Source organism: Colletes gigas, unplaced genomic scaffold (assembly GCF_013123115.1).
Source record: "Colletes gigas isolate AHSC1104 unplaced genomic scaffold, ASM1312311v1 Colletes_gigas_Sc00085, whole genome shotgun sequence".
NCBI classification, from domain to species: Eukaryota; Metazoa; Arthropoda; class Insecta; order Hymenoptera; family Colletidae; genus Colletes; species Colletes gigas.
This window is the reverse complement of record NW_025106713.1, coordinates 1,527-115,938: the sequence shown is the minus strand read 5'-3', so window position 1 is coordinate 115,938 and position 114,412 is coordinate 1,527. Positions and strand designations below refer to the sequence as shown.

Genomic DNA, 114,412 nt, shown 5'->3' with positions numbered 1-114,412 from the left:
AAATAGAATTTTAATAGTAATGAATTATGTAATTTTTAATCATTATTAAGTTATTTACTCAATATCAACGATTTTGTCGATATAAATTATACGTTTACAAAATTATCATTAATAAATTTAATAATGATAAAATATTGACGGAGCAGGCTTTTATAATTTGAGGATATTTGTAACTAAATATATTATTAAATGTAAAAAGAGTTAATGTTCCGAGTCTCCTCTTCCAATAAAGTATTTACTATTTTATAATATACATAAGACATATTTAATTCTTTAAACATGTTTAGAAACGGATCGTAATCGAAATCAGCGCGTTTTCAACAAATTGAGCTCAAGTTGCAAATTAAGCGGACTCGCGAACCGCAATTGACCTGATCGAAAACATGGGATAGGAGCTCTCGTTGGTGACTATAGTCTCAACATATTCATCAACGAGAGAGAGGTATGGAGAGTGATGGATGGCCTCCTTTTACGAGCAAATAATGCTGCAGAAGGAGGCAGCGGGGAGCGTCATTGCTCATCTCATCTCACTCGTCTTTGCCGGACCTCAGGCTTCTCCCCTGAACCAACAGTGCTGACGATCCTCTAACCACCGACTTACTTGGTAATTAGTTGGTGATTCCAACATGGAGGGAAGCTTCACTTCCTCTCTCCGAGTAGGTTCAGGTACTTGGCCCGACATTACCGTCAGGGGGTTCCCTGAAGAAAACCTTTACGGTACCGGGAACCCCCTCATAGCGTTAGAGGTAGAACACAGTGTATGGTTTTAACCGATCAAAGTTCGCCACTATCCCGATCCCTCCCCTAACGAATCAGGATGCACAGAAGGATTTCCCATCTTACCAAAAACGAAGGTCTGGCTGGGTGATATCATCCCACTTAATTAATCTCGCGCTATTAACTTTCTCTTCACTCACTAATAAGGGGCGAGGATGGAGCCTTCTTCTCTTCTCCCATTCCTATTACCCCTCCCCGAATTGCTACTCGGCACTCGACGCTCACGATATGAACAAATGCCACGAAACAAAGGAAGAATGACAGGAAAGATCTGAAATGCGATGTTGGATGAACATGTGAGAGGAAGAATGGAAATACTTGTCGCAAGAAAATCGTTCAAGCAAGGATAAAACCCTCGAGTGTACTTGGAATATATCTAAAATTGGAATTGTATATGAATGTAACCACGTAAAGAGCTTTGTTTAACCAAAGCAGCGAACAAAAGAAATGTCTGCCAAATCGAAATTAGCAAACATACTTTTCTTTACTCGCCTGATACCGGCATTCTACGATGTACAATTACAAGTCAAAGGATTAAATGGGTCGAAATCACCTGCAATAAAGAAAACATAATAATATACTAGAAATATTTAATTTATAAAAAGAAAATAAAAGGAAGAAATAGTTTGCATATAATTTTGCTTGCTATATCCCTGTATTTCAGTATGAAATAGGGCAATAATTATTATAAAGTTAAATGACAAATGTACAAACAAGTGCTAAAAACGAATATTAAATATTCAACGATACGTATTTTGTGCATAAAAGAAAACTTATTTAAATAATAAAAAGAACGCGCCACTTTATGGAAGATAGTACCGCCATCTTGTAGGAAACAAGAGAAATATTTCAATTCTTGAAATGTTGTGCAAAGCTACCAAAGAGTACCATTCTATAGAGTGGAGTTATGGCAAGGTGAGATTTCTCATTTCACCGTCAGCGGCGCTAAAGTAAGAATTCTTCAAATCTTGCATCACTGTCGACGTCGACAAGGATCGTTTCACTTCAGTATCGTTTCGCTCCTTCGTGGAAGGTGGTTGCGACCATTGCGTGCGTGTTGGCAATTGCACGATAAGAATTATCGTGAAACGATCGCAGTCCAGCGAATACTTTGCCTTGAAAAAGTACATTCACAGCCGTCAAGATTTTACGAAGAAAAAAGTATGAGTATTAGCTCCAGTCTACCATTAAGTAATTGTGAAAGTAGTAAAAAGGGCATAATAATGCCGACTCTAATATCCAGTAATTGGTAAGTACTGTACAACTACTGCGCCATTTTTATCTTGAGCTTGTCACCGCCATCTTGCACTAAATAAATTTAATGGTTGTGTGCGATTTCTTTACTATTTTCATTTTATACGCGTCCCGTACGAACCGTAATCGTTAATATATTTTTAAAGCTGTTGGTTTTCTTGATATTTTTCTCTTTTGTGAAACCTAAAAAATTATATTCACGCAACGTGTCGTTCATCGACGCGTTCTTCCGATTCGATTGTATTCTACAGCTTTGATACTGAAAAGGAAAAATCCACCAAGTATCTCTTTCATTCGTTCATTTCTACCAATTTATTCGATATGAAAGATTAAATAATAATCCTACAGACTTTGATATTTGAAAGTAACGTAACATTTTGTACCAGTTTATACACGATTAGTTTGAAAATCGAAAATTGTATATATACAAAGAGGGGCGAACCGAAGGAGAGAAAGGCACGCGAATATCGATGATATTTCAATACGTAGGACATTTTTTTTTTTTTTTTCTTTTTTTTTCTTTCTTTTTTCTTTTTTCTTTCCTCTCTAAGAAATAATTGTTTCCGTTATATTACTGCCACGTGAATCACGACATCCGTTGTGTGACGTAGAAGTATTGCATATGTGTATATCATCGTGGATATGTCAGCTGTTCCCGTCACATACATACTTACCTATGTATACATACATACGTACGTAGAAAGGAAAGTAAAATGAACGTGAAACATTATTGTTGACATTTTACGTTGTTCAATAGGAATTAAAGAAAAGTATAAAAAATATAAAAGTGTTTATTGATAGTTGACTCGTAATTGGTTTCGTGTATTAGCGTAGGGTGATTTTTTCCGTGAGTATTACAAGTATATATCCAAATTTCTTACATAATTCTCATTGTATGCGTGTTTAAATAAAAAAAAACAAACGGAAACACATAAACAATTCAGATATGTTTTTATCTATACGTACAATCTTATCTTTAATATTGATTAAGCGATTAAGCGATAAGAAAAGTTGTCATCCACTTAACAGCATTGCATACACGCTGCAGAGAATTACTATCATTTTCTGGATACGGATAAGATTTATAGTCGACAATCTCTATCATTCCTGAGCTAAATTTTTGGCAATATTACCGAATAATGCACAAGTTTATTTCTAACTGTGTATTATCAAGTTCATTTTTTAATAAGTTTCATGTATGAAAACAACAAACAGATTCATTGTTTTAACCGTCAGAGAATCATACTTTTTATGAACTCTGTATCTACATATATGCTCTGTATATTTACATTACAAAGTAATATTTTATTTGTTGATACTTAATAGTTGAGATATTAATATTAATGTAGTTCAATTTAGGACTTGAACCGATATACATATAATAATTAATTGGAAAAATGTTGCTTAAAATATTGTTCAATTGTTATTTTCAGTGAAATGTCAAGTAAGTGTATGGATGACAGTTTAGATGAAGGCGGTAGGCTCCAACAACATTATTGTATAACGCTGGGTGTGGGGCCTCTGTGGTGGTCCTGATGTGCCCCATGCCGCATTGTCTGTATCCACAGTCAACACAGAGAGCCGCGGCGTGGGGATCAAGCAGAGTCAGCTCTCTGTGAGCTCCCACATTGTACAAGTAAGTATTTCCGAAAAAATTCATTGTACGCATATTTTCCTGATTTATTTAATCGAAATATGTATGCATAAAAGTTGACCAAGCCATGAATGTTCGATTCTGCTGTGTACTATCAATGTCGATAACAATTCATTCTTCTCGTTTCATATCGTTCGATGCGCGTAAAATCTGTTTCGTGGAATGTTTCTAGGAGGATGAATTGTTAAAAGCCGTAAGAAATAGCGAATCATTGCGCCTGACCTTCACACTTCACTTGACGGAAAGCACATCCGTCGAATGGGAAACGGTAGTATGGCGTCGCTGTCTTTACATACGCGTGCCAAGCTGTCTTTTACCCGAGGGTTCGAAGGAAGGCTTCGTTTCCCTCTTAGAATACGCGGAAGAGACACTACGATGCACCAACATCATTGTTTGTCTACGTAAAGACAGGGCGGATCGAGGTACTTGCTGTCTACCATTATTTGGCATCGATGAAAACGATTCCGACGAGCAGAATTTTTCATCTAAATCTCTTGGTTGTTACGGTTTAGCAATGCTGGTTCGTACCTTCATGTTCTTGGGCTTCAATGTTCTGCCACCCACTCACGCCTTGGTACCACCAGGTAGTGATGCTGGCAATCTCTACATGCTGTATACCATCGAATAATCGACCAGCAAACTCGACTTTTAAATTTAACGCGCAGGTATAGTTTTGCGAGTAATCGCTCGTTATTTCAATTTTCTTTACCCTTATTCATTTACCAACCAACTACACGTATTTTCTCTCTTCTCTCTTTTCTTTTGTAACATTACAGGGAGGACCGTTACACTTATGATTTCCATCCAACAGAACAAATAGGCAAAATTACGTACTGTGTGAACCGTGAATTGAAATCTGGGATAATCTTTACTTGTTGTTTCATTTGTCTTTTGTTGTCCGCCAAAAGCGGTTTATTTGACTATTCGTGGTGATTTTGTTCGTCTCTTGAAACTAACTGCCTTCTAGACGTATTGCCCATACGATGTACAACTAAAAAACTATGTAACGTTTTCGGCACCGTACCTTTCAGCGTTAAATTTAAGAGAAACGCGCACAGTATACGTACACCAAACACGTATACATATAATGAGTGTGGAGCCGAGAAATACGAAGACAAAGTATAAAAGTAAATTGAAACTAATAGTCGGGAATACGTAGAACGCGTACATAACAGGCTTTCGATTAAGATATTGTCGAAAATACCAATTCATTCTCTTGAATACAATGTTAACACCTCTCTTGAGAGCACGTAATTGCTGATGAAGCTTCCCACGTGAAAGAATTTGACGGTATCGATGTTATAACAATTATAGAGAACAACGAACCGTCAAGTTATAGAAGAAATTTATTACCGACAAATCTCAATGTTAATTGTGACCAATTGGGTATCGCCGCGTTTTATTTTGTATCACCGTATATTTTCTTATATTGTTTGTAAGTATTACTATCAATATCGATTATATATTATATACGTATACGTCACGATACCAGTATAAAATTCTTCGAAATAGTTGTAGTTTTTTTCTTTATTGTATACATATACATACATATAAATTTCAAATCGATTGTTTCGGTATCGAGATCAATTTGTCTAAATAAAAAATTTCTAATAATAAAATTTTCAGCGGAATGAAACTACGATAAATAGTATCATTTTTTTTATATAGTCGTCCATTTAATGTGTTGTGTCGTGTCTTTAGGGAGACGCAGAAATATGTTGAAGTATTATCTAGTATTGTATTGTTAAGTTACCTTTCCAAATATTTCAACATTCACGTTATTATTACACTGGTATCGATCGTTATATAATCATTATTACGTAAATGTTTGTTTATTAGATTTAGGTGTAAGTTATTATTCTGAAGGTGATGAATATAATAATTAATGATGATATCTCTGGTAATCACCGATCAATTAACATTGCAGAGTTTTTGCTAATAAATATGTTCTTTAGTGTTGACTCGATAACAGATGATATTAAATCATTGTAAAATCACAAAAAAAAAAAAGTTAAAAATATTGAAAAAAAAAGAAGAAAAAAGTTTTGATAGCTTATATTAGAAATACAGATAAGTACAGAGAGTGACGAACTATTATGTGTTAATGCAGATAGTTTTAAATTTGCCTCAATTTTTTCAATTGAAGGATAATTCATTCGGTGCGTTTTATTCTGTCATTTAGTATTATAAAATATATTCGTACACTTGACCACGTAAAAGTACATGTATGCTACATTTATTATTCGTACAAAAAACGTACGTTCTAAATAAAAGTTAAGAAAATAAATTGGTTTCCTGCTTGATTTATCCTTAACCGAAGGGAGGATAAAAAAAGAATAAGCAGTATGTCGGAATCATAGAATTTATTTCGATTTTATGCGGATTATGGATCGAAGGAACGATGAGTTTATTATTAGAAATTGAATTCGTGTGAAGATAAGATTATTAATTGTATTGTTTTGTAAAAGTAAAGAAGACAAATGCATCGGTACGCGTTTACAAGTGTATACATATATATTGTCGGGAAATAATTTTCCCCCGAGATTTTAAGGTGATCGATATTTTTTTGTCAACGATACCCTAACTTTTTTTTCTTCGTCTTTGTAGAGTATAAAAAAAAAACCTATTCAACGACCATAATAACCGTACAGTTTCTGACATTTTTTATCGAGATATTTCCACCGGTCTTGTATAGATGTGTATATAGAGGGTGTTTGTTTGGCCACCGTTGGGAAAAATTTTAACGAGGGATTTTAGAGGTTAAAATAAGACGAAAATGAAGAATAGCAATTTGTTGATGGAGGCTTCGTCAAAAAGTTATTAACAATTAAATTGAAAAATTTGAAATCGTTCTGAAAAAATTATTTTCAGTTGCGGGGGTCGATTAAAATAATTTTTGGTGAACAGACATAGTCCGAAAATGTTGCGCATTTTCGAGAAAAAAAATTCAGTACGGGTGGAACTTTAAACGTTAATAACTTTTTAAGAAAGCCTCGATCAAGAAATTGGTATTGTTGATTTTCGTGTTATTTTCGCCTGTAGAACCACCCATTAAAATCGAGGTGGCCGAACACCCTGTATAGTAGTATTAATTAATTAATATAGCAGAGAATCGCGGCACATTTTGAAACTGTATTTTGCAACATTTCCTTTGAATTATCCACTTATTTTAACGTAAAGTGATAGTCCTTTTACCGTCGATCTCGGTTTCGTCGTTAACGTTTTTTGGAACCAGGCCCAAACTGTCTAGCATTCCGGATGGCGCTGTATCTTCCATCGGATAAGCGGATACTTTTTTACATTTAATTAAATGCGTAGCCAACAGATTGCCGTCAGCGGTCGCATAACCGCACGAACATTGCATCCTTTTGTCCAACGGAATATTAATGAGAGGCGAGGGAACCACCAGACTAGTCATCGGTCGTTCATTGTGAATTTGTTGTTGATGTTCCTTAAAGGCACGCCAACAACAAGTTATGTATCGACATTGGTGACATCTCTGTTCACCTGGATAATGATCTTGTTCGTCCACGTCTTCTTCGCATTCTTGACAAGACAGGTTTTCGATCGGGACGTTGACCGTGATCGGGCCTGTGAGCCACTTTTTCACCTTTTCGTCGCGTGGCAATTCCGTTACGGGACTGTCGAGGTCGAATCGTCTGTTGAGTGGCCGCTGCTTCGATATCATTATTCCGTTACTACTGCTGGAATAGGGGACAACCTTCGAGCCAGAAACACAGTCGTGCAATTCTCTCTGATGAACTTTTAACGAACTTTTCTGATTGAACCAGAGACAGCATTTCGAGCATTTATTACCCCGTCCTTGCTCTCTTCTTATAACGTGTCTCTGCATGTGCAGTAAGAAGGCATGGACGCTGGTGGCACTGGGACTCCCCTCGCTTACGAATTGTATTACTTTTAAACAATAGGGGCATTGCAAGCTCTCGCCTTTTTCATGAATACGATAAAAGTGATCGATAGCGTCCTTGTGGCTGGAAGTACGGTAGCCGCAGGTTTCGCATCGGTATGGCATTTCGGACGGATAATGGATCGACGATAAATGATTAATTAAAAGTCCGCTGTTTCCGAATTTCTGTTCGCAAATCGCGCAAACGACCATGTCGCTGTCGGAGTTGCCAAAATTACTGTGCGTCTCCGTAACGTGCGTAACCATTTGATGTTGAGACGAGAAAGCAGTACAACAATATCGACACACGGGCGAGTTTGATTGTCCGGGCACTTGAGGAGGAACATGACTGATCATATGTTCCATTACGTCTGTATTCGAACGCATCGTCATCGTACAGAGAAAGCACCTAAAGTATAACGAACACTTGTGCTCTTTCAAAAGTATATTCTTTTCACCTTCCATGGTAGCGTAATAAAATTCTTGCAACTGTATCTGATCGTTTTTACCCTCTTTGTCTCGAGCTTTCGAATCTAACATGGCTTTCTTTGCTTCGGGATCCGGACTAGCCGTCGTTGCGATATTTCTTTTACGTCCTCTTCTTGGACCAGGCTTTACTGCTTGACCATACGACACTGTCTCCTGTTGTTGTTGTTGTTGTTGTTGTTGTTGTTGTTGTTGCTGTTGCTGTTGCTGTTGCTGTTGTTGTTGTTGTTGTTGTTGATTAATATTACCAGCGCTGTTAACGCTGTTTTGTATCAGAACGTCGCAGCCCGACTGAATATCTTCTTTATTTATCGTCATTAGATGCGTCAAAGGTGGCGAGTAGGACCAATTCTGAAACGGATTCGCGGCTATCTTCGTCAATCGATCCAACAAACCCTCGTCGGAATAGATCCTAGTTTGCTCGGCGATATGGGCGATAATGTTATCGAATGCTCGTGCGGCCGTCGTACCGTACATTTCTCTCCATACCAACTCATCCAAGAATTGCTGTATCATTTGTCTGCTGAGTAAGCTCAGAGTATTTTGAAACATTCTGGGAACAATTTTTCTCAAATATTCCATAATGTGATAATTGCTCATCACGTTTCGGGGATTTTGATCGGAGAACGCGGATTGCGTGATATGAGTGAAACCCATTTCTTCGAGCGTACTTTTATCGACGGTAAAATCTGTCATGATCTTGGAATCGGTGTGCACCCAATCTTTCAACGGATGTAGAATATTATTGAATCGTCGTTTATACGATCTATCGCCGTCTTGTACAGGATCGCATGCCCTTAGTCTTAAATCGAGGGTGGTGTAATCCAATACACCGAGCACCTCGACTTTTACTTGTCGCAAGTTTCCGTCCTGCGACGTTGTACCCAAACTAATTACACCAACTTGTATCACAGAATTTTTCCCTCCCATCTTACGTGTTTTGTCCCACATTGCGGACGTGCAAACACTACGCAGATGCGTGTAAAAATTTTTCACATACACGTTCGACACTTTTACCCAGGAAACAACATTTTGAACGTTTGTCTGGCAAGCCCAATGATATATTAATTTCAAAAGAACGGTAGGTGTGTACGGTGCTCCTTGAAATATTGAACCGGAAAAAACCGAGACGAAACGATCTGGACAGCAGCTCGAGATCCAAACGTACCCTCCCGAATAAGGAAATGTTCCTTGATCGCTGTACATTCCCAGTTTCAGTTTAGTCTTTTGATAACTATTGCTATGTTGGGCGCAATATTGTTCCGATTTCACTAAACCTTGTTGTATCAACCATTCGGCAAATTTCGTAGCGGAAAACATGAGTACGCTCTTCACTTTGATATCTAAAAACGACCATTGATAATTAAAACTACAGTCAGCCGATAAAGTCTTCGTGCAATGTATGTACCTTTGATCTTATATATAAAAAAACGAAAAAAACGAAAAAAACGAAAAAACAAGCGATCAAAAATCAATTGTACGGAGACCTTTTTAATTGATCGTCTATCGAGATTAATACCTAAGTCCGATCTTTCTTTTTGAGCTATTTGTGGTGCGATGTCCTTGGTGCGAAGATTCGGTCTAGCTATGACGACCAGCGAAGGGAACGTCCTGCCACCGTTCATTTTGTTAAACGTTACTTCCCTGCCATCCGGAAGATTCTTCTTTGCTTCGTCGATTTGTTCAGCGGCTAAATTTAATTATTATTAGCGAAATTGATTGATTTTCTTTTATATATTTTTTACTTGTACGAGCGTGACGATTCCAACTGACCTGCATTTTTATTTCCCACCGATATTCCACCGATGCTAGTGTGCTCGGTTGGTTTTGAGGCAGATACTTTGGTCGTCACTCCCGTTGTTGTACTTATGGTTGGTGGAGTCGACGACACCGTTGCCGGTGCAATTTGTTGTTTAGTTACTGTTTTTATTCGAAGATTCGTTACACCCTGTGGACTGGTGGTAGCTGGAAAATAAGATTTAATCTCCATACATGTGTCGGCTGACCAAGATACGCTGACACCAGACCTGAGCACTTTTAAAACAAATTAATATAATAGAAATTCTTCCGATACCAATTTCGTCATGTTTTGCTAATATATATATATATATATATATATATATATATATTAATTTCCAGAACTTATCTCAAGTACTTGTTATTTAAAATATTTATTTCTTAGTTTGATTTCAAATAGAATCTGCACAGGCCTGCACTTTGTCGAGCGTTTACTCGAAAGCAGTCTTCTAGAACTTACTTGGTGTTACAACGTGCGTCGAAGAGCCCACTTTTTGTTTTCCACGGGTGATCAGCACGGGCTATAAGACGAAAATCAGGCAGTGAATTAAGGAAAATTATTAAACGAAAGTTTCGATATCGATGCACAACGTACTTCCTCTATTATATCAGGTTGCTGGACTTGGAGTACTTTTGTTCTGCGTCCGGATCGTGTATATTTATACTGAGGAAAATAAAAATTGTTGGTATAATATTTGGTTTATATCGAATTAAACGAAAAAACAATAATAGATTTGGTACGTTTTCCGCCTGGGGATGCGTGACGGTAGGTATAGTGCTAGCCAACGATGTCGACGACGACGCAGACGTCAATACTGGTGTAGATATTGTACCCGACGAAGCAGTCGTTATGGTAGTACCTGTAATATATGCAATTTCAGTTCGTTAATCGTACGCGCGTACATCTATTAAGAAAGAATAATCTTTTACCTTGAGGTTGAGCGACCGATCCTAAAATAACTCCCATTCTTGAATCCACGACCAACTGTATGTTACCTTGAGAGCCGTTTGCATTATTCAGTACATTGAGCTTAATCGGCTGATTCTTATTTTGATTCTGTGAAAATTAGGAATATAGAAACTCCTCTATGATTATATTATTTTTGACACATTTGATATAATACTCGCAACACTCACGATGGACTGTGGATTATTTTTAACAACAGCTTGCGCAGGATTTGCAGGCCTGATATACCAGAAAATAGAAAAATATAAATTTCCTACAAGAACAATGGTAAGATAACATTTAGAAAGAGATACCTACAATGTGTACTGATAACCATTGACATTGCCTGCTTGACATACCAATTTACCTCCATGATCTTTCACCAATTCCTCTAAAGTAGCAGCAACCTAGAAATCGAAATAAATGTGTTGGATATTAATAGATCCCGTGGCAAACCATTATGCTGTGTTTTGTTTCTTGAAGCAAAACAAAGGTAGAGGAAAAATAAACCATGGCAAGAAGACATACATAGATGCATAAACATGCGTGCATAGAGGAAAAAAATGCCGTAGTAATATCGCGGGAGAGCCGGTGGTGAAGCAATCGGCTGAAAATCCCGCATTAGAGCAGAACCCGCGTGCAATATGTTAACAATTAAATTTATTATTTAACAAGACAATATTGTATGAGAGAAGGAAGAAAACATACCCTGTCATAATTCTCCTTGAGTTCTAATCGTAGCATTAATTGCGCTTCGCTAAGTGGCTCTTCGGAGCATTCTAAATTTAAAGTCATGTGGGTCGGTCGAATATTCGTCACTGAACGCGTGATTAACCGATTTTTTGGCATTTTTATGATATAGACAATTTCTTAGAAGGACAGAAAACTTTCGAAAAAGAGGAACATACATTTAATTCGACTAAATGTTCACTGTACGTCGCTACTACTCTCTAAACGTTTTACTCGCGAGCAATGAGTTCATGCTCAACGAATTTAAGTGATTTTCTTTACGAACAGAATTCACCCTTGTTATTGTTTGCTTCGCAAAACTAACTTTTCTCCAGTTTAATAGGTTATTGCCAGGGGCTGTGCACTCTACCACTGACCAAACTGATCTCAATATAGAGAGAAAAGTGTCGTCACTGTTACACCTTGTTTCTCAAACACCCCGCCAGTGTCGCTGATATAGTTTCTTTTGTCGCCTGAAGTGACTTGCAGTTGCAGCTTGCAGGTTGCAGTGTTGGCAGACGGAACTCTCGGTGCATCAGGAGCTGCTCATTACATTTTCTCGATTTTCGCACGTTAACCAGGTAACGTTACCTATTTATTTAGGTACTGTGGTCCGCTGATTTCAAGTCCCGCGAGAAGATACAGGGGCAGGAGGTTCACATGTCTTTCTAATTACCGCGACGAACAGTGAACCAGAGTTCAATGTGTACGTAGGCGGGAATACGTGTATCCCTTTTAGGTACTTTTATCGCATTCTTGCCACAGGACTTGAAGCAGCGGTGGAACCAGCTACCTATCTACCCAGAGCTGCCAGAAAAGCATCGACGAAAGGCAAACTGATGCATGCCCTCTCTCTCGATTCTCCGAAGCTGCCCCAAGTAATTTCTTCGAACAACTGAAATTCGACCTCACGTCAACGGCATACGATTCCAAGCGAGAACTGCCCAGGTATTTTTAATACACGTTTTAAGACCTCCTGTGAAATAAATACATATTTATAACATGAAATAGAATTTTTCCATTCCAAACTTGAAAGTGTAAGATGTGTAAAAAATGAATCGTATTATATTCTCATCCCAGATCATGCATGCAGAAAATGAAACAACAGGATGTGGCAGATAACATTACAGAGGAGCAGTACTGTTCCATAATGCCGAACCTGAAGATTATTTGAATTAAAAGAAAGACAACGACGCTCGATAACAAAAGCGCGACCATATCTCTAAATTCAAGCTCAATGGGATCAAATGTAAGCAATGCAAATGGAAAGGGTTGAATTTTCAAACTCCGGAAAATTCATTAACAAGTATGTTTTCAGGGACGCCAATCAAAGAATGAAATAGCGAGAAGGATCAAAATTGTGATTCATTGGTATTAAACGAATGTAAAATTGATTTTATAAATAAAAATGTTAGAATACTTAGGAGAAAGAGTCTTACGAAGCCGAGAGAATTCGATTTACAATTAATACTTGTTGTTAAAATGGATATGACTGCACATATACCTACATTACATATATGTTTTAGAATAATACTGGAAGATAGAATTGTTAAAAATCTGTTACACAACGATTTAATTTATTTATAAAAGCGTTTTCAACATCACAAGAGTTGTGTTTCTGTATAATAGCGTTTGAAAAGTGTAAGACATTCCTTATATTTATATTAATAAAACATTAAAGTCACAAGACATTTATTTTCCATACGTTTTATTTACATTCTCCACTACCTTTCCCTTTAATTCCCTAATTTCTTAAATTCTTAAGTATTATAATCATTTAAAACGATTCTAATTATTATTCGTAACTAATTAAGGTCGTCGACCACTTCTCTATGCATTATTTCGTCTAATTAATAAGTTATAAACAAATTACTGAAAGCGATATTTATTTCAATATTGGGCAAAAAAGTGACAAACTACGGTATCGCCATCTAATATCAGTGTTTCGAAGTCAAAAAATCGTCCCAGGATCACAGAATGATAGTGGAGGTATCCGGAGTACAGTTACCCCCACCCCTCCAACTCCTAATATACATAGCCTTGATTATTCATTAATAACACCTTTCCTGGTTATAAACTATTAACTCTTAGAATTGATGAATGTAGTATAGACCCTTGGCAACATTCAAGGATACTTTTTATACCCATGGCATGCGTTATTAAATAGTTATAAACAAATATCGGAAGACGAAACATTTACGGCTGTATCACCGTCTCCTTTGATCGATGAATTATCAATTTTTCAACAATGACACGCATATTTTGGCTATTAGGGAACCTAGAGGACATCCCTGGCCACATTCTAGGACCAATTTTACCTCGCTCCACGCTCTAATTAATTAGTTATTAGCGAAAGATCCCTAAGATGTCGCGTTAAAAGGTTAGAAACAGTGTTCCGACTTCCGATAATTGTTAATAACTATTTAATAACGCATGCCATGGTTAGAACTAGTATCCTTAAATCTTGCCAAGGGTTCATACTATATTCTTAAACTCTAAAAGGTCATCAGTTAATTACAGGAAAGGCGTAATTAGTAAATTAACGAGCAATAATTCATTACAAGTCGAGAAACACATAGTTTGCCGTTTTCGCCACTAGTTGGCGCCACAATGCAAATCGCTGCTTTCAATCGATCACTGCTACTTAATTTACTAATTACGCCTTTCCTAGAAACAAATTATGAACTTCTAGCGTTCAAGAATATAGTATGGACCCTTGGCAAGATTCAAGGATACCTCTTCTAGCCATGCCATGCGTTATTAAATAGTTATTAACAATTATCGGAAGTCGGAACACTGTTTCTAACCTTTTAACGCGACACCTCAGGCATCTATCGTTAATAACTAATTAATTAGAGCATGGAGCGAGGTAAAATTGGTCCTGAAATGTAGCCAGAAATGTCTACTAAGTTCTCTAATGGCCAAAACATGCCTGTAAATCTTGAAAAGTTGATAATTCATCGATTAAAGGAGACAGTGATACAGCCGTAAGTAAGTACATGATCCGACTTCCGATATTTGTTAATAACTATTTAATAACGCTTGTCATGGCTATAAAAAGTATCCTTGAAGGTTGCCAAGGGTCTATACTATATTCTACAATTCTACAAGTTCATATTTCATTTCCAGAAAAGGAGTTATTAATGAATAATCAAGGCTATGTATATCGGGAGTAGGAGGAGTGGGGGGAACTGTACTTCGGATACCTCCACTATCATTCTGTGATCCTGGGACGATTTTTTGACTTCGAAACACTGATATTAGATGGCGATACTGTCGTTTGTCACTTTTCTGCCGAAATATAGTATCGCCATCTAACGTCAGGATTTCGAACTAAAACTCCTACTCCCGATATACATAGCCTTGATTATTCATTAATAACTCCTTTTCTGGAAATGAAATATGAACTTGTAGAATTGTAGAATATAGTATAGACCCTTGGCAACCTTCAAGGATACTTTTTATAGCCATGACAAGCGTTATTAAATAGTTATTAACAAATATCGGAAGTCGGATCATGTACTTACTTACGGCTGTATCACTGTCTCCTTTAATCGATGAATTATCAACTTTTCAAGATTTACAGGCATGTTTTGGCCATTAGAGAACTTAGTAGACATTTCTGGCTACATTTCAGGACCAATTTTACCTCGCTCCATGCTCTAATTAATTAGTTATTAACGATAGATGCCTGAGGTGTCGCGTTAAAAGGTTAGAAACAGTGTTCCGACTTCCGATAATTGTTAATAACTATTTAATAACGCATGGCATGGCTAGAAGAGGTATCCTTGAATCTTGCCAAGGGTCCATACTATATTCTTGAACGCTAGAAGTTCATAATTTGTTTCTAGGAAAGGCGTAATTAGTAAATTAAGTAGTAGCAGTGATCGATTGAAAGCAGCGATTTGCATTGTGGCGCCAACTAGTGGCGAAAACAGCAAACTATGTGTTTCTCGACTTGTAATGAATTATTGCTCGTTAATTTACTAATTACGCCTTTCCTGTAATTAACTGATGAACTTTTAGAGTTTAAGAATATAGTATGAACCCTTGGCAAGATTTAAGGATACCGGTTCTAAACATGGCATGCGTTATGAAATAGTTATTAACAATTATCGGAAGTCGGAACACTGTTTCTAACCTTTTAACGCGACACCTCAGGCATCTATCGTTAATAACTAATTAATTAGAGCATGGAGCGAGGTAAAATTGGTCCTAGAATGTGGCCAGGGATGTCCTCTAGGTTCCCTAATAGCCAAAATATGCGTGTCATTGTTGAAAAATTGATAATTCATCGATCAAAGGAGACGGTGATACAGCCGTAAATGTTTCGTCTTCCGATATTTGTTTATAACTATTTAATAACGCATGCCATGGGTATAAAAAGTATCCTTGAATGTTGCCAAGGGTCTATACTACATTCATCAATTCTAAGAGTTAATAGTTTATAACCAGAAAAGGAGTTATTAATGAATAATCAAGGGTACTGCGTGTCAGGAGTAGGAGGAGTGGGGGTAGTTGTACTCCGGATACCTCCACTATCATTCTGTGATCCTGGGACGATTTTTTGACTTCGAAACACTGATATTAGATGGCGATACCGTCGTTTGTCACTTTTTTGCCCAATATTGAAATAAATATCGCTTTCAGTAATTTGTTTATAACTTATTAATTAGACGAAATAATGCATAGAGAAGTGGTCGACGACCTTAATTAGTTACGAATAATAATTAGAATCGTTTTAAATGATTATAATACTTAAGAATTTAAGAAATTAGGGAATTAAAGGGAAAGGTAGTGGAGAATGTAAATAAAACGTATGGAAAATAAATGTCTTGTGACTTTAATGTTTTATTAATATAAATATAAGGAATGTCTTACACTTTTCAAACGCTATTATACAGAAACACAACTCTTGTGATGTTGAAAACGCTTTTATAAATAAATTAAATCGTTGTGTAACAGATTTTTAACAATTCTATCTTCCAGTATTATTCTAAAACATATATGTAATGTAGGTATATGTGCAGTCATATCCATTTTAACAACAAGTATTAATTGTAAATCGAATTCTCTCGGCTTCGTAAGACTCTTTCTCCTAAGTATTCTAACATTTTTATTTATAAAATCAATTTTACATTCGTTTAATACCAATGAATCACAATTTTGATCCTTCTCGCTATTTCATTCTTTGATTGGCGTCCCTGAAAACATACTTGTTAATGAATTTTCCGGAGTTTGAAAATTCAACCCTTTCCATTTGCATTGCTTACATTTGATCCCATTGAGCTTGAATTTAGAGATATGGTCGCGCTATTGTTATCGAGCGTCGTTGTCTTTCTTTTAATTCAAATAATCTTCATGTTCGGCATTATGGAACAGTACTGCTCCTCTGTAATGTTATCTGCCACATCCTGTTGTTTCATTTTCTGCATGCATGATCTGGAATGGAAAAATTCTATTTCATGTTATAAATATGTATTTATTTCACAATAGAATATACCCACTTGTTTTAATAGTTGCATGGTTCAACCGACAGATCCTGCTATTCCCTTGCTCTTTCAAACAATCGAGCTTGCTGTTTGCATCGTACCTACCAAAATAATTCCATGTAACTGTTGCTTTTGTAAATGCATTTACAGACAACTAAAAATAGGGAAATCATACTTATCTGGCTGCTATATAGAGCTCAGGCTAAGCTCTACGATCTTACATCCTCTCTTGCGTGATGCCAGATTACATATTACAAGCTTTGCGTGCATTTCTGGATACAGTGAACGATACCAGCGATCACATTCTGTGAGAATGCACTCCTTACGACAGAACGATGGAATAAGATGACGTGAAATCTGAAAATCAAACAAACCCTTCTTAATCATCCACAATCTGTTAAAACATTCTTAGGAGGGCCCATCATTAAAGCGCTTCTTATGCATTTTTACTCCATCGCCAACTTTCAATTTAACCTAGCTAGACATAGCCAATAAAATTCAAGTGGTTATAACTTTAGAAATATATACATACGCATCAAAATTGATAAAGTTATTTATAAGAATGTAAATTTTATTTACTAACCATATGGATACATAAACCTGAGAGAGGTTTAGTTTCTTGATAATAAATAAATAAATAAATAAATAAATAAATAAATAAATAAATAAAAACAAAAAGATATTGTTCGATCTTGTATTATGTTTGGGTCGCCATCTAGAAATTGGAGGGAAGAAGCTATTTCTCGAGAAACTTGGACGTTCCAGCACCAGAGGACTCAAGATCGACAAATGCCCGCCATCGATACAATCTTTTAATTCGCTACTAATAATAATTTATCAAAATAATAATTAATACTAGTAATTATGTACCCATTATTAATAATTATTCACAACTCAAGAAACATATCATAAATATAATACTGGTAAATTAAGTAATGCTTAATTCTTGCGTCGCAAACATTTCCGAGCATCAAGTTCAATTAATTTTACATCAAATAATACATTTGTGCACTATAATTTTGTAAATAGATTAGATAGAATATATATCAGCAGATTGTAAAGTTGACAATATCAATTTATAAAATTGAGAAATGCGAAAAGCGTATGGATCCATACGATCAAGTAGACAGTTGCTGTTTACGATAGTACCTCGTCTGTGAAGGAACGGTAGATTTCTTTTATCGCCTTCGGAGCGTAATAAATAATGTACCGAGTGCCAGAATGACATATCATTATTCTTTTCTGTTGCTACACAATTGACCACTTTACGGTGTACCGCCATCGCGAACAAAGTTGAACATAACGATTCTCCGTTGTTTATTTCCGAAGGAAACTGTTCATCCATCGAATATACTATCGATAAAGCGAATTTTATTCGATCGACAATGGAGAATCAGCCACTGAATCAAGGAACTGACAAGCCTCCACTTTATTCCGAAGTTTTTTCAGAAAGTAAGCAATAAAATTCACATTCAGTTGTTAAGAACATTATCATCGATGTATCAAGTTCAACGATCGAATTCGACAATTCGAAAAAAAAAAAGAATCGTAGAACTTTTTCAATTGTCATTTTATGGAATTAGTACAATTCATTCGACCAGTGAAAATTATAACCTATGAAAGAATGCAAAAAAGACTTATCCCAATTTTTTTTAATTTCCTAACTCATGTGCAACAAACAGTTTTTTCTTTTGACATTTCACGAAATTAAATTTTTATTCCAATCGTTAACCAGATTCGTTTGGTTAATGAAAATTGTAAACTAAAAAAAAAAAAAAGTCAATTTCATTAAATTACAAACCTAATATGTCGGTGATTTGTTCTCTAATTGTTCTCAGATATTGAAATATCAATCTTCCTATTTAACAAATTGTGGTTAATATAAAGTACTTAATGCAATGTTAATGCTTTATGCAGCAACCATTACATCGAAACCACCTTCTGAATACAGTTCCACGCAAGGAAGAGGTATTTTGCCACCTGGTTATTACCCCAGTGCCCCTGGAACTAATACCTCCAACTATGTAACGTCTTATGGTTCCACCCAATCCACTACAGTTACCATACCAGAGACCATTTTAGTTGGTGTTTGTCCTGCTTGCAGAGTAAGTATACTTTTAATTCTCTCAAACTATTACTTTAGTTTTCTTTGCTATATTTCTCAATAAATTGTGCAAGCAATGAAATTTCATAGAATTAAACAAATGTTTTGTACTCTATCGCATTATTATTACAATCGTTTTTACATCCGATTCATTGATATCGACTGTGGAATAAACAAATTGTTTAACAATAAAAGTATTTTGTAATACATTGCGATGCTAGTAAGTATTCAGTAATTATTCAGAATAAGGGAGGATGCTCCAATTATTTCTGCCTTAGCATATAATGCCAAGGGCATCATTTTGAAAAACTTTTTCCTCCAAAGAAAGTACCAGTTCTTTTTAATTTACAAGATACTTGCAACAAACTACTGCGATAGCTCTATATACCGTAACAAATTCTCCGTGAACGCTACACTTCGAGCCCCGCATCTTTTACACATAATGTAAACATATATGGTTCATTCTATTCAAATTTTTTTTAAACAAGTATCTGTTAAAACATTCAATTTGTTGTTACTAAATCGTAGTAACAACATTCTTTTCAAAACATCGCTGGAACTGAAGCTGACCAGAAATTTCCTTAAAGGAAATAGTTATTCAAAGTGGTGCCGTTCGTAACATGAGAAGGTCAAAATCATCGTAGCATCTTCTCCTATTCTAATGATTATCTAATTTTCCCGTTCCCATTACCGATAATTGCAACTAAAATAGAATGTAAAACCATAGATGGGTATAATGGAAAACGATTATACGTGTCTGGGACTGTTGTGCGCGATTATGTTCTTCCCCATCGGAATACTTTGCTGCCTGATGTTAAAGACACGACGTTGTTCCAATTGTGGAGTTTACTTCGACTGATACGTGCGATTAATATTAATATTACTCATAATTAATATCAATGCGAGTAATGTAAACTAACCAAATTATATATATATATATACACACACACACACACACACACACATAGAGAGAGTTGTAAGAATAAAAAATATAGTAAACTACGTTTCTAAGAATATGTAACCGTGCATTTAACATTTTTTTTTTAACTTTTAGAAATCTTCTATCTATAAGTTCTAATTATTATTGCACTTATTACAAGTACATATTGTTATAAATAATACGTATTATCACTACGGTGCATTTTAATGCACTATAATATATTTTAAAATTTGAAAGCGAGAATATTTCTGTAACGAATTAAAATGTTATTAAAGATTGTTGAATTCTCATGGTTTATTGGTTTCCATTGAATTATCAAAACCTATGGAACTCGTAATTCTTAATATAATCTTCTTCACAGAAACTCCTGCAAATCCCCGGCGATCCTCTCAATCTCCTTCGCAAAGAACCTCATATCCTTTTCCGTTAGAGCAGAGTTCTGTAGAACGAGTCTAAAAAAGTTAGGCATCTCTCTCAACGGTTGATAACTGATCATCATGGTCCCATCCTTCATCATTCGTTCCTTGATCTTAGGTCCGATTTTCTGCAACACTATCTTCAATTCCTCCGTTCCCAAGTGTCTTGCCGACGGAGGCACGTACCAGAAACAAACGTTCGTGCATTCCGGTTCTAGAAGTAATTTAAAACCCTTTCTGTGTTTCACAAAATTTTTAAAATACTGAGACAATTCGAACACGCGGTCGATGTGTTTCTCAAGTCCCAGTGTTCCCTTTGCCTTCCACATGAACCAGAATTTCAACACGTCCGCTCTACGGCCGCACTGGACGTGTTTGTCGCCAGAGTCCTGACTGGAATCGTAGAATTTGTCAGGTTGGAACAAGTAGCTAGCGTGGGAGCCATGGGCGGCTTCCAGGAGGCCCTGGTGACGTAAAAGCAACGTGGAACACTGCTGCGGAGCTGCAAGGAGTTTGTGAGGGTTCCAGGTGACGGAATCCGCCAAATCGACGCCGTCCAGAAGGTGTCTGTGCTTCCTGGAAACTAGTACTCCACCGCCCCAAGCGGCATCCACGTGCAACCAAAGATTATGTTTCCTGCAGACGGCTGTTATTTCTTTTAGAGGATCGTAGGCACCTAGAACTGTCGTCCCAGCCGTAGCAGAGACCATAAACGGTGTTGCACCCTCGGCGATGGCCTTCTTGATTTGGATTTCTAGGTCCAACACACTCATTTTTCCTAGCTTGTCGGTTTTTATATCATAGACATTGTCTGACCCTATTCCAAGAAACGCGCTCAGCTTTTTTATCGAGTAATGGGCGTCCTGGGATGTGAAGATTATTAGCTTCCCAGAACTGGATAAACCCAGAGACTTCAGATGGGGAAACCTGAAGAAGATAAAGATTCAACCTGGGTCAAGTTTATTTAAGAGGAATAAAGACTTTAGATTTTCAAATAAAAGTTAGGATATTATTATAAATCTATTATTGATAAACTGTACTGTTTACTTCTTCCGTTCTTTAAGTATATTTATCAAGTCAACGAATAATTCCAATACCAAATGAATTCTTAGGGTGCATCCCCGGTGCATTACCTATAATGACGCGCTAAATTTATAGCATATCCATTGGCTATAGAACCACCTGGACAGAATATTCCATCGCCTCTGCCATCCTTCCAACCGACCATCTTCCTCATCTCTTTTAGAACCTCTTCTTCCATCAGAGAAAAGACCGGGGAGACCTCGTAGGTATACACGGATGGATTCAATGCATCGGTCATCCATTGTCCCAGGAGCCCGTAGGGATCCACGCTGGAGTACAGCTGATTCACGAATCGAGGATTGCCCGTTTTCACGCTGTACTTAATCACGTTACGAGCAAGCAAAAGTAATTCTTCGTGAGAAACTCCTTGGTTCGAAAGAGTTAGATCGATGGCTGAACGAAGCTCGCTGGGCTCCATCCACTCCACCACTCGATTCTTCCTCGAAACTCCCTAACAAATTATGCAAAATATTTATATAATAAACGTTTCGAAGCCAGTGAGAATAGGAAAATGAAGTTTCCAACCTCACTTTCTAGATCACTTAGGCTTCATAATTTCGAAGATTATTTAGACAAAGGGTGATCAAAGTAGAAAATAACAAATTACCAAGATACACATTATAATTAAAGTAGAAAACTTCATATTACACAAATAGTAGTATTGCAAGTGTATCTTACGAAATTTTCCTTTCTAACTAATGAGTAATTGAATGGAATTTATATCTTTCTATTTCAATTTATTTAGGAGAAAAAGAAGAATTCCATTAGTTATAAGAAAATAAGGATTGGAATTCGTTTCAAGATAGAAATTCCCATTGCCATTGTTATTAGAGCATGTCAAAGAGTTCTACTATTTTTTGTTTGGTCTTGGAAGGGTTTTTGCATCATATTGCTTCGTTGTGTTTCTTAAAACGTAACCATTATATAGCGCGGTACTTAAACGAGTGACTCACTCTACGAGTAGAAGAAAAATGATAAAAACTTTCAGAATGAATGTGATGCGAGACTACAGTGTATGCAAGCCTATCATTTAACTATCACCATATTCTTGTTCTTTTTTACTTCGTTCGGTAACTACCTTGCATATCAAGTTGAAGAATGACTAAGAATAAAGAAGCGAAAGCGTACATTTTGAAACTTTGTAACTTATTGAGACATTCTAGAAAACGTTTATATCAGATTCAATGAAATTATTTTTCTAACAGAACAAAGTTTTATTGTTTTTATCGGCAATTAGCAAATCAAAACTTTTAACAGAATTTTTCTAATTTGATTCAGATGTGATCATCTATCTGCCTTTGTCCCGGACAAAGTTTATTTGTCTTTATTTAACTTGAATAAGGTCCATTCAAACTACTAAATTTGTTAGAATCTACACTATTGCTAAATTTATATACTTTTATCACTCAAACGCCCTTCATTTAAACTCTTCCTTGAAACCAATCTCTAAAACGTCTCTTTCTCACCTCAAATATTGCTTCTTCCAAGAGCAGATCGACGAATCTCCTCATGAACTTCTCATGCAGATTTCGCGTGGGCAAACTCTTGTACCACTCGTCTTCTTCACTATTTTCCTCGGCAACGATACCCGAACAATCCTCTAGACGTTCAACTTCATTTTCTTCTTCGCTGGAGCGACATGAATTCTTCTGGAATTCATTAACTGCTACGGAATTCCCAGAGACTTTCTCTAAGAAATTTTCTGTTGTTCGAGGCACAGTCTGATGCGAGGAATCGCCTAGAGTTTCCTCGTTCGCGGGCATGGTTCGAGTATCGACGTTTTCCTCGATCTGTTCCCGAGGTGCTCTGGTACAGTTTCCTTTATACGTTTAAATGCTCGAGAAATCAAGGACAAAATCGTTGTGTGCTAATTCTACCTTCCACGCGTTTCACACAGAAACATGAGCGACTGGTTTTCCTTTCCAGCTTCGTTTTTTGACTCTTGATTCGTGGCAAACCTTGGTTGAATGGGAAAATTGCTATGCCAGCTTAAAATAAAGAATAGTAAGCTAGCATGCCAGTGGTGCAGAATTTCATTAGCTAATTCGATAAATAAAATAAAATTTACTTTAACCGCATTCGTTATGAACATCATAACGCCTCGACATTCAAGGCGAATGAATGCTTTCGAACGCAATCAATTACATAATTTCTCTACTACGTTTCTTGTAATAAAGTTGCCATCATACATCGATAGTCCATGTACGGCTCATGTAAGTCAGAGATTGCAATCTTCTCTAATTATACGCTTTTTCTGACATATCCTGGAAAACAATACAACCGTTAAAGAATAGTTTCTAAAGATTCTCTAACAATATTAAGTAAAGAAGCGTCAAATTTTAACAACGTTATACATAAAATTTCAAACTTACAGTTTCTCTTAAGCTTCCAACACTGACCTTAATGCTTTTAAATATTAAATAACGTTTCTGTCATTGGGAATGCTGTAAAAAAGCAAATACATCATTCAACTATTGGCTGTTTCCGTTTTCTCACGCCATAATTTCAACAAGTATCGAGGACATCCCCAAATACGGGGAACTGGCATCGCGGTCAACCTGTTAATTAGGATTCCAATACAATTATAGATTAGTTTTCGACGATAGACACTCGAAGCCAATTATTAAATTTTCCATTTTCACTATTTTTAATTTGTTTTTTGTATCGAAACGAGCCATTTTAATTTTAATATTTTAATAATATCATATTTCTGTAATGTCACTACCCATAGATATTAAAATTACAATATCTCTTAAATCAATAATTTCTCGCCATAAATAGCTTGGTGATATCGAAGATATTTGTGCGAGCGAACCAACCGTTACGTCATCATTTCGGTTCTCATAATTGAATTTAATTGAAAAGAACGTGATTAAGAGGTAATAAATTATAATTGACAATGAACAGTTTGTTTAATATTCAACAAGTAGGTGGAGTTTATATTGTTAGTTTCTCGATCTCGGACAAACATAAAAGTATCGGCGATTAACAATTTTGTTCCATTCTTACATAAAACTGCAATTTAAACCACCATTTCCTCGTTTATCTATACAATCTGTTTATATAGTTTTTAGGTTTAAAGTATTTTGCGTAACAAAAACAGTTTACAGTGGCGGGTACAAGTTGACACACGCAGACTTCATAAAAACGTATCTGTGATCCGTTGATCACTACAGACGCACAGCAGACATTTAATCACGCATTCCACACTCCTAAAAAAAAGCCCATGTATCATAAACATGATTATAAATTCATACTATTTACAAATATTCAACAAATTCGTGTAAATAATCAGTTCAAATAGAACTTTAATCTCTCGGGTGCCAAAACTTGTGCCCATAATGGATTTGCACAGTTTTTTGTTTTACAAGTCTTTAACAATTGTTCGGTGCAATATATGAACCATTTACAAGCTACATCGATTAAATATTCACTTTTAACATATAAAAATTTTAATACCAAACCATTTGATCAATATACATAAACTTTTTATATTTACAATAAATTTCCTTGACCATTATACTCGGCGCTAAAAATTGACAATAAGAAATTCAAATTTTAAAAGGAATGTATATTAATTTATCAATTTCTTTGATTTTTCCTTTTATGGAGTTAATCGGACTTAGCTTGCAAACGACTCATATATGTATGTTATTCCAAAAAATTTGAGTTAATTTATATAAATTCTTCGTTACAGTTTACATGAATTTAATACTCATTTTCATAAAAAAAAATCAGTATTACTGGCACTTCGAGGACTAATTTGAAATGTAACGACGTTAGGATTATTTATACTCTGCCAGGAACTTGAGATGAAACTGTCTTAGGCTCTCGAGCATCGTTTTTATTTTTTCTTTCTGTGGTAAAATTGTGGTCCTAAAGTGATAGGTTCCGGGTCGTTGTCCAAAACCCGAGCCAGGTATTACGCATATTCCGGTGGTCTCCAACAATTTGAAGGCATAGAAAACGTCCGGCTGCTGGCCTGCCGCCTCCGCCGCTTTTATGGCTTTCTTTGGTAGGTCGATTCGTGGAAATACGTACATTGCGCCCATTGCTGGATTCACCTATTATTTAAATAAAAATATTCAGAAAATAATTGAGAAACGAGTAATTCCAAGCCTCTCAAGATGAACAAATTAGAGGTGTTTGGGGGCTTTGAATAATTCGGTACTGAAATTAATTTGTACGTAGAATAACTTTGATGATAATGGGACAAATCAATGAAAATGTTTCTTTTCGTACTTTGTAACCTGGAATGCTATTTAGTGTATCGACCACCAGTTCCGACCTTTCCGCCAACGAGCGCAAAGTATATTCCTTTTCCTTTTTAAATAGTTCGTACGATGGTTCCTGTGGTTTTGGTGGATTCACTACAACGTCCATTACGATTTGACCAAGAACGGTCGGGCATAGCATCGCGGAGATCGATTTCAATAAAATCGCCATTACTTTTGGATCCATATTTATGATCTCCGAGTACCCGCCACGGATTCCACACTCTCCCATATATCCTGCAAAATACAATTATTAGAATTGTTAGTACTATTTTCGATTCTGATGAAACTTAATTATCATTTATTTTGATCGACGACCGGTGTTAGTCACCGACGACCACCACGAACATTTTCACATTGTAGTAGTACCGGTCACCGGTAAATATCACGCTGATTTTCAAATCGTACTGTCAGTTATAGATGACCACCACCACCACCACACTAATCAGAACACACTGAACTATAATAAATTTCAAATACAACAAATTTCTCCAGACATTAAAAAGAAACTAAAAAGAAACCCACCTTTAGACACAGACATAAAAGACGCAAGTTCCATTTTGGAATAAGGTTCTCCCATTTCGGTCATGACTTTTTTGAACGAATGGAAGGCACTGTCCTTATCATAAACATTGTCCTGGTAAACCTCATCCGCCAACAAAAACAAACGATTTTTGTACGCAAATCGAATCACGTCCTCGATATTATTGCGTGTCAGAACCTGGCCAGTTGGATTCCCAGGATTTATCACAACCAACACTCTAGGATTGCAGTTTCTTTCAGATTCGTTCAATGCTCTGTCCAATTCAGAAGAGTCTAAGGCCCATTTGTTCTCCTCGTTAAGGTAGTAGCCGATCTGGGCCAAGCCAAATTCTGCCAATGTGGCTGAATAGAGAGGATACTGGGGAATTGGAATCATCACGCCGGATGGCTTTCCATCTATTCTCTCGTTAAATAGTTTCAGGAACGACTGCAATAAAACACAGTGCAAACTTTCGAGTCAACTTACGGATCACGTCTGATATTTATTTTAAGGATCATTACTGTAATTCCAAGCCCCAGTTAATTACAATGTTTAAAATTGAAATCTCTACAATCTATGCATCAAATGTTTCATTGGACAATTCAAAAACAACTATAATTTCGCCCCCCTTCCCTTTCCAAAATGCAGCCCTATGCAAAGTATGAACAATTGTAATTTGCTCACTTTAATACCATCGGAGGCGCCATTCGAAAGGATGATATTTTCATAGTTGCACGGGATTCCATCACGATCTTGAATATACTCGGCCACATGCTTGCGAATGATCTCGATCCCAGCTGATTCCGAGTATGCTCCCACGCTGCCTCCTTTGCACCCGCACAGGATGTTTCTAGCTCGCTCTTTTGCATCCTCTGGATAACTGGGGTCGTCCATGAGGCTTGGAGACACTGTCAGGGTCAATACTTGCCTCAGAAAGGTAATGGGTTGCTGACCCATTGCATGGGCATCTCCCACGTTGGCTTTTATCACTTCTTTGAATGGTTTTTTGGCCCCCTGAAAGAAAATTAATTAATATATCTGTGATTTATTGATCCTATAAAGGAACAATGATTAAATAAACTCTCTAGAAAAATTCTAAAGTATTTTGAATATTCTGAAAAAATCTAATAAATTATTATTATACATATAGTTATAAACGATATACAGAGTATACAGAGATCCTTTGTTCAGTTTTATTGTGTAATATTTAATAATTTATCGATTAAATAATTATTCTACACAAAGTATTCGTTATATTACTTTTTTCATTATGTAGAAACATAGTTCACACGTTCTGCGAATTCCCAGACGATTAAGTTGTTTGTTCCTTAACAAGTTTTAACATGCTACAACCGCCAATTGAAACGAAACTGCTCATGAAAGTATGATGACGCAAACGAGCTTCTAACAATGAATGCGATAAACCTTAATTTTTTTCAATTTCTTTTACCAGAATGTACTTTTTATTCCTTCGTAATTATTAAAAAGAATAATAATACAATTTTTAATTAACGAAGGTGTGAAATAAAAGTTTCGAGAAATTTGGAATTTTATCAAACAGGCATTGGTTCGATTTAATTAGGTCGCTCTGTATATTCCCATTTATAAATATTTTAGAACATTTCTGGATAAAATGAGGTCACAATTCTCAAGTTAATCGTGGGAGTGGGAATATACTTTTATGAGTCACTGTAAGTATGTATGTAAATAGGCACCATTTACGTCGTAATATGAATTCGAGTTACGGCACGAAGGTCGCTGCATGTTTGTGAAACTTTTATCTCTGTAATACGTATGTACCATACAGTGTTAAATTACATGGCTAAACAACAGACCACTTCAACAGATTTTCTTACAAAGGTAGCTGGGATCATTTCGAATGCTAGTCATCTATTCCATAACAAAATCAACGTATTATAATTTTTTCCTGATGTCTATCCAAACAATTTAAATTTTATCCATTCCTTGTGTAATATTTCACTCGATAATTTGAATTTTTATTTTTATTCGTAGAAGAATTAAAATCAATGAATATAAAATAAACTTTCGATGTTGTGAAGTTTTAATAAATAAAACTAAATTCTATAATCTCTAAGAAGCAATAAAATGATGAGATAATTAATTATCTACATTGTTAAATCTTATCAGATAAGAAATTTAACGCACAAACAAAGGAAAATTCTAGTTCTCTAATATAATTGTATGCTTCTAGATAAATAACTAATAAGATTAACATATGAATACTAAATTCATTCGGTCAAATAATTAAATTCTCGCCAGTTTTTCCTGAAATATTTCCTTCTATAATCGATATATTTTCATTTTTATCCGACGAGTAACATATAAAAAGTATATACTTTATTTGTTTTGTTCGAAACTTTTATCGAGATATCATGTTTTTTAAACTGATTTTGGTCAATGTTTTGTTTTCTGAAAGTAAATGTTAGTAAAATTTTGCATCGGATTAGCAATGATTTTTTGTGTTATTTCGAAAGTTGTGGGGCGTTTAAGTAATAGACACGCCAATTGGAACTCTATTCTTAGACGGAAACACCTTGAAAACGTCCGCTGCGTCAGGTGGTTTCAACTATATCATAAATCAGGACTAATGGAATATCTAAAACCATAGAAATGGCGCCCAATTAAGTAGCGAATCTAGAGTTCAATGTATCAGAAAATCTATAATCGATTGTACAACGCAGAGATAAAACATTAAATTATCTTTTATGTTTGTGCAATTTTAACCGAAACTGACAATTAAACCCATTTTAATGTATGGGGCGTACATTTGCACATATTATTAAACATCTTTAAGACTTGCAATTAAGATTTGCAAAGTCGAAACATTTCGATCAATTGAATACGCGCTCTCTCGAATTCGCCTCGAGTTTCTCGATATCGAGTACACATACGATACTCGACACACGCGACCAACACTCATAGCCACCCTCCACTCGCCTCATTCGCCAACTCGAAATATTTCGAGATCCTCCACTAACGCTTTCGACTATCTCGATATCGAGTCTACCGTACACTATAGAGATCAGAACAATATTGTAATCAATCAAATTTTATTGACACTTCTATCGCCTTTTATTTTTATTCACCCGTTCGCTTGATATTTCCTTGTTTTCTCCATTTAAAATCCAATGTACATGATAGAGATCGAACCATACTGTATCAAATTTATCAAGTGCATTGACACATTTCCCCCGTCGTTTTTTATTCTAATCTATCGATCACGAGTATTACATTTCCTTACTTCCTGAAGCTCCTTCCACGAGTCTATTGTACACGATATCGATCGAATTATATGTATACTGTCTGTCTAATCTACGAGAGTGCATTGACACATTTCGCCCGTCGTTTTTCAGTGCATATAGTTAATCGCCAACCACGAGTGATAATCTTACCTTTTGGAGCTCCTTTTCGATCTCGATGGCGCGCAATAAAAGTGGTCCGCGCACCGCGTATTCCATCTTCCGGAGGTTCATGAAGACGTTGTCCTCGGTGAGGACCTTGTTACCGGGCGTGACGCTCGCCATGCCACGATGGAGTGTTCTGCCGACGGCCGGCCGCTGGACTCTGCTTCCTGGCGTTACTGACCCCACAAAGGCATCCAGTCGTTCCCACGTCCTAGGCCGACTGCTCGCGATAACGGCGTTCCACCAACGTGCCCACGGCATTGTTCCACCGTGCGTTCCTCTCTCTTTACCTCTTCCGTTCAATCAGTCCGCCGACGGTTCCGGTAATTCACTCCGCAAGTCGTCTGGTAGGGGAGGGGTTTCGCGCATGCGCACCACCACCCTGGAACAAACCAAATGCAACGGTATATGAGCTATTCACAGGCCAACTCCACTTTTTTAATTTTTTTTTAATGTATACTGACTGACCCACATTTTCTCATCTATTTTTTTTTAATCTAAATAAAAAAAAACAAAACTGTTATGTACATGTCCCTTAGAGGTTTGTTTGAAACTTATGGAAATATGGAAATTTTAAACTAACAAATGTTTACCATTCCAAGTTGTTACAAGTGTTATTATGGTCCCTTTTAGCAATTTAGCAGAACTGGAGTTACTGTCAGTAACTGTCAGACCCGTTCCTCGACTCGTCGTTTCACGGCAAAAAAGGCTTACCTTCGTACTTACTTGCACAGTTCCGAGTCTACGTCGCGCACAAACCATTATCATTCGATTCATTACTTAGAGCAGTTACAAGTGACAGAAATTACAAAATAATTAACACAAGTTTCTTTTTAATCAATTTAGATCGACGTCCCCGAGCAATTTCCACGACGTGAATACGTTATTCGTTCAAATTTCCTACAGATTAAAGAAAAAGGACCCTCTAGGAAGCTTTCTTTTGCATTCTTCTCTTGCACCGTTCTCTCACCTTAAAACCTCATTCGTCAAGCCCGGAACGAATACGTTTGTCGGTTTCGCGGAGGAACCACGCGGCCGTTAGCTTCCATGAATCTGAGCAGTTTGTCGTTGTGGACGGTCCGGTTCTCTGCGGAACGGAGCGTGCGCAGGACGAGGCAAACCAATTCTTTTCTACATCAATCGGATCGTCTGTTATTTTATTCCAAGGCATGTCTTGGGTCACGATCTTTGCAAGTACTGTGAACCGCCATAGGTCTACCGAATTCTTCTCGATCCTCTGACTCGGGGTTACGGCGAGGTGAAAGGTCCTTAACCTGTTCGATAACCTAACCCTGTCGCTATTGAGGACGAGATATATCGATTCTACGACGTCTATACGATTATTTATGCAATCATTAAAAAACATTAACTTCGATGCGTTGTAGTTACTAATTAATGATTACAAGTGTACTATCTGTACTATCAGTACTATCTGTAGCAAAGTAGTTAGTGACTGTACTATTGGTAAATCTTGAAAAACAGACTTGAAGTTTTGCTGGTAATTAGTCTCTTCTTTACCGACAATGAAATAAATTAAATATAGCAATAGAGGGCATAAATAAAAAGAAAATACGATAAAAATTGCACTCGTTATCAGATTTATTATACAATGTTATGTATCTAAGTAATTTAAGGTATCTTTCAAGGGTTTCTTGACATGAAATTGTGTTCGAAATAGTTGTTACACACTATAAGATTCGAAGCAATTAGAATCTACGAGTTCCACCACTAATCGGAGTGCAAGCTTTCAATTATAAATATACAAGGTGGTTCACCTTAATTACTTGGAAATCGTTCAAATTTGTTTAATAATTCGTTTTCCCTCATTTTGAAATTTCTATTTCTTCTATCTCAATGACTGAAATAATTGTAATAAGACAAAATTCTAGCGGAAAAGTCCATCGACATTGAACTTCCGGACGTAGTGGTGACGTAACTAAATGGCACGCAGAGGTTAGGTTCATTGAAATTTTGCCATAACATAAACAACAAATTCTGACGATGCATCGTTAATTGCTATACGAGACAAGGGGGGAACGGGGCGAGAATGTTGTCGTTTTTACGAAAAATCTCTATCGGGGGCAAGATAAGAGATGGTCTGCCAACGGGAGACGAAATGGACGTTACGGAAGGCTTTCCGGATGGAAGAAACCTAACTCTAATATCACAATCCGATACCGAACTCAAAGAATCTGTTTATGGCAAGTTTCTATTACAAAAACAAAATGTTACAGAGTCCATTTTCAATCTCTGCCAATTAAACTTTATTTCTTCTTTGTTCAACAGCTAATAAGAATGTTTTAATTTCTATAATTTCAATTTTTTAACAAACTTATCACAATTACTTCTTACTTTCCCGAAAAAATATATCCGAACAATTTTAATTTAACAGTCTATTTACAAATCATTCTTGTTGAGCTCAATAAAATTGAAAAATCATTGTAGATTTGCTCAGAACTATCAAGGATCCTGAAAAGCCGCAGACATTGGAGCAGCTGGATGTTGTTTATGAAGAGTGCGTTGAAATTTCAAAGCAAACACCGAATGGAGTGTCTGTGATACGCATTGAATTCAATCCAACCGTGCCTCATTGTTCTTTAGCAACCCTAATCGGTCTTTGCATTAGGATCAAACTGGAGCGTTATTTAGTGGCTCTTTTTAAACTAGATATATATATTAAGAAAGGTGCACACTCTACAGAGCAAGAAAGTAAATATAACATATTGCATAATGTTAATCTAGTAGTTTCTTAGTATTAATGGAAGGTTTGCTATTTTAGTAAACAAGCAAATAAACGATAAGGAACGAATCGCTGCAGCTATGGAAAATCCTAGCTTGAGAGAGCTAGTAGAAAAATGCATCCAAGAAGAGGAATAAAAGATCCAAGTTTCCAAATTGTAATATCTTATAATTTTCTAATCAAGAACCGTTGTAAATCCAATTTTTAATAATTGACTATTTAATCTGATGTAAATAATCAAGAATATACAATTTCGCTATAGCTATAAGAATCCTTGTTTGAGAAAGCTGGTGGAAAAATCGGGGTTTCCGAAATTGTAACATCTGTGTTATTATTTTTATATAATAATTCTTTAACAGAGGATTGTTTGCATCCAAATTTTTAAATAAAGAATATTTTATCCAATGTAAATAATTAAAAATAGATGGTTCACAATTCCAAAATACAGTTAGGTTTTATTTTATGTTGATAAAATATTTTCTTCAAATGAAGAGAGTGATATGGAAAATGTATAGTATTGTTAAATGTACACCTGGTGATCATAAGTTTGAATAAAATAATTTCTATTATCTATTTCTAGAAAGAGTTACATTCATTTTTCCATAAGCTTCACAACATATTTTTGTAATTAGGTTTCCAAACCTTGAGTTCTAAATGTAATATTCCTATTTCTGCTTGGTCGACATTTATCGACTAATTTAGTACAATTATCCCATATTAGCGTAATATTGAAGTAGAAAATGAATCACGACTTAATGCTTCTATATTACAATGGAACAAGTTTTATTTAACAAAAAATAAATTATTATGACTATCCTTGTGTTTTCTTTAAAATTGCAGTTGCATTTTTTGACTTGCCAAGGTTTTTTTTTCTATAAAAAAAACAAAATTTGACTAGTTTACTGGAAGAAAGGTGTATGTTACGTATGACTGAACTTTGATTTATTGTGGAATATTGTATTTTGTACTTATTAATCATATCCTAATATCCTCTGCACCACAATACTTTACATCATAAGTCCACAAGGAAGTCACAAATAATAATAATCTATTATCTGGCGGAAGGAGAATTCCTTTTAAAAAATCAACTACAACTAAAGTTTGACTCCAATGAAAAAAAACAAATCGTAACTCTGAAAGACCGTCGACTTCGAAGAAGAACTGAAAGAGTTAACGGGTGAGGGGAACGATCAGTGAGAGGTGCCGCGGGGACGGACTGAGAATTATCCAGGGCCCCTTTCAGGCCCCCGAAGATGTTCCCCAGACGGTCGAGTGGGAAGAATCTAGGTTACTCGAGCCAGAAGGGAATGTGGGCCGGCTATATACCGGTTCACTTGCTCGTACACCGCAGTTCATTCTTCTTTCTAGTCGCGATTGACCAGTCGACGAGCTTGCGCGATTCGACCAACCAGAAAACTAAGGAAACTATAATAAATTCGTCGTTAATTTTTCGTAAATAGTTCGATAGTCGAGGGCTCTTGGTGAACCTAAAGGACGACCCAGAGAAGATTTTTTTTAGGTAAGTGTAAGGGAAAATCGAAAGCGGCGAGGTCGTCATCGATCGCCTACCTTGTGACCTACCGGACGAACTCTGAGCTTTCTCTTCGATGATACGGTTTCCTATTTTTACCATTTTGGCACGGCCTTCCTCAAAACCGTGCCTGTTTTTACGTGGGATTCAACGAGTATTCAAATGGAAATGCTTTTTTTCATTGATGTTTTTGTGGAAATGGAATCTAAGTTGGAATGAAAATTTTCGAATATTCTTATTTTTAAATAAATTGCCTTAGAAATAGAATGTAGACTGGTTCGGAAATTTCTTTTAAGAAAATTCTCTTTTTTAGGAATTTTAGATACGATTTCGTATCGAACGTTTTAAAAATAAAATCCAGTTTCATACGAAAAAATCTAGGCTGACTGAAAAATTTATTTTTGATACCAATATTCTCAATTTTTCAAGAAATTTCAATTTTCAAACTATGACAAAGTACCATAAAATGATAACAACAGTGAATAGTTTTTAGTCAAAAAGTTACCAAGAAAGATTAAAAAATGTACACTTTACAATAGAATAGTTCCATAAAATTTGTATAATAGATGAATGGTGATGAATTTTAAGAACATAATTTCTCACTGAATTATCAATTTTTAAACTATGGTAGAGAGCCATAAAATGAAAACGATAGTGAATTGCCAAAATCATTAATCATTAAAGTCTTTGTTTCCATAAACAAAAGAGTATATGATCTATAGGTCTGTTAATTAACATATAATAAATTACCTTTAATTAATGGCTTATCCTTGATTGCCTGATTCATTGTTTTTCATCTATGTTTGCATTCTTTTCTCAAATTCATACCACAAAAATCCAATTTTCTCATGCTTTTCATATCCAAGAAATTTAGTAGTTCCTAAGTGCAATCCCTTGCTAAACAGAATCCGCTTGCTGTTTAAAATAATAAATTCATAATAACAATAATAAAGTAAAGAAAACAAACAATCCTACTTTCTTAGTATATATCGTTAATCCTAATTTTTTTTTAATTTCTCGATTAAAAGAATATTGCAAAATTTATAATTTTGGAATAGTATAACTCATAGAGATTAAAATACACAAACATTCGAAACCAAACTTGTGTTGCAAAATAAAACAATTAAAAACAATTCTGGGATTGATTTCAAAAAAATTTACAAAAATTATAAAACAAAAAGAATATCACGGATAATATTAATTTCATTACAACAATAACTTAATTAAAATGATAATTTATACAAAATGGATGAACAATTATGTGACAGAAGTGAAGAAACTGTTTAGACTAATTTACATGCGATTTTGAGCCACAATTTTTCGAATTTAACGATTCTGATGCATCAAACTATAAATTACGCATTTCCAAAAGAATGTCCTCGACTGGGTAAATAATTTTCTAGATTAATAACCTTTGTTGTTTTCTTACAGCAAATTTTTCGATTTTCCAGCGTGAATGCCGGTATTAGGTTTTGAGTAAACATGCTTGTTTCGAAGATCCCTCACTTTCCCTTCGATTCGTGAACGGTGTAGAGATTTATCTTCGCGAAGGTGCTTTCCTTGCGTAAGTCGGTGCAAGTCTATGTACGCAACAATCTAACAAGAAGTACATATTATCTCTAGTGAGAATTCGTTACAACTAGATCTTACGATATCCTTTCATGAATGGGAAAAATAGAAACTAACCTGTTTTTCATCGTCACTTTCTGTCTGAAAATTTGTTTGCGATCAAAATTTGGACGAAAATTGTCTTCCACGATGCTGCAATGCGAAATATTATTTCTAGTAGGAATTGCGTTACTAAATGTTGCGATGCCCTTCCATGAAAGGAAAAAAGGGAAGCCAACCTACTTTTCTTTCTATCGCCAGATTCCAACTGAAAATTCTTCGGCGATCGAAACTTGGAGAGAAATTCTCTTCCATGATGGCCGAGTTAAGTTCTGGCAAACGTGAGTTGAAAATGTACACGCTTTCGAAAGAAATAAGTGGGACAAATTCCCCGACGTTTTCGTAGGGAAATTAATACATTCACCGTACCCGTTAATTTCATTTTAACTATATGAATACAAATTCTAATCAAAAGAAAAAACGTATTTTAATATAACTACCTAGTGTCTACAGCGTAGGTTGTAACATAGAGAATACACGATACCATGCGATCATTTTTTCTTTGTTTCTAACCTTGTTTCCTTCTTTCTCCACTTGGAAATGTTGGAGTGAGAAAGATTGGTGGGAAGAAATATGGGGAATTAGATTCCAAACGTGTAGTCGAAAATATGTTCCTAACCAGAAATAATTCTTTTCTTTGGATATAGATGCCCTATCTCTCCTATTATCGAAATAAATTATGTCCCAACGATCTGATAAATAGTAAATTAAACATAAATCTAAATTTAAACTACGAATCAACAGTCATTCTTACACACAAGCACACATAACAGGTGCTACCAGTAACCTACATTGTATAATACTTCGGTGGGCGTTTGAATTATCTTTTGGCATAAAAAAGCGATTAGTTTGTTTTATTCACTTTCTCAAATATATACTATTTATTCGTTTGTAATTAGTAGGAAGGTTATATATTCGAAATAAAATTCATTTAAAGCATTTCGTAATATGATTTTAGATATGCTTTCTCAACAATTTTACTCACCAATTTGTTTCTTTTTCTTTTTTCCGTCGAACGCTTCGGCACGCTCGTGTTCGGTTTTTTATATTGGTGTACTCGTTCCGAATACTTGAGACCTCCTCATATGCAGCGGGCTTACCAACAAACGAGGAAGCCGTTAAGGGAGATGCAGTCACACACAGCCAATTGTGGAACCGGACGATATAAAGCCGGCCAAATAACGGTTTCACGAGCATACATGCGGATACAAAATAAACTCACAATATCTCTCTCTCTCTCTCTCTCTCTCTCTCTCTCTCTCTTTGTCTCGTTCCTTTGCCAATTGCCCTTTCTTTTCACACGTTTACTGTCATGGTGGCCACTGGTGACTGGTGCATTTAACCTACGTTTTTTTTTTAATACGATTACGATAAATGAATTTCAATATAAATATTTAGATAATGTTATCGATAATACTAATACTAATTTTATTGAATACCATAAAATAGCAGTATTCCATTAAAGTTTCTCTCTTTCTTGTTCCATCGCGATTGTCCTTTCTTTAATACATTCATTACCATAGTGGTCACTGATGATTCAGCAGCCGATAACAGCTGTCTGTCAAAATATTATATATCTCGGCCGGTAAATTGTTCCTGCCGCCGGTAACCTGAGATCAAACGAAGATAAAGATTGAATTCGGCGATTACATTGCTTTTCGATAAACATTAAACTATTTGATGTGAAAGTGAATGGGTCTCTTCGATTATGTTGTAAATTGAGCAACAGTTTGTAGAATTTTATTGGTGATATTTCACAATTTTTATAAAAGGTCTTGGAGCGAATCGAAAGTTAAATTTCAGAATGAAAATTGATAATTAGACACGATAAGGAGAAGCAAAGTATGTTGCAATATGTAATTTGCACGGAAGGTGTTAAAATTTCCAAAGTAGACGGTTGTTGACCGGATGAGGCTTTCGACACCCATATTCTATTAACGACAATCTTTCACAGATACATTGTGCAACAATTACTGTTTCGTTACGAAGCATTAAGAAACCCAAACTCATACATACACTTCGTTATTAAATGAAAAATAGTTTCTTATTAAAATCAAATGTAAAAGAAACAACAAATTTTGAATAATATAAAAATATTAAATATTAAATATGGAATATTTATTGTACACTACTTTAATTAGAATTTCGTTTTCACCGTTAAAGACGTTAGTTTTCTCATGCTAGAGATAATAATCGCGATGGTATAGTAATTGTACTTTACATTGTGTTGGCGCACTTCAAGCTATTAATTACGAATCGTCTGGCGGTGTCGCGTAGATGATTTAGAAAGTTGCAAGCCCATAGAACTATAAGGAAAGTTAGACAGCGCGTTAGAAAAAAACCATTAGACCTGTTGCAAAACCCCCCTCACATTTTTCACTGTCGTTGGCGTGAAAGAGCAATCCCCGGAGATGTGCATCCTTTCCTTCTCGGATCATAATTCATTCCTGTAAAGTCTCCTTTCACCCTCGACAAAGATCCCTTCCCAACAAACTTTTACCTACTAAACATTCAGAACGGAAAATAATTCACGGTCCAATGCTTCCTCATGAAATAGAAACTTTAACACGATCTTCGAAACTTTTTTATTTATGCCATTTTTCCTCGGCAAAGATTATAAGATTAATTAATTTTTTATCCGACGATAATATCTATATCGTTTTTTTTTCTTCTATTCTTATTTTAATTCCCAATTTGTTGTTTACTACTTGTATCGAAAGATTTTTCCCATTAACTATAAATAAATAATATTTATTCGAAGAAAAGAATTTATATTCGCATAATCGCATCGAGAGACTTGCAAATTTAATTTAGAGCTGTGTAGTTTTTATTCTTTACTTTATACTTTATCATTTGATATACTTTTTCCATTGTTAAATACCTTTTTTTTCGAATCAATGTCTCTGATTTCTTTGGAGATTCTGCACTTTTTGACTGTCGACCTAAAACAAAAAAACAATGCGCCAATGGGGAATTGAAATAAAATATAATTTACTTTTGATAAGATTGAAGTAAATAAAAATGCAATGTTCTTTCTTTTCCCTTTCTTTAAGAACCAAAAATATGAGGACGTTATGGCTGATGGTCCTCCTTGGTGGAATTATGGTAAACGCACAACGGCGACTTGCTCTTCCCGATGCACGTAGTTGTGCCAACCGTAAGTATCACTTCAAGATTTACATCAGGATATTAAAACATTCATTCGTTTTGAACTACCATCTAATCTTTCAAAGTTGAATGGTTAATCTAAATTATTCTAATCGTTGTTGTCTCAAGTGTTGCAAAGTTGTTTTTAACGGAGCAAAACATATTTAATTTAATATTTAAAGAGTGAAAAATTAAAAAAATAACAAGAAATTGCATCAAGTACTTGTTACTTATTTATGATAATTAATGTGAATTAATTTGAAAAATGAGAAACAAAAATTTCCATTATGCATTTGAGTTATTTCATCCATAACATGTTTATTAATAAATAATTGTTATTATTTAATAACTTTACTCTTTGCCATTTACTTTCTACAAAAACCCGTCGTCAACTATTAAACAAACCACTTTCTCCGTTACGCAACCACTTTACAAGTAAATAAGATTAACATTTAGAGTCTTCTCTATAAACTACAAAATTCTGTTATTCTATCCTAAGTAAAATATTTAATTAAAATTAAATATAAATTTAACTGTAATTATAGTCAGATTTTGCTCCCTGTTTCTTACATTCTTTTAAAAAATTTTTTCATCATCTTATAACATCTTTTCTATTTAAGAACCAAATTAAAACTGACCGAATCTTTTTCAGGAGTGCGACACGCCACTTACAGGGACGCCAGGGGTGTCGGTCACTCGTATTTTTTCAGCTGGGAACACCAACCAACCAGGAGTTTGGAGGTGGATTGGTTGGACGCTCGTAACATCTGCAGAAGGCATTGCATGGACGCAGTTTCTCTTGAAACTCCTCAAGAAAATGAATTCATTAAACAGAGACTCGTCAGAGGTAAACAATACATTCAATTTCATTTAAAATTTTGTACTAATTATTAATTAATTCTCATTCAATTAACTAATTGTAATTTTTCTATTTAAAAACTTACAGGAAACGTGAGGTTCATTTGGACTTCAGGACGCAAATGTAATTTTAATGGATGCGATCGACCAGATCTCCAACCACAAAATATCAACGGTTGGTTTTGGTCAGGATCTGGAGCTAAAATAGGCTCCACTACACAGCGTAACTCTGGCGATTGGAGCAATACAGGTGGTTACGGACAACCACAACCTGACAACCGTGAAGCTGCTCAGGTATTTGGAATTTCCAAACAATATTACACGATTTTAATGCGTCGATCACTATAATGTATATATATATATATATATATGTTAATGATTTTCTGTTCCAGGGCAACGACGAGTCCTGTCTGTCTATTTTGAACAATTTCTACAATGACGGCGTCAAATGGCACGACGTGGCCTGCCACCATCGAAAGCCATTCGTCTGCGAAGACAGTGACGAGCTTCTGAACTTTGTGCTCTCCAGAAATCCTGGCATACGCCTCTAAACCCTCCGCAAAAGCTTCCATTGAATCTTAAACGTTCGATTTCTAGAATTTATGCGACAGAAAATATTTAAAACATACTATGTTTCATCATTATTTAATACTAAATTAAAAGCAAAACCTTGCGAAACAAAATAGTTAGAAGTCGAACGTTTCATCTCTGAGTTCATTTGATAAAAAATATTTCAAACATAAATTTTGTTTCATTGTCATTATTTAACCAATTAATATCCACCGTTAATTTAATTTATCTGCAAGCTACAATGAAACGATTCGGAAGCTTGTGGAATTAATCGATTACAAGTCAAATGATCCAGAATATCAAACTTTTTGTCTGGAAGCTGGCCTACTATTAACTTTTATACTCTTTTATATAGAAAATAAAAAGCATTTGCAGATGATTTCAGGAGTTTAAATTTCATTACCGTAAAATTAGATAGCGCTAAGTTTAAAAAAAATTTTTATTTTGTCCCTTATTAATTGTAGATTACACTTTCAGAGCGTATTTCCTTGGAGGGAAAGCAGATCGTTTGCGAATCTCTTTCAGTGTCTTTCTGCTGGCCTGGTAAGGTGTTAGAGCCCTTCTTAGGGCTCTTGTTTTCTTTGGCCTCAAATCCAGAGGCTTGTACTTTTTGTTCTTATACAACAGACGCAAGTTCTCCTTTTGCTTTTGGTGCATGATTATGTAGACCCTAGCTATTGCCTTCCTCACTACACGGCTGAAGTACACAAAATTTACAAATTAGTACAAATGGAAAACAAAGATTCAAAAATCAATAATTAGTTTAATTGCATTTTGTATGTTATTAAAGGAAACTAGAATTGTAAGAAGTAAACAAAAAAATAATAAAATAAACTTTCGATGCACTTTGAATTCTTCAATTTTTACTTGTACATGGTTATTATTTAATTCTTACAATTTCAATAAAATGCTTGAGACGGAAAGCTTGTCTTTTGCTTTAGCATCTATCTATCTGAATAATGAATAAAAAATTAAACAGTATGAATATAAAAATGGCTCTGATCGGTGTCGGTAGTGCACGACATGTGTCGGCAATGAATGTGCTAAATGACTAATAGGGTTCTAATTTGTTTATTAACTGTGTCTAACATAAACGTATAAAGGTTCTGATTTGAAATGTGTAACAGTCCAAGAATTGATGATATTGCATTGAACGAACAAGTTTCAAAATTGATACATACATCTTCGAAAGCTTGGAAGCAGCTCCCCCGGTGACCTTGGCGACACGAAGATTTGTCAGCTCCATTTTGAGCTCCTCCAGCTGCTTCAACAACTCTTTCTTATCCTTCGTCCGCAATTCAGTACACTTAACCTTACCCTGGAATAGTAATCACAATATTCTCCATGACACTTTTCGAACACATTCAATATTTTCAAAAATTCAATTATTATCGCCAATAAAAACATTTCAACATTTTTAATAAATAATTTTTAAGCTGGAATATTTTAAACGTCATTCAAATAACAAAATTTTTAATGAGTACTTTGAACGTTAAGTTTAAAGTGAAAATAAAGGTTACGTTTTCATGGTTGTCGTTTTGCACGCCATTATTGAAAATAAAAATATATAGTTATTTCGGTTCACAGTAGGGTCGAGATAATTATAATTAAAATTTTAAAAGGCGATCGACTATGATGGTTTAAATAGAAATGGATTTTCACTAGATCACTAACCATCTTGCGCTTATTCTTCTTCAACCGGAAAAGAATCAAGGGACAAAGTCACGAATCAACGACACGTGTAAGTATGCGACTCTATAATACGAAAGTAAACGTTTACGCCATCTGGTAACTAAAGTAAGAACATTCGTTGCGTATTTGTACCAATGAAAACAATTTTAGAAAACCTTTCGAAACGAGGCTACAAAAAAGTTGGACATTAAACATTGTACATTTCAATGTATGCAATTTATCTAATTGTTTTGGTTCCTTCTTACTCTTAAACGTCTTTCTTGTTAGCGTCTGGCATTCTCTCCGTATTTCCAAATGGCACCACTATTTCTTACCAACTACTAAATATATTAAGGGATTTATTACAATGGCGGGAAAATATCTATTACAGCACCATCTACGGCAGAACGCCCAAGTTTGTTGAAAAATAGTTCGTTCCTTCCAACGCCAGATGCCGCCCCCAATATAATAGATCGAAAATTATCTTTTCTTTATTTATTTATTTATTTACAACAGTTAAGTCTCTTTTAGGAGCATAACTGCAGTTAAAAAATTTAGATTTTTTAATATACTTAATATACATTTCTGAAATTATTACTATGTATTTAAATTTTTGTGGTTATGTCTAGGTTAAATTGGATGTTTCTGACGGAGTGAAAACGCATCGAAAACGATAAGAAGCGCCTTGATTTTCGGTTCTTTGTAATAAAACACTTTTTTTAATCAACTACTGGTCGATAATTTACTAATTACTCTTTTCTTGGGATTAATTGATGGGATTACTTTAGGGCTCAATTCTCTATAATTTTATGAGATTGGATGAAATTTGTCAGTGTAAAATGTTTCAAGAATACTAAATTATCGTATTTGATAAGTAATGTTACTCTATTTAAACGTATAATAAAAAAAAATAAATATTATTATTAGTCTAAATAACCTTGTCGATTCAATTGCTTGAAAATTAAAATTAAAAAAAAATATTGTTAGCCTTAAATTTCCAATAATGAATGTCGGTGAATCACAAAATTTTCAACATTTACTCCTGGATCAAGTTTTTTTGAAGGTAGATTTGAGTAAGAATAAAAGAATTACTTATTAGTTCGGAATTGCAAGGATTTCGATATTCAATCTTTGATGTATAGCGAATAAAATTAATTTTTCATATTTTGAGTCTAATAAATTTTTTTAAGGGTATACAACAAAATGAACAGCTGCGAAAAGTATGGACAGCTTACAGAAATGGTCATTTGAAAGTTTCTGAAGCATTACAAGTTTTTCAAAAGGATGTACATGTAAATTGCATGGTTCCGATTGGAAAGCGAGCACTAATGAAAGGAAAGCTAGTTCATACTAACGAGGTTTTAGTTTGCTTGGGCGACGGTTATTTTGTCAAGTACAGTGCTTCTGGTGCAGAAGCTTTGTGTAAACGAAGAATACAAGGTATCGATAAACTAATTAAATTAAATTTTACGATTGCAAATACAATTTACATAACGGTGATGTTTCGTGTAGAAGCGGAGGAAACATTGAAAAACCTAGACATGGAAAGAGATTTGTACGAAACTAGAATGGCTATAAAGGAAAGTAATCTTTTTGAAGATTGTTCCAGCAGAGAAATTGTAGAACATTGGAACAAAGATCAAGTGGAAGAATGGAAAAGTAATGATTTTTTTCAAAGTTTTTCTTAATTTATGTACGTGAATTTTTGATTTGTTGCAGAGAAACACAGAGTAAGTGAGAGGGAGTACAATAAAAAACTGGCAAAACTCAGACAAGAGGAACAAAAGAAGATCCAGACGGAGGAAGATCTATTTCATAGGCTCGATCAGCTGGAAATTGAGGAAGAACTGGCTGATGAATTTAACAGGTAATCTGTTTGTTACTGTTTAGGAGCATAGTTAATAATAAATTGAATTTTCTTTGGAAATAAAAGGTTGAAAGAGGTGGAAAGAAAAGGAATGAGAATTACAAGCATTCTATACCATATTGATTATTTAAATATTCTATATTTTACTAAAAATTAAATAATTAGTAATTAACTTTCAGTCTACAATTTTTAAAAATTTGTACGTTATCCTTGTTTAATTTGAAATATTTTTGATTATAGACTGGAGGATGAAAGATACCAACTCCTTGGAGAGGAATCCTACAAAGAAGGAGAAGAAGAAGAAGAAGAAGAAGAATTAGAAGAAGAAGAAGAAGAAGAAGAAGAAAAAGAAGAAGAAGAATTAGAATTAGAAGAAGAAGAAGAAGAAGAATTCTATGAAGAAGCTGAAAGTTCTTCAGAAAGTGAGAAGGAAGATTCTAAACAAAATGAGACACCTATTTCCACTTCTGAAAGGAATAAAAAAGAAATTGGACAATGCAAAGTAAGAAAATCAGTTTCGTTCGTGGATCAAGAAGATCTAGTAAATAAAGAAGTTAAAAATACAATAAAAGGAAGAAAAGAAAGCGAGGACATAGAAGATTTGGAGGAAGAAGTTCTTAAAATAGAATTTAGTCATTCTGAAAACAATGCAGTTACTAAATCGGACGACGATTCTATTAAAACACCTGCAGATATTTGTAGAACATTTTTAAAAGCCAAATCTAATTTGAAGAGGTCTCCTAACGATATTCCTGTTAAAATTGCTTCTCCTGATTATAGTACAGAAGAAGAAGATGATGAAGAAGCGTGCACGAAATATTCTACTTACGAAACGGTAAGAATATTATCTATTTTTGTTGAATTTTAGGTAGATTAACAGTATTTCAACATAAAGACACCTTTTAAAATTTGAATTTGAAATTATGTTATATATGACATTAAAAATAACGTAATTTTCGTTTACAATTACTTCGACACTTATTCGTATTCAAAGTGAAAAAAAACAGACAGACAGAAAATGATAATACTTTTGCGATTTCTAGGTGGTGAAAGACATTAAAGAAAGAGATTTGTCTCTGAAAGTAGAAGCTTCGAAGGTAGATGAAGAAACTAGACCAGTGAGTAGATTTAAAAAAGAACGTAAATTAAAAATGTAGTAATTTAAAAATGTTGTACAATTGCTTTAATACCACTGTCTTTTTTAATAAAAAAATATTTTCTAACGAAACATTGTGTTTTGTTCTTGTTTTTCATGCGGTAGCTAAGGAACTCGAAATAAAGAGTAAAATTTTCATTAGTTTTACTTGGAAAAAATACCGTGAATGTTCCAAAGATGGGTAAATTATATTTGATGAATCTAAATATGTATAAAGGAAACTTTGATTTTTTTTAAAAAAATACCAAACAATCATCATGGATGACCAGAGTTAAAATTTATTTGGATTTATTTAAATCATCCACAGTTGGTTAGATGTTGGACAACAGACTTGAAGAGAAGTGGTTCGTTTATAACACATCCCTGATTCGCTTTTAATCTCGATGGCCGGGGAACGAAGAGGCTCGGTATGGCAAAAGTGACGAAATAACAAACATTTTGTTAGACTCGCAATGAGCGAAGCCTTTCTTAATTCATTATTCACATCATGATGTTTCATAAGAAACTAGGTACATTAAACATCGTGCATAGACAAGAGATGACTGAAATCGTCCGAAGGATTGTTGCATAATGTCGGAATGAATTTAGAGCATGCTCCATTGAAGCTATGACGACCTTGTCCATCATGCTAGCTCGGGGAAGATTATCAGATTGCTTTCAGCCATCAAGAAAGTACTGGAAGAGACTCATTGTCAGTACCATTGTGCAATAACAATCCTCCAGTTAGAAATTTAGTTTAATTCGTGTTACGTCACGAATCTATGTTTGTGTTCGCATTGTTTGTTTTAATTAAACAATTTTTTATTTTCTCTCATTTTTAAAGCGAATTCCCATCTTCGATAATAGTTACTTGATAACGAAATTTAGTTTCAAAGGGGTATTTTAAGATTGAAAAATCGATAATTAACACTTTTAACAGTTTTTTTCTTTTATTTTAGTACACGGTATAGAACTATAGTGAATGAAGCCCATCTCAATTAGGAAAGAATCTTTTTAAAACGCGTAGAATGGCCGAAATTATGGAAATGATAACAGAATGTTTTCTTGGTGTCCCATGGCAAAAGCAAGTAGACATGGTCGTTAATTAAGCAAATGGTTGTGCAGGGAGCAAGGTGTTTATCGCAACGCTGTAGCTTCCGTTTCGTTGACGTAACGGAGAGCAACAATCGGGGAAAGGTTACGAAAGGAATCGAAAGTGAGAATTCGCACAGTAAATAAACAATAAACCAGTCTTGATTAGGTCCCGTTTGACTCGTTGATTCAGGAGATTAGATCGATGCCACGATTAGGCCCCCCATTGTCATAAACGAGATCAACGATTATTAATCACGTTCTACTCTGTAATCTGACGAACCGTTCTCAGATACCGGAAAATCAAATTCGACCATTGGGTATAACAAAGTTTGATCTATTTATCGATGGAATCTTTAAAGAATGTTCTTGTTAATTGTAAAACATTTCTTCCAACAGGCATTACATTACAACAACAGTTCCATCTACTATCGAAGACAATTCGAATTTAGCGAACACCGGATCTAGAATCCAGTTTTATGTTGGATTTATCTCTATTGCACATTGCTTTTTATCTCTGACAGTTTCGAGGGATGGGTACACGTAATTCCAACAGGATTACACGATCTACCGAAACTTTCGATTCGCCGAAACTCAGGATTATGCTCCGTAGATGGACAATGGTCCTTAATTAGGCCTCGATTGGCTAATTAGCAGACGAAATGCTCGAGGTGTCCCACGACGGTGAAGCAACTAGCTTTCTCCAGGGTGGAAGACGCGCTGCGCCTCTCCCGCGTTACTCTCATACCGGCCCCGAAATCATGCTCCGGGGATTCACTAAATAATGGGAAGCAATGTTCTCGCACACGCGTTCACGTTCCTATGTGAACTAGAGTACACGCTGACAAAGTGGGAGATCCTACTCGGATCCAGGGTCCTCCTCCGAGTCTAGATCAGGTCCCAATCCAACACAGGAAATGAATCTTCGTAGGCGTACACCTAGCTTAGCTCTCTATATATAAGCTACCTAGGAAGGAAAACCGTCAACCATAATTCAGCAATTCGTTAGACAGTTACTACCGGGGATATTTACTTGTTTCGAATATGGATAGGATAGTGCGACAGGTAAACATGTTTCATAAGTGTACTCGGGTGTATTTCGGTGCACAACGTGCTTTCTTCCACGACACCATTATTATAATATCTATGGTGATAGTTTTGCTTGCGTTGTTAGTTTGTGACCAGTGATTCCCGATGGAAACGTTTTTTCATTAGGGCCCCCTGTAATTTCATGCATTTGTTCAAAACATCATAACTCCTGAACCGATTGGACGATTTTAATCTTTCAAAATGCAAACAACGCGTATTCTGGTGAAGAATATTTGGAGATTCCGACAACGTGTGAAAAGTTGTTCCTTAGCCCCGTAAAGTGAGAAAAATTAATCGAAAGGGGTATCTGGTTACTCGTATACCTCGTCAGTGATTCTATTCCTCGCTTTTATCGCTTCATATGTAGGTATAGTTCAATTATCTGGTAGTACATTTGATTTTCCGGCATTGCCCCAGTACCGAGTATGCCGGATGATAATAGTAATTTTACTGTATGTACGTATAATTTATTTTTAAACGGATCGGTAGATCGTTGAAGTATACATGCATATGTATATCGATTACTATGGAATTTCTAGCCCATTCCCGTTGAATTTACCTCGTTCCATAATCGTTCCGTAATCTTCCATACGTAACGAACGATCTATCCATCCCCTAAGGCAGTTAAACAGTATATCAATAGTAGTATCGTAGACAGATAAAAGTGTTGTAGAGTGTTCCGAGTATGTATGTTCCGTGTAAGTTCGGTTCGAAGTGCAGTTGATCGGTTCATCGGTTGTGACACGATGCACGGGGTACGGTAGTAGGCTGTTGAATAATTTCATTATGTAAGTGTACCTATTTGCTTGCGTGTACTCATCTCTGTTAATTCACTACGCTGCTGGTTTACACGCGAGAATATAAATAACAAACAACACGAACATTTCGCAAGAGGGTACAGCACAACTATTCTTACGTGTTAAATGACACGATCATCCACGCTACACTAATTGTTGCGTGCCTGGAGCATTATCGTTAATAATTGGATTGCAATTGGGAGAGATTGCTCGAGAACAAGTAACGCGTGTCGGCCGATTTTGTAAAATGAAAAGTGTTGATCGTCTCTACTGGCTGTACCTATGATCCGTTTCTTCTGTTCATATTTGCGTTTTAATCTGGCACTGATTTCGAACGGTACCGGTGATGCAATCTTCGCGGAACGTTCTCACGAATCAAATGGTAGGAAAACAGTTTTATTTCTCGCCTACGCAACGGCGAGCTACTTTTGATCATCTCGCGTATGCCTGGGAATCTATGTCTCATCTTTTGCTTCCACTCTTGCTTTAACGACTTTTACCAGTAATTTCGACAACACTTTTCATTTTTATTCGCGTTCCACTCGTAGAGAATTTCCTGCGACTTTAGTGAAAAATTTAGTAAATTTTGAGTAAAATTAATACGTTTATTTATTAAACACCGGAGCATCCCTGGTTTTTAAACTCTAAAATATCTTATAGTTTACTACGATATACTGGTTGTTAATAGATATTAAAAGAGACTAATTTTCAGGTATCGCTAGCGTTGGTGATTAGTATGGGAATAGTGTATTGCGAGCCTCCATTGAGCAGTCAATACGGTGTGCCAGGAAACTATGCTGGCAACAATAACAACCAGGGCTCGTCTAGTGGAGGAAACGGTTTCGGTAATCATCACTATGATAATGGAAACGACAACGATTACGTTGATCAGGTCAGTAATCGTGTTAACTCTTAGTTAGTATCTCGCGATTACAAGTTTAAAATATTTAAATTCCATTTGGAATGATCGAAAGATTCAAAGGTACTTCTATATGTACAATATATGTTAACAATAAAATTTCGTACAACTTTTAAGGAAATAAGATTTCATCAATTTTCGTCATATCGTTTCATAATAAATAGATGCGAATAGATCTGGGTTACCTGCTGTTTCTACAAGTAACATTGAACTTTACAATCTAGTTACGTAAATATAGAACGGATCGATCGATCATTGGCTTCGATTATGCTTTGTACTTTTAATGGCATGGGATCTACTGGTTCGATCGTGAAACAACACGTACAAAATAGGTAATGATCGTTGAATTTTTCTACAGGGAAAACTATTTAATTTATACTAATTTACAACTCTGCGTTGCTATTTGTAAATAATCGAGAGGAAGAAATGAAGAAAAAGGGAAAATTTTTCAAAATAAATCCTGCCTCATTTCCGATCTACGCTAACAAGCTGAGCTTGCTTACTGAACGCCAGAAAATGGACTTGTCAAGCTTATTCATAATTGATTTTCATAATTGCTGAAAAATAGAAAGAAACAAACAGGCTCGAGGATCGTTTAAAAACGAGACCATTTTCTAGTGTCCACGACTTAGATCGTTCCCTACTATTATTAAGCAAATTTCTAAGGAAATTTCTAAGCCTGAAGCACCCTATAACTCGGTTGCAACACGCACCAGTAAACCACTCCTTTACCGTTGCAACGCTGACGAAACCTTAATGCGCTCACCTACAATGTAAAGAAGCAGTTGGAAAGATGGTAAAGCATTTTAACGTTCGAAATAACGTATAACGCAAGATAATTATTTATTTTTTATCTCCGTTCGATTCGTTTAATTATACGTACATTACTAATAACAAATAGTATGTGTATTAGTTTATGCACCATTTGTAGGAAAAGTCTTTCGACACCTTGGCTTTAATTGTTATTATCAAAGTTTACACGTATTTTGTCTCTCGATTTACCAATTTTTGCATACGGCTGGAAATAAAAATATCTCTATTGTAGTAATTGATTAAAATTATCGGACAATCGTGGTCTGGTTTCCGATGGTTGGCAACAACAGTATTTCGTAGTTGGTGAACGCCGTGAGCGACCGTGGCACTTTTCCGACGCGAGAGATTGATGATTTAGGGAGATGAGAGGGAAGAGTATGAAATACTGTTGCAATAGTGGAACGAAGTAGCCCGATTTTCATAGACGGGGGTACAGAGGATGCACGGGGAGCACATGGCTGAGAGGAATCTACTTTTCAGCGAACGCATCTGTCACGTATGAAATCAGGAATGCTGGACGCCGCGCCGTAACTTTCCAAGGATCGTAATAGAGGCCTCGCGTGCCCTCGATAATATAGAAAAAGACAGTCTAGTCTTTAGAAAAGGGTAAAGTTATTCTATTGGGTTTGTAGAAAAAGATCTCCTACTTGATAAACATTGCTCCCGAAGTACATGTAAACGATGATGATGCAATTTAATCGATCCGTTTAAAGTAAATAAAAAATACACGGTACGTCGGGACTGAGGAACTTGTTGAAATAGAAAAAGCTGTCCGTGACACGCATCCAAGATCAGGAAACCGCATGGACCCCGTGTCCCTAAATGCAACACATTCGTGTGTGGCGTAAATCCGCATCATGATGCAAGAATATTAATAGGACGAACCGCGACCGCGAGCATAGTCCACGGTAAATCGTTAGTGCCGATTAGCTAATCGATCTCGAGAATCTAAACGGGTCGGTTATAAGCGAATCTGCCCTCAAATATTCTCAAAGAAAACTGTTTCTCTTTCGAGTCGGTTAAACTATTTCAACCATACCAACAGCCTATTCGTGTTTAAACGCAACAAATATTCTTCTACCGTAGATGTTAATAATCGTACAAAAACGTAAGGAGGTTGAGAAACATTCTTTCGAGCCAATATCGTACGGGTTTTTTTTACAACTTTGGAGAAATTGTCATGGGCTGAAATTGTCTGTTTAAAGTAAATTTCGAGAAATATTATTATCTCTCCAACTTTGAAGAAATGAAAGAAATGTAAAAAATGATTTCCAGCCGATGTCGTACGAGTTTGGTTACGCGGTGAAGGATCAGGCAACCGGAAACGACTTTGGTAGACGAGAAACCAGCGACGGCGAAACGGTTCGAGGGGAATACAGAGTACAACTGCCCGATGGAAGGACGCAAATAGTGACTTATACCGCTGATTGGAGAACGGGTTTTCACGCAGACGTTAGGTACGAGGGTACCGCTACCTATCCTGATCAGTACAACACGCAGAACAATGCTAACAACAACCCTACCGACCAACGGTTTGGTCTCCAGGGAAACAATATTGCCGCTGGATACAATGGAGGTCGGGGTATTTATCTATTACTTTATCGACTTTTTAAAACAACTAGATTACTATTTTATCCGAATTAACTTTCGTATACTTTGTCGTTTAAGGGACCAACAACGGAGGATACAATTATCAATCCCCGAATGGAAATTACAACAATGGAAACAACAATTATCAGTTCGGCTCCAATTCTTTGGATAACAATTACAACAATTTTGGGGCTCGAAACGGTTACAACACGCAAGTACCATCGACCATGTACGGACCAGCGTTCCATTGATCTTTAGTTTAGTTTACTATTTCAATTGCAAGTAGGATAAGAAACATCCTGTAAACACTACTTATTTTGTAATAAACCGTTTCCACTATTAACCGTTTCCACTCGGTTGACTGTCCCCTCTGACAAACAAAGATATTGTTCGTTCGATGTGATTATACATATAGGAGAAAATACGTATGCAGCGATCGTGCCTAGTATAGGTGCCATATACATACATACGATACAATAGATGTAGACATGTACATAGAAAAGTCTTCCGCATCGCAATGATTATGCAATCGGCGTTTATCCCCGATTACGGAGTACATATTACTCGCGTAAAAACGTTCGTGAATCCTCCATTCCTACCCCTCGGAACTCTGTTTTGCGCGCGTGTGTCAGCGGTAATTAGTGATAATTATGTCGGGATTAATTAGGCACTACCCGGGTATCGGGTTCTAACGCAACCTGCCCGGTTACGAAATCAGATTAAGAAATGAATTAGCACCGGCAGTCGTAAACACCGGGGCCGAAGGGGAATAATTATAATAAATTGACGGTACCATCCTCGCGCGTAAACGTGCCCAACCAATGCGAGATATATCTATATCTATCTACCTATATGTACATATGTATCTTTGCGCAATGACTGATTAATGGGACGATCGATCGCCGATACTAGAATCCTATCGCGAGAGATTTAGAGAGGCGGTCGGGGCAGGGGCCAGACCGGGGGCCGGACCGGGGGCCGGACCGGGGGCCGCGCGCCCGATATTCTGGGAGCTTGACACTGAACCGAGTTAGGTCGAGGGGTGGTTGTAGATTAGAACTAACCACCATATCATTACTACTAGTTAACGCCATAATAGTTGCCGTTTAATCGACGAGTTGATGGTTTTTATGGATCATTTAAAAAGTTTACAATGCATTTTGCATACCATCGCGTGTCTCTTCTACACTCAACTGTCCTCGGTTCAGATATTACTTTATTTCTCGACTAATAATAGTTGGATTCGATTTTGTAACATAGGTGGTAATACGTTACGTCATCCTCTTTTTTCCCCCATCGATTTCAAGACGAACAAATTACGTATAATTTTCTCCCCACCGAAAGGACAAGTTATTTCAACCATAATCGCTCCGAGAACTCTATACGAAATTCTAATAATCCTAATTTTAATACTTCTCGACTAATTATAGTTCCCACTATAACACTTTTCTACAGTTTTCTTGAGCAGAAAAAAGAAAAAAATACCCACGAATAAGAAAAATGTTATATCCATGCGCAGGAAATTGGATCAAGTTTGTTACGTTGACAATTTTCCGGCCGAACAATTTCGGAGAATCACTATACCGGAACAGTGGTGTAGAAATAGCGTTATAGAGGAAAACTAACGGTTCGAGCATGTTATATAACCGGCGGAGGGTAGTCTTAAGTATGTTTGACGCGTAGATATGCGTCGGATGAGCTCTCCTGCTAATCCTTTATCTTCTGCCTCCGCTCGTTCAATCACTCGCCGAGCCTATTTCTTCATCCACCTTTCATTCGTATTACAAGTTAGTAATTGGTTCAGCACATTCGAGCACCGAGATTTCAATCTTCGGACTGAGGAATTTTTCAACGTCCACATAGAAACTCAAAAGAAATTTCGCAAAGTTAACGGACACGACTTCCTTCGATGTTTTATTTTAATAACCAACATAATATATTCCAGAGCTTCCTGTGGACTTAAAACGGGGTCAGATGTTGGAATTACCGACACACGTGCACAGAGTTCAAAGTTATAACCATATAAAGATTATCAATTTTTTGGAAATTTAAAAACCTTCGAATTAATTTGACTTGATAAATCGAATTGAAAATTTCAATAGAGAAACAGATAGAGAATGGGAAATTACCATTTGTCAAGACCCTTTGAATCGAGAGAATTTCGAGAGAATTTCGAGAGAATTTCGAGATAATTTCCGGAAAAATAAACAATTTTCTAACAAGCGAAATTATTGTTCCCATCTTTCAAGATGCCTTATTTCCTCAAGATGCTAAATTTCCCAACATTTCCATTGATTCACTTTTTTCATTTAATTTTGATAAATCAGAAATTTGTTAAGCTAGTTGAAAATAAAACTGCAAAAGGAAAGAAGAGTCATCACCTGAGGATGTTGACGATTTGGAGGATAGCCGAATGAATCCGGGCACCAAACAGTCACGTGCGTAGATCCAATTAAAATTTAAAGCTGTTTTAGCGATGAACGGGATGATGCCTCTTCTTCTCTATGATGCATCGCCGAGTGAAGGGAAGATGGGCTCCTCTCCACCTCCCACACCCACGGACGGTCATTCTAATACGCTGGTTAATACGTGGATATGCACCACTAAGGATAAACTGTAACAAAGGGTCGGTACGGTATATAAACTCTGCCTGTGGATCATCTTCTCTAGTTCGCTCCGCATCTTCGGTCATAACAGCAATATGAATTACCACCAGGTAGGCTATCTATCCTCCATGGCTATGGTTCCTACTAACCGCAAGGCTAACGTGTCGACAATGGTTTCCGGGTTTCTCCTTAAATTCATTCCCCTCTTTATTTTATCGCTCGTTAATTTATACTATTTTTATTAGGGTTGAAAATTGAAATTCTCTATTTAAACCATTCCCGATCTACTATACGAATACTTGGCCAATTTTAAATGTTTGGAATATCTCATAGATAGAACGATTCGACTAATATCAGTACTTTGATTCGTCACTCTATATGTATACAATACTGGCACTATTTTGTTTAAAATTTCAATGCTCTTACACTTTAATCATTCGCCGCAACGTCTTCCTTTAAACATTTTACGAGTATTTTTTATGATACGAAATAAACACTTTGTCACCGAAGGCATATGCACATTAATTGTATATAATTAATCCTTTATTGGCCGTATTGCTTGAAAAAGTGGATAATTTTTCACAAGCGCGTACGCAAGTTCGAGTATAAAATGATTCAGAATATTTCTAGACAAGTATAGGCTCGGAAAGTAGTCCGAAAGGGTTTGGAAAGCAACTTTGCCCGTTGTACGTTTTCGAAAGAATGTCCTTAAAGAGTAAAAAGACGCGAGGTAACTAGAAATCGTTCAGCAATCATCCTCGACTCCGGTAAGACATTAATTTCGACACACACGAATTACGGTCCGCGAATCATTGGCTTTCTATTTGACTATGGCATCAACGTAGCGACTCTTTTCATTACTAACGACGTCCAGTTACGAAATTCATCCTAACGGACAAAACGAGGAGCGTGACTGAAACGCATCATCATCACCACTGTCTTTAACTACTTGCGATCCGAATAGATCTTTGGAACACGTTACTACGCATCCATTGAAAATTCTGTTCGCTTTTAGCATGTTAAATTTACACTATCAACCGCTAATAAGCTATTAAGAGTATTGATAGTTTACAGACAGATCCGATATGTATGTATAGGATGGATACCTATAATCATACATCCTATTATTCATTCTATACTCTGTTTTAGTTTTACGTATTCCATTAATTTTCCAATACTCTATCTCAAGTTGTGCTTTTCATTTTTACTCTGACGCGTACCTCTACTACTCTATATACATATTTTATTTTATTCTCTGGCTAATTCTATGCTTCTACTTCCACTCGCTGTATCCTATTCGACGAGCTTACTATTGTTATATTCGTTTGACAAAGCAATTGTTAGAAAACAGCAAATCGGTCGCATTACAGTTAACGGAAGTGCTGTTGGTGCTATCGTGTCTCAGCAGTAATGCACTGGCTGGACTGCTGCCGGGTGGCGGCGCCGGTGGAAGTGGTTACCAGTACAACAGACCAGGTGGAGGTGGATTCGGCGGCCCAGGTGGATTCTCCGGGGACGTAGGCACTAGCAGGGGCAGCGATTTCGCCGGTGGTTTCAGGGGGAGACCATCCGGTTCCTACGGAACACCAGGTGGCGGCGGTGACACCGGTGGTTTCGCCGGACGACCATCCACAACCTACGGAACTCCTGGACAATTTGGTGGTGGCGGTGGCGGTGGTGGTGGCGGATACCAAGATGGAGGTTTCCAAGGTGGTTACGGTGGTTTCGGTCGCGACAATGGAAGGGTAACGTTATTAATAGACAGAAATTTTAATTGAAAATCGGTGAAATAAATTTTCCGATCGATCGATCGAACGATTTATGTGGAATTTTACAGCCTCAACCGTACAACTTCCAATACGAGGTGTACGATCCTCCAAGCGGCAATGATTACTCGCAACGCGAAAGTAGCGACGGTAACGTGGTCACCGGAGAATACAGAGTCCTGCTACCAGACTCGAGGACACAGATCGTTAAATATATGGCCGACGATGCGAATGGGTACACCGCGGACGTTCAGTACGAGGGTCAGGCCCAATTTTCTCGCGGGGGTGCTGGGGGATACCAAGGGGGTGGAGGTGGAGGGGGATACCAGGGTGGTCAGTAGAATTTTAATATTACTAGCAATGGGTTCTCGGAATATAAGGAATACGTCCTTGTTAAATAAGCGAAGAAATATTTTCTACCAAATTAGAATCCTTGTAGATTCCTTTTATTCATAAATTCCTATTTTTGTTATTCTAGGTAGGGGAGGAGGATACGGAGGAGATGGCGGCAGTAATCAGTATTTACCACCGCGATCCAATTATCGTTAATAACCGGCTAGATCGTGCATCACCATCAAAACGAGACACATCTCCTGAATATTGGACGACAACCGTCACGGACCTCCCTCGTTTACAGCTTTCTACTATTACACACTCAAATAATCTTACACCACAGAGTCACATGCACATTTACGTTAATAATCACCCACTGGTATTTATCTGTATATCTCGATTAGGATAATTTAACGTTTCGATACGCAAGTATACGCCCCCGCGTATTTATATCTATACGTTAACTTTGTACATGGTAATTTTTTTTTTATTATGAAACATACGCTTGTATCTTTCTGCTAAGCGATCGTCGAACCTATATACTTGTGTATGTATTTATGTCAGCTTGTAGTAAAACATAAATTAAATACTCTTTCTATTTAATTAAACGTGTTACAATTACTTACGCACACTAATGCACAGCCACGTGTAGATACATGAGCTCCTCCGGCGCTTTGGGGACTGGAGAAAAAAGCCGGCGAATGTGAACCTTTCCTTATCGTTCTCGAAATATCTGAAATCCGACGGCAAGAATTACAATTCGATAAACATTAATTAGATCCAGACTAAAATTCTTTAATACAAACGACAATTTCACCAGAAATTTTTCATTTATCGCTCTAAAAAAAATAAAAGAATCACGGTTTTACACAATACCTTGAGAAAAAATCGTACCACAGTCGTAAAGTAAAAATAATTATAAAAAAATTGTTTGCGATAAACGAAAAAATGAATTTTATAAATAAATTTATTTGTGTATCGCTCTCGATGACCGACGATCCAAGGTCAATTTCTCTCAAGACAAACAAGTTTACATATTATTTTCAATAATTGCCTTCTGACACAAACATGTTTAAATTTATCGACTCGTGATAGTAGATAGTGCACCGTTAAAGCACTTGATAAGAACATACATACTTCGTTACGCGTCGTTAGTCTTATCAGTATACCGATCTTGTGTGCATACACGCTTTCTTTAACCGTGCCACTTAAAGTGGAAGATTACCCAAACTGTTCTGCGTTTCGTCAAAGGTAACATTTTATCTTAAATAACCAGATATCTCTATTGTTTTCAACTTACAAAAATCTTAAATATATCATGGTTTAAAAGTTTTTTCTTAACATTTAACGATACAGAAGGTATTCAAGTTACACGTGTATCTACCGAGATTTAGTACCCATCCAAGGTGATCGAGAAAAACATTCTCCAATGTTTTTCCAACAACTTTAAAGAGAGTACTTTTCAAACCAAAAATATTTATTCTACAATTCGTATCCGAGCAATTTTAACTAAATGAATCTGTTTTTTCCAAAAAATCACCAACCAGGATTTAATATTCTATCGATATTTATAAAAGAATTATCTTTCGTTCAAGATAAAATTGATACGGTTCGATCAAAAATACAAATATTTATTCCAGGATATAATTAAATAACTCAAGGCAAATACCAACGTAAATAATTGAGTATAATCTTTTCTTCGATTCGTCTTAATATCATACGGTTTTTTGAAAGATTTACGACTAATTGACGAAAATTAATTATCTTACCAAACGAAATTGTTTTAGAACGAAGATAAACGAACGTTGTTCTGATGTTTACGCGAACTAATTCTATATATATTCTGTAAAATCGCTGCAGGCAGCAATCGTTTCCAGTCCACCGCACGAATATCGGCTCGCCATAACCTAAAATATTCGAAGAATATCGAATAAATATCATAACAACATGAGTAAGACTATATTCAACCACACTATTGACGACATTTTGGAGAAGAATTTGCCAGAAAAGGAATTGGCCGAAGTGAAACGTCTTTTATATGGCGGTGAATTACAGTAAGACTCGTTATTTCCTATTTATTTCTTCTTTCACATGATTTTATATGTAAAATTTATAATACACTAGCCTGGTGTCTTAAACATACCACAAATAAAAATACAAGACTTTTAGACCAGGACTACACGGACGTTTTGCCGGGCATCAAACTCGTTGAAAAAACGCCCGTGTAGTTCTAGCCATAGACGTACCGACAGAGAATAGATTCAAAATAAAATCCATATGGCTGTTACTGCTTACGTGGTAATACAGATCATCACAATTATCGAGCGCTGATGGTAAATTCGTAATTTTCATTCAAATATTTTCCTATGGAATTGATTAAATATTATCTATAGAATCGATATATTATTATTATTATTATAGTTGCTCTGTTAAATTTTTATTGCATAAAAAAAAGAAAATATATGTGTATACACATGTATACAGACAGTTCTCTAGATAGTTTTAATTGTCAAATGTATACATATATCATTAATTTACTATTCATTAATAATAATACAAATTGCTAGGGATTTGGAGCTTCCAGAATGGACAGAAAATGTGGAATTGGATGTAAAAGGATATGTAATGAACGGAGAAGTCCAGGAACAATTACGTCCTCCGCGAATCGTTAGAGTCGGACTTATTCAACACTCGATAGTTTTGCCAACTACAGAACCATTGCATAAACAGAGAAACGCTCTACATTTGAAGATCCAAAAATACGTTAACCATGCAGCTGCTTGTGGCGTCAACGTTCTTTGTTTACAAGAAGCTTGGGGTATGAAACAATTTAAAAACTCGACGATGAAGTTTTAAATATCGAAATTATGTATATACAAAAGCTTCTAAACTATCATAATAAATTAATTGTCGTCAAACTGAATGAATTTCTCTCGATAAATCGAAAGTTTCTTTATAGTTTTGTTATCTCAAGTTCCGTTAACAAGATAAAATCACTAATATTTCATGAACTTTGGCTATTATGCTTAAGAAGAAACTAGATAATATACAAATTGTACGTACATTGGCTAAAACTAATCTAAGAAAATTGTGCAAGACTATTTCGCACTTTAAATAACTTCAAATAGAATAAAAAATAAAACAAGATAACACTCTACAATAATAATAACCGTATCTTCTTGAATGAAGTGTCAGAGATGATATTTTTGAATGACAAATTTGTTTCAGTCATTTTATAACTTTAGCAGACTAAAAAGTTCCCCCAAGCTAAAAACGTTCTAATTTTAAAAGCTGTGATTAAATCGTAAAAGCCAACTTCAATGTTGTGTATTAATAAGAATTGTTTACTCTGTTCTAGCTATGCCTTTCGTGTTCTGCACGAGAGAGAAATATCCATGGTGCGAATTTGCGGAAGAAGTAGAAAATGGACCAACAACGATATTGATGAGCGAGCTGGCTCAACGTTATGGAATGGTGATCATTTCTCCGATCTTAGAAAGGGACGTAGAAAACGGTGACACATTGTGGAACACATCGGTGGTAATTGGCACGGACGGAAAAGTGATTGGGAAACAGAGGAAGAACCATATTCCTCGCGTAGGTGACTTCAACGAGTCCACATACTATATGGAGGGCAACACTGGACATAATGTTTTTGATACTTGCTTCGGACGTATCGCTATCAATATTTGCTACGGACGCCATCACCCGCAGAATTGGATGATGTACGGTCTCCATGGCGCAGAGGTGAAATCATTTATCATTAATTGCCACTGTTTCTAACAAAGGTCAATAATTAAATCAATACTAAAGTACTCGATGGGAAATATCGATAGTTATTTAATAGTTTTGATACTATCAATTATTCGCATTCAAACACAAAAGTATCGTAATAGATATGCATATGAAATCTCGATAGAAATAATGTTATAAATCTTTATCGATTTATGTAAATCCACTTTACCTTAATTTAATTTGTCTAGATCGTTTTCAATCCGTCGGCAACTACCAGCCACACGTCGGAGCCACTTTGGTCCATCGAAGCAAGATGCGCAGCCATAGCGAACAGCTACTACTCTTGTGCCATTAATCGAGTGGGAACAGAATTGTTTCCCAATGAGTTCACGTCTGGAGATGGTGCTCCAGCTCATCACGATTTTGGACACTTTTACGGATCCAGTTACATCACAGCTCCGAATGGAACCAGAACTCCTGGCTTGAGTCGTTGCAAAGATGGGCTTCTTGTTTGCGAACTGGACTTGAACATGTGCCGTCAGATGAAAGACATGTGGTGTTTGAGAGTAAGTTGACGTTATATGCAGTAATAAATTCCCTTCGATACGATTGTTTAATTTTGATTTCCAAATTTCAGATGACTCAAAGACTCGACATGTACGCCAAGGAACTTACAGAGTACGTGGAGAAGAATCTGAAATTAAACAAAGAGGCGAACCAATAAATAATGTACATTTCAAACTAGACTCTCCATCGAGTTTCTAGGTACCAAACAATAAAATAAACACATATTTTTGAGATCACGATTCACAGACTACTTTGTATATCCTGCCTCGCAATATTCCATTTGAAATTTAGCAAAGAGACGAAGCGATGAATTGTATATGGTCCAAACTTCCAAACTAAATCTCTTTGCTAAGTTTGTGCAAACTGAAAAAGAATTTCACAGGACAGAATTTCAGAGAATATCATATAAATACTGATTTCCTCAATTTTAATTCGCTCACTATTTAAAAAACATTATAAATAGAATACTGGGAAAGTATGATTTAAGTTAAAACTTGATATCATTACAATTCTTTGTACATACTTACAAACCCTTAAACTAAATTACAAATATCTTATCGGAACTCTAAGAAATTAACTGGTTGTTCCAGTATTCAATGTTGTGTTATGAGTTTGCTTGCGATAATGAAGAGCTTCTTGATATGCCTTTTTCACAGCTTTTCTGTCTGCTGGTTTTCGTGATTCTATTAATTTTGCTTCGTCCAATTCTTGCGAGACTCCCAGTTTCTCCAGTTTTTCACCAGGTAACCACTGCCTGCAATAATTAAATATTTAAATACCAAAAAAATGACTATTCTACGTAAAGCGATTTACCATGTTCGTTTGGTATCGAAGAATAGAACCAAGAATACAGGTTCTTTATAATTGACTGCAAGAGCTAATACGTCGTCAGGTGGCGCAGGAATTGGTACACCCTTGTGCACCGTTCCCCTAGGCGTATTAGGATCGATGATCAAAGCTGGATACCAAGGATAGCCCCGACACTTTGCCCAAACAAGCTGCAGAGCTTCTAAACCGTTATTCGTTGCCTGTTTGCTTTCTTCCTTCTTTGCCTCATCGATTTCCTGTTTTTGTTTCTCTTCGTCCAAATCGGGAGTGCTGGATCTGCTCGTTGAACAGCTGCTACAGCTCGATGACTGGCTTTCGCCTTCTCCAACATCACTGTCCATTGTTCCACTTCTACAAATGCACAACTTTAATAAAATACTTGCGAGAGACACAAAATGTTTACCTGTAGACTTTGAAGCTATCACTCTGTTTCTTCCTGTCGTCTTCCACAACGAACATCTGATTGCTCTTGCTGGCTCTTGCCCTGGCTTTACGAGTAAAGAGAACTACGGTTCTTCTATTCACGCCTCCCATTTCCTTCTCTCCATGCAGCGTTTCGATTTCTCCGCGACTTCGATTCGTACGATCTCTTTTTCGGGATTTAGAGACAGTTTGTTCAGATTCGCTGACTGGATCCAAGTCAGGATAATCTTTGCGAGCCTGTTCTATCAGAGTTCCGCCTTGCTCTTTCATTTTTATCCCAGCTCGATAGAACATTGTATCCTTGCGATTGTATGCCAGACAATTGTTTACCATTAAGTTGAAGTCTGCTTCAAAAGCTCCTATCGTATCGTATTCTTGTCTTTCTACTTTATCCTGACGCAGCAGTTGACAAAGAAAAAATTTATAATTGTTATAGAAACGAAAAGAGTGACAGCTTAAGGCGTAATTACCCGCATTGTGGAGAGATCCATGGGACGGGACACGATTTCTAAATAGTCTGGAACTTCCTTTGTATTCACCGGCTGACCAAATACATCGTTCACGTCCTTCACTTTAATGGCTTCTAACAGAGTACGCAGAATACTTTCTAGGGGACGCAACTCGAACCACAAGCACTTCTCTTTCCTACAAGATTATAGTTGATTAAATTTCTAGATTAACCAATTTCCATTGAGGGTCTCTTGCTTGAAACCTTACACTTTGAATAATTCTTTTTTCAATTTTTCTCGCTTGCGAACCAGTTCGCACAGAAGTCGAGCTCGTTCCAGATCCTGACGCAAACATTGCCAGTATTTCAGTTGACGATACAGTTCGCCACGCAATTCACCGTCAGCTGGTGGTGAGGAATGATCTCCAAGCGGTGGTGGCCTGGACTGTGGATGCGAACTCTGAAGTCTCCGCAAAAGTGGAACACCATTTCTATACTGGCGTTTCAGAGTCCAGTACGCTATAAGGCGCTGTATCAGTTGACTTTTCTTAGGCAATCCTTCTGCTAAGCTAATGATATCATTACGTTTTAGAACTTTTATAGTAAAAACACAGAGAAACATCAACAATCTTAAAGCTCTTAAAGACTCGAAGAAGCAAGGTCCATATAAAAATTGAATTTGTAAATCAATACCTAGCAATTTCCTTGATTCTTTCAGGCGGAATGGTAGGAATGGAGATAACAGGAGCGGAGGAGCTCTTCTTGTTGGCGATAGCTCTTCTTCTGGCATCTGCAGGATTGGTGGAAGGTTGGTAATCAGGGGGAGTGTGCGCCTCGCAGTAAGCAGTCTTTTGTACCAACATCGGCTCTCCGTTGGCTGGTTGCACTGTCCTCATACGCATACATAAACCAGCCTGTTGCGCACAGGTCACATGAAATGCAGCGTAACAGTTGCTTTTGTGACACTGGATACAAGCACCAAATCCTCTGCGCTTGCACACGCAGCAAGTGAGTCTCCAGCGAGCAGCGGGAATGCTTTCTATACTGTCGATAGGCTCCAGGAACACGGTGTTCGCGAACCTGACTTCTGGTATCCACAAGGCACAGACTACATGGGCCCATGAAGCTGGACGATCCGTCTGCTTGAAAGCTCCACCTCTGTTAGGGCACAAAACGCAATCTACAGCTCTTGAAGGACTTTGTAAGCATCGTCTGCACAGCCACTGGCCCTCTGGAATATATGGTACACCGTAGCAATCTTGATGGACCGCAAGATTGCACATATCGCAAAATAAAATTGCATTGCTGTTTTGACACTCTCCATCCATGCAAATACAACACACTGCGTCTTCGTCAGCTGCCACTCCTCCACCACCATTGGTTTGCTGCTGGAAGTACGATTCTTTCTCCAATCTGTCCATTAATAGTTCAAAAGTGTCAGGTTCCAGAGGTGGTGTCAGCCCAGAGGCTGATCGTCTTTCATTCACTATGGACAACCATGCAGTGTCCTCTTCATCCAGATCATATTCCACCTCCCCTAAAGAAAGACTGTCTTTATGGAAGACTGAACAATTCTCAAGTGCTTTGTTGCGTTAAGTTATTAACAGAAATATTGCTTACCATCCAGCTCTTCGCCACTGCGTTCCATGAACCTGATGTAAGAATTTGGTAGAGGTTCAGCTTCTCCCAGCTGCTGTTCGTATCCTTCTATTTCTTTTACCATCGCAACGGGTAAACTGTTCAGCACATTCTTTTCGTCCTTTTCTTTGTCCATCGATAGATTGTGGCCTTTTTGTATCATGCTTTTCTCGTCAAAACCGTTTCCTTCTAATGAAATGATTGGCACAGAGTCTGCAATACCTATTTTAAATGTCTTATGCGCATCTTCTCCAATCGGATTCACCTTAAAGCAAACCACAGTCAGAAATTAGGGATTTTTTAACAAAATACTTGTAAATATTGGAAAGCTATCATACAATGAATTCTTCCTTTAAAAGTGCATTTAATACTATTTCTTATATAATAGAATCTTGACCAGCAACTGACAACTATTTGGAAATTATAAAAATTAATACGCAATTGCTACTAATTTTACAGTGTTATCTTTTCGTCACAAAATAGTATTTACAGTAATAATTCGATTGAAAATATTATTTCATACCAAAACGAATTTCGTAGATTCTTGCAAGCTTTGTGTTTCTACGTTCGTGGGACTGGAGCACTCGTTATTCATTCCACCGACTCTGTTTCTGCCCTTCTTTTTATTCGATTGCGGTGTATTCATTTTCTTTAAACTAGTTTGTGTATTGTAATAGACGAACTTTAAGGTTATGTCAACTAAGCTTCGCTTCAAATCCTACCTAGATACGGTTTACCTCACGTTGTCAAAGTATAGTAATGAATTTGCATTTTCCACGAATATTAAGATTGAGAAACTTAATAATTTGTTCATTTTCTTTTCCACATCCGAATTTAGTACAGAAATGCTCAATAAAGTTTAAATTGATACAATGTCTAGAATTAATCAAAGATGCCAAACGGAAACCTCGCTGCTATTCCGCGAACTTTTCATTCCACTTTCCCATACTATGCGAGCTCACGCGAAAAGAAGTTCGTAAAATTTCGGAAAGTCGAGAGAGACAAACTGACACTCCACCTCTCTCTTGATTCTCCGAAGCTGCCCGAAGAGAGCGCGTATGCACTTCGGACCATCTCGGGGGAATCGAGAGAGAGAGAGAGAGAGAAGATAAATGTGAACCTTTCCTTTTCTAACATATTTGGGGCGCCATCTAGCGTTGGAGGAAACGAACTATTTCTCAACAAACTTGGGCGTTCTGCCGTAGATGGTGGTATAATCGTAAAGTGGCGCGTACTTTTGAATTTAAAAAGAATCAGCTATGGAGTAAGTTTATTAAATAGACATACGTTGTTGCTACATGAATTTCGCTTGTTCTTTGAAACAATTCGCCAGAGTTACCCAATCGTGCACTATATACGCACTAGAAAAAGTTGATAATATAATCCTATTTGATCCTGTCCCATCTATGCAGTACTAACAAGGAGAAAAAAACCCTATTTTCATAATTTTTTAATTAAAATTTTTTATTTAAATCTTCAAAATGATGCATCCCTCATTTTAAAATACACCCTCTTGAATTACAGTAACAACTAAATGTATGCATGTTCAAATTTAAATTAAATTCTGCTAATGATGGCTAACATAACTCGAGATCTCTTGAAAGAAATTAGCAATTGTCATATACGATTGTATAATAATTTTCGAATTTTCTTAATACGCAGAATAGTCTACTATTACACTTTTTTAATAGCCGACGGCTATTAAACTCAAAAAAGATAAACTTTTATGTTTTCCCACGATTTGATGGTTTTTCAAGATACAGGAAAGTATGTTGTTCTTGGTAAAATTCAAATGATAAATAACCATCTTTGTTTAATGATGTTTAAAGTGTTACTGTTTGTAAAGTCTGTTCACAGAGTAATCACGAAATATAAACAAGAAACAATTGTCTAATCGGTTCTAGAAGAAATAAGACAAATGTAGAGAAAAATATGGAAAAAGTGTTCGCATGGATTTATTGATACTCATAGAATTTAGTCTTACGAATGTAGAAAGAGGCACAGGCTTAAGTCAACAGTTCTCCTTTTTACAATTTTACAATTTACCCTCGTCCTCTTCCAGCTTGGGATCCACCAGGCTGGTTTTGTTGATTAAGCCATGGAGCAGAACCGGTGCCCCTACCCCTCTGATTCTGTCCTCTGCCCCTTCCACGAGCTAAACAAAATTTAATTAATGTCTCAAAGAATTGCTAATGATCAGAAATTTCTAAAAGTTTTCTAGACGAACCTTGAGCACGCAAAATGGCGGATTTTCCCCTGCCAGCAGTTCCCGAGCCTTTCCCACCAGGCCTCTTGAACATTGGAGCATTTTTCAACATATCTGGCAATATGAGAAACCTAACTTTCGACCCTCTGATGTAAACGTTTTCCAACTGAGCCTCACGGCCATCTCTATAGGTGACCGTAATATTTTGCATTTGACAATTCATATTGTCTTCGGCCTCGATTAGTTTTCCGCGGTAAACTTCACCGGTGTTCGTTTCACAGGTTACGGTGTGACCCTCCGCTTCGTGGAGTACCTTTATCGGTACCCCGATCGACATCGCGGCCGTCTTGATTGAACAATATGAATATTACGATCCGAAATTCTGATTGATGGATTTGATATACGAAATCTGTACGTTCGAAACTGTTTTGTGTATCGAAATGTTTTAAACGGACAACTTAACCTCACTGAGCTACGCGGCTACAGACTCTAGTCGCGCTTGGATCACAAGTGGTAGGGGACTTCTGCGCATGCGTAATTAGGAACAAAAAACGAACAATCCGAATAGAAATTTTCGAGCATTAGAATAAGAATTTTATTTATATAAAGTATTATTATTCTTGGTTGCTACTATTAAAATGTTACCAACATTATAATAGCAAATAGACTACTCGAACGGAGAAAGAAAATGATTAGAATGTAAAAATTATGATGATTAAATAAACTGCGAGAATAAGTCATAGCGATAAATGTAATAATTACTTTTAAAAAAATTAATAAAAATGGTTAAATTTTGCTACATTTACATGAGAATGACCCCCCCTCAAAAGAACCATCAAATTAGCCTCTCGATGAGGGGCGATAAACGGGGATTAGGTTAAACAATATGATATATGCGAATCTAAAAGCGTGCCAGAGGATGGTAAATCGTAATGATGGTAATATATTAAAGTCGACGTTACGTTTTTAATCGCTTAAAACTTACTAATATCAATCGTAATAATTACAAGCATCGTTACGTCCTTATATAGTCAGCCGAGCAGCGAACGTCGCTCTTTACTTCTCGGTTACCTACGTTTTCGCTTCAAATTTATCTTCCAACTCAATTTTTCCCTTTTGTATCATTCACTCCATTGATTCATTCTTTCATCGTTCATTTCCTTTAACGCTAGAACTATCCAAGACTGATTTATTTACCTACTTAAATGAAGATAAAAATTACTTTTTCTTCTGAAAAAAATAAACATTATTACACATAAACTTTGCTTCAAACCAAACTAAACATATTTTTCTAGATCTACTAACATTGTCAAAGTTAAAATGACCTAATCTTTAAATTATATATAATTTTTACACAAAGAGCAAGAAGTAAAGAAAAGTACTTTGTAAAATTAATTATGTATAATACTTCGATTGGAGTTACAAAAATTGAAAGCATTGAAAATGAAAAATTATTATAAAAAATGGTAGAACAAGTCATTTTGATCCTCTTGGTAGATCTAGTGTTAATCTAGTGTTCTTTCTTTCTTTCTTTCTTTCTTTCTTCTCTCTCTCTCTCTCTCTCTCTCTCGCTCGCTCGCTAGGCAAGATAATTATTTCCGGATAATCGCGTTACATCTTAGAAAAATATGCTATGTCTAAAATAGGATGAAGGCCTGAAGGCAACTGTTCTCGTCGATATTATTGATAAATTCTTCGGTGTGTGCGTACCTTCGATTAAATTTAATTCTGCCCCGACACTTTTTTCATTTATCTTCATGAAAGGTGTAGTCAGAACAAAAATTATTAGCATCGATAACAAAACGAACCGATACTCTTTTCTGTGGCCATCAGAATTTTTTTTTTTATTGCTTTTCGTCGAGGGAGGAGAAACTGGAGAATTAATAATCATATTTCACGATTTCAATGTGTTGATATATTGATTCTTAGTTATTTCCAATTAGAATTTTTTTCAACACTATTTTTACCAAAAATCCAAATTATTTTCCAAAGTATAATCGTTTTTCCTCATTTGATCTTTTCCATAATAATTTCTAAAATTAATTTATCCCCTTTAACATTTCCCTTAATTATTTTATCCACAATCTCATTAGACACCTTTAAAATTGGAATAGTGTTAATTATTCTAAAAATTTGTTCAAAGTTCCAATATAAATCTAATAAATTGTTAACAAATAATATTTCTGAGCATCTTTTTGATTAAAAATTTGGGATTTACAGAAACTTGGATTGATTCTATCGAAAGAATACGATTGTTTATTCGCATAATTTCTCCCTTTTTCGATTATACAAAAAGTTTAAAAAAGAAATTCTGACGAGTCTCGGGCCCGCACACGCATTCTTCCGACGTTTATGCTCGGTGATCAGAATACAATAATTTCACTAAAAAAGGACTAACTATAATGTGTGGTACTGAAATAAAAACGATTTAGTTTATTCTACAAACGTAATCAATATTACAGTAACTCGTTTGATCACGCAGAATCGAATAATTCGTTAATTAAGGAAACGCAATTATTTCGAAGACAGTGGTTTTATTATTTAATTATTTATTTACTTCGTTTCTCGACCCTTTCACGACTATCGATTCACACGTTTCAAAGAAAACTCACAAATAATAACCGAGATTTCGTTTCTATTTTTTTCTTTTTTTTTCTTTTTTATTGTTTTTAAGTATACTAGAGTTATTTAGTAACTAAAATTCTTTAGAAGAGGGTTCTTTTAGAGATTAGGACTCCGGACACGCTGGGGAGACAAATTGTTTCAACAGATGAACTTTTAACACTAACCATACCCATTTTATTGTTTTTCTTCTTTGACCGAGTTTAGAATCATTTTTGTAAAGTTTTTTCAAAAACTTTTTTTACTTTCTTGTAGCTACAGGTCGAATTATTTTAAATTTCGAATAAAATAATTCTGCATTCACTGTTTCACAATAAATAAGTAATAGTTAGTTTTTAAGTAATTTAGATACATACTTTTTTTTATTTCTACATAACTTTAACAGAACTGATAATATTCAAAAATATTCTCGTTTGCAGTTGTCAATGTGTTAAATTGACCATTATTTGCAAAATTGGGCAAAATAACTTTTACTTCAAAATTAAGTCTCGGTATGGCTAGTGTTAAAAAATAAATATTTGGAGAATTATTGTTGATCAAGATCGTATATTAAACGAAATGTCCATAGTTCCACATGATCCTAATATTAATAATTGCTCTTAAATCATTAAGAAATCACAAAGTTTAAAGGTACCATTAACAGAAATAAAATAAGTTTTCGATTTCTTTTTAAATTAGATAAATATACATTGTTTCAGTAGAAACTGAAACTTTTATAATTCACTTTTCTTTTTTTTTAAACAATTCCTATTGCTATTAACAAAAAGCTATATCTTCAAAACGATTATACCTACACAAAAATATCATCGAGGCAAAATGAATCTACATCGAACAATGCACAAACAGAATGCAATTTTATTTATTTAAATGCGTCAATGTATCGAAAAAATACAACTTGAACTTGAACTTGAAATTTTTATTGGACCATTTTCCATCATTTTTTAATCTCCGCAAAAGTGTATTAAGGTACTTGTGTCCTAAACCTGACAGAGTTATGACGTGTTGAAGCTTAAGTACACCAAACTAGTTCAGAAAACTTTAAAGTGATGTAACTCTTAAACTATTAGAACGAAGGATAAAGTACCTTAATATGTTTTCGTAGAGATTGAAAAACTTTGTAAAATGATGCAATAAAAATTACGAAATTCCATTTTAAAAACGAAGATTAATTGCATCGATGCATTTAAATGAAAAAATTAACATTTCCAATTCGTTTACAGAGATATATAAATCATTTCTCAACAAATAAAAGATAAATTTAATGTTTATTTCAAAAAAGATTGTTAAAACTATGAAAATTTCGTTTTTTTTCTTCATTTGCCTACGGTGCAGTCGCATATTTAAGAAATCAATTAAAAAAACTCAAGAATCGATTATATTTTCGGACAAAAGTAATCCCCGTCCAACTGAAACCCTAAAGGGAATCAGAGAATGAAAAAGGGTTTTAACTTTCTTGCGGACGAATTATTTCTGCGAAAAATCGGCCGTAAATAATGGATTTCCAATAATAATTTGAAACATACTTTTAATGAGGAATAATGCTGGTTATATTCACGTGAAATTGGACATAAACACACAGTACTACTTTATACTTCATTTGCATTATTTTATGAATCAATAGGACTAATATTACTTAATCATTATTAGACTAATCATTTAAACCTAGGATTGTGATCACCCATCAACGTCAGCCACTACCTAAGCAACATTCCCATTATTTTTTTTCCTTTTTATTCCATTTAATCTTTTGGATAACACGAACGAAACAGAAATATCTCTCTCTCTCTCTCTCTCTCTCTCTCTCTCTCTCTCTCTCTCTCGCTCTCTCGCGCGCGCGCGCGCCCCCACCCCGACCCATGCGACCAAGAATCCTTCGGTTTTAGTTTCGGGGAAAAAAAAAACAAAAACAAAAACAAAAGCTTCGAATTGGAATTTTGCTTTTTAAGTAAATTAATAAACATAACATAGAATAATAATAATTAAACCGTAATAATCGTAGATATTAATAATAGGTAATAGTAGTTAGCTGGCAGCAATTAGAAACCAAAAATCATTGTTTCAGCATGTTTTTTCTCTCGGTTTAAAAAACTCTGACAAATGGCACTGGCATCCAAAATCAGTTTTTTAAACCCCCCACTCTCCTTTTATACACACACTCTGAATTTCTCTCTATTTTGTATTTTATTTTTCTGTTACCGTTTGTCCCAAGGAAATATCGTCTCCAATTATTTTATTTATTCATTCTCTCCCCCTCACGCACTCCCTCTCTCTCTCGCCTTTCCCCCCTCGATATATTATCAGCTGCCAGATAATTTATTCTCGTTTTCCGCCGTTTTTTTTTTTAATATTCTGTTTTGTTTATATAGTTATATAACCATTTTCCCAACGACTACGCACTAAATAGTTCAAATTTTTTGCACTTTTTCACCAACAACCACCGGATTATTACGCCGAATCTCTTGGGCCCCCATTTCTTTGTAATCGAACTTGCAATCGTGCTTGTCACTGTATCGATGCACAGAGCAGAACAGTCCTCCACAACGGCACTCGAACCCTGTCAACACACACAAATACACAGCATTACACAATCAGTATAATAATTTTATAATAATTTAGACTTTTTATATTGTAGATTTTACTTACCGGTTAAACCAACTTTTTTGCGACACACTGCGCAACGATTTTTCTTCTTCTTAGATTCTTTATCAGTCTCTTTTCCATCGAAGCAGTCATCTGCATCCCCACTACTCACTGATCCCTCAGCTACTGCTCCGCTGCTTACGCCTACTTCGCTCTCCTGGTCTTCTCTGTTAATCTAACAGGAACATAATTATTGTTATTAGTTACAATCACATGGTAGAATAGTGTTTACAGTTTCTAATTAAAAGGTTTGAATCTTTTGATCGTGAATGTTCTTTGCTTTATAAAATTGAGTGTTTACACAGACACAGTAATCGATTGTTGCCAGACAAGAAAAGAGATTTAAATGTTCCAGTTGGTGTAAAACTACAATATTTCTTTAGTTTTACTTTCTTACAATCTTGTGTTACTTAAAATAACATAAAAACGTACTTCACATCGTTTTAACTTCATTTATGTAACACTATGATAATATCCCTTTATTTTCATTTTAACACCATTTTAACTATTAGGAAGAAAAGTATTAAGTTATCCAAAGCAAAGATTATATATTATTCTAACAATATAAGTATGAAAAAAATATATCATAACTTTGAAGAAGCTCCCAACTTATTCTTAATATGTATGCTTGAATGTACTCAAAAGATCTTACTTCTTTGGGGTTGGGCAGATCCGTCATTGGTTGAGGTATGGTAGGAATGGTAGGTTGGGCTGTGGTTCCTGTAGCAGCCGGACTACCAAAACCGCCCTGCAACGTGCCAGCGTTACCAGAGACGGTCTGTGACGTTGTGACAGTGGCGGCGGAGACGGGTGGTTGTTGCTTCTTTTTCAAGTTCTCCTTGTAACAAAGCGAACAGAGGCCATCCGTGGCTGGCGAGCCATAGAATCCACAGCCACTGCGGCACAAAGCTTGCATAGGATTCGATTCCCTTTCCATTTTGACAGTTTATTTTGGCGGAACCGCAATATTTCTCTTCTTTTATTCTAATTGCAATTACTCGATGAGTATCGAGTAGTCGCAGTCAGCTGAACGGCAGATAAGTAAGTGTCTCTGGCCACGGCTCGCTCTCTGATTGCTCCGTGATGACCGTGTGTCACCATGTATTCACCTGACGAAAGTAACACTTTTTAATATAAACTCCGAAAGAAACCAAACAAAATTTTCTTTGCATTTTAGAAGTTCTAAAGGTCGCAAACTCGTTTACACCCAATAAATTAGATTTGAACATGGAATAATGCTGTCGAAGGCTCTTGGAATGTGCGTTAGACTTAGTTCTAGATGCTCACATTTGTTCCTCTACGGTGCATGACCAGTGGGTAGACGTTTAAGCATGATAAACGCATCCAAACAGCACAGCGACAGTTTAAAGGGGTGCACGAGCATGGTGATCATTACACAGGTGTGGAGGAATATGAGCAGACATACACCCGGTGGTTCCCACTCGCGCACACACAGTGGTACACATAGAATTAGAGACCATCAAGGTATGGGGCTTTGGAAAATTGGTGATTGGAATGAAAGGGAGTGGGAAACAGTGGAAATTGGAAGATAGATGGGTAGATTGGATATCGATAGCGAAAAGTCGACGGGGCAGAGTCGATTTCCCACGTTCGACGCAGTAGAATCGCAATGGAGAAGGCGGGATCGGGAAACGTGATATTACTCACTTTCCAACACGCAGTCGTGTCGCAACCAACGCACAACATGGAGTAAGAATACGTTCGAGGCATTTAAGTGGGGTTTCTCGTATCCTTATCGCGACGTTAGGCGACGTGCCATCGATAGCCACTGGTCGAACCTCGATTCCTCTCGTATCTCGTTCGATTCGAGCACTAACGGCTCGACAAACCACTAAGCTGCGAGTTTTACGTACGAGCTTTTTGTCTGTTGATGATTTTGTCACGAAAAGACTAAAACGAAACGTTACCAAATAGCTCTCCCTTTCTCTATCTTTGTATTTGTGTTTGTATATGTGTGAGTTCCCTGTCTTTGTTGCTCTTTGTGTGTCGGATGTTGCGCTCGAGCGCTCGATATTACTTCAATCCGAGGAACCTACAAGGACGGAGAAACAACGATAACGACGATGGCCGAATGTTTTCATGATGGCGATCATGGAGGTTTTGGGCGGACGTACAAGAGAGTAGGAGATACGAATTGGGTTTAAATTTTAGCAAATGATTGTAGGTGGGAATAGGGGAATAGAAACAGGGATTGTCAATTTCTGTTTCTATTCCACTATTTTACCGCGAAAGATTATTTTAAGGATAACAGATTACACAGAATTCAATATCTTCTAGTGAATTGCTGAATATTTATTAATATAATATAGGAAATTAAAATGTGGGAATTGTAATAGTTACTTAGTAAAGTACTAATACTCGGTAAAAATATTAAATATCTAAACGCGAACGAAACTGCACAACACTGTCAATAATTTCATAAGGTTAATTTATAGTTGTATTTCATTTAGAGAAATCATCGATGACCTTGAAATTTTATGCTCACGTGCGTGTGTTCCAAAAAATGACCTTGAAAGAAATATTTTTCTTTTTTTTTTTTTTCTATTATTGTGTACATCGCTTCAAGCAATAAAACTTTGTTTTCAGAACTGTTTTGCTACAACAATAAATATTGGAAATATTTAGGGGTCCTGTTTCTGGTGACTCGCCTTGTATAACTGTGAAATACATATAATTGGTGGCAATTATAATCGATAAGTTCTAAATATTTCGACAGGAAAGGCAGGAAGGTTTGAATTGCAATAGGAAAGTACCAAATATCTAACTTAATCACAATACAGGTATTAATAGTTATAAATTTGTTAATAATGCTATTGATATTACGAACAAAAGGAAATAACAAGTACTTTATTGAATATTTCTATTTGTTATGGTGAGATTTAACAAATTTTCGACCATGTCCGTAATCAGTGATGATCACTGGTGACTGGCGATTCTAACCTATATCTCTTCAGAATGCACATGATAAACAAACCTCAATACTTTGAATCTTTTAAATAATGTCATAGATATTAGGAGTATTACGAATTAAGTTCTTCATTAAACTATTAAATATTTCCTTATTCTATAATTTGAGCAAATTTCAAGAATATCCCTAAACAGAGAAAACTAGTCTAACAGTCATAAATAAAATAAGAAATCAAACTGTACAAATATTTTATTCAAACAATCAAACCTGTTGCTTTAAACGCTCTTCATTTTTAAATTACTGAATTTATCGACATCGAAAATCAAAATTTAGGTTCGATTATTTTGGCAACGTGTTAATTATGATAATTTCTTCCAAACAGGAATGATTAACTCATTGTACACGAGGAAACGGTAAATTTTCAGTCTGTTATACATTTTACTTACGGATGATAAGTAGATTTCTTTCGAATCTGTACATTTACCGACAGACGATAATATACCAGGTAATAGTCGTTGACTCAATTTTCTAGTAGAAACTCTTAATGTTTTTCTATAAAATTAGAAAAACTGTGCCTAGAGAATTAATTAAAAATCGACTTTTTCTGAATTATTTTTGATTTGTAATTGAAAAATGAATTATTTGCATTGATTAATTTTATTTAGTTTTAGAAATATCTTCAAGATTAGAAAACCTGATTAGTTATTGATGAACAATTTCGAACGTTCTTGAGCTCTAATATTAACTCGTCGAATTGCGATCGTGCAATAAACATCTAACCGATAGCTAGGCGCGTATCAAAATTAACAATGGCAGCCACGTGATGTAAGTATTGTACGACGTCGTATTATAAATAAAATCTATTCTTAATTGCGCAAGTTTTTTTATAGAAAACAGAGTTCGACTACCAAAGGATCGTTTTTTAATGATTTTTTCTGTTTTTAAATTCCAGGAAATTTATTTCGTTGAAACGAAGACTCGAAACGTTTTCGCAAGTCAGGGTTTATCGCCTGTTTAACGTTCTCGCGATTAAATTAGATACACGCGTGACGAATGACCGAAAAAATCTTCATTTCCGTAAGCAAGAAGATAAAAAAATGATCCAACTACAGTTTCAAATGTTTTTGAAACACGTTATCGATATACTTCTTTTCCAAATTTCGTTAAATATTATAGAAAACGATATTTTCTATATTTATCACGCTTTTCTGGCCACGTGGTTCATAAGGGGAGTCGAATTTCCAACAAAAGAAAGGCAAAAGACACGATATTTGTTTCTATTATAGCGTGGAACACAGACAGACGTCGATTAAACATTCGGTCGTTTCCTATTTATTTTACGATCGAAATATTTCAAGTGGTTTCATCCATGCCTCCTTTCGTTTGTTACAGGTGGATTCTCCAACGGAAAGTGACTAGAACCGGTGCAAAGAAAAGTACGGAATCGAAGTTTGAAACAAAGTAAAGATCGTCCTCGACGATTCTAACGCGATTGTCTATGTTTGACTCACTCAGGGTGGATAACAATGACGCGCGTTCGCACTTTCCGCTTACTTATCGAAACGCTTTTGTTTTGGAACAGAGAAACATGTTTACTGCTTGGTTTCGTACGCGGTCAACCTTTTTTCCCCGCGGCTCTGACAAATCCCGAACAATGAAAAGAAACCAATGCTAGCTTGAATCGTTCCTCGAAAACATACGATCCTGTGAAAAAATTTCTTTTCTCATCTGTTAATGAAAAATTGATAGAATAGGCTTGAAGATTTTTCGGGATCAATTTTTGTCCATATGAGTTCCTCTATGTAAAATTAAGAGGTTTCTGTGTGTGATGTGGACTATGCGGGACCAGAGTGGTCGCGATAGAAACGATTAGTAGGTTGTTGGTTGTGTCCGTGTAGATTAGAATGAGCCACACCTCGCTTTCTTCCGCTACGAGCGATGGGAAATGGCTGCATGTACAATTACCAACAGAGAATAACTTTTATATCGTCTGATTTCGCTGTCGTTTGTGTGTACCACTGTGTGTACCACTGTGTGTACCACTGGTGTGTACCATCGCTTGAAAACTGTTATAATATTGTACAGTGAGTCGCAGTAAAAATCGTACAGCACGTGTCAGAAAATGTTTTGTATCGTTAAAAAATTTAGGCATGATTTCTAAGAAAGGATTTATCTCTATTTATAAAAAGAATTGTTTAACAAGTTGCTCAAATTATATCTTAGTATTTTCTTTTAGGTTCCTTCGATTACATTCTATAAAAGATGCCGATGGTCGCGACAAAGCGATAATGTATACTGAATAGTAGCCAAACGGCAATGCCACGCTGCCATAGGACGCGTGTGCATTCAGTGTAGTAGTACATACCGATAGTTTTTTGGAAAAAATCTTGGAAACTAAGCTGCCGATCGACATTAAATGGACGAGGAAAAAGTTGTTAAAAATGATGCCCTTAACAATATATTCCAAGCCCGTTCGAATCTGTGATCATGTATTTCATCGACAAGTCGACCGCGTTTTTTCTTTTTTCTTTCTTTTATAACTAAAATGTTACTCTAAATTTACATTTTCGTCTAATTGTACTTTTAGACCATATAAATATATTTTATATCAAAGAAATTACTGAATGTAAACACGCAACGTTGTTTAGTAATATAGAGTAAAATGAATATATTTACACTGTCTAAAAGTAAAATTCGAGGAGCACATAAATTTTCTCATTTCTAGTAATTTAAATGTAGTAATGGTTTTTTATAGTAAAAAAGAACCCTGATTTATTTGATCTTACTAGAAAAAGAATCGTATTAAACGCTCATTATATAAACATATTACCTCGTAATTACTATTACAACAGTCACATATTAAAAACCAAATCTTCACAACCCGAAAAAATAAATTCCACCGATCGAAAATAGACCCGATATACACTCCTCCCACCTACCATATTTCTCCACTTCGTATATCAACAATAAACCTCGATAATCCTAAAACACAATTAAATATTTTATCGTATTTACATTTATACAGTATAAACATATTTAATTTTAAGCATCTCCTGTGTTTATATTCCGAAATCTCTTCAATACCAAATATTATGTTTACAGTATCTAAAAGTATAATACGTTAAGAATCTAAATTTTCCCATATTTACTACAGTAAATGTACTAATAGTTTAATAAAACAAAAAATCGTAATAAATCAATTAATTGTCATAGTTTCCATTTAGTGATCACACATATTCAAACCCATCACATTGTCTACATATGTTGTCATTTGTCATGTGCACTCGAGTTATGATGTGCCTTTAAAGGTAACATGTGCATATGTTATTGTTATTTTAAAAATATATTTTGATCAAATCTATCAAAGGGTACCTAAAAACGGGAGAATTTTAGAAATGTTAACAGGCAATAGATTAAAACTTAAATCTTCGCAACTCTAAACCAATTTTCATGGGTCCCGAAAACGGACCTAATAAATCCACCAACGATAATCCACGATAATCCAAACAGACAATCAAATGTTCTGTATTGATAATTAAAACTAGTCTTTCAGAAATCGTCAAAGAACTCAAATAAACCAGAAGAATCCCAAAACCCCCAAAGAGAGGGAGTATTACAATCCCAGTGCGGATGTGCCCTCAACGGGGGTATGAAAACCTTTGGAGGGAGGGGGAGGGGGAGGGGGAGGGGGAGAGGGGATAAATGCATAAGTGTGGTTTTGCGCTCGAATCGTATCGGCGCTGCCGTCGTGCGAACACACGCATGCAGTCCAAGATCACGAAGAAACGAGACGGACATGGCTTCCATCCTTGAGAGTACGCGCTTAATCAGAAATTGCGTCGTTCGGTTCTCTCTTTGTCCCCGCGCCGTGATACGTATATATTACCCCTGCGACGGACATCTTTTTTTTTTCATCGTTAGTCGACTTGAGACAAAGAGACAAACGTTTTCGAACAAACAGTCGGAATTTCGATTCGGTAGGTGGATGTCGATTATTCATGGGTAATTCGATAAAAATAGTCGAACGAGCCCGAAACGTATTGCGACACTTACCCAAGAGCTGTTGCGGTGTAGCAGGGCGCAATATGTCAGCTGACTTGACGTGTGACCGATCGTAATCCTGCGCCAGTATCCGACATAATTCCTCAGCGGGGCATTCGGGACTCTTCGATTCAAGAAATCCGAGAATTTACAATTTCTGGTTTTGCTTTCGCACCGAATCCCCGCACTCTCACTTTGAACCACAGATATCCCCGATTATCTAGGCGACACCAACGTCGCAACAAACTTTCAATCGGGAGATTGTCGACCAAAGCTGCGGGCCACGGGAACAAATACTGCCGATGACTGGTGTAAAGTTAGATCTCTTACCCTCCCCCCACTAACCGAGCGGAGCGACCTAGGGTCGACAAGCTTCGACGGCAGAGCTGTTCGATTCTGGCTAGTACCACCGTGGAACGATAGAAGGCGCCACTCACGCACAAGACGAAAATATATTTTCAAACCTCGAAAGAAATTGTTCGATGGCGCAGATTTTGATTCGACCATTTTTCTCGCTCAGAAAAATCTCTGGAATCATTCTATAGAAAGAAAATATTGAAGAAATTTGCAATTTCGATAGAACTTTATGGATAACCCGATTACAGTAACAAATACTTCTGGCTAAAGGAATTGTATTCGTATCTGTCGACGTGTTCGTAACGTTTTATACCCAAAGACACTAAAAATCCCCAAAACGTTGGAAATCCTTTGCTTTCCTCATCAATTGGTAAACACGATAAAATCCTGCAGTCAACTTCATTCCACAGACTTAATTAATATTGTCTCAAGTAAATGAAAAATTCTCCAAAATAATTAACTAAAATCCAACTAAAAGTTCTCCGATTCACCTTCATATTTTAACCTCAGGTTTTCCTATCGATTTTTCCGAAATTTTAACTTCTAAGAGACTTTAAGAAATATAGTGATCGATAAAATTCAAATCGATATGGAGAGAAATACCGGTCGGAGGTTCGAAGAAGAGGCAACGGAGCAGCCTGTGGATTATAGCAAAAAGTATTCCGAGCGAAAATCGGCGAGACAAAATCCGATCGATGGATCCTGTAAGAAAGAATTCGTTGATAACCCGAAAGTCGATTTATTCGGCGATTATGCGGAAACCGATCTCGATCAGCCCACGGATTATAGTTTACGATACGCAGAAGACGATACCGATGACGAGGAGAAACAAAATCCAGAATACTTTTCAGAAAGTGTCCAGGAAGACACAGTGAAAACGTATTGCACCGAAGGAACGCCATACGAAACGCCTTTTAACTTTTCCACTGCGACCTCCATGTCCGATCTGCGTCTTGAAGATACAAAGGAGCCTGCAGATTCGCAAAAAAAACTCCACAAGAAGCCAATCGACCTCGCCCGTAAGGATGATTTGACCTACGAGCAAAATCTTGGAGTGAATTGCGTTGAACGGCAATCGCTTCTTGTCGAGAAAGAAATAGAAACCACAAAAGCTGCACGAATGCGGAAACCAGATTGTCTGTCGCCCGAAAAATTGCTCGACTATTATCAATCTTCATCGTCTGATGGATTCTCTCGTGCAAATTCTCTGAGCTCTCTCGGTGGGACCACGACGCAAAGAAACAGCAATGGAAATGTTTCCAAGGCATCTTCGGTGGAAACTACGGATAAAATGGACAGTAGTGGGTCGGAAAGGATGGACCGTGGAGCGAATGGATCCATAGTCAATGAACCAGACAGTCCCACAGAAGGGAAAAGCAACAACAGAGTTGATAAAGAAGGTAAATGGACATCTGTGGTACCGATAGCAAATTTAAGTGATGTTTTTCAAAGTAAATTTTAGGGAAAATGGTGACATTTAGTAGACAGGACTACTATGCAGAGCAAACTCCATTGATGTTTTCACGCTGCAGTTCGCTAGGTTCATTGAGTGGTTTTGAGCAACACTCTATACACGACGACAGAAGCTCCGTCGTCAGCGACTTCAGGCAATACTTTTTATCAACCCATGCCAAGACGCGATACAGAGAAATATTGAAAGTTTAAATTCGATTCCAACAGTCGCAGAACCAGCGGTGTTGTGTCCCCCAGTGAGCTGCCTGATTCTCCCACACAGACCGTGCCACCCAGTCCACGGACACACAAGAGTCAGTGCACGGATTTCATAAGCAAAATACCAGAAGAAGCAGTAAGACCGTCCGTTCGACATTTATGTATGCAATACTGTTGATCGTCAGTGAAAGAGATCATGCAAAATCTTTTATTCGGACAATTGTGATCAGAGTAGTATCAAAGTGTCTATTTTCTCAATGGGGATTGTTTTCAGCGTACTCAAAGTGCCATGTGCCACGGACCAGTGTCTTTGAGGATGACATTGCCACTTTCAAGGAAGAATCCACACCAATCGAGTTCTCTACTGCAACTAGTCTCAGTTCTCTGACAATAGATGACGAGATGAAGATTACTAATGGTTCCAAGGCACAGAATGAATTGACAGATTCGAGTGATAAAACTATTAAAGAAGATTCATGCGCGGAGAAAGCGACACATGCAGATACTGAGAAAGATCAGGAACAGGTCAGCGATGGCGACGAGGATGACGAAGACATGTTGGCTGCATGTATCAGTATGGGCATACAAAATAATAGGTAATGTATGTAGAAATCTGATTTTAATGCTACGAAAGGTCCTTTCCTCCTTTTAATGGAGTTTCTGCAAGTTTAACGTTACGTTGATTTAGAGAAACATTTGTTATTTGTCTTTCAATTATTAACTAATTATTACTAAGAGCGTACAAGTGAACGTTTACTAAATTATTAAAACTCGGGAGCTTTATTATTGATTCCAGGTACAGGCAGTCCTTTAAAACTTCTGGTATTCAAAAACCTGTTCAATCTGAGTCTTCTATGCTGTCACGCTGTCAGAGGCCAGCAGTTTTAAACTCTTCGAAACCAAACAAAAACACTATAGAAGTCATAGCGCCAGACACAGTGCACGTTTACTGCACGGAGGACACACCAGCAGACATTTCCCCAGTTGGGTCGCAATCGAACCTTTCTGCACTCTCCATGCCAAGTGTTCAAGAAGGCATGGAAAGGATCAAAGAAGACAAACCCTCCAGCGAAGTCGAATCCCAGAGAAACGATCTCTCTGACGAAAGTTCTAATCTTTCTGGCGAAGATGAAAAAATTCTGGACGCGTGTATTCAGTCAGGAATTCCAAAAGTAATTATCGATATTAGCGATAGGAAGTTTAAACGATTCTGTGTGGAATTACAATACTTTTTTCTGTTAGGTTCGACAGATTACACCGCCACCGAGTTGCATTCCCTTTACGCAAAAGGGAGAAGCAGCTACACAGAGATTTAATATCTGTGGCACACCTTCGTCCTCTCCTGTTGAAAGTGGGAACAAGAACCTTGGAAAAAGTCTGGAGCATCCAACTTTGGACAATGATATGTTCGACGATAGTCCTAATCATTCTGACGATGAAGCTGTTTTGAACGAATGTATTCGATCTGCTATGCCAAAGGTGGATTTCACATTATCACTTTAAATAATTTTGCGTTCCACAATAGTTGAAAAAGCATAATTATCAAGGAAAATTTGTATGAAATATTGTAAGGTATCGGTGTGAAGTACTTTTTGGTATGTCGATTTCAGGTACGATTGAATGTTTCGACGTTGACGGGACACAGTTTGTCGCAAACTTTAGAGAAATCGAAACAAACAGTTCGAAAGCCATCTTGTTCTGCGTCGTACAATCAGTCGTATGCAGAGCAGAGTAAGCAAAAAATGAAGAAACCAGTTGCGTTTGATGATAATTTTAGTCTTTCGGAGGAGGAGGAGGACATTATGTTGGCTCAGTGTATTAAATCTGGTATGCCAAAGGTAAGATTATAAAATAGATTATTTTTAAGCGACGAGATCCTAAATAAAAATTCAAACCTGTTAATCTTTAAAAATCATCTATTATAGTTAAACGATAGTAAAAACTCGTAAATCTTTACCACTTAAAAGATCGAAAAGCTAATTATCATATTGACGATCATTACGACAGATATTATCTTTATTTCCAGGCATTAAATGTTTCGTCAAACTGTTCCCTGGTGTCTTCGAAGAAACAATCGGATCAACACTCAAAGTCGAAATCCACCTTTTACATAAACAAGCCCTTCCCGATCAGGAATTCCATCATCCAAACTCAATCGACTCCGAAATCCATTCAAAACGGACCTGGATCTATCCTCCAATCGCCAAAAATCCCAGAAATTAGACGATCAACGCTCGTCAGACAAAATCCTCCATCGTCATCTTGTAGGAAGGTTTCACAGCCGGAACAAGATCTCGAAAGTTGTCAAAACCAGAATGAAAATAATTGCAGATCCCCGATTTCCAATGGAACAGACGAAGACGAACCTTGTCGCAATTCCAAGTCAAACGTAGCTCCTTCTCGCCACAGTTCTGTGAGTTCTTTGAGCGAAGAAGGATCTCTGGGTTCGATAGAAGAGTGGACGCTCCTGGAACTTTGCATAAGTTCTGGAATGCCAAGAAACAAGTATCGTCTAAAGGCCATGAAGTCAGAAAGTTCGAACCATGAAGAACGTGACGGAATAAACGAAGACAATTATTCGATTTGTACTTACAATTCGTACGTTTGCAAAACATAGATAAATCTGTTTTGTTGCATCTTTTTTTTTTTACTATCGCAGCGTGTTTGGGGAGGTTGAACTAGGTTTTAGGGTATTTTTTTTTAGGATTTCTGGAAAATTTTATTCTCATTTCCAGTTATGGTATTGTTTTAGATCAATATTGGTTTCTTTCCGATACGTGTTTTTAGGAATATTGGATTAAATCATTGTGTAGCTTTTCGTTTCAACGTTTGGTTTTGACTGTTTTTTAATCGATATATTTGTTAATTGGTAAACGTTGAAGCAAAGAGTAGATGAACGATGGTAAGATGAAGTCTGAATTGTTGCGTTATTGCAGTATGGATAATAATAAAGTCTGTTTATTATGAATGGAACACTTTTCTCCTCCATTTCCTCTCTCTCTCTCTCTCTCTCTCTCTCTCTGTGTGTGTGTGTGTGTGTGTGTGTGTGTGGGCGCGTGTGTGTGTACTGTTATTCTTGGAATATAAGTGGTCAGCGATTGCGGTAAAGTATTAATTTCGCGACAGTAAGGACGACGAGGTGCACCGTTTGGAAAGAAAATCGTAGCAATTAGGATGATAATTCACAGTTATTAACTTAACTCTAAGCGCGTAGAATCATTTTGTTAAATTGGCATATCGTGGAATATTCATATTTCTGATATTTTTTATAGATTTTTAATCGTTCTCTAGCACCAATTATTTTGAAATATTATGATCTGTTGTTTGACTTTAATTTGATTCTAATTTTTACGGAAGACGAAACAGGAGTTTGAGTAACTGACTAAACGAGTAGAATACTGTTAAATTAGTATTTAAGGGAATTGGTATTCGATCGTTATAAATTTCTACCGTTCCTAGTATTATAAGTTAATAAATAATCCTCGAAACCACCGTCCCTTTTTAGCAGATTTGATATTTGACTGGATTCTATATGAATTTGTTGCTGCATTATTATTTGTTCTAACGAACATAGTTCTATATAGTTTAAGGAAGTTGTATTTCAATTGACTAGGAATGCAAATGAACGATTTCTTAAAGATTGTAAATGTATTGCGTTGGAATAAATTTCCAAAGTATGAGAACTGATTTTACTGACTTTAACAAAGTTTGATTTTAATCGACTACGAGTGAAAACAGAGGCCTTAAAAATTTCAAAAACAATATTTTAAATATTGAAAGTTTCGATTTCCTTGACTATAATTGTAAGTTAGAAATGCTAATTTATTATGAACAGAAAGAGATTCGTTTACGATTGGAACCAAATAGTGTTTGCAAAAATATTGAAATAAGATTTGTAATGTAAATTCAGTAATGATTGTAAAAGATTTGTATTTTAATGAATTACGAATGCAAAGAGAAAAGTTTAAAATAAAATAAAATAAATATATTTGTTGTGTTGGAATTGAAAAGATAGCATTGCCAGAAATTGTTGAAAGTTTGGATTTTTCCATGATTTTTCGAACCCTCCAGACAGACACGTCCGATTTCTAATGGTAACTTCGTTAAATAACGATTTTAAATGGTAATTTTCGTAAAAAGAATTATAACCGCGATAAGGTATACATATAGCAGGCAGCATTGATAATTCTTGGGGCGAAATCAGTATGCAGGTAGCATGGTGGAGGTTTAGAATTGGTCGATGATTGCATAGTAAGGTTGCTGGAGCATAAAAAGCGCCGCCTTTTGACCGCTACCTTTGTTGCCGTTCGATGAGTCGTAATGACTGTTTAACCGGTATGTTAGCCTATTTCCTGGAAGTATAAATCTTGATATAGCGAGGGTGGATCGTGTACAGTGCGTCGTGAGCAAACTAGGAGAAGACATCTCCCGTCGGTGTGTTCGCATATCGAGGTAAAAAGGTTTCTTCCTGGTGAAAAAGAAGATTAGTAGTATTCAAAGTGGTTGTTGATTCGAAACAAGATCTAAGTTTGATGTTAATATCGTAGAAAACTATTCGGTACAAGGAATTATTGATTAATCTTGAATAATGTAAGAAAATATAGAGAGCGATATTTGTATAGAATTAGAGACACGTAGATATGTATTTCTAGATAGAAATATTGAAAACTAAACTACTACTTAATTATTATTTATATTGTTAATTAATATATTAATAAATAAATAATCTAAATGGTTTTTAAACGTTAGATGCATCCACGTGCATTGTACGTGTTTGCAATCGTGGTTCACGCGACCAGAAGCGTCGAATGCGAAGATAAAGTAAGATGGTATTCCGGTTTGCGGACTGTGCTGAAGAATTGTCCACCAGAGTCCTGGAATATGGATCCTGGCCAAGACGAGTTTTTCGAGACGTTTAGGAGGTGCGTGCAAGACCGAGCTTTGGCAGCTTTCGACTCGCTACTGGATGACGACGTTATCCCAGTTTTCGATGGACTGGACCTCGTTCGATTTCACGAGAGCAGAATTAATTATACGAATAGGTAAATTGGTCATCTAACCCGGATCGTCGTTTGTATTATCAAACACGCACACGATTTCCAGATTATCGATGGTTGTTGCTGTGATTTCAGTCTACTCTACACCCTGACCTAGTCGCACGCAACGTTAAACACGTTGCGAATCCAACTGAGACCTAGTTTGTTGTCCGATTGGACTTTACGTATAGCCAAGCAAAAGTAATAACGCCTGTTTTTCGACGAGTGCACCGGCACTAAACAAACTGGAAAATAAAACTGCAAAATAAACAACTGGATTAGCGTCAACGCCTCGTTCACTCGGATAAAATTCATACTACACTTACGAGATTTAAATCATAAAATATTATTTTGTTCAGGGAGCCCGGAGGAGACGAAACGAACAACTGGACCGCAATAATTGTGAAACGACTATTGCGAGTTTTGCGCACTCACGTATTCAAGGTCGACGTGGATCATCTGACCAACAATATCCCTTCTCCAGGAAACGACTCGAAAACGGAAGTAGAGAATAATATATTCGAAGGTTCGTCGGGTGTTGTTAATTCCCCCAAGTTCGATATTGTAAATGGCTAAAAACTAAACACCTGTAAATGTAATGCGAACAATGTAGTAATGTGATCGGAAATGTTGAATAGAAAATAAAGAGAGAGAATGATGCTCTTCTGTTGGTTGTTACCAGGTCGCAGACGACGCCTCAGACGAAGACATCAGCACATGATGCCCTTAATGTTGATGGGGTTTCTGTTAATGGGTTCGATTTTCATTCCCATGGGCTTCCAATTCCTGGCAGTGCTCGGTGGAAAAGCTTTGCTTCTAGCAAAAATGGCTCTGATTCTCTCTAGCATACAAGGATTGAAAAAAATAGCCACCAATGGTGTAAATTACGGATTATACCACGCTCCAGTCGCAGATCACGGTTGGCACGAGAGGAGCCACATAGAACCATCCTCGCCTCACTTGGATCTACAATTTCCACCACACCCGCCATTTCTTCGACCCTAATTTAGATTTAGTAAAAACCATTAAAAACGAAGAATAATTTACGATTCTGTTGGAACAAGTTGTTATTATCGGTTATCGTTATACCAGTTACCGATTATACAACTTGTAATATAATGTACTATAGATATTAAATGTTTCTAATAAAGCTCATTATAAGCTCGGAATAATTATAGCATAGCTGGTTGATTATTTTTTCGAAGAAAAAATTAGGCAGACTCGTGAGATGATGTCTTTAGAATTGCCGACAATAAATATTAGAGGAAAAAAGCGTTTTACTTGATCAAATAATGGATGGACGAAAGGCGTCGTAAATCTCGCGTACGTGATTTAATAAAATTCAGAAGCATTCCAGTGAATAATTCAGTTCCCTATTCTTGTATAACGAAAAGGACGGACACTTTGTATAAATCGATAGCTACGCGCGCGAATACGTTTCCGACGGCATTATAATGTTTATTGCGTTTTCTTATTTTTTTCCTTTTTATCAAACATCATTGTTAGAAAAATATGGAACCGATATTCTATAGATAGGTGGTACGTATACTACCTACATTGTATTTGTTTCCCAGGTCACGTAACAATTTCATCATAAATACAACCAATATCGTTTAAAATACATATGTACGTATGTATGTACATACATCGGTTCAAGAGAAAAAGACAAGCGAAAGGTACAAGAATGGATAATAGTTGACAAGAACCGCGTTAGTTGTAAATTCTATTAGTTTTGAAAGCCCGTTGATGACCGATCCGAAGTGTTTGTACGTAGGCCAGGTAGGCGAATCAGTTATCGTAAGCGTAATCGTCGTCGCCAGTTATGTTCGAACCGTTCGTTCGGTGGATATGCGCGTGTCGGACCAGCGGACTATAAGAAGGGACGCCTCGCGTCGCGACGCCGCACAATCTCCACTTTGCCCTCGCTCGAACTTGGTGGCGCGTCCAAGTGATATTCAGTGCCCACGGAAGAGGACGGAACGCGAAAGAGAACTGTTTTCTTTTTATCGAGCTCCATCGTCCGTCCGTTCATCTCACCCTCGATAAAAGAACAAATATGATGCTCGTCGATGGATCAACGCGTCGACTTTCCTCGATGATGTTCCTCTTTGCTGCTTTTCTGCAACCCACTTTGGCTTTAATTAACGGGAACAATGATTATCAGCATTATCGACAACAGGTATGGTATATCTATACTTGTGGAGTTAAACTTTTTATAAATAGTTGGCCGGCTATTCTTTCATTCGTTTATTTATTATTATTTTAACCTTTTAATTTTACTATCGTCTTATTTCTTTTTTTAAACCTTGCTCGTTTTTTAATTTAAATAATGGACCATTCAACTAAACTTTACTTCTTTCCCTTGTCTTTTTCTTTTTAAATATTTCCATCACCGAACAAATAAACATTAAATTAAACTATTATAGTATATAATAATACTTTTCCATTCTATAATTATAGTAAACTTGTTACGTTATGACTTACAACGTCCTAAGAAGGTTTCGATAATGAAATTTTCACCGACCATTACTCAAACTATGTTTACGACTACCTCCCTCTGTAATTGCAATTAGTTGCACGAGAGTACCTAGGTACTACACACTGATTGATACATCCTCCAATTAACCAACTGTTTAAGGAAAACTAAAAATATTTATTTATTTCCCACAAACTTTCGATTCTATTCAAGGATTGCTAACAACATTTTAAAGCGAAACTATACTCCGAGAAATAATTTCGGGAAGTTTCTTTCCCGTAGAAATAATACTGTCGCGAGATATCTGGTAAAAACTAGATTTTATACCTTTTAATTAAAATTAGTATTGTGCCAATATCCTATAAACGGAATGTTGCGCGTCGTTTCCTACGAACCATCATATTTTATCGTCGTTCTTGGCATCTTACGACCAAACTTTTATCTGTAAATATTTTTTTAATATATTAATTTAATCATTTAAAAATTTAAAAAAATACTATTTTAATATTTATCTTGTAACTGATCACGACCAATAGGTTCGTTCGTACCGTTCCGATTCGATTCGATTCGATTCGTTCGTGAGCGTTTGAAAAAATACATTAGATTCTTTCTCTTTATTATTTCTTCGAGAGAATTCTCCAGAGATCCTTCGTACAATTTCACTAAATTGAGAGTGTCGTTTCTTCAGGGGCTCCTGGACGGAGCTATACACTTTCATTAATCAGATTACGCCTCACCCCCACCCACAAACGGGACTAAATTCTACTTCCAAGTCGAGTATCGTCCAAGATCAACGTTTCAATACACAATTTACAATTAGTTGGAAACTCAACGGTCGGGATTATTTGTCCTACGCAGAAACATTCCGATTCAGCCCCCTCCCGCCTTTGAACATTTATTTCCTGCACTTTTCAAACAACCAACGACCGAATATTTAAAAGAGAATGCAGAATTTTCCAAAACTGTTTACATTTTTCACTCGATTCGCCATTTATTTATCGATTAGAAATTCATTTTCGCTTCTTTCTTCTGGAAAAATGATCGTTCTATGCTTTTGAAAAACAAGGTTTGAATGAATATTCGTCGAGGAAGAATTTCAAGCAAGGCGAATCCGTGTCATATCAAATATTTACAACGGCTGTTCCGCTATTTGTTCCACGATTACGTGCTTGTAGTAGATCGTAAATTCAGTAAATTGCCAAGTAGAGTCTCTGGTTAACGCGTAACAATTCTAATCCTCCTGTTTCTCGTATTACCAACCGATTATTCTTTCCTTTCGCCGCGCTGCTACACACAAAAAAAAAACAAATTATTTTTCTTTACCAACTTTGCTACTTGACCGACATATACAGTACATTAATTAATCTTTTTCAATCGAATTATTTAGATTTAAAGATACAAAGCAAGATAATTATTTCTTTCATTTGCCAGTTTCCCCTTTTTCTCTTCTTTCGTTTCGTTTCTTCTTGTTTGTTTGTTTGTTTTTTTTGTATATGTATATAGCAATTTTCCTATATTTAGTCCAAGCGTTGCACGGTTTTTCCAGTTTGCGACGTTGATTCGCTCGCGATTATTATTAGAGATGCAACGACAGCGTTATCGACGATCGACACCCTTAAGGTTTTCACTGGCGTCGCGACGCTCGTGAAAAAATTCATGTGACGTTGTCAATTTTCACAAGACCTCTGAAACTCTTGTTTTATGAAAAAACGGTAAAAATTTGTGAAATTTTTATTGGTTGTCGATAATAGTTACCAACCAGGGAAATTTATTTCGATTTTTTTATAATAATTTTACTAATATTATCCATTTTATTCTATTTTTAGCCTCACTCTGATCGATGATTCGTTTCACGCTATTGTCAAATTAATTTTTTATTCTTTCTAGGTTGCTGCTGGAGACCATTTTGCTAAGGACTTTTATCGCGCGAATGTGAAAGATGACTTTTTAAATTCATACTCTTATTACAAGCCCGTGACAGGTAAACTTTTCAACCGTTTATAATCGATAGGATTCTTTTTTGTGTCTTTTGAATCAGTTTCTTTTCTAGCGAACATAGATCATCTTTTAAAATATTTGGAACAACAGAATATTTTTCTTTGTTTGATGAAGAAAATATTTGTTTTGTTTGCAGAATGCATGTTTGTGACAACAGAGCCTGGATCGTTCATCTATACTTCGAAAACCGACGACGAGGAAGTCTGTGGCGTTCATTTTCTAGCAGGGCCTGATCAAAACGTGGAGATTACTTTCATTAATTTCGACGTTCCTTGCGAACATCATGGATTAATATCGGTAATTACGATATCGATTAGCCTAGTTGTTTTGAAAAATGTACCGTAGAGGAAATAATCGACAAGTTATTACGCAAGTATAGTTTCCCGATTACATACATATTTAGTTATCGTGTGTTGTTACGTAGATTGTGGATGGCTGGGAATTAAATGGCGAAATATTCCCTAGTGAAATGGATCATCGATTATCTTTGAAGCAGAGGAACATCGAGTTTTGTGGGAAAAGTGTGGGTATGAAGAGAACGTTGGTCAGTTCGCAGAACGTTGCAGTTATCCGGTATAGAATACCCGTGGCCGGGAAAGGATTCACGGTCCTTGCACGATTTATCAATAATCCAAGACGTAAGCAACCAAAAAGTAAAAATATTCTTTAATTTTCCCCTTAACATTACTTAAATACTATCTATATTTTATTTTATAATTTAAATTATAACATAAAATATAAATAGATATAGATAAATAATGTTTCTAATCGGGCGTTACAGCTTGCAACGTGCTTGCGCCGAGTCTGACCGAGCCATTCACTCTTCGGAATTATGGAAGACGCATAAACTGCACCTACGCCGCCCTTTATCCTGGAACTGTGCAAATAATCGCCCTTGGAGTCGGAATAACAAACTTTTTAGGGTCCATTCGGGCCACGGAAACTGGAATTATACGTAAAGTTAGTGAAAAATTAAACCGAAGAAGAAAAGAGAGAAAAAAAAATACCTGATGTAAAATGTCTTTTGTTTATTTGCAGTGCGATCAAAAGAATCCACAGGATCAAGTAGTAATTGGAGGCAGTTACGGTTTGGATACGAGTAAAATGGAGGTGGTCGATTCCATTTGCGGGATGAATTCCAAGCCAGGTAACATGATTAATGATAACTTTACCGAGAATCGTGTTGATTCCCGATGGGGGAGTAAATTGAATCAATATTGTTTTATTCATCCTGATCGATATTTACTCACGTTCCAAAATAGATACTCTTAATAGATGCTCCTTATTATTGTTATCGAGTATAAAACATATTCTATTGTTATTTACAACTCTTACAATTATACCATTATCGTAGAAAAATAGGTTTAGAATCTAAAAAATGACTGGCAGATTTAACTTGAAATTATCAACGCAACTAAAAGAAAACCTGTTTTTCTTTCTGTTTCAGACTATCGAGAAATGGTGGAATATAGCGTGACTTCTGTAAAACTAATATCCAGTGGTTTCTTCGAAAATTCCGTAACCGTGCAAATTCTACCGATCAAAGATGACACTTTCACGACACAAGCATAACTAACTAACGATTCAAAATATTTAAAAAACCCCATCGTCAACGGTTAAAGTTCTATAAAACTCCATAAATATTCTTTCTCCCAATAAACAATTCCTAAATCCAACCATTAATAGCTCCACGCTCGATTCTTTTAAAAAGAATCATCGATTCTGAACCTAATCGAATAGTTTTAACCGTAATTATTATATTTATTTCTAAATTTCGATGTTTAATTCAGAAATTATTCCACAAAACAGACTGAATTTATTTTTTAAAGCTTTTCCTTAATTATTATTGTTAATCTTAGGGTATTTATTTAGTTTAAAATTGTTTATAAGACCTCCGGACGATTTGATTAATTGTGGGAATTGTGATAATTGTGTGTCGATAAATGTGTTAAACGTGTAGATTTTTCTCTAGTTAGTATGTATTATTGTATAGGAAATGGCCTCGAATTTTTATTCTTGTAGAATGCAATCGTTAATTAACGATGGAAATTATTTATTAAAGTGTGGCTGTTCATTGAGACGAGTTAATTAAATAAACGTAAATTATTCCTCACTTTTCTACTGGTATTTTAATTACTTGAGATTATTTTTGGCCAAATAATTTCGAAAAATCAATTTTTCTTCAACAATTTTCTAGCAAAAATTATTCTTTTTTTTTCGTAATTAAAATAATGTTTCGATTTTCTGCTAAATCCCTCGTAGATTATGCTAGCTTCCGACGCGCATGGGTTGTTCGAAATAGTTGCTATGCGACCCAAACCATAAACAAACCATCTCGTGTATCATGCCAGAGAACTATGGTTCGCGTAATAGCATTATTGATCTAATTGCGACAGGAAAATTCTTTTCGAATTAACTTATGCTATTCGTGGTCGTCGATCAACATGTTACTAAAATATTTGGCAAGTGTGATGGACCCACTGGTGAGAATATTGTTTTATTTATTCTAATACTTATGAATTACTATACTGAATCGGCTAATAAGTTACAAATTTGTCAAGTAGATATCTTTTTTCTGTGGAAAATAAAAAGAAATAAATAACGCGTATCACTTAATTTCTCTTATACTCTTCGACTGAAAATTGTCAAACAAACAAAGATATTTTTTAGCAATCGGAATACACATCCGAAAATTCCTAAATTACTTCGATCAATGGATCGATTGGATCATTCTAATCGAAACCACGTCAATACCTCTAAAAATAGCGTAATTATCGTGCTAATAGGGTTGTTTTCATGTAAATCAGGATTATGAGAATCAAGTAATGGGTATAGTTTGGTCCCCAAACGGCTTAAAACTAGCTATCGCATCCTCCGATCGTTTTATTTACCTGTTCGACGACAATTGTGTGAAACGAGACAAATTTTCAACTAAACCTATCGATTCAAAGGCAAGTATAATTGGATCTAAACAAGTATAAACATTCTGCAAACTCGAATTTTAAACTCCAGACTGAATTCGTTTTATTTAATTTGTTTCAGTTTAGCAAGAAAAGCTACTTGATCAAAGACATAGCTTTTTCCCCGGACTCTACCAAAATTGCAGTTGGTCAGACCGATTGCATCGTTTACGTCTACAAAATTGGCGAACAATGGTAAGTTAAATAGTATAAAATACCAAAGAAATACTAAGTTTCCAAAATAATTGATAAATTTCCTTTGTTACCGATAGGGGGGATAAGAAAGTAATTTGCAACAAGTTTCGCCAAAGTTCGTCGGTAACTTGTTTAATTTGGTTACTGGAGGGACCTATTATAGTTGGTTTGGTGGATGGAAAGATTCGTGCAGCATTACCAAAATCTCAGAAAGCTCAGACTCTCTATGCAGCCGATTCCATGACTATTGCATTGACTTCCAAGTAATTTGCATACGTTTAATTACAATTTTATTCGTAAACTTCCATTTTTCACCCCTCGATTTATTCTCTTTGTCATTATTCTGAGGAAAAGTATGAATTTAAAACATTGTACAAAGTAAAAATGGAAAAAGGAGCATAGTACTTGAATACTAGTGTTTTTAGTAAGTTCCGAATTTTTGTTTAGTTAAATCGGTTTACAAAGGATCTAGTTTTGGTTTTTTGCTACTAAAACAAACAAGAAATCTTACCGATCGTCAAGTTCTTTAACATTACTTCCAGAAACAAATACAATTTCACTTTTTTCCTTTGCGAGCAATAAAACACTTTTGTATCCAACAATTTAGAATATTTTGTGTAAGGAAGTACTTCCATATGAAATAGTAGTGCCTTCCTCTATGTTAAAATATTAATAAGATTTGCTGGGTTGGCTTACCGACTGTGGAAACATCGATGTCTGCCTATTCGATCATCGAGTCCTTCAAAGTTAATTTTCTTTTTCTTATTTTCGTCACAAATTACAAACTCATAGGATAAGGTATACGATAGACTATGTATCTTATGGAAGTTGGTTTCTTAAATTCACAACCGTTAGCTCGATGTTACTTATGACGGTATTATCAAGTCCAAACTTAAACTAAAATAAAAATAATCTCACATGTTAATACAGTCAAAGGCCAGAACAGAAACTCTGTACACTATACGTGTAAACCCAGTTGCTAACCTCAAAACTTAAAACTCGGTCCCGTAAGCCTCCCTTTTTTTGGATTTCCAGTGTCCGTGGTACGGGATTTCTATCGAGCCACGCCGATGGAAGTATTATTAAGTATCATTTGACCGACGACGGCAGTCACGAGCCATCAGGGCGAATTTGCACGCACAGTGTACCCGCGTATGCTCTGGCATGGCCACAATCACACATCGTGGCGGCCGGGTGCGACAGACGGGTCACGTTTTACGATTCTCGCGGGAAACCGGTCAAGAGTTTCGATTACAGCCGCGAAGATGAGAAAGAGTTCACGGTTGCATGTTGCAGTCCCAGCGGACAGAGCGTTGCCCTCGGCTCCTGGAACAGAATCAGGATCATGGACTGGAGTCCCAGACGCGACATCTGGGAAGAAGCAAACGTTAAATCTTTGCCAAATTTCTACACAGTTACCGCCATCTCGTGGCGTCGCGATGGATCAAGGCTAGTTCTCTGCAATTAATATAGAAACTGTTTTTATCGACATTTTTCAAAGGGATATTTTTTATGCCACAAAATAATGAAAAATTAGAAGAATTCTTGCTTTTTTTAAAACCAAATTACTATAACAGTTCCTATTATAAACGTCTACAATTCCTACGATTTTAACAATTCACATCGAATGACTTTGCAAATTTATTTTACTCAATCCACTTTCGAGATACAAACGATAGTCTATAGAAAAGAAACAACAATACATTCAGAACGTGGTCTAATACTTTCAGGCTCCTCGTGGGCAGCCTTTGTGGTGCTGTGGAACAATTCGAAACTGTTTTAAAGAGGACGGTAATAAAAGGAAGTCACGAGGTGGCTTATGTGGGTCCTAGTCAAGTGGTAATTCGACCATTGAAAGAAGGCAACAGACCAGTGGTCATCAGATCGCAAACTGGGCATGAAATAGAGGACGTCAAAGTCCTGGGACGGGCTGATAACAATGTAATTGCTCGTACAGCCAATACATTACTTCTAGCCGATGTAGAATTGAACCTAATCAGTGAAATTCCATGGGATGAAAAGAGTAATAGTGAGAAATTTTTCTTCGAATATCCCAGAGTGTGTCTGATCTTTTGTTCCGGGGAACTGACCATCGTAGAATATGGAAATAACGAACCATTGGGCGCTGTGAGGACAGAATCGGTGAATCCCCACGTGGTCAGTGTAAGAATAAACGAAAGACAGGCGCCAGGAGCTTTAGATAACAAAAGATTGGCTTATTTATTGGATCCAAGGACAGTTAGGCTAGTGGACCTTGTAACTAGCGCCACAGTCGCCATGATTGCTCATGAGGTGCGGGTAGATTGGCTAGAACTGAGCGAAACTGGCCAGAGACTACTGTCCCGCGACAAAAAGGCAAGGTAAGAAAATCGGCCCTAAAAAGTCTTCATTGAGGAATTTCCTATACCGTGGTAGTTAATATCTCAGAAATCCATCTAAACGAGAAATAAATGTGCAGGTTGTGGTTGAGCGACGATCTAGGTGGGCGAAGCTTGCTTCTAACCGGGGTGAGCTTCGCCTCTTGGGTGTTGGGCAGCGACGTGGTTGTGGCCCAAAGCAGCCAAACACTGGCAGTTTGGTATAACGTCGACGCTCCGGAGGTGGCTACGCTGATTCCAGTCCGTGGAGACGCTATGGACATTGTTAGAGAAGATGGCCGAACTTCCGTGACAGTGGACGAGCTCGGTGGAAAAGTAGCTTACTTATTGGACGAACCTCTGATTGAATTCGGTACTGCATTGCACGATAACGACTTTGGTAGAGCTTTGCTGTTTCTGGAAGAGCTCGCGGACAGGCCACAAGCGGAGGCCATGTGGGAAAATGTGGCCAGAAACGCGATGACCACCAGACAATTACTGGTCGCTGCCAGATGTTATGCAGCTTTGGGAGATGTGGCTTGTTCCAGGTTAGAATCACATAAAATCTCCCCTCTGAAACATTATAGATTGTTATTTGTCTTCCACCAGCTGTTTGTCTGTCTGTCGGTCGGTCGGTCGGTCGGTCGGTCGGTCGGTCATTCACCTATCTATTATAGAACTATGATACACAAACCATACAAGGATACATACTTGGCAAAAGAACAGTTCATGACACTTTAAGGGACACTGTACACGATTATTACAGTAAACTTTCCAATCTAATATTAATTTCGGTACATTCTCCCATTTTCTTCGGACGAAGGAATGCCACATAATCTCAAATTGAGTTAAATTTCTCCAGATTTCTCAAGAACATTATAAAAGTCGGTGAACAGTATAGTTCAGAAACTGGAAACGATCCTCTTTCGAGTCCAGACTGTTGGGCCAAGCTTGCAATCCTAAATGGCGAGTTGAAGACGGCGGAGGCAATATACTTGGAACAGAACGAATTGAATCAAGCCTTGGATATGTACCAAAAGTATTGGCGGTGGGAGGACGCGCTGCTCCTGGCACAGAATCGTGGCTGGCCTGGTTTACAGGAACTTAGGGACAGGCAATTAACCTGGCTACTCGAAAGCGATCAGGCAGCCAGGGCAGCCGCTATTTTGGAGGCCTCGAATCCTCGACAAGCCGTCAAATTGTACCTGGAGTCGCGACGAGCCGGAAGAGCAGCCAGATTAGTCCTGGCCGACGATGATCTGTTGGAAAACAAGTCGATCGTCAATGAAATTGTTAAGGTTCTGAAGGCAACCGACCTGATGGAACTGGCTGGAGAACTTTTGGAGAGGACCTCGGAGCCCCTGGAAGCCATCAAGTGCTACTCTTACGCGGGAGTGTTCGCCAGAGCACTGGAGTTGGCTCGAAAGGTGGAGCCAACTTCTGTAGTGGATCTGGAACGCGATTGGGGCAAGCATTTAGCCTCTGCAGGGCATTACGACGCGGCTATCAATCATTTCATCGAAGCTGGAGAGACTGCCCTTGCCCTGGACGCCGCTATCAATGCCCGCCAGTGGAGAAAGGGTTTACAGATCGTGCAAGTATGCTCTCTTACCGCTGGTTGCCCTCTCGAAAATCATTCTCGTGCTCTAGGTTATCTTAAATCATTTTTATTAGTTATTAACCAGTATTAGTATTGTATCTAAAAAAAATCCATACTCCCTAAATTAGTTTTAGTGAGTTTTATAAATACTTCCACTGCAGCCAATCCAACGTTCCCTTCCACAGGTAATAGAAGACGACGGGCCGGCAATACGAAAAAAGTGCGAGAAATTGGCAGAGTATTTCGCCACGATAGGCGAAAAGAGCCTCGCGGAGAGGCTTTTCGTTCGCGCGGGGGATCTCAGACGCGCCGTGGAGGTTCACGTACAGAGTGGGGATTGGATGCGCGCGTACCAAGTGGCCCAAGACAATATGACACCCGAGGAAGCTAATCAAGTATTGGGGAAGCACGCGGCCGCCCTATGCGATTCTGGAGATCTAAAACGCGCCGAGGAGTTGTACCTCGCTATAGGCGAGCATGACACGGCCATAGCGATGTACAAAAAAGCAGGCCGTCGGGCAGACATGGTCAGATTGGTAGGGAAATACAGGCCGGATTTGCTCAAGCCGACTCACGCGCATTTGGCGCGAGAATTGGAAGCTTCGGGCAAGCCCAGAGAGGCTGAAGAGCATTTTATCGCGGCTGACGATTGGCGAGGCGCTGTCACTGCCTATAGGTCGAACAATCTCTGGGAAGATGCCCTAAGAGTGGCGAAACAGCATTCTGGGGACAGCACTGCCCAACAGGTGACTATTCTCATTCAAGCGGTCTTATCCCAGGTCGCTTATGGTTCCTTTCGTCCGTAGGTTGCGTTAGTGTGGGCACGCACCTTGGCCCCGGAGCTTGGAGCAAGATTGCTGATGCGGTTAGGCTACCTAAAGGGTTGCCTTCAGCTGGCCTGCGAGGCTGATCTCTTCGATTGGGCCTTGGAAATCGTCAAATATGCCGACGAAGACCAAAAGAAGGAGGTCCATTATAGACACGCGATGGTTTTAGAAGACGCTGGTCACTTATCCGAGGCTGAAAAAGAATTCATAAAAGCGGGTAGGCCCATGGAGGCGGTTCAAATGTACATTCATACTCACGACTGGGAATCTGCTGAAGATGTTGCGCAAACGATCGACCAGGATGCTGTTGCGCAAGTATTGGTGGCCAGGGCCGCAAATGCAGCGGATTCCCAAGACTATTCCTTGGCAGAATCCCTTCTGCTTAGAGCCCACAAGCCTGAAACTATTGTGGATCACTACAAAGTAATTAGTTTACACCAAAAATTCTCCACTTTTGTCCATTTCTGACCCCATAAGCCTCACACTTTTAAGCAAACCTTATGAAATATTGCAGAAGGCAGGAATGTGGTCCGAGGCTCTGCGCGTGTGCAGAGAGTATTTGCCGAGCCAAGAAGCGAATCTTCGTCGAGAATTGGGCCAGAAAACCGTCTCATTAGCCGACGGAGATGCTTTAGAGGAAGCTAAAAAATGGCTGGAAGTCGGAGAAGTCCGAGCTGCCCTGGATGTCTTAATTTTAGATCCTCAAGCACCTAGATCCTCTCTTATCAGAGCAGCGGACATCCTGATTCATCAGGCCGACCCGGAAACTGCAAGTCAAGTGGGTGGGGGCCTTGGAACGAAATTGTTCGAGATCGGTGAACACGCTTTGGCTGCTCAGGTTTGCGACTTGGTTTCTATCCAGTCTTCTAGTTTTGATAAATTTTAAAAATCTATCAAATCTTGTGAATCTTTGCAGGTATTTCTGCAAGCAGACAGACTGAAGGACGCCATTGAAACGTTAGCGTCAGTAGGGGAGTGGGAAAAGGCCAGACGAATCGTAAGAGAACTGGCACCAGACATAGAACCTTACCTCGAAGAGAAATACAGGGAGGCTATGTTGAAAGACGGACAAATAGATCGATTGGTGGAAATCGATGTGGATGCTGGCTTGGAAATGCTGGCGAACAAGGGCCAATGGAATCAGCTGTTCGAAGCAGCCAGCTCCCAGGACTCTCAGATTCTCCACAAATACATAGCGCAGCGAGCTGCACAACTTTTGAAAGGGCACTCCCCAATAGAGGCTCTGCATCTGTACGCAAAATACGGGGCGCCGCCCATCCCACAAAACTGCAATCTCTATTTACAGTTATCCGAAAGCGTCCTGAACTCCGAGGTAAGAATCGTTCGAACACTACCAAAGCTTCCGGCATCTCGAATCTTTTATGTTCGAGAGTTATAACGAAATTATTCAACGAGTAAATAAAAATATAATACATACATGTATTAGAAGTGTTCGTGCCTCGATACACGATCGCACTAACATTTCTTCCCTTTATTTCGTTGACAATCAGGCGTACTACGAATACAAGTATCTGGCCCTTCTTCGAACGGTTCTCCTCGACATTTGTACCAATCTGAAGTCCTCTGCGACTTCCAACTCCAAGTTCGAACGGTTTCTCGAGTCGGCACATTACGCGGCTGTGAAGCGTGGGTGTCAGGGTCACCCAGTACTCTCTGGTCTGGTTCTAAAGGCCTCGATTAGTTTGTTGAGATACACGGACTTCCTCGTTGCGGATCGTGCATATTACGAGGCCGGCGTCGAAGCCAGAACAGCCGGTTTAAACAGCGAAGCTTTTGTTTTTCTAAACCACTTCTTGGACCTGGAGGAGTGCATCGAAGAGGGCGACAGCACGGTGCTTGACGTCGACGATCTGGCAGTCACGGACTTTCCCACGCAAGTCCCGTTGCCCGAATCTCTGAGCATGTCGCCGGAACAGCGAGAAGAAGCTCGAGAATGGGTGCTGACGGTGTCGATGGACCAGAAAGTGGATCAGACTCTACCTACCGACCACCGTGGCGTCTATGTGGGATCACTGAACTCGCCATCTACAGAAATCGAGCTCCTCCAGGGCTGCATATTGACCGGGTACCCAGTGCGGGGCTCGACGATTCGATTTGCGCAGGTATTTTTCGTAAATATTTCGTAACACGCACGCACCACGTTTCGATTTTATGTACTGTGTTCTTACCAGAGTGAACGTGTGGCGGACCGAGACGATTGGTCAAAGCTGATCAACACGGCTCAACAAACTCCTCAGGACTCACCGCTAAATGATATCCTAGCTTTCGTACAAGAATGGTGCGGAACAGTTCCCAGCTATTACTTCTGAAATAATTTTGCATTAGTTTCTCTTTGAAAAGTGTAAGAATCTATCTACGAGCACAAAACTAAATACAAACATGTTCAATTTTTTTACTTACAACTATTCAACGTCTTTTATTTTCCAGGCTTGATTCGAATCTGTCACTAGATCGAGTACAATTTGATGCACAAGTAAATGAACAATTCTACGATAGTCTTTTCATTTCGAGGATAGTAAATCAATCGAAGGGTGTTCGTTTCTCTAGAATTTATTTAAAGAAGTCTGTATTATGTAAATAATTAGTCTAACTTAAGCATAAATAGTTCTGTACGGTTTGAATATACGTGCAACGTGTGTCCGTGGAGATTCTCAATGCCTTAACTTTTCAATTGAAATCCCCCAGCGAGCTATTATAACTATCACTTGTTCGCATACCAATTCATGATGGATAATTATGCTACCGATGAGTATGCGTTATACACGGGTTTTATTTTTAAAAACAATAGTACGAGTCAGAAATTCAGCTGTTTCAAGTACAATTGTTTCAACGAACCCACGAGTATCTTTTCCCAATTCTTCTCGGATTTATTGACTCTATTTCGAACAACTGCACAAGGATCTCATGAAACGATACGTTTTCAAGAAACTAATGTTAAATCTTCACACACAGAATTCAGTCAGAAACATTTGGAAGATGCTGGAACACGCTGGAAAACGTCACTTCATTTTTTAATCCTCCTACTTCTTCCGACAAAATATCATTTTGGTTCCACACCATTTTCCAAGTGTCTCGATACTAAATTAAAAACGCAGTCTAAATTAAAACTTGACGATTCTTGCCCCAAAGAAAACTCCGAAACCCGAATTGCTCCTTCACCCTTAGTTTTTTTTAAAAGAGACGAATTTTTCTAAAAACCCTCGAGATATCGGACAAAAACAAGTTATTACGTGAAAAACTATACCCGCTAGAAAGATCACCGAAGATGATGCAATTCGATTTTCGAATTTTTGTTTGTTGGACAGTGTTATGAAATACCATGCAGACTTGGAATACCTGTGCTTAACTTCTCCGAAAAGTAATCTTCCGTACCAGAAGAAAAAGAAAAGAAAAACGAAGAATCTATTATAAATACATAGGACGATAGAAAATAGATCTACAGAGAATATTATTTCAATACTTTTCCTAGAGTTTTACATAAGCGACAGTTTTACTTGGACAACAGAATATACTATAGCAACGATATATGCTAATGTTTTGTGTCTGTTGATAGTACAATGAAGGAATTGAAACTACGAAACTATACAAGACTATACAAAAAACTTCCATTTTGCCAGAACCAGCCAATTGTTTCCCCGCATCGATCTTCTCGATTCACAGAAAGTATAACGAAAGAATTGAAACTCTACTAACTATACAACGCACTCAGTTTCTTTTGTAACGGCTCCTCTTTCCATCTGCAAAGATTCTACTTAAGAAAACCAAAACTCTACTACCTATACAAAACGTCTCCCTCCCTTTTCCAATAACTCCTTTCCTTCTTTACTAATTACAACTACTCGTCTGCGTAATCCTAAAGACCGGTCCAATCCGCAAAAAGAACCTCCTCAGAACAGACCTCATCTCCGGCTTCAAATCAAAACACATCACCTCGCATAGCATTGGATAGCAACTAGACGCATGGACGGCGAACCTACTATCCGTCATCTTCAAAATCCTAGTCAAAAGCAACAGTAAAATAGGCGTCCAGGCATCCCTATGAGCCTCGTTGGACAATTTCAAAAAGTACTCCAGGGCCTCACAAGCCACTTTCACCAATCTACTCTCCACTTTGCTCCAATCCCCCCTCCGTGCTTCGTCGCTATACATTTTGAACAGAATCCTCAATGCACAGGCCAACGATTGGGTTTCTTGCTTTAGCAGATTGGGTTTCGCATTCCCACGGAATCCAGCCTTCCAAAGAACGTTCCTTTGCTCGTGGTCGGCGTTAAAGCTCTTGGCGAACCTGTGGGATCTCAGAAGACATTCCACCAGCTGCAGAAGGTGCGTCGTTGTCAAAGAACAATACATCCCTTGTTCCTCCTTCTGCTGGTCCCCGCCGACTCTAACTCCGATTTCAGAGGACTTTCCATTGAACATGTCCGCCTGGGCCAGAGCCAAGTTCTCCTGGTCCTCCTTCCTGGATGTGGCCGGGTAAAAAACCACATTATCTATAGTTTGGATCAGCTCCAGTTGCACCACGCACTTAATTAATAGGGCAGAGAAGATTTTGCTCTTTGTAGATTCTGTGTTTGTTAAACTTTGGGAACTGGTGCTGCGTTTCAGGATGCCTGCATGGATGTCCAGATCCCCGGTGATGACGTCCAGGTCAGATTCCTTGTTGGGCGACTGTGGTCTCCAAGTTAGGAGAGCAGAAGGCAAAGTGCTCTCGAAAATGTCCAGCACGCAGCAACAAGTCTTTTCCCAGGTTTGTTCGTCGAATTTTATCCCGTTGCTGATTACCAGGTTCTCCAGACAGTTAGTACCTGACCTTGCTAATTGTTCGTTGTCTTGTTGAACGCACCAGAGTAACTGAGAGTAGAGTTGCTCGAGGAGTAGGGGACCTAGAGTGTCGTAGAACTGGGAGAAGACGTCTACGATCGCGTAGAGGGCATGGTTGCAGGTTGTCGTCATCCATTCTGCCTTCTAGAAGAGAAAAAGAGAGAATTAGTTCCTGAAAGGATTTATACAATAGGCTATACATAATTTTTATATCAACTTTCCAATTAATTTTTAAACTTATGACGGTGAAAGAACATGGTTTGGCTTTTGTTTGGTCTGCATGGATTTTTATGCCATCTCCGTTACTTGTTCCTTTGCAGTACCTGCATCACTGTTGTTGATTATAATACAATGATACACATTGCAAAGGATCGAATAACGGAAGAAACATATGTATATTGTTGATCAGTCAAAAATATTAGCTACGCGTAGAAACTAATAGTTTCATTTACCTCTGTATGTTGCTCGGGAAGTTTCATATTGTCGAATATTCTGAAGAGAACTTGGAAAAGGTCTTTCCACCAATGCGGTTTGAAAGATGCTCCGTGGGTCTTGACAACGTCGAACAGAACAGTCAGGGCTCGTGTTCGTACGTCAAGTTTGCATCTACTCACTATGCAGGACAGTTCGAAGAGCAGCGGAAACCATCCCCTTACCTGAACGATCGATCAATAAGCTCCAATTACTAGAAAATAAGAGAATTTGGGTATCGTCGAATGGTCCAATACCCTTACCCAAGCTCTGTCCTCTTCGGACACCATTCCGCTGTCATCCATCATGCCCTCTGCAAACAGATTTGGATTAGCATCTATGTACGAGGCACAAGACCGTATCAGTCTTATGGCCTCCATGCTAGTCTCCGGGAAAGAGGCGTTACAAGCAAATTCACTGAGACACTTGACTGCGTCTTGGAACGAATCGACCATAATACTAAAGTCCTCTGCGTATAGCTCGTCTGTAACGAAAGAAAGTATTACCGATTCAGATAATAACAGAATTAACTAAATGTTTATTGAATCCCTTATCGTAATTAGCAGAATCGTTTCATACTCACTGATAATCTTTCCCGTCATGGAGAAGGCCAGCTCGACAACAGCTTCGTCCCTGTCACTAGCAGCGTGATGGAACACGCTGAATATATTTTTCCATCCAGATCGAATATTAGGAGCTTGTGAGTGAACGATCTGTGCCACGCACCGAACAACCATATCCCTAATCACCGGAGACCTATTCTTCTTCATGATGTGCTCGAACGGTCTCAAGAAATCCTTCTGGAACCTAAAGTTCGCGAACTCTCCCTTCTCTATGAACTTGGTTGCCAGCTGTCGCAGAGAATCCACTGCAAAGAAGGCGATGTCTTGACGGCGACTACAGCCAACTCTGTCAAAGTGGTCACCGATCACTTGCCAAATCCTGGACCACTGCAGCCTGATACGACCCATATTGTAGTAAGAGATCTCTACGATCTTGGTCAGGGAGAACATGCGAGGCTGAGTCGGGTGGGACAATTCTTCCAACGACACTTGACACAGAGCTTTCACAAATTCCACGATAGCATCGCCGTCCAGTCTGGTGGATCCTGTGAAAATTCTGTCGACAGCTACCACTACGCTCTGGGAACTCGTCTCTCCTATCGACTCCTTTACACTGGCTGCAAAGATATTGATTATCCCTAATTTCCAATATTCTTTATACGAGCCATACCATAAATCTTCGAAACTGAGTTTCTCCGTTCTTCTGAGCTTTTAGGAAAGATATTGAAATTTATTTGGTCCTGGTATGTGGAAAAATAATGTGGAAAAAGAACTTTCTAGACCTTCCGTAACACTAATACTTTGACAAAATTGTAAGTTTGTGTAAAACTGAGGGCGACGGAGAAATTCTATTTTAAGACGTTTAATCTTTAAATTAAATTGATCCGAGACTTACGGTCGAGCGAACTGAGATTCAAATTGTTGCTCTGGTGCGAACTATTGTGTGTCAGAGTGAAGTTCACCAGCGGTGATGGAAAATGTGGCTTCGATGGAGGGCCCAAAAGCTGAGGTCTGACTCCTGTGCCAATTAGCTGTGCCAGCTCCAGCTGCGATATACACTTTACTACATCCAACCAGGAACTACCTAAATAGTTGCCATCCGTATGAGCAACGGTGATCAAAGTTTTAATCGTGTCAATGTTCTTGGCCTTCATCTCCGTGATGGGGGAGAGTGCAGTCAACAGAGTGAATCTGGCCAACGCTTGAACGTACGCGTCTCGTTCCAACTGCAACACAAAACAAAAATTATTATTCTTCTGATTCGTTAAACGCTCTACATACTAGGGTAGGGTCAGCATTTAAAAAATTACGTTCCGTTACGTTACAATCGTTTTCTGGATATCATAAGTAGGTTTACCGTCATGTGAAAGATGCAAGCTATACGTATGGCACATCTGATACCATCCAGGCATAGAGAAGCGATTTCAGGGTCGTCACAATCCTGTAGACCCACGCTAAACGCTGCTAAAAATGGCGTCCAGGCGATTTTGAACATCGGACGCACGTGTTCCAGATGTTTGGCCGTGGTGAATGGTGCCTGGACGTGGCTAACAGATTCCATTAGGTTCTTCGCTGCCGTGGAGATCACTTCCATCTCCATGTTCCACAAAAGTCTTCGTTTCTTCTCGCTGGAAATCACTGGAACATCGAAAGCGACTCAAATTACAACTCTTGAAGGTCTAAAACCTTCAAAAGTCCAACAAAAATTTCATATATATTTGCCGTTTATTTAAAATTTCGGGAAAATAATCTCCATTTACCTTGTTTCCCAGGTCTGTTGGGATTGGATTTCATTTTAATTTCATTTCCAGCAATCTCGTCGTAAATCTTTGACAAATATTCCTCGGGGAGGTCCTCGTTGTCACTGATTCGCCTGTTCAATTTAATATACTGCTCTTTCGTCATTTTGTTCTTCACCTGAGGCGAATGGAGGTCCGTAGTCAGCATAATGATGGAAAACCCTAACACGTAAGCTGTGTCTGCGCTTGTGAATAATCCGTTGCTGGAAAAATAGAGAAAAATTGCTCAAACATGCTCCTTTTTGGCATAATAGTCTCCATTAAAATTCTACAAGAATTAATTTTCTTTCAATTGCCTTTGAGATCCATAAAACCTGTTCAACCAGAAAATTGAACATTGACTGATTGAAATTGACACTACTACCATAGTTTTTGTCATAATTCGATTAAAAATTCGCATACTTGGGATTACACTCGCAGTATCTACTGGCGAACTTCTCCATCAGTCGATCGATCTTCTGAGCCTCTCCCGGGAGTCTGAAACCCTCCAAGAAGTACCTCAAAGCGGTCACCAGGTCTCGATCATTAAAATTCATTTGATCTATGTAACTGTACATCGCCTGATTGTGATTATGATCGCCCAGGAAATCGCCGATGGCAGTCTTGTCCAATCGTTCGTCCATGTGAAGCCACCTGGCTACGTCTTCCGACGAATTCCCCAGGAGTCCCTGTTCCTGAAGATACTGGACACCTTTACTTGGCTTTCGATTGAATCTAGAAAGAAGAAAAATAGTATTTTATTGTAGCGTAGTTTTAGTTTTGAGTCACGGAAGCTTGATAGAGATTGTAAAAGGTCTTTATGATAGTAAATATTAGATATTTCTTTCTTTAACTCTTGCCTTTCATTCCAATCGTTTAATATAGTTTTTATGCCACAACAAAATCGGAAACCATACAATGATAATATAAATTAATACATACATATCGATTCCAGTTTCCCAGACCTCTTTCTGCTGCTTCTGTACTTCGTACTGTTCAGGTGAGTCAGGAATCTCCTTGTTCCCCGCTAGACTGGAATTCGCAGACGACAGGCTCCCAGCGCTTCCATAACGTGGTAATGGAGCCTCTATGGGAGGATCTGGTGGCTCTGTTGCAAGTTGCTGGTCCGCTGGGATACTTGGGTTCACATAAAGGTCTCTGCTCCACTCTACCATGCATTTCAAGATCGAGACCAAACACTCGAGCCCTCTGATTCGCATCGATTTCTCCTGATTGGGTGAAGCTCCCAATTCCAGGGCTTGTCTACCCTGGGCGATCTTCGATAAGTCATTGACAAGCCTACGACAAACAAAAGAAGCAAAAGATCAATCGTTGAATTCTAAAGATGGGGATGTCGCGCTATTAAAATGGAAATTAACAAGTTTCTTATACCTCTTTGACCAGATTATAGGCTAATTAAACATTATTAAACATAAGGTTTTCATTTATATCGTTAATAAACATTTCCTTACCTTTCGAACAAGTTCGCAGCAGAGAGGTCACAATCGTAGTTGACGTAAATGTCAACAACGCTTTGTGCATCCGCACAAATGCGAGTTAAAGCATGAATGACCATCCATTTGTGTTCGAAAGAGCTGCTGGAGGTTTCGAGGATGTTCATGAAGATTTCCTTGAAGAAAACTTCAATCTGCATTTTTAAGTGTACTTTGAAACGAGCCAATAGAGCCAGGAATAACGCTAGCGAGAGCTCAAACACCTCAGGGACCGAAGAAACTCCATTCTTTGACAGTGCCACGCAGAGATACTGTTTTATGGCTATGACAAACATTTCGTTCGATCGTAGAACTGGTCCTGCATTCTGAAGGATTCCGAGCAAAAGCTGCAATGACAGGATCTTCGATCTTAAATGGTGCGATCTAAAACACATCAACAAATCCTTAAAACACTCGAAAGGAATGGAAGAATAATACCACTAAATAAAATTATTAATGAAACTTCCTGTGACTTTGCAAACATGAATCAAGGACTGAAAGAATGGAAGAAAGATGGCTTCATGCTGCAAACTACTATACTTGCTTTAGAATGCATAGATCTTTGTAACATAGATATCGAACAGTTCACCTGGTACATATTAAGCCGAACGTACTTGGGATCCAAATTGCCATCCGGAAGTGGTTTCATGGAAAGTTTGCAAAGTGCTCTGAAAACCAAGAACGCGTCCTTTTGCAGAACATGTGTGAACTTGGCTCTGACCATGTTGTCACTTTCAGCCACAGCTTCGTCAGAGTTGTCGTCGATAGGCACTTGGTCCAAGCTTGCATCTTCTGAAATTGCTGTGGCCACACAAGTCGAGCCCTCTGGTACTACAGAGTTCATCACGTCCTCCAGAATCCCTCGAACAATCAGTTGCGGTTCCTGGTTGGGCTCTGTTGAAGTTTCCTCGTTGTTCGCTGCCTCCATTTCCAGGTCACCTCCAGAATTGCAACTCTGGACTATCTCAGATTGATCCATTTCATTACGGACACACTCTTCTTCCTAGTAACACAGGTTTCAATTTTAATTTAAGTCTGTGTAAAATTTTAATTTCAGTGTTAACTGTTGTAGATTTTAACAAAAATTAAATGCATCCGATCTATAAATACAAAATTCTATCCATCGTCGTGAATATTTTATTTAATGAACTCACCGCTTGCGTTTCCATTCGAGCAAAGATAACATTAATCATCTGTGTCAGAGTTGCTCGAGCCGTTGTCTGATTGACTAGGTTCTTTGAGGCCAAGTAGACACTGTAAACGATTCTGATTGCAAGCAAAACAGTGCCTTCATGAACTTCGACATGTTGACTAGTCATCACTGTTAGCAAGGCCTTTATAATTTGTAGCTGTACGCCTTCATCCGTCTGAGGCCCAATGAAGCATCCACAGATGGTTTCCACGATGCGAACAATCAACAATTTATTTGGCTCTATGGAGTCTGGAACGTTTCCAGTGAGATGACCATAAGCAATTAATTTCTGCAGACAGTCTAGGGCAGTAACCACGATTCGTGGCGATTTGCTCTGGCACGCAAGTTCAAAGGGAAGAAAATACTTCTCCGCGGATATTACATAGGACTCGCTGCGTGGCTGTGGCAAGGCAGTGGAAACCTGCGTGCCTGACACTTCTTTGATTTCATTGCGCAGGTTGTCTGCGAACAAACATACATTTTACTATTTTTAACAATAATAAATGTAAAACTCGAGCAAAACATAAACTCTAATAAAGGCGAAACCAATATTTTGAGTCATAGGGCACAAAAAGATTGAAAAATCAATTGTCATGAAATCAGTAAGAGTTTCATTATATAGCAAAGCTAAAAATTACAAATTCGCTATTAATTACATGAAATATTCTGCGCAATAGTCTCTCAGGGCTTCTAATCTCCATCGAATTTAAGCAAAACAGGCAATTTATTGTTGTGGAGGTTATAAATTGGATATGCGCGTATTAGAAGTGGAAACAAGGAAACTAATATTTGTAAAAAGTTTACCGAGCGCAGTTTCACAGGACTTTCTGAGTTGCGAGAGGTGCGACCGCTTAACATCCCGGTCGGCCAGGATTTTTTCCAGTGCTCTAATAATGAACATTTCTTTAGAGTTATCTTGCATCGTCGCCAAGCCAATTCTCCGCTAAGCTGGGACCGGAGAATACATGGCCCGACCAGAGATACGCATCGTTACAACCATAGTTGGTACTATTCTTCTTGCATTCTTGATCACCAGGAGGTGGTCCCTTCGAGGTAGAGGTGGACACAGATTCTGTGAAACGAGGATCGATCAGGGAATTTATTTTCGAGTTTTACGATGGAGATAATGTGTTCGTCACGGAATTAAGGCTTCGTCGCGAAGCATTTCGAAGAAAATGATGATGAAATATTGAAATTGACAGCAGTTTTGTAGAAACAAGATAGAAGATTCCGAGACGTCGAAGATGAGCCACGCCGATTGTACTAACATCTTGCGGCGCGATGCAGAATCGACTTTGCAGAGGTAAAGACTGGTTTTCACGAGGCAGTGGAAGGTGAGTTTCGAGATATTGGAAGATAGCAGAGTTTAATGAGAATGTGTAAATAATTTTAGGCAAGGTTTGATTTTGTGATACTTGAAAGGTTCTAACCTTGTTTTTACGATGGATTTAGTTTAAATCATTGTCAAATTCGACACAAGTCAATATACACGATAGGAAGTATCGATCCACATTAGACAGTACCAACATAGAGTAGAAAAGGATAGGCACAATCTACTTTTTATTCTGTACATGGAGAGTTTCTATTCCACATGATTGTATGTAGGGTAATTTACGTGTTATTTGCAATTTTTGCAATCTTAAATAAATTATTATTATTATTATTATTATTATTATTATTATTATTAAACGAATCATTAATATAACAAGAAAAAAAGACAATTTATCGCAGTTTTTATTTATACCTTCGATCCAGTGATGCCAGAAAAGCACCGTCGACTGCATTCTCGACTGCCCAGGCATTTTTATTTTCCGACCTATGTAGGCGCACATAAGCAAAGTACCCATAATGAAAAAAAAATTTTGTAAAATTTATTTTACGGAAATGCACGTTTTAAGACCTCCTGATTATATTTTAATTATTGAAAAAAAAGAAATTTTTTTTAATTCCCATGTATGAGCACACATATGTATATTATTAATACGATTCTTGAAAATAAATAAAGTAAAAGTTATCTCATTGAAATTTTTTCTAGAATTAGTACCTAGAAAAAAGTATTAGACAAGATTTGATTTTGATTTCGATTAAAAATCAAATTTATATTGTTTTAAATTCGCAGCCATTAGCTCGGTGTTACCCATAATGAAGAAGTTTTTCTTCAAAGGTAACACCGATTACCAGGTCTCACCACGAGGAGGTTGCTGCGAGTGGAGACCCAAAGTGAGACCGATGGAACAAAGTTCGATCAATCTTCCTTTTTACAGACTTAGAACTAACCCATGACGCAAAAAAAAAGATGCCAAGTAATTACTTTTCTAAAACAAAGGAGGAAGCTAAATTGTGGTAGACGCGACACGACGAAACGCGACACAATACTGCACAGTGCAGTAGGAACATGAGGTGCGACACGTACCGAATAGCGGGTCAAAAGGGGCAGCTCGTTACCTCTTAGCAAGTCCAATTGAAGGGGAGGAGAATCGACGCACCAGACACGGGTTCCCCATTTCTCCAACGCGTCCTGCTGGGAGCCCGTAGGACCCAACCCGGGACGTCTTACACAGGAGAGAGATCCTGAGTCGGGGCTACCGCAGACAGGAACAGGTCCCCTCTACGGCCGATGACTCTTTCCCTAGAATTGTCTCACCAGAGGACGGCAACCGACCCTTCGAACCATCTAAACGGCCGATCACTTGCTTTTTACATTAAAGCAGCGGTGACCGGAGCTGGAAACGGGGGAACGAGACTGGAAAAGAAGCTGTTAATTAATTAATTACTTGGCAATCTACGCATTAAATAAACTAATATACAATATAAACAGAAAATTAACGTCGTAGGTGGAATTAATGAGATTAAAATGGGAATTGAGAAACATAGGAAAGGAAAAAAAGAAATATTCGACGTTAATTTTACCATTCGCGCCGCGCCGCGCCTTAAATTTAACGGCAATACGCATGAATCTTGCATCCGTCGTCCTCTATCTAAAAATTGATCTGAATAAAAACTAAAATAAAAATTAGTAGTTATAGACACAAATTAGAATTAATTATGTGAACAAATATAGGGACAAATATAAATATAGGGGCAAATACAAATATACAACCAAGAACAGGATAATTAAAAAAATAACAACCCCACGATGAAAGACAATGAGGAACAAAATAATTTGAAAAATCACAATCCAACGAAGTAAAGAATGAAGAAGAAAATAATTCGAAAAATAACAACCCATCGATGTCGAAAATAAAGAACAGAATAATTGGAAAAATATCTACCCAACGATGTAATATATGTAGATAAAAGCTGAAAGAAAAAACGAATGAATTATTGGAGAGACGAACAGAAACAACGAAATATTACATCCCTATATATAAATAGAAAACACAATAATGGTATTAATTATATGAATATAAATATATGTATGTATATACCAATCGGCGACACCAGTCGGCGACACCAGTCGGCGACACCAGTCAGAGCATCGCAGAATCAGAGAATCTGAAACAGAAAGAAAAACGGGTAACAGTACCCCCGGCGGTTCCGGGAGTACTGAAAAGAGTCGGTCAGTTGTGCCCGCTTTTATGCAGTCAAGCCAAAGAATCAACGAGCCAATCAGCAGCCAGTCAGCAGTCTTCCGGCTTCAAGAAGTTCTATAAAAACCGTGCCCCCTGGCGGGCCCGCGGCAGATATCCCTCAACCACCAAGCAAGACGGACCGTATCGAGATGAAGAATTTATTGAAGATTTCCATTCAATCAAAATCGAAGATGGCGGCCAAGAAGATGGTTCACGAGCAGCGGCCAAGGGACAAACCGGTCTTTTTAAAGACCAAGAAAATCTCATATTTGGGAACAATAAAACTGAACACCAAAACTGAACACCAAAACTGAACAACTTTTATATTTAACAACTCAGAGACACTTTACATCTCTGTTTTGTAACAAGTTTTATATTTAACAATTCAGAGACACTTTACAACTCTGTTATGTAACAACTTTTATATTTAACAACTCAGAGACACTTTACATCTCTCTTTTGTAACCACTTTTATATTTAACAACTCAGAGACACTTTACATCTCTGTTTTGTAACAACTTTTATATTTAACAATTCAGAGACACTTTACATCTCTGTTTTGTAACAACTTTTATATTTAACAACTCAGAGACACTTTACATCTCTGTTTTGTAACAACTTTTATATTTAACAACTCAGAGACACTTTACATCTCTGTTATGGCACAAGTTATGCAATAAAACTGAACATGGTATACATATTTGCCTATATGTATAGGAAGGAAATTCGTCGTTAGTATTGTCGCCCGTCAATGCACTTAATTATGCAAGATCAGTATACTATCTAATTTTATTTTTTATTATACCGGTTTGCAATATCGTAAAGATCAATGCAAAAACATTATGCACAGCTCTTGTATTTCTTTGATTTATCCAAGTAGTCAAAGTATAATATTTAACAAACTTTTGATTCAAATAAAACAACGAAAGACACAAAATTTGTGTAAGTACCTGTTACATGCAACCTATGTATAAATGCATAATAACTAATATTGATATACGCATAACGAACTTAGTTTGTGATATGAAACATTAAGAAAAGTGTAAATTAATAAATAGGTTTCAAAATGGGTATTCCAGGTTTAACAACTTTCATAAAGAATCGTTCAGATCGTTATTTGGAATAATTCGAGCCATGTGATAGGTATTTAGTTATTTAGCTGTCAAATATATAATTCGTACAAGTACAATTGTGTTTTTGGCGGTGATTACGATAAATACGCTCAACGAGTATCGGATTTTTTTGACGATTTGTTAAAGTTATTCGAAGCTGATAATGCTATAGCTACTGTAGCAAGGATATTGAATTGTCCTGTATTGAGTTATGATTCAGATTTTTATGTGTTTGGGACATTGTACATACCATTTGATACATTGGACAATTACACGGTGAAAAGTTCAACTGGAAATGGTTACACGAAACGTTGTAAAATTTATAAAGTTGAACACTTATTAAATTTTTATAGAGGTTTAAGTCAATCTACACTGCCATTAGCTGCAATATTACTAGGCAATGATTATGTAAAACGTGGTACATTTAGAAACCTCTTTCGTTATTTAAAGTTACGACGAATAACAAGAAAAAGGTACAGTAATCGACAGTATTGTATAGAAGCAACTTTACAATGGTTGAGCGGATTTTACACCTTGGACAAAGCAGTCATTGGAATGCTATGTAGATCACCTAAAACCATAAGACAATAAATATTAAGCATAATAGAAATTAATATAAATGGCTATACAAATGCATCTACAGAAATACTTGGTTACTTCCATTGGGGTTTTCACAGGAATATGCAGCTCGTGCCACAACACATTCCATAAACAGAATTTTTTAATTTGATGGAGATGTTAATAGTCTAATGTACATAGAAAAAACTGATAAAAATGGAGACTTTGAATCATCCGAAGAAGAAGAAGAAGAAGAGGAAGAAGACGAAGTTGAAATATTAGACATGCTTAAAGGGGTCAGAATCTGCTACCAATAATGCACTAGCTAATGTACCTAATTTGTTTGTAGATGAATTTCTTATGGGCAATTATCCTGCATATTTTATGGACTTGTTGGTTCGACATTTATATATTTGTCCTGTACAAATAGAGGATTATTCCTATCCATTGAGCAATGTAATAAGTTTAAAAATTATTAGAGTTATATATGCATTTCTGCAATCAGGAACGAATAGAAGGAGAGGTTTTATGAAATACATGATGAGAGACTGTAATAAAAAGCTTAAATGTTACGAACCAGAAGGCACTGACACTAAATTTTCTTCCCCATTACTGTCCCTATCTAATCTTAGAGAAGTACCATTAACGAGACCAGGATTAAAAAATAATGTACAAACATGCATCATTGATTTTTCATTACCATTTGAATTTAAATTCAAGTTATATAGACACAAATATATAAGCAAAGCCCATATTGAATGAAAAATTGACACGTAAATACACGTTTCAAGACCCCCTGATCATGTTTGACATAAAACAATACTTTGGAAATAAATCGTTTGAATATAGTTTATCAAGTAAGACTTTCGAAATTATTTTCAAACGATCTATTCTCTAATTGTTCTACTATTTCAAATAATAATTTTTTGATCTTATAGCAAAGAACGTTTACTTAATATCAATTCAATAAATTCAATTTGTATTTGTATATTTTTCGCCTATATAGGCAAAAATATACCATGTTCAGTTTTATTACATAAGTTGTTTCAAAACAGAGATGTAAAAAGTCTCCGAGTTGTTAAATATAAAAGTTGTTCCAAAACAGAGATGTAAAAAGTCTCTGAGTTGTTAAATATAAAATTTGTTCAGTTTAGTGGTTCCCACAAATGAGATTTTCTTGGTCTTTAAAAAGACCGGTTTGTCCTTTGGCCGCTACTCGTGAACCATCATCTTTGGCCATCTTCGATTTTGATTGAATCCAAATCTTCAATTAAATTC

At 37.0% G+C, this 114,412-nt stretch overlaps 18 protein-coding genes, 6 long non-coding RNA genes and 1 pseudogene across 41 annotated transcripts; 13 read left to right on the top strand and 12 right to left on the bottom strand.

Moving 5' to 3' along the window:
* Positions 1 to 4,208: 4,208 nt before the first annotated feature.
* LOC122403954 lies at positions 4,209 to 5,746 on the top strand. Its single transcript, XR_006259664.1, has 2 exons — positions 4,209 to 4,350; positions 4,462 to 5,746. It is a non-coding gene; the product is annotated as an uncharacterized LOC122403954 (long non-coding RNA).
* An 872-nt stretch (positions 5,747 to 6,618) lies between these two features.
* LOC122403946 lies at positions 6,619 to 11,894 on the bottom strand. Of its 3 annotated transcripts, none has more exons than XM_043407758.1 (10): positions 11,530 to 11,894; positions 11,140 to 11,228; positions 11,004 to 11,061; positions 10,806 to 10,932; positions 10,617 to 10,735; positions 10,471 to 10,539; positions 10,336 to 10,396; positions 9,852 to 10,043; positions 9,598 to 9,768; positions 6,619 to 9,421 (listed from the first exon to the last, which is right to left on the bottom strand). In XM_043407758.1, exons 1-10 carry the CDS (start codon positions 11,668 to 11,670, stop codon positions 6,855 to 6,857), a joined length of 3,594 nt encoding a protein of 1,197 aa, XP_043263693.1. In that variant the 5' UTR covers positions 11,671 to 11,894; the 3' UTR covers positions 6,619 to 6,854. The 3 variants fall into 3 exon arrangements, with proteins under 3 accessions (XP_043263693.1, XP_043263696.1, XP_043263695.1); XM_043407761.1 differs by having other exon boundaries at positions 11,007 to 11,061; XM_043407760.1 differs by having other exon boundaries at positions 11,013 to 11,061.
* A 140-nt stretch (positions 11,895 to 12,034) lies between these two features.
* Positions 12,035 to 13,134, top strand: LOC122403947. Of its 2 annotated transcripts, none has more exons than XR_006259662.1 (4): positions 12,035 to 12,131; positions 12,316 to 12,498; positions 12,631 to 12,799; positions 12,869 to 13,134. It is a non-coding gene; the product is annotated as an uncharacterized LOC122403947 (long non-coding RNA). The 2 variants fall into 2 exon arrangements; XR_006259663.1 differs by having other exon boundaries at positions 12,059 to 12,256.
* A 3,354-nt stretch (positions 13,135 to 16,488) lies between these two features.
* LOC122403924 lies at positions 16,489 to 17,750 on the bottom strand. The gene is made up of 5 exons (XR_006259658.1): positions 17,626 to 17,750; positions 17,218 to 17,399; positions 17,058 to 17,143; positions 16,824 to 16,992; positions 16,489 to 16,754 (listed from the first exon to the last, which is right to left on the bottom strand). It is a non-coding gene; the product is annotated as an uncharacterized LOC122403924 (long non-coding RNA).
* Positions 17,751 to 18,161: 411 nt separating this feature from the next.
* Positions 18,162 to 20,383, top strand: LOC122403934 (brain protein I3). Its single transcript, XM_043407747.1, has 3 exons — positions 18,162 to 18,494; positions 18,960 to 19,147; positions 19,874 to 20,383. Exons 1-3 carry the CDS (start codon positions 18,428 to 18,430, stop codon positions 20,003 to 20,005), a joined length of 387 nt encoding a protein of 128 aa, XP_043263682.1. The 5' UTR covers positions 18,162 to 18,427; the 3' UTR covers positions 20,006 to 20,383.
* LOC122403925 (cysteine sulfinic acid decarboxylase) lies at positions 20,366 to 23,690 on the bottom strand. The gene is made up of 3 exons (XM_043407730.1): positions 23,052 to 23,690; positions 21,636 to 22,036; positions 20,366 to 21,429 (listed from the first exon to the last, which is right to left on the bottom strand). The coding sequence occupies exons 1-3, from the start codon at positions 23,346 to 23,348 to the stop codon at positions 20,442 to 20,444; spliced, it is 1,686 nt and encodes a 561-aa protein (XP_043263665.1). The 5' UTR covers positions 23,349 to 23,690; the 3' UTR covers positions 20,366 to 20,441.
* A 788-nt stretch (positions 23,691 to 24,478) lies between these two features.
* On the bottom strand, positions 24,479 to 37,123 carry LOC122403926 (alanine aminotransferase 1). Of its 2 annotated transcripts, none has more exons than XM_043407732.1 (6): positions 36,732 to 37,123; positions 29,796 to 30,189; positions 27,067 to 27,396; positions 26,385 to 26,829; positions 25,828 to 26,096; positions 24,479 to 25,649 (listed from the first exon to the last, which is right to left on the bottom strand). In XM_043407732.1, the coding sequence occupies exons 2-6, from the start codon at positions 30,066 to 30,068 to the stop codon at positions 25,371 to 25,373; spliced, it is 1,596 nt and encodes a 531-aa protein (XP_043263667.1). In that variant the 5' UTR covers positions 30,069 to 30,189; positions 36,732 to 37,123; the 3' UTR covers positions 24,479 to 25,370. The 2 variants fall into 2 exon arrangements, with proteins under 2 accessions (XP_043263667.1, XP_043263666.1); XM_043407731.1 differs by lacking the exon at positions 36,732 to 37,123 and adding an exon at positions 30,778 to 30,937.
* Positions 31,415 to 32,897, top strand: LOC122403933 (MIP18 family protein galla-1). Of its 3 annotated transcripts, none has more exons than XM_043407746.1 (4): positions 31,415 to 32,008; positions 32,253 to 32,516; positions 32,587 to 32,719; positions 32,878 to 32,897. In XM_043407746.1, the coding sequence occupies exons 1-3, from the start codon at positions 31,855 to 31,857 to the stop codon at positions 32,682 to 32,684; spliced, it is 516 nt and encodes a 171-aa protein (XP_043263681.1). In that variant the 5' UTR covers positions 31,415 to 31,854; the 3' UTR covers positions 32,685 to 32,719; positions 32,878 to 32,897. The 3 variants fall into 3 exon arrangements, with proteins under 3 accessions (XP_043263681.1, XP_043263680.1, XP_043263679.1); XM_043407745.1 differs by lacking the exon at positions 32,878 to 32,897 and having other exon boundaries at positions 31,423 to 31,573; positions 31,697 to 32,008; positions 32,587 to 32,868; XM_043407744.1 differs by lacking the exon at positions 32,878 to 32,897 and having other exon boundaries at positions 31,440 to 32,008; positions 32,587 to 32,868.
* Positions 33,504 to 40,618, top strand: LOC122403932 (L-selectin). 3 transcript variants are annotated; one of them, XM_043407742.1, is made up of 5 exons: positions 33,504 to 34,066; positions 38,800 to 38,903; positions 39,546 to 39,740; positions 39,840 to 40,045; positions 40,144 to 40,618. In XM_043407742.1, the coding sequence occupies exons 2-5, from the start codon at positions 38,810 to 38,812 to the stop codon at positions 40,300 to 40,302; spliced, it is 654 nt and encodes a 217-aa protein (XP_043263677.1). In that variant the 5' UTR covers positions 33,504 to 34,066; positions 38,800 to 38,809; the 3' UTR covers positions 40,303 to 40,618. The 3 variants fall into 3 exon arrangements, with proteins under 3 accessions (XP_043263677.1, XP_043263678.1, XP_043263676.1); XM_043407743.1 differs by lacking the exon at positions 33,504 to 34,066 and adding an exon at positions 37,308 to 37,474; XM_043407741.1 differs by lacking the exon at positions 33,504 to 34,066 and having other exon boundaries at positions 38,443 to 38,903.
* Positions 40,619 to 40,742: 124 nt separating this feature from the next.
* On the bottom strand, positions 40,743 to 42,080 carry LOC122403935 (60S ribosomal protein L35). The gene is made up of 3 exons (XM_043407748.1): positions 41,996 to 42,080; positions 41,503 to 41,639; positions 40,743 to 41,018 (listed from the first exon to the last, which is right to left on the bottom strand). The coding sequence occupies exons 1-3, from the start codon at positions 41,996 to 41,998 to the stop codon at positions 40,787 to 40,789; spliced, it is 372 nt and encodes a 123-aa protein (XP_043263683.1). The 5' UTR covers positions 41,999 to 42,080; the 3' UTR covers positions 40,743 to 40,786.
* A 403-nt stretch (positions 42,081 to 42,483) lies between these two features.
* LOC122403927 (unconventional prefoldin RPB5 interactor-like protein) lies at positions 42,484 to 45,043 on the top strand. Of its 3 annotated transcripts, XM_043407735.1 has the most exons (7): positions 42,484 to 43,055; positions 43,183 to 43,432; positions 43,505 to 43,651; positions 43,712 to 43,859; positions 44,100 to 44,219; positions 44,313 to 44,694; positions 44,903 to 45,043. In XM_043407735.1, exons 1-7 carry the CDS (start codon positions 42,996 to 42,998, stop codon positions 45,014 to 45,016), a joined length of 1,221 nt encoding a protein of 406 aa, XP_043263670.1. In that variant the 5' UTR covers positions 42,484 to 42,995; the 3' UTR covers positions 45,017 to 45,043. The 3 variants fall into 3 exon arrangements, with proteins under 3 accessions (XP_043263670.1, XP_043263669.1, XP_043263668.1); XM_043407734.1 differs by having other exon boundaries at positions 44,100 to 44,694; XM_043407733.1 differs by having other exon boundaries at positions 43,183 to 43,651; positions 44,100 to 44,694.
* A 1,488-nt stretch (positions 45,044 to 46,531) lies between these two features.
* LOC122403931 (pro-resilin-like) lies at positions 46,532 to 52,771 on the top strand. Of its 3 annotated transcripts, none has more exons than XM_043407737.1 (4): positions 46,532 to 47,151; positions 48,685 to 48,864; positions 50,980 to 51,286; positions 51,373 to 52,771. In XM_043407737.1, exons 1-4 carry the CDS (start codon positions 47,131 to 47,133, stop codon positions 51,543 to 51,545), a joined length of 681 nt encoding a protein of 226 aa, XP_043263672.1. In that variant the 5' UTR covers positions 46,532 to 47,130; the 3' UTR covers positions 51,546 to 52,771. The 3 variants fall into 3 exon arrangements, with proteins under 3 accessions (XP_043263672.1, XP_043263674.1, XP_043263673.1); XM_043407739.1 differs by lacking the exon at positions 46,532 to 47,151 and adding an exon at positions 47,859 to 47,963; XM_043407738.1 differs by lacking the exon at positions 46,532 to 47,151 and adding an exon at positions 48,260 to 48,474.
* A 909-nt stretch (positions 52,772 to 53,680) lies between these two features.
* Positions 53,681 to 56,616, top strand: LOC122403929 (annotated as a pseudogene).
* LOC122403936 lies at positions 53,736 to 57,902 on the bottom strand. The gene is made up of 3 exons (XR_006259659.1): positions 57,769 to 57,902; positions 56,626 to 56,732; positions 53,736 to 53,908 (listed from the first exon to the last, which is right to left on the bottom strand). It is a non-coding gene; the product is annotated as an uncharacterized LOC122403936 (long non-coding RNA).
* LOC122403928 (beta-ureidopropionase) lies at positions 57,123 to 60,589 on the top strand. Its single transcript, XM_043407736.1, has 6 exons — positions 57,123 to 57,250; positions 57,860 to 58,053; positions 58,567 to 58,817; positions 59,358 to 59,746; positions 59,983 to 60,300; positions 60,372 to 60,589. Exons 2-6 carry the CDS (start codon positions 57,947 to 57,949, stop codon positions 60,456 to 60,458), a joined length of 1,152 nt encoding a protein of 383 aa, XP_043263671.1. The 5' UTR covers positions 57,123 to 57,250; positions 57,860 to 57,946; the 3' UTR covers positions 60,459 to 60,589.
* Positions 60,590 to 60,743: 154 nt separating this feature from the next.
* On the bottom strand, positions 60,744 to 64,554 carry LOC122403921 (peregrin-like). Of its 3 annotated transcripts, none has more exons than XM_043407726.1 (8): positions 64,162 to 64,554; positions 63,621 to 63,903; positions 62,694 to 63,537; positions 62,270 to 62,467; positions 62,023 to 62,197; positions 61,533 to 61,945; positions 61,115 to 61,480; positions 60,744 to 61,055 (listed from the first exon to the last, which is right to left on the bottom strand). In XM_043407726.1, the coding sequence occupies exons 1-8, from the start codon at positions 64,282 to 64,284 to the stop codon at positions 60,875 to 60,877; spliced, it is 2,583 nt and encodes an 860-aa protein (XP_043263661.1). In that variant the 5' UTR covers positions 64,285 to 64,554; the 3' UTR covers positions 60,744 to 60,874. The 3 variants fall into 3 exon arrangements, with proteins under 3 accessions (XP_043263661.1, XP_043263662.1, XP_043263660.1); XM_043407725.1 differs by having other exon boundaries at positions 60,747 to 61,055; positions 62,270 to 62,569; XM_043407727.1 differs by lacking the exon at positions 62,270 to 62,467 and having other exon boundaries at positions 60,745 to 61,055.
* A 611-nt stretch (positions 64,555 to 65,165) lies between these two features.
* Positions 65,166 to 66,336, bottom strand: LOC122403923 (small nuclear ribonucleoprotein Sm D3). Of its 2 annotated transcripts, XR_006259657.1 has the most exons (3): positions 65,866 to 66,336; positions 65,623 to 65,793; positions 65,166 to 65,538 (listed from the first exon to the last, which is right to left on the bottom strand). XR_006259657.1 is itself a non-coding variant. In XM_043407728.1 (2 exons), exons 1-2 carry the CDS (start codon positions 66,179 to 66,181, stop codon positions 65,681 to 65,683), a joined length of 429 nt encoding a protein of 142 aa, XP_043263663.1. In that variant the 5' UTR covers positions 66,182 to 66,336; the 3' UTR covers positions 65,166 to 65,680. The 2 variants fall into 2 exon arrangements, 1 of the variants encoding a protein (XP_043263663.1); XM_043407728.1 differs by having other exon boundaries at positions 65,166 to 65,793.
* Positions 66,337 to 69,770: 3,434 nt separating this feature from the next.
* Positions 69,771 to 78,405, bottom strand: LOC122403943 (AN1-type zinc finger protein 5). 3 transcript variants are annotated; one of them, XM_043407756.1, is made up of 5 exons: positions 78,089 to 78,405; positions 72,775 to 73,159; positions 71,759 to 72,215; positions 71,110 to 71,281; positions 69,771 to 71,020 (listed from the first exon to the last, which is right to left on the bottom strand). In XM_043407756.1, the coding sequence occupies exons 3-5, from the start codon at positions 72,041 to 72,043 to the stop codon at positions 70,872 to 70,874; spliced, it is 606 nt and encodes a 201-aa protein (XP_043263691.1). In that variant the 5' UTR covers positions 72,044 to 72,215; positions 72,775 to 73,159; positions 78,089 to 78,405; the 3' UTR covers positions 69,771 to 70,871. The 3 variants fall into 3 exon arrangements, with proteins under 3 accessions (XP_043263691.1, XP_043263690.1, XP_043263692.1); XM_043407755.1 differs by lacking the exon at positions 72,775 to 73,159; XM_043407757.1 differs by lacking the exons at positions 72,775 to 73,159; positions 78,089 to 78,405 and adding an exon at positions 72,394 to 72,750.
* Positions 78,406 to 78,843: 438 nt separating this feature from the next.
* On the top strand, positions 78,844 to 83,838 carry LOC122403940 (adenomatous polyposis coli protein-like). Its single transcript, XM_043407751.1, has 8 exons — positions 78,844 to 79,833; positions 79,896 to 80,040; positions 80,114 to 80,265; positions 80,379 to 80,700; positions 80,901 to 81,276; positions 81,347 to 81,583; positions 81,715 to 81,942; positions 82,131 to 83,838. The coding sequence occupies exons 1-8, from the start codon at positions 79,023 to 79,025 to the stop codon at positions 82,719 to 82,721; spliced, it is 2,862 nt and encodes a 953-aa protein (XP_043263686.1). The 5' UTR covers positions 78,844 to 79,022; the 3' UTR covers positions 82,722 to 83,838.
* A 489-nt stretch (positions 83,839 to 84,327) lies between these two features.
* On the top strand, positions 84,328 to 86,145 carry LOC122403942. The gene is made up of 4 exons (XM_043407754.1): positions 84,328 to 84,556; positions 84,854 to 85,146; positions 85,500 to 85,666; positions 85,823 to 86,145. Exons 2-4 carry the CDS (start codon positions 84,854 to 84,856, stop codon positions 86,143 to 86,145), a joined length of 783 nt encoding a protein of 260 aa, XP_043263689.1. The 5' UTR covers positions 84,328 to 84,556.
* LOC122403945 lies at positions 86,016 to 88,372 on the bottom strand. The gene is made up of 3 exons (XR_006259661.1): positions 88,165 to 88,372; positions 87,944 to 88,058; positions 86,016 to 86,141 (listed from the first exon to the last, which is right to left on the bottom strand). It is a non-coding gene; the product is annotated as an uncharacterized LOC122403945 (long non-coding RNA).
* Positions 86,357 to 91,192, top strand: LOC122403941 (corticotropin-releasing factor-binding protein). The gene is made up of 7 exons (XM_043407753.1): positions 86,357 to 87,319; positions 89,504 to 89,597; positions 89,751 to 89,911; positions 90,039 to 90,252; positions 90,396 to 90,574; positions 90,653 to 90,761; positions 91,062 to 91,192. The coding sequence occupies exons 1-7, from the start codon at positions 87,197 to 87,199 to the stop codon at positions 91,184 to 91,186; spliced, it is 1,005 nt and encodes a 334-aa protein (XP_043263688.1). The 5' UTR covers positions 86,357 to 87,196; the 3' UTR covers positions 91,187 to 91,192.
* A 774-nt stretch (positions 91,193 to 91,966) lies between these two features.
* On the top strand, positions 91,967 to 99,912 carry LOC122403939 (intraflagellar transport protein 172 homolog). Its single transcript, XM_043407750.1, has 14 exons — positions 91,967 to 92,097; positions 92,422 to 92,565; positions 92,657 to 92,769; positions 92,847 to 93,032; positions 93,805 to 94,218; positions 94,500 to 95,129; positions 95,228 to 95,674; positions 95,989 to 96,724; positions 96,912 to 97,472; positions 97,533 to 97,976; positions 98,068 to 98,391; positions 98,470 to 98,886; positions 99,065 to 99,676; positions 99,746 to 99,912. Exons 1-14 carry the CDS (start codon positions 92,059 to 92,061, stop codon positions 99,881 to 99,883), a joined length of 5,205 nt encoding a protein of 1,734 aa, XP_043263685.1. The 5' UTR covers positions 91,967 to 92,058; the 3' UTR covers positions 99,884 to 99,912.
* LOC122403944 lies at positions 92,995 to 93,940 on the bottom strand. Its single transcript, XR_006259660.1, has 3 exons — positions 93,754 to 93,940; positions 93,466 to 93,666; positions 92,995 to 93,112 (listed from the first exon to the last, which is right to left on the bottom strand). It is a non-coding gene; the product is annotated as an uncharacterized LOC122403944 (long non-coding RNA).
* Positions 99,913 to 100,013: 101 nt separating the features above from the next.
* Positions 100,014 to 109,135, bottom strand: LOC122403938 (brefeldin A-inhibited guanine nucleotide-exchange protein 1). Its single transcript, XM_043407749.1, has 13 exons — positions 108,697 to 109,135; positions 107,855 to 108,354; positions 107,315 to 107,703; positions 106,680 to 107,084; positions 106,150 to 106,506; positions 105,631 to 105,942; positions 105,190 to 105,431; positions 104,787 to 105,067; positions 104,325 to 104,655; positions 103,450 to 104,046; positions 103,130 to 103,350; positions 102,848 to 103,051; positions 100,014 to 102,539 (listed from the first exon to the last, which is right to left on the bottom strand). The coding sequence occupies exons 1-13, from the start codon at positions 108,812 to 108,814 to the stop codon at positions 101,400 to 101,402; spliced, it is 5,097 nt and encodes a 1,698-aa protein (XP_043263684.1). The 5' UTR covers positions 108,815 to 109,135; the 3' UTR covers positions 100,014 to 101,399.
* Between the last annotated feature and the right edge of the window lie 5,277 nt (positions 109,136 to 114,412).

Coding starts and splice junctions, on each gene's coding strand:
- LOC122403923 (XM_043407728.1), bottom strand. CDS start 66,181: ATGTCGATCGGGGTACCGATAAAGGTACTCCACGAAGCGGAGGGTCAC. Junction 65,794..65,865: donor CGCCATTTTGCGTGCTCAAG/GTTCGTCTAGAA, acceptor AATTTTGTTTAG/CTCGTGGAAGGGGCAGAGGA.
- LOC122403942 (XM_043407754.1), top strand. CDS start 84,854: ATGCATCCACGTGCATTGTACGTGTTTGCAATCGTGGTTCACGCGACC. Junction 85,147..85,499: donor AGAATTAATTATACGAATAG/GTAAATTGGTCA, acceptor TATTTTGTTCAG/GGAGCCCGGAGGAGACGAAA. Junction 85,667..85,822: donor AGAGAATAATATATTCGAAG/GTTCGTCGGGTG, acceptor GGTTGTTACCAG/GTCGCAGACGACGCCTCAGA.
- LOC122403925 (XM_043407730.1), bottom strand. CDS start 23,348: ATGCCCGCGAACGAGGAAACTCTAGGCGATTCCTCGCATCAGACTGTG. Junction 22,037..23,051: donor TGGAAGAAGCAATATTTGAG/GTGAGAAAGAGA, acceptor ATAATTTGTTAG/GGAGTTTCGAGGAAGAATCG. Junction 21,430..21,635: donor AATTTAGCGCGTCATTATAG/GTAATGCACCGG, acceptor TATCTTCTTCAG/GTTTCCCCATCTGAAGTCTC.
- LOC122403943 (XM_043407756.1), bottom strand. CDS start 72,043: ATGGAAAGGGAATCGAATCCTATGCAAGCTTTGTGCCGCAGTGGCTGT. Junction 71,282..71,758: donor ATCTGCCCAACCCCAAAGAA/GTAAGATCTTTT, acceptor TGTTCCTGTTAG/ATTAACAGAGAAGACCAGGA. Junction 71,021..71,109: donor CAAAAAAGTTGGTTTAACCG/GTAAGTAAAATC, acceptor GTGTGTTGACAG/GGTTCGAGTGCCGTTGTGGA.
- LOC122403928 (XM_043407736.1), top strand. CDS start 57,947: ATGAGTAAGACTATATTCAACCACACTATTGACGACATTTTGGAGAAG. Junction 58,818..59,357: donor TTGTTTACAAGAAGCTTGGG/GTATGAAACAAT, acceptor ACTCTGTTCTAG/CTATGCCTTTCGTGTTCTGC. Junction 59,747..59,982: donor ACGGTCTCCATGGCGCAGAG/GTGAAATCATTT, acceptor TAATTTGTCTAG/ATCGTTTTCAATCCGTCGGC.
- LOC122403921 (XM_043407725.1), bottom strand. CDS start 64,284: ATGAATACACCGCAATCGAATAAAAAGAAGGGCAGAAACAGAGTCGGT. Junction 61,946..62,022: donor TGGATCTCTCCACAATGCGG/GTAATTACGCCT, acceptor CTGCTGCGTCAG/GATAAAGTAGAAAGACAAGA. Junction 61,056..61,114: donor TTCGATACCAAACGAACATG/GTAAATCGCTTT, acceptor TAATTATTGCAG/GCAGTGGTTACCTGGTGAAA.
- LOC122403946 (XM_043407758.1), bottom strand. CDS start 11,670: ATGCCAAAAAATCGGTTAATCACGCGTTCAGTGACGAATATTCGACCG. Junction 11,062..11,139: donor AATGGTTATCAGTACACATT/GTAGGTATCTCT, acceptor CTGGTATATCAG/GCCTGCAAATCCTGCGCAAG. Junction 10,736..10,805: donor ATCGGTCGCTCAACCTCAAG/GTAAAAGATTAT, acceptor CATATATTACAG/GTACTACCATAACGACTGCT.
- LOC122403927 (XM_043407733.1), top strand. CDS start 42,996: ATGAATGTCGGTGAATCACAAAATTTTCAACATTTACTCCTGGATCAA. Junction 43,056..43,182: donor TGGATCAAGTTTTTTTGAAG/GTAGATTTGAGT, acceptor AATTTTTTTAAG/GGTATACAACAAAATGAACA. Junction 44,695..44,902: donor AATATTCTACTTACGAAACG/GTAAGAATATTA, acceptor TGCGATTTCTAG/GTGGTGAAAGACATTAAAGA.
- LOC122403938 (XM_043407749.1), bottom strand. CDS start 108,814: ATGCAAGATAACTCTAAAGAAATGTTCATTATTAGAGCACTGGAAAAA. Junction 105,068..105,189: donor CAACAGACCTGGGAAACAAG/GTAAATGGAGAT, acceptor TCGATGTTCCAG/TGATTTCCAGCGAGAAGAAA. Junction 103,052..103,129: donor CCGAAGAGGACAGAGCTTGG/GTAAGGGTATTG, acceptor TCGATCGTTCAG/GTAAGGGGATGGTTTCCGCT.
- LOC122403933 (XM_043407746.1), top strand. CDS start 31,855: ATGTTGTCGTTTTTACGAAAAATCTCTATCGGGGGCAAGATAAGAGAT. Junction 32,009..32,252: donor ACTCAAAGAATCTGTTTATG/GCAAGTTTCTAT, acceptor AAATCATTGTAG/ATTTGCTCAGAACTATCAAG. Junction 32,517..32,586: donor ACACTCTACAGAGCAAGAAA/GTAAATATAACA, acceptor TTGCTATTTTAG/TAAACAAGCAAATAAACGAT.
- LOC122403940 (XM_043407751.1), top strand. CDS start 79,023: ATGGAGAGAAATACCGGTCGGAGGTTCGAAGAAGAGGCAACGGAGCAG. Junction 80,701..80,900: donor ATGGGCATACAAAATAATAG/GTAATGTATGTA, acceptor TATTGATTCCAG/GTACAGGCAGTCCTTTAAAA. Junction 81,584..81,714: donor TTCGATCTGCTATGCCAAAG/GTGGATTTCACA, acceptor TGTCGATTTCAG/GTACGATTGAATGTTTCGAC.
- LOC122403932 (XM_043407741.1), top strand. CDS start 38,768: ATGCAATGTTCTTTCTTTTCCCTTTCTTTAAGAACCAAAAATATGAGG. Junction 38,904..39,545: donor TGCACGTAGTTGTGCCAACC/GTAAGTATCACT, acceptor AATCTTTTTCAG/GAGTGCGACACGCCACTTAC. Junction 40,046..40,143: donor ACAACCGTGAAGCTGCTCAG/GTATTTGGAATT, acceptor TTTCTGTTCCAG/GGCAACGACGAGTCCTGTCT.
- LOC122403926 (XM_043407732.1), bottom strand. CDS start 30,068: ATGCCGTGGGCACGTTGGTGGAACGCCGTTATCGCGAGCAGTCGGCCT. Junction 27,397..29,795: donor TCGAAAAGGAGCTCCAAAAG/GTAAGATTATCA, acceptor ATTTTCTTTCAG/GGGGCCAAAAAACCATTCAA. Junction 26,097..26,384: donor TTTTATGTCTGTGTCTAAAG/GTGGGTTTCTTT, acceptor TGTATTTTGCAG/GATATATGGGAGAGTGTGGA.
- LOC122403935 (XM_043407748.1), bottom strand. Junction 41,019..41,502: donor GCTTCCAAGCTTTCGAAGAT/GTATGTATCAAT, acceptor TGTGTACTTCAG/CCGTGTAGTGAGGAAGGCAA.
- LOC122403939 (XM_043407750.1), top strand. CDS start 92,059: ATGTTACTAAAATATTTGGCAAGTGTGATGGACCCACTG. Junction 92,770..92,846: donor TACAAAATTGGCGAACAATG/GTAAGTTAAATA, acceptor TGTTACCGATAG/GGGGGATAAGAAAGTAATTT. Junction 93,033..93,804: donor ACTATTGCATTGACTTCCAA/GTAATTTGCATA, acceptor TTGGATTTCCAG/TGTCCGTGGTACGGGATTTC.
- LOC122403934 (XM_043407747.1), top strand. CDS start 18,428: ATGGAGAATCAGCCACTGAATCAAGGAACTGACAAGCCTCCACTTTAT. Junction 18,495..18,959: donor TTCCGAAGTTTTTTCAGAAA/GTAAGCAATAAA, acceptor TGCTTTATGCAG/CAACCATTACATCGAAACCA. Junction 19,148..19,873: donor GTGTTTGTCCTGCTTGCAGA/GTAAGTATACTT, acceptor GTAAAACCATAG/ATGGGTATAATGGAAAACGA.
- LOC122403931 (XM_043407737.1), top strand. CDS start 47,131: ATGGATAGGATAGTGCGACAG. Junction 47,152..48,684: donor TGGATAGGATAGTGCGACAG/GTAAACATGTTT, acceptor ACTAATTTTCAG/GTATCGCTAGCGTTGGTGAT. Junction 48,865..50,979: donor ACAACGATTACGTTGATCAG/GTCAGTAATCGT, acceptor AATGATTTCCAG/CCGATGTCGTACGAGTTTGG.
- LOC122403941 (XM_043407753.1), top strand. CDS start 87,197: ATGATGCTCGTCGATGGATCAACGCGTCGACTTTCCTCGATGATGTTC. Junction 90,575..90,652: donor AAACTGGAATTATACGTAAA/GTTAGTGAAAAA, acceptor GTTTATTTGCAG/TGCGATCAAAAGAATCCACA. Junction 90,762..91,061: donor CGGGATGAATTCCAAGCCAG/GTAACATGATTA, acceptor TTTCTGTTTCAG/ACTATCGAGAAATGGTGGAA.